The sequence below is a fragment of the Anopheles moucheti genome, chromosome X (assembly GCF_943734755.1).
Source record: "Anopheles moucheti chromosome X, idAnoMoucSN_F20_07, whole genome shotgun sequence".
Classification (NCBI taxonomy): Eukaryota; Metazoa; Arthropoda; class Insecta; order Diptera; family Culicidae; genus Anopheles; species Anopheles moucheti.
The window spans coordinates 1609440-1753541 of NC_069142.1; the positions used below are offsets into that span (position 1 = coordinate 1609440).

Here is a 144102-nt window from a genome sequence, read left to right on the forward strand (position 1 = left end):
CATTCTTGAATTCAGCAATTTTTAATTGCTGTCCTTGGGTATTGGCGCGTTTTCTAAAAGTTCTATTCGAGCCGTACTCCCGTACGCAGGAATCACAATCCTGATTAATATAAATTAAGGAAGACCAGAAATGACCATTGAACCCACAAAAATAGCAGCAAAGAAAAGTGTTGCGTCACGCAACAGGCTCTTTTCGAATCTTGAACTGAACTGAAAAGTCTTTTTTCACACACGTCGATTTAATACTTTATATTTGACGGAGTTTAAAAAATTACATGTGTTTCACACTAGCGAAAAAGAGGCCTGAACGAACGCTGACACGTGCTTTTATCCCTACGATCGTCAACCCAGCCTCTCCGGTCATCGCTCCAACGCTGCTTCGGGCTCCTTCGGGATCTACGAGACGACAGCAGCGCCCTCTCTTGGCAAACACCGCAATCTCGTTCGGTTTGTTTTAGTCATCTTGGTCGGACTGTTTACATTTGTTAACAAAAAGGACGCCATGTTTTACAGCAACTTATAAAGGTATTTAAGAAGCTGTTTTTCTGCTTGATTCGTTGTAATTCTTCATGATTTTAATTAACACAAATGTGTTTTTCTGGAGCAGTTGCTTCATCTCTGTTGTTTACTTCTCTGTTTAAATAGCGATAATTTTCTCTGGAGTCTGGAGATTCAAAATTATATGCAGTCAAGTCCCAATGGTCAAGGAGCCATCAAACGCAAGTAGGCAAAATACGTGATATTGTCATTAACTTCAGGAAAACATCTATTGAATGAAAGGCTCGATTAAAACATAGGCAATAATCCTCAGTTTAAATCACACCAGCCAAGAGAATTGGCTTCCATCATCTTCTTGATCATTGTACTTCACCGGATATTTCAGATTCCACCAAATTATTAAATTAAATAAAGTAAAATTAACAACTACCAGCAATTGGGATGAAAACCTCTTTTTAAAGACCTTTAAGTTTGCGTACACAACGGAATTCTGTTGCATAGCCTTGTAACCGTGCCGATTAGCTAGTACCTCCAAAGACACAAATCTTGGACTTGAAAAATTAGAATTGAAAAGCTAGAATTCATAACACAGCTCTTCACCTTTATTATCTCTCACCTTTGCTAATTTAACTAAGCTATTAGTTGTCAGAGTGAAGTCGCCATATACCGCTGGAAATTGTTAGTCTGAAAAAAAAAGTTTAAATCATTCTGCATCACGGATTGCGTAATGGCAAACACTGAGACTGACACGACGCAGTAGTTCACCTTTTCCGGCTTACTTCGACAGCCAAGTTCAATCTAACTCTTCCGCGAAACGCCTGGCTGGAAAAACTTCCTTAAAAAGTCATCAAATGTAATTAGCCGTACATAGAACGCGACCGAAGTGCGGCGGGAGTTTCGCACTGCCTGGGTAACGATTTACCAGTAATTATTTCATGAAGTTTCCCCATTATCCTTTCCGCCTCATCCGCGCCGAACCCACGGCTTGGAGACACTCGACACTATCGCAAGGTTTTGATGTGAGTCAGCAAAGTGGCAGTAAAATGGTTCCGGAAGTTCGCTACTCGGGCCCCACTACACGTGTCCAACGGGCCCGACCCGTGGTGGAGTGGAGCTACTGCTCCAGGTTGCAGCAGACCTGAAGTAATGCGAATCGTCTGACGGTGAGTTTCCCGAGACTGCAGCATACTGCGTGTTCGTGGCATAACGGAAAGGAAAGTTCGTTGAGCGAAAAGTCGATGGGAGTGTTAACTTCATCCTGGACGAGAACCGTTTTGCCGGGAGTCTTCATCTTTGCCGCAGTGGAAGTTTTGTTACGAAAGTATCCTTCCGTCCTGCGGAACGGCTTCCTGCTCGCCCACCAGCTAATCATTCACACAGGTCGCCATATTAATCTGCTTAACGACCTATCGACCCTTAGGACCGTTACGCTCCGCGCCGTACGGTGGCAGGCATTCACGGTGGCCGTGCATCGGGGAAACCGCCATCAGCGCCAGCGGCGTAGCAAATTCGTTTAATCCTAATTTAATTAAAAAACATCAATCTTCGTCCGGGTGGTTCCGTGGGGGGGCCCGTTCTGCCAACACGAACGCGTCAGCCATTCGGACTCCCTTTCGCATTTTGCTTCTCGCTCGTTTCGCTCGACGATTTTTAGGTGCTTCGACAGTTCATCTAATCGCGTTACGGCGTTACGAATCCGAGCTAAGTCTCTGTTGGTCCTAGCGAAACTACTTTCATTTCGGGCTTTTTATTTCGCTCCCGTGAGATTGGCGAATGATGTTGAAATATATCCCTGTGCTGCAAGTGTCCGGAATGTACGGTGGATTAAAGAGGGTAGAAGGTTACCGTGCTGGGCCGCGTTGAATGTTCTACGTATTTTTTACTTAAGATATCTTGTAAAAATTTGTAGCTTTTTTGAATGTTTTTTTTCGAGAGCATTTTATCATAACTTCCATTTAGAAGATGATGGAACTTCGTTAAAATTTTGCATTTTTTTGTCTAGTAAAACGTTTTGTTTGGTGTCCCGAAATGGTCACAATTTCAATTCGGAGCTGTTAGACTTCCGTTCTGAAGGTCGCTGTAGTGAATCAGTGCACACTGCCCGCGCCAAAGCTACATCAGGCGCACGTGTTTTTGGCGGCATCCGTAAGCAAAGGAATCGAAATTAATTGGTCCTATTACAACCGCTAACCGCCGCAAAGCGAAGGCCTCCGAAGCGTTTCATATCAGATGTTGCACATTCGCCAAGCGGTACTGTAGGGCTTATTAATCAGCTCATTCCTCATTTCGCTCGACGCCGAGGAAACGCTGCGGGACAGGACATTCTAGCATTCTTCTGCGCCTTCCTATCGAAGGACGTTTTGTGGAAGGACTTTGCGAAAACCAATAATGAGGGTGGTTGGTAAATGGGTCGATTTGTTAGGAAAATTTCCACACATAATTCAGTTCTTGCAGTGGCAAACGGCACGGAGAGATGGCTATGTGTATGGACACGCATGCCTGTTCGTTATTACTTCGCATAAGTTGTGCACGGTTGAGCTGACGTTGTTTATTTTATAGTACTAATCAGCCTTGGAGTATAAAACTGGAGTGATAAATGAGCGTTTGGTGCGGTGCGGTGATACACACGACTGTAATTACTCTTCCACGTACAAGTGAAATGTTGCGTAAGATTGTTTGTTTGTTTTATGAAAGTTAAATAATATTAATTAATAACATAACATGCACACTCTGGGAGATTATAAGCAACGAAGTAAAGCTTATAGTTTGTCATTCATATTTGAAGTTATATAACACAAACTATGAGCAATAAAGAAATCATTTCTGAAAATGGATTTTATTTAGTCTAAAATAGATATAACACGTCGGTTGATAATTGTTTGGCATAACACATAGATCGCGCTACAAAATTTAAATTCAAATCAGTTAGTTAGTACCAACCTTCAAACTTGACAGCACTTGGACCATAACCTATTAAGCTAGAGCAAAAGGCATGGAAAAGAAGGAATTTCGCGTGATGATAAAGTATTGGTTTTTGAAGGGTAAATATACAGTTGTGGTCAAAATTTGGCTTTATGAAGAGTTTTTGGACACTGCTCCACCAAAACTAACCTTAAAATTTTAGTATGTTAAATTTAAACATGGTGACAAGCACTGAGGACGGTGAACACAGTGGACGCCCAAAAGAGGTGGTTACAAAAGCAAACATTAAAAAGTCCACAAATTTATTAAAAGCAACCGTAATGTGCAGTTGATCAAGATCAACCAATCCATCGCATTTACAACGTTTCGCATTAAAAGAAAACCCCAATGGCTCTGCCTTACCTTATACGTGGCACTTTAGCTAAAGTGCCATAAGTAGCGTTTTACCATGTGATCGTAAAAAAATAAATCTTACATTTTAGTTTGTTTTTGTTTTTTGTTGCTCTCCCACTTTTATCCACCACATGTGCCCAGCACTCTTCCTTGAAACCGTGCAGCAGCTAAAGCGATAGCGATCAGCAACCATAAATTCGCCGCCCAACCCGCTGACATCGTTGTCATCGCTAGGTTTCCGCAACAAAAAAAGCCACCTTTACCGCACGGAAACCGCACAAAGTCCACTTATGGCACGTATAATTTGTCAAGCGTCGATCAATGTCTGATTTACGATCGTATTATGCGTTGCACAATTGCTTTCCTGCATGTGCATGGGAGTTGTTGCCGTTTGTGTGTGTGTGCTTTTTTGCTTAAGCGTGTGAAGGAATTGAGCGAATCGGTTTCCTTCTTACAGTATTTTTTTGTGTTTTGCTCTGGGACGTCCGAAAAATATGTTCGGCAAACGGGCAGCCCAAATCGTCCCAAAACCACGAATAAAAATATCGAAGACGAAACTCCGGCATACCGAACAACAATACGAAGCAAAACAATTCAATTCGATGATGAGAAATGTGAAAACAGAATATGCCAACCACGAAAAACTGCTCTCTGCCCATACGATGCGTCCTTAAAAAGGGAGCGAATCATTCTAACATTCGCTGCATTCCTGCGGCCATCTTGTGGGACAATGGGGGAGGGATGGAAGATAAGGATGGAAAGACTAGTGTACAGAAATAAGAGTAGCAAACGGCATCTTTTCTTTCTCGGCAATCGACAAGCTACTGTTTGAACAGGATAATTTTAAATTCGTCCGACTACTGCAGCGCATCTCGCGACCGTATTGCCTTTGAACGTCTTCGCCGAATCCGTGATAAGTTCGTCTCATTTACACACAATGGTACAACGGTTCCCGATGGTCTGGAACCGGGGAAGGGACGGAAAAGCCGCCCAGTATCCGAGATGCGTGCAGATGAAACATTCGAGGACAACAGCTTGGGCGAACAATACCAAGAGGACGACCTTACCATCGAGGTCTTGAGATGGGCATATTTTTCTCCACAGTGTGGATATATATATATTTTTTTTGGCGAATAAAAAATTCTTACATTTGATTCAACGTTTTCTGTCCACTGTCTATAAAGTTGGAAGCAAGTAGAGTAAATGTTGGTGCCATGATCTGGGTTCTCCAGTGAGGAGTTGAAATAGACAACAAATTGTGGGCAAATAAGATGCAATTACCCAATAAACTTAAAAATCTAAAGTACCGGAACTATTGTATCTCAGAAAAAGGATATTCAGTCCATCGTTGGAACCTTCCTAACAATGTATTTGTAAACATCGCGAAAGCTTTTATTCACATGCAAAAAAATGCTAGTAAATTGCATTAGCGCGCAATTAAAGCTCGACGAATAGACGTACGCCGCACGTACATCGTACCGCCACACTCGCTCACCAACTCGCCAACCTAGACTTTAGTGGGGATGATTTATAGCTCACGATATCGCACCGTGCGCTGCTAATTAATGGCGCTCCGAGCTTGATCCTTAAATGGGCCGTCTTAAACGGTGACGGAGGTGGAAGGGTGGGAGGTGTGGCGTAGGGGGGTAGTAAGAGGTTGACCACGTGGCGGCACAAATCTAAACGAATAACGTACAAACCGTACCTGGCGATCGATAAATTCACGCCTTGTGTACGACCGTTTGCCCATTTGCAATCATCTCACCACGCCGGAGCAAATGCAAATTCCCCGACTGTTTTCTAGGTGCACCATCTTGTGTGAAGTTAGCGTTCTCTAGTGCGCGCACGTACTGTGAGCACTCGTGGTGTGAAACATGGTGCCTGCAAGATGCAGCAAGCAAGCAGATGTAGATGTATTAGGTGCGCAAATAAATAACGGCCGTTTTGTCAAAAGTATATTTTTACTCGTGCCATTTTTGTTTGTAGAAATTGGGTCAATCAAAGTATTGGCCATTATTATTTATTACTTTTTTTCCACCTTTCGGGCAAATCGCGGATTCCTTTTCGGACAAAATGATACTTCTTTTTTTCGATGATACGTTGACGTTTGTAAACGTCAAAATCGCGCCACAGTCCACAGTGGTCCCATCGATTTCGAAACGGCCGATATTTTTTTGCGGACCTAATAGAAAAAAGGCTTCACATTTCAGCGTTTGGAAATGTCATAAATGTTGGGTTCCCAGTTTTGCAATCCAATATCCTGACGGTGTTGATCCTCTCTCTCTCTGTTGGTTGAAGATGATTGCAGTTGCATTGCAATTTAATGCATCGCCATATTTAATGTGTCCGACCTTCATTGGAGTGCTGGGGTAATACCAATAGATAGTCCTGGAAAGAGACATCAGTGTAGCTACCAACAGCTGACAATCGCCGTTTTCAAAATTAATCAGTAGATAATTATTGGAGCTCAATGTCTGCTTGCAAGCCTGAGCAATTCGTTTCAGTCTCACTGTACCTTCTGTTCTGATTACACCGACCAAGCGCACCACGATGGCAGATCATCCGATCCACACCCTTCATCGGTTGATTGAACGACAGCGACTTCTGCTGAAACTGATCGGCTTAGATTCCTACGATCGGCAGTTTCGTGTCAACGGACTAACCGTCATGGTGGTGTTCATGGCATCACTATTTTTCGTGATATCGCTTTACGACTTGGTCCTGTTCAAGAATGACATGTTTAACTTTGTCTTTGTGCTGATTACGATCTTCTTTGCCACCATCGGTTTCGGTCTGATAGCGGTATTTTTGACGTACAACCATGTGTTACCGGACTTACTGGACCAAACCTACTATACGTACCGGCTGGTGAAGGATGACGAGCGCGAAATGCACATTTTAAGCTGGTACACGCAACTTTTTCAACGCGCTGTTAATGTGTACACGGTCATATTCATTGGGACGTCCATTGCTGCAGCCATATTTCCTCTCGGTGTGTACTTGTTGTACGGTGAGCGTGTGTTACCGTACGGTGTAGTGCTCCCATTCGTGGATCCATCCTCCCAGGTGGGGTACGAGCTGAACTACATGTATCAGGTTAGCTGCATTATCTGGACACCTCCCGGGCTAGTTGCATCGGAGTGTATGGTGTTTGCGCTGGTACTCAATATCTGCATTCAGTATGACATCCTGGAGGTGCAGTTACTAGACCTAGACGAGCTAATACGTTCGCATGGTCCCATGCGGGAGGTGTTGATCGCGCAAAAGCTACGGACAATGCTGCACGGTCAGCAACGGCTCGTGAGGTTCGGTTTGGTAAGTGAGTGAGCACTCAGAAAAACTTCATTTCTTTATTCCTTCCCGACAGCTTTATCTCCAGCATTGAAGATTCGCACACGGTACTCTCAGGTGTGCAGGTACTATCGCTTGGACTACAGATTGTGATCACACTCTTTGTATTGCAGTTCGTACGTATTGTCAAACGGTCTTATTTGTCGTGTTTATGTTGGCTCGTTATTTTTCTTTTACTCTTTATTAGTCTCTCTGGATCCCTGGCCTGGTACTGATACCGACGTTCTCACTGCAACTCTTTCTGTTCTGTCTGCTCGGCACCATCATTGAGCATAAAGGTGACAAGTTTTCGGACAACGTATATGACCTTACTTGGAACGAGTTGTCAATGGTGGATAAAAAAAATTTTCGCCTATTATTGCTTAGCTCCCAACATCCCAAAACACTGACATGTGCGCGTATGACACCGATCTGCTTGAATCTGTTCCTAAATGTGCGTAAGGGTAGTGTGAGATTCAAGAAATTACTACTTTTAATAGTACTAAATGGTTAATCTTTCTTTTCAGATGTCGCGAACGTTTTACTCATTTTTCATGATGTTAGGAAACACCACGTAATCATATCCAGAGACAAACGAGAGGTCACTGCAAGCTATTCATTTACATCGCATTCCAACTTGTAACGCACAATATTCCAACACTTCAAGGATTTGCCTAGCACGCCAACGCGGAGTTCCGCTAGTGTTTTTTGTAGACATCCAGCATTGTTCAAAGCCAGAAATGACCTCGATTAGGGGTTTAAATATTACAGCAGCACATTTCGTAATTCTACCGTAGGAACCCCTATTGCATCAGAGTTAATTATCTTCCCACCCCAGTTTTGTTCATAATTACTTTGAAGTGTGTTTGCAAAAGCGATTCGGTAGAAAGGGTTGGCTGTGTATTAGCTCATTGAACGCCTTGGCTTGCTAGTTTCAATATGGCAGTGGTCAGCGGAAGTCCGATAGACCAGTTCGATCGTATCCTGTCCTAGCAGTACCACATCCTTCGCATACTGGGCGTGGACGCATACACCAAAGTGCTCAATGTCAATCCACGTTCAGTGACGGTGATGCTGATGGCGGGACTATTTATGGTTGTCTCGTTCTATGACATTTTGCTGCTGTTTCGTGACGATCTGTTCCGTAAGTCGTTTGTGATGGCCACCCTAGGTTTTGGCTTTATCGGTTTGTCGCGCCTTGTTGGGGCGTGGGTATACCGGGCTGACATGCCAAAGCTGATGCAGATGGCACGGGACACGTACCTCAGTGGAATGCAGGATGCACGACAGATGGTCATCCTGCGCTGGTATACGGAGATATTCTTCCGCGGTGTAATGATCTACACGATCATGTTTCTGATCGGCGCTATCCTCGCATCATTCGGTCCGGCCCTGTTGTTCCTATACAACCACGAGAAGATACTGCCGTTCGGTGTTTACCTGCCGTACGTGGACCCGAACAGTCAGACAGGCTACGAGCTGAATTATCTCTACCAGCTTAGCTGTATCCTGTGGACACCGCCCGGATTGACCGCCAGCCAGAACATTTACTTTGCCTTTATTCTCAACATTTGCATCCAGTACGACATCCTGCAACTGGATTTAGCCGATCTGGATGAGCTTTTGAGCCGGATGGACCAGCACGGTGACGACAACGCCGTGCGGGAGAAGCTTTGCAAAATAATTATCGGTCAGCGACGGTTGGAGCAGTTCGTGCAATATATTGAGTACATCTATTCAGCACAGGCAATTGTCGAGGTGGTGTCACTGTCGTTAGAGCTCGTTCTGATGCTTTACGTGCTGCGTACTGTAAGTTGGACGTTTGCCCAACACGAAAGAGTTTGATGGTTTTGTTTCTCAGAGTCTGTGGCTACCGGGGTTATTTCTGATACCACTCTGCACGATACAGCTGTTCATCCTGTGCGTGCCGGGTATGCGAGCTGAGTAAGAAGAACAAGCGCATCTTTCACTTATTGCTACACCGTAGTCAACATCCGAGCCGACTCACCTGTGCTGGAATGGTCAAAATTGATTTGAATCTGTTTCTGAATGTACGACAATTTCCGGTGATATACGTGTTGTCTTCTTGCAGGTCATGAAGAAGGTGTACTCCATTTTTATGATGATGAAAAGCATGTAACAAGAAAGGAACGGTTAGAGAGAAAAAGAGAGAAAGATAGAGAGAGTGAGGCAAGAAAGAGAGGGAGAAAGAGAGGAGGTGATCCCTATTAGAGTTGAGAATCATCACTCTTTTCAATGATTTGAATCAGAGTCAAAGTGTGGGTTTAAAGATTTGAAACCTTTACCCACTCTTTTGAGATTCATTAAAAAGTATAACACTGCATTAATGTTTTTACCACTCTTTTGCGTTTATACTCACTCTCACTCTCTGTGCCGACTAGAAACTCACTCAGGAGTGAGTAAAACTTTTGTATCACTCTTCGAATTATAATCACTCTGTAAGGGTGAGTAAAACTCTTTTACCACTCCTTTTGGATTGAAATAATTCGGTAGGTGTAATGAATTATTCTTTATAATTTTTTAATATATAATTTGTTTTAATATCAACTTATTTCTTGTACATTTATTTTTCTATTGGCTTTGCCAATAACATTCATCGAAATTGTTTATTGCAAATCACAGTAAATATAATTTCATTTTTCAGTTCAACATTCATCAGTTTCATTGAACTGTTTTTTTTTTACCATGTACTGTTAAAATTAATGAAAAATGATTGATTAAATGAAGTTTGCATTTCGGGTTAAATTCATAACAAATTGGAATACGTCTCTTATTCCGGTTTTCGGTATCAAAATGAATTAAAAAATAAAATGCTTGCTGTCCCTTGGTCCTCCTAAAGAACCATTGCATTGTTTTACCATTTTTGCCATTTTACTTTCATTATAATAACCCATTTTAAATAAAAGGATTTTATTTAACATACTTTTTCATAACAACACCATTAATTAGTTCAAATAAAGAATAAAGAGAGATCACTGGGAATAATATATATAACATATTCATGCAATACCCACGACTTTGTTGTAGAAATTTAGCTTTACGCACGAGGTGAACTAATAAAGGTGAATCAAACGTCGAAGGGGAAGATTCAAGGTTAATTACAAAATTGGAAGTAATTATCATTGTAGGATTGGATGAATGGTGTAGGCGTTCGGTAATTATGAGCGTATGTTTAGAAACGTTAAAGGATATTCCAGACATTGAACCTTCTGCATGATTCTGCTGTGTAAATTTTCCGAAAGTTGTTTGCTCCGATTCATTGAGGTCCGATAGTGCAGATTACATGCGTCCAGAGTTCCCTAAAGATCTGGATTTTGTGATAAAGTCAATGTTATCTGAGGTCTGTGTTGGTTATAGAATTTAAAAGAATCTTTTCCGTGCGTTACCTGTACACACATGATTACCTTCGCACGTCCCTGCCCATACTCTACAAACTTCAACACCACCATCCATCACGGTACGATCTCGCTCACCTAAGAGACGCTAAGAGGCGAGCGGGAAAGAAAACGTGATTCCGGATGTTGACATATGCCGCTTCTCCTGCGCCATCGTACGGGCGAGTCGTGAGCCCTTTAGTCCTCTGTTTACTTGTTTGCCAAGCGCTCAAAAGCGTTCGCACGCATCACCCGGGTACTGTTTGATGAGAAACGTGTTAATACATTAATTTGTCTAATTAATTTCATATCGCAGACCACGTATATACGCACCCGCAAACTCATCGTCCCGACGACCGGCGGAAAGAATGTTTATCGATGAACACTTTTCGGTCGGCTTTTGGGGCCCGATTCGCTGGCGTGGCCCTTGGGGACTCTGACCCCGTATGGGAGCAGGGGGCTGGACCCGTACCGTTGCGACAGACGCATCGGGACGCTCCCGTTTGACGGGATTCCGTGCTTGAATGAGCAGCAAACTCGAATAGCTGCACGTTCTTGAAAGGAAGTTTGTGTGCGATTGTGCGGCTTGCACTGTCTTTTCGGAGGTAGGGTAGGCGAAGAAATAGAATTGTATGAACGCTAGTGAAAGCAGTGTAGCCTGTTTGAGTTGGTGTCCTCGTACGTCTGCTTCCTTCAATCGTACCACTCGATGGTTAACGTCACGCTTGCCATCTCGCTGTGTGCTGATATCGTGGGCGTTACGAGAATGGTTCTATATACGCACAAGCGCACGCAAACCCCTGGTTTCCACTTATGCATCACGTTATATGCTTCAGCAGAGCTGGAGAGTTCGAAACTTTTCAAACTCAAACATCGACAACGTTGGTAATCGACCTCGTTGGCCAAGCAGCGTGGTGGTGCGGAAGCAAAGTGGGTGTGAACAGACGATAAACGTGAACGTGAGCATTGCTTCCTCTTTCACGAGTGTTGCTGGCTGGGTATTAGACTTAGGATAACTCTCAATTGCCCCAAACTGTAACCAGATTCCATCGAGTTTAAATGTCACTAAACAAATCTGCTTTTTTTAACTTAACAAAACAAGATTTATTTCTATTTTTACAAAGCTTATGTCCCAACTATATTACTAAAAGAAAATCAGTTGTTTCCAATGATTTTTGCTTATGTTTGAGTAGTTATATATTTCTTTGTTAGAATTATTCAATTCTAACATAATTTATAATTGCAGACATGATAACAGTTCTGTACCTTTTCTTCATATTGTCCAATACAGGTTTGATTAGCAGCTCAAATGGCGGAGTCTGTAAACTTATGTTCTACGTTTTCTATTGTCGTACATTCAAGACAGTTTGCATGTGGACAGCGGCGGATCAAACGGTAGGCGGAGTAGGCGGTAGCGCAGTCGATCTGTACAAGACAGGACCACGGAAAAAAATCATTTGGACCATCAAACCTCCGAACGCAGCACTGACTATCCTACGGGTAAATAAAGTAAAAAAATAGAAATGGTAGGCTTAAACATCCTGAAGATGTCGTGCCGATAAAGAAGAAGGAGTTTGATTACACTGCATACTTCTCTTGCGTAGCCGTGTAACCGGGCCGATATAGCTAATGAAATAAAAAAAAATATCTAACCAAGGATAACCAATTTTCTACCTTTTTAATTAGATTTTGTGCTATAAATTAACTCTGCCGCTAAATTTCCAAAAATCGCACAATCGGCACAAGTTGTTTGGGGCCCCCAACACGGCGAGGCCCTAGGCGACCGCCTACTCCGCCTACCGTTTGATCCGCCGCTGACTAGATACATCAGTGGAATAGTTAAACATTCTGCTTTGACAAAGCATCGTAAAGCAGTGATGTTTATTTTACTCTCCGTCCAATAAAGCTTGCGTTATGGTATCAATAACCATTCAATATGGCAATACGTAGTTACCTGTTTGGGTGGTCTAATTAGAATTTGCAACATTGTCAGCTATCTTCATGCAACACTGAGTAAAATAGGGATGTGGAGCTTTAAAGATTGTTGTACGACATGCTGTTTTATTAACCGTGGTGTCAATGACCAAAATTTACACCTTTATCTCTACGACCGGTGTACCCAGGAATTCTATACATTTTGTTCGGGGAACATACAATTTTCGCCATAAAACTTTGATAACTTTGGTTGTATTGGAAAATAAAATGTCATGCTTGGAGCACAAAGCCGTCCAATTAGTTTTCTTTCTAATAACAAAGAGAGAAATTTAACAACTCATTAAGTATTTTTTATTCACGTTTTTGTGTATGAAAACCCAAGTTTTTGACAGATAACACTCAAGGGTGGCTCAAATTACGTGAACTAATCATGATATTTTCTAATTTTCTTTTAATAAGATGCTCATATTCAACCAATGTTTATTCTAGTATATATTTTACTTCTTTCTAATAATTATTTCACATAAGTAATAAATATAAACAAGATAGTGGTTCGACCAAGCATTTCTCAAAATTCTCAAACTAATCAAACAAAACGATATGTGTCGATCTCATTCGTGATTTCTTCTGCATCTTTGAAGCTTACAGTTTTATCGCTTATCATCCCTTAAAGCATTTTATATTTAGTCATTATTCTGGAAACAAATTGAGTTTTCATACATAACAACGTTCATAAAATACTACTTTTTAAATACTAATTTCATGCCTGCCTTCGTGCTTCAAGTATGCAATTTTAGTTACCACAGCAATCGAAATTATTAAAGTTTTAAGACGAATAAATAATGTTCCCCCGTTATGGTTAAGCCATATTTAAATTAAAAGTTATTTTATTTTGAAAATGGAAATCATTGTCGTGTAACCGGTTGTAGAGTTGACGGTTAATATAACTGGAACTGTTGTTTGGATATTTTGCGTCATCAATGGCACAATAAATTCTTAAAACTCCAATAAAGCCGTTCAAATATGAACGAAAATAAATTACTCATCTCTGACGAATTTTATCTCCAGAAGGTAATTGTTTATTCTAAAGCTTCAAGAATATCTGGAACGAAAAACAAAAAGCTAAACCCACCGGCTAAAGGTCACTTCCGCCATCACACAGTCAGAAGTAACCGATAAATTGATTCCCATATTTTCCTTGCGGTGCAAGTCTTCGAACTTTGAAACCGCGCACCGGACACACCGAAACAGCTTGCTTAATTTATGCCCACACTAACCAACTTCGTGCGCAAGGGCTCTCCCCAAAGATCACCGTTTTACGGTCTCCAATGCCGCCTGGCAAACCGCACACATGCGTGGCGCGTCGGAGTTGGTGCCGGTCATTACGCTTGGAACGGTCGAACGTCCATCATTCCGAACGTGTGACGGTCGAGGCATCAACTTCCATAAAATATGATCGAAATCAAAGTAGCCAACCAAAGAAGCTATTAGGCTAAGACACTGAGGTAGGACTCTCGCTCGCGATCTTTCTCTTTCACTCCTCCCACACCACCCAACCTGGCCCGGAATTCACCGTTAGCCCAGATGGTACGGTGATCGTGAAGGGATGTGGAAGGGACGAACACACGCCAGCATTCCCACCGCACGCAATAACACGCCACTCGACCGTGGCTGCAGATCAATCCGGTAGATAGAGAAATCAAAAGTTGTCCAAAGATAACACCGAAGTGCTAAAATTTGGAACAACGCGTCATTTAATGCACCGCTGGAGATTTTCTTGATGGAGCCATTCTTCAGGTTGCGGAAGGTCACCGGCCCACCGGCTAACCGTGCCCGGTTCTTTGGAGATCTTTGGAGATCCATTTCAGACGTGGATGTGGACGCCTTCACCGGGACCGGAGCATCATAGTTCGTGTTCCTCTGCGTCGCTACCTGTTGGGGCACTCTCGTTTGAGGGTCGGTAAATGTTTGACCCGCGGGTGCGGAGTGGGGTGTAGAGTGAAAATCTTGTTTCGTCTTTTTTGCCCCTTCTTCTTCTGGTATGTTCACTCACAGGTAGACAATCTACGGGGCATGTCTAGGCAGCCCACATCGAGTTACACTTCGTCCGGACCCGGGCTCGTGCAAGAAATCAAATCAAATCGATCCGAACATGATTAAGTTGACATAATCGCCCAGGTACTCTGGGTTTAAGTTTGGAACAGCGCGAGCAGCGAGTTGGGGAGGGGGGAAGGGAAAATGGATTTTGATCGACGACGGAGGCCAAACGAAGTCTAAGAGCGAATGGCAAACGGTTCGATTACAGCGCCCGACAATCGTACCCTTCCAGGTGAGCTGTTGGGGAGGTAGATATACTAGGGTTTTCTTGGAACTCAACTGTGACACGGCGAAACATGGACATCGGTACGGTGGACGGACATTTTCATAAAATTCTGATAATTCATTTCATCGCACCATGACATCCGTGGACAACCGTACGGAATACCTGATGAGGATGGTTTCTATCTGCGTTGCGGTGGAGCACATGCAATCACCGGGCGAGATAAACGGGATCTCCAACAATCTCAAGCAACCCGTACGGCTGGAGGTGGTTTTTGCTAAGGGTGACGCCGCGTACTGGTCCGGTGCTCATTTGCGCAGCATTCTTCCGCACGGCAAAATTTGCATTGTTAATCATCATAGCGCAACAGTAATCAAGGGGCTCATTGTCTCTGCGTGAATTCCTGCTGTCAGCTTGGTCAGGAAAGGTGTTAAGGCATTAAGCGACCGTGTCGGAGTGTTGAGGTGACGGAAAATAGCCTGCGCAAAACGGTGCAGTTTTGATTCTACGGTATCTCGATGCAAAAAAAAACTGATCACGTAGCCACTAGGTGTTAAGAGTGATAAGAGTGACTCCTGCAGATCGTATTGAAGCTAGCTATGTAGCTTCAGCACCCTTGACTGCTCCGAGGGCAAAGAACGAAGAGCTGTCAAATCTATTAGACGACAACGACTGATGAACGGTGCGGTCCGCCGTAGCAAATCGATTAATTGCTGGTTACGAGATTTATCGATGTCAACCTGGAACAGGATCGTGACACCAAGCTACATTTGATTTACTGCAGCTTATCAATTAACCCTACCACAATGTAACCGAACTGGAGAGTTCGTGTGTGAGTTTTTTTTTTATTTAGTGCCCTTTCGTTCAGTGGAGGATCAATCCCCTTGGAGGCCCAGGGCGGAATTTTTCAAGGGGGGCCCATAATTTTGCTACGGCATTATCGGTGTTAGGGAGATGTACTTCAAACATGATGTAACAACACCAGCAAAGTCTTGGAAAGAAAGCTCCCTTGCGTACATCTCAGCGTTCTGTTGCGTAGCCCTGTAAACGGGCATAGTAAGCTAGTCTCTATATATAAACGTTTTTATGCGCTAAGGAGAACGATAACGCCACTACTTGGATCGCCATTAGCTGGTACGAAATTCCATTCTAAACCAGCTGTTTTCCGATTTCCGATACCAGGAGAGCATCCACGGAAGAGGTAGCACCTAGTACAGCAATTTTGCTCGAAAACCGCCGAAAGGTGTGCAATGTTTAAACACTAACTTTCCCGTTGGTCGAGAAAAATTTCTTCGAAAACTACCTGTTTCCGAATGTATAATACCAGGAGAGCATCCACGGAAGAGGTAGCACCTAGTACAGCAATTTTGGTCGAAAACCGCCGAAAGGTATGCAATGTTTAAACACTAACTTTCCCGTTGGTCGTGAAAAATTTCTTCGAAAACTACCAGTTTCCGAATTTAAAGTACCAGGAGAGCATGCACGGAAGAGGTAGCACCTGGTACTGCGCCGTAAGGTATGCAATGTTTATACACTAACTTTGCAACCAACTTGCAACGCAATGCGCCGTAAGGTATGCAATGTTTATACACTAACCTTGCAACCAACTTGCAATGCAAGTTTGGTGCAAGCAAGAAACTTGCAGCAAGATGGCGCGCAAGATGGCGCCCAACTTCGTACTTGCATGCAACAAACTTGCATGCAAGCTTGCATGCAAACTTGCATGCAAGTTCTTGCAAGCAAATTCTTGCATGCAAGTTTGCATGCAAGTTTGCATGCAAGTTTGCATGCAAGTTTGCATGCAAGTTTGCATGCAAGAACTTGCATACAAGAACTTGCATGCAAGAACTTGCATACAAGAACTTGCATGCAAACTTGCATGCAAACTTGCATGCAAGTTTGCATGCAAGAATTTGCTTGCAAGAACTTGCATGCAAGTTTGCATGCAAGCTTGCATGCAAGTTTGTTGCATGCAAGTACGAAGTTGGGCGCCATCTTGCGCGCCATCTTGCTGCAAGTTTCTTGCATGCACCAAACTTGCATTGCAAGTTGGTTGCAAGGTTAGTGTATAAACATTGCATACCTTACGGCGCATTGCGTTGCAAGTTGGTTGCAAAGTTAGTGTATAAACATTGCATACCTTACGGCGCAGTACCAGGAGCTACCTCTTCCGTGCATGCTCTCCTGGTACTTTAAATTCGGAAACTGGTAGTTTTCGAAGAAAATTTTCACGACCAACGGGAAAGTTAGTGTTTAAACATTGCATACCTTTCGGCGGTTTACGACCAAAATTGCAGTACTAGGTGCTACCTCTTCCGTGGATGCTCTCCTGGTATTATACATTCGGAAACAGGTAGTTTTCGAAGAAATTTTTCTCGACCAACGGGAAAATTAGTGTCCTGGTCCTGGTGCAATTTCGTTTGTACTTTAAAGTCACAAAGTCGATATTCTTCTCTGCATTTAATTTATCACATAGAAAAAAATGTTTTATATAACCAAGAAAGATATTTTTGATCAATTTTCTACCTTGTAAATAAATTTTTTTTTGCTATAATTTAACTTTGTTTTAAAATTTTCAAAAATCGCACAATAGGCACAAATTTATTGGGGCCCCCAACACGGCGAGGCCCTAGGCGACCGCCTACTCCGCCTACCGTTTGATCCGCCGCTGCTTTCGTTCCTAACAAGAATTCTAAAACGTGGCGTAGAAGCAACTACGCAAATGCGAGACGTTCTCGCGGAGATCAAGGGTGATGGACAATGGGTGTAAATTGGTCCGGCAACCTGCAGCGTTCTACAAGTATTAGCTAAATGCATGTATCCCATTAACACCTTTCCGACGGCCACGGTTCCCGCCCGGCATCGCCACGCACAAGGCGCGACTGTTGCATTTTTGTTTTCCATATTTTGATTTATGTGCCGTACGGTTGGCTGGTGCTCTGCTCGTCCACCACCACAAACAACATGACACCTTCGCCACCGCACACACGCAAGAAGGCGCGAATGTGGAAAACCCTGAAAGCGAAACCCGTGCGCCGATGCTGAAGTCAATTAGCTAATGGTTTCGAGTGGCGATAGTTGCATGGGATTACGCACCGACCGTAACACCGGTTGGTATTTCAGCCGCGCCGGTGCTCCGATTTGAGTGTGTGCGAGGTTGTGTGTATGTGTGTGTGTGTATGTCCACCGATCCACGGTGGACGACGCAGTTTCTCACAAATGTCACCTAACAAAGTGACGGCCATCAATATGCTGCGGCTCGCACGGACGTGAGCAGAGTTTGATCCTGATACCCTCTGCCTGGCGGAGACCGGGCGAGCCATCGTGCCTATCTGCCTATTGACGGTGTGCACGGAAACCCATGCTTCCTGACGCCCACGCTATCGATCGGGGCCCGGCCGGTCCACCAGTTGCGTAGCCGAGGGGGGGGGGTGCGTGATAAAGTGGCAACTATTATTGCTTTCGCCGCGTACGCGTCTGTCAGTTGCTCCCACCGGTTTGCCGGTGGCAGGTGACAAAATGGTTGCTCGCTTTATGCGGGTGCTAAATGGCTGCCGGCCATTAGTCAACCGGTGTGTTTTAGCCGGCTCAGCTCGACGGAATGTTCGTGCGCGAAAGGGAAGAGCCAGCAAAGGAGGACGTTCATTAGATCATATCGTGGCGGTGTGATTAATATTTCAGTCATATCAGACTGCTGCTGCCGAACGGTTCGTGGCAAACCCAGCGGCAAACTGGGCACGATGCAAAACCTGTGTGTGAGATATGGCACAGTCAACCCCGGGGCTGCCGATTAGAATCTAAAACAGATAAATTCGCATAATTTAACAAATGTCTCCGATATGTAAACACTACGCAAACGATACAATCACGCGACCAAGTGTGCTTCCGCGTACCGGGCGCGTTTTGAGGAGTCTTTGCCGGACGGCATACAAGCGAGGCAATGTTTGACTTGGAATTGCCATGTTAATACATAGATTTTAGACAGCGAAGTTGCTGTTTTTACTTGTTTAATATTGAAATGATATCTAGTTCCTCCGGTGTGCTATTGGGCAATAAAGTCAATATATCTGTAACATTTTGAGGTGCCAAAAATGGCATGAATGTTCAATTTTGATAAAAATCTAGCAGAAAGTTCTCTTTAGCACACAGTTAAATGGAGTCTAGTTAAGGAGTTTGTAACATTTGTGGATGCAAAAGATAAGAGACTTTTCCCGTTATATTTTGATCACTGGTTCCTCCTTGTGCTACTAGTGTTAACTCATTGAAATGAGTCCAAAATGCAGCTCATAAAGGAGTTCAAGAAATCAAAAATAACGACAATTTCAGAATACCTCACATTCAGTAAAATCCGTGAGGTACTAGCTAATCGGCCCGGTTACAGGGCTATGCAACAGAATTCCGTTGTGTACGTAAACTCAAAGATCTTTAAGAAGAGGTTTTTTTCCGAATTGGTGGAAGTTGTTAATTTTACATTATTTAGTTTATTAAAGTTCATTTAGTTATTTAGTTTAATAAAAAACTATTTGGCAAAGCATATTCCAAGTCACACAGAGACATTGTGATTGTTTTAGGTTTTAACAGACCTTGAGCTTTAGCGGCTTCGTTCGTCTCTTAGTCTGATATAGCCAATCTACTGATCTGGACATCAAGTGTCGTGTTGTAGATATTTAGTCATTGCAGTGGATTAGTCTAGAACTTTGCCCAGTTGCCTTGCATCACGAATCAAATGTTTCGTAAAAATATACGACACGTCCTGTTTGAATTCAGCTACCACCTGAACCGCACACTAAACCTAATGTTCTAAACCCGTAATGTTTCTTGTGCTAAAGAAAACAAATAATAATAAACACTTTCAGATGTATGTTAGTATAAAGTACTTCTTCGAGATAGATGCTTCAGTTTAGCTGTCCTTAATCCTTAAGTAATCTCAATTAAATGACTTCTTATTTTATATGCCGAACATTGCATGATGTCACGCACGCTTTCGATGGTCTTACATGAAAGATCCATATAATATTCCATCTAGTCCAGAATTCAGTTCACGACATTAAGCATACCAAATCGATCCGTACATGTTCCGCACTCTCTCATAACCACAAAACCTGAACCCTCGCCATTAGATTTTATTGGGTTCGGGTTTTTTCTTCAGCCCAACTACCGTGTAAATGTAGTCAACGATACTGGTCTCGATATCTTTAAAAGCAGCTCAACTTAATTGTACGTGAAGTCTAGCCACCCACAGTCGGTACCGTTCTGCCAGCTTCATCGGTACGTGGAGATCAACAATGGGCAATAAAATGGAGGGAAAACTTCCCCATTTTGCTATGGGCGACCGGGCCATGAAAGCAACATCAGTTCCGATCTTCATGCCGTGGGGATTAAGTGATCCAAAAGTGTATGCAAGCAACTTATTGACCACCACGGTCACGGCCGACGCTGAAAGTGGTCGAAGGACAAGAAAAAAGGAAACCCAGGAAAGTGTAGATGCTTACTGCCACTGCGTCCCGAGGATGCCGCCTTTAATATCCGCCCGGTAACCGAAGGCTACATCTCACATCTTCCGATTGGAATCGATGAATTAAATACGAGATGTCGTTCCTTTTTGCGGGACAGCAAAGGGCTTCAGTTGGGCTGCCGTTGCCCATCCGTACCCATTTGTATCTTCGGTTAACCGACCATTTCTGTACACGGCATACTCACAGCACACACGCACAATATGTACGATAAATATCAAAAAAATTGTTGCGACTGGAGTGGCCGTTAGGTATGGGAAGCGGAAAGAAACGATTTGCTGAAAAAAAAAAACAGGATCGGTTCGTACGACGACGCGATCCGTTTAAAATCTGCAAATCGCAATAGCGAATGCGAATGCGGACCGACAACAAAGGCCCCCGTGGCAGACTACGACGAAGGTGTGTGTGTGTGTTCCAACTGCTGCTGTTGTTGGAATTCTGAGGCGAAAAAAAATGGAACCAGCGTATCCCCAAGTTTAATGTAGCAATTGAAAATTACAAGCATAAACCGGTACGTAGAAGGGTTTTGGTAGCTGAGGAAGCGAAAGCAACTGCTGCCGGTGAAAACCGATGCAAAGTTCAATGGTGCATCGCCGGTGCCGGTTTGGATAAGGGCACCGAGTGGGAGAGGCGTGAAGAAAATATGAAAAATATGTTCCATGATTGTCATCGCTTTTGTCGTGCGATTGCATACGGAGAGATTTTTCGTGGATGCTGCTGCACGCTATACGGTGGACAGCGTAGCAAGCAACATTTTTGCACCATTCCGGTGACTTCCGTGCGGTGTGCATTTTATGCCATTGGGCCCGTTGGTACGAAATGTCCGTCAGTTAGGCACTGATCATTCAACGCGTTTGTGTGCGTTTAGACAACAGCACAGAGTTTTGTAAAATCACCGACAGTATAAACTCCCGGTTACATCAACTTTTAAAAACCCCGAGCTGTCAAACATTTTCTGTGATTCAATGTCTGAAGGTCTGAGGGCTTGAAGGCGCGAGAGTTTTGGAGTTTTAAAACTTGATATCTTCTTTTGTTTTCAGCTTGGTTGTTTCCGCTATTGCGTCGTTTGGGACATTGTGGCTTAAATGTTGCTGAGGGCATATTCATATACCTTGTATCCCTGGCCCTGGTTGAAGGCCTGCAGACCCTCCAGTACTGGGCCGGAAGAGGTTAAGGTGAATATTTTATGAAGTTTTAAAGAATTTCAACAAAAAAGGTACGACGGCAGGAAAATATGTAGCGAGACGCTTAGTCACGTTTGTTGAATATGGCTGAAGTTCTGCAAAACCTCTCGTATGGGATATCTTTACCTTCGCTTTGCTCGGTTCGTGTTCGGCTACTTACCGTTTTCTTAGCGGAGTTTTTATCTCCCCATTTAGCTGCTATTGGGCAGGCAACCAAACATTCCAGTTGATTCTTCCTCATCGATTGTCTTACTCTTGTTTGAAGTATGTTTGTGGAAAACTTTCCCTGAAGCATCTCCTCCTTAACTCCATCCCGATTGGCTAAAGTTTTGATGTTTTAGTTTGCCCAAACCGTAGAATATATCTTGCCGAGACATGCTTGGATGGGAAATCTCTTTGCACGATGGGTGTCAATGTGCTCTTTTCACTCGTTGTCCACATTTCGACACCTACTAACACAATTCGCAACAGAGTTCAACAGAGCGAAGTGGTCGGAAAAGCTAAGCAAGACTGATATGTGTTTTCAGTCATGGCAGGCTACTCCGCTAACTTTCTGCCACAGGAGATGAAAACTAGTTACCAACCAATAACGGCCTACGGCAGAGCTTGTATAAAGTTCTGAATTATGGAATTAAAGTTGCTGCATAAAGTACGTTGCGGAGTAGCATGTGTGACAGAGCGTGTTAGGCAGTGTTAGGCAGGCTGAAGGTTGTGGGTTTTGTGTAACCTCTCGTCAAAAATCCGATGGGAAGAATCTCTCACTCCACTCACCAGTTCAAACTGCACCCTTTGCCATGTGAAAGCGGGCTGGGAGAAAGCTACCATAAAACCAATATAAATTATTCATAATTTAATTAAATATAGTAACGATAGCTGTAATTACTTCTAGCCCATGTTCGAAGTGATCGGGTGGTCGTAGTAAGGGCACTGTAAAATTCATCACCTTACAGTCATGCATACCGAAGTGTTCCTACCCGCCGGAGACTCCGGGAAAGGTGTTGATGTGTGTGCATGTGTTTTAATTTCGATTATTTCCATACCCGCACCTGGCACCCTTTATTCTCGACAGATTAGTTTCCAATCTTACACATGCTTAGCACCGGAAAAATGGATTACACTTTTCATGTGGGCTCGAACATGAAAGCAGCCGTGAGCACTAAAGAGGGAAGCGTTCGAGATGGATATGCACATGAGGAAATTATTTACAAAATGATAGAATAGGAATGTCCGAGTTAAAGTCTTTCCTTTTGGCGAGCTAAATGGGAATGCGAAAGTAAACTATGCCTAGCAGGGTAAAGAACAAGAATTAAGACATTGTTATCAACTATGTCCATTTCCTAGACACACAATTATTCATTGAATATAGGTTTGACTGTGAAGTCGTGAAACAATAATCATTGATGTATTGTTTGGGCGAAATAAAGTACACTACGAAAGGTGACTATCCATCTTTACTGATATTGGTCATTCACATTTGAAATAGTATTGGGTGAATCGGATTCAGATTCATGAATCTTAATGAATCTTCGAACTTAATGAAGAAAACTGAATCTCTTGTTTAAAGATATTCACTTTCCCCCCACGCTCTCTACCCGATCATCAAGGAATTGCTCTGAGGATTTATGAATCTTTTGAGAGTTGATTCCGGGTTTTAATGAATCCTCATTGGAGATTCCTAAGAATGTCTTTCCTCAAAAGATTTATTAAGAGCAACACTAATTTGAAAGTAATCCTACTGAGAAACTGAATTCATCTTATGCTACGTTACGCTATGTAGTACGGGAATAAATCGTTGGAGGCAGATGAGACTCTACAACCTTCCTATATTATACATATATTCTTGCAGTATAAAGGAGAAGGAATTCAACTGCGGAGGTCTATTCCCGACTCCAGAGATAACACAAAAAAGTAGCACGAAACACAAATTATCTCACCGAAGATGAGCAATAAAGTCACAATCATCATTAGGAAATTACAATAATTATTGTTACATTACGCGTGATTGACACGGGTGGTCTAACCTGTTTCTGAACGCAGCTACTGCAGAAGTGTAACAACCAAGCCGGAGAAGATCTGCAGGAAACAATTGACACCGGCGGTTTTGTATGATCCAGCAAAGCATCAGGCATGTGCTATCTGGGAGAACCGCAAGCAATGCTAATAATTGAGCATATATAATCGGAATGGAATGCTGCGAGGAAATTAAAGCAGGATTAAGAAACAAAACATCCGAGAATAAGAACAGCGACGGCCCAGTCAACGCGGAGCTGGTTGATTGAGCTGTTTGGGTAAGAAATGGGAACAGCTGGCAACACTGTCTTCTTCACTATTTCCCACCTTATTCTTCACCGCCTAAGCTGCGCGACATATTGCATGACAATCTGGAGCATAATGGATTGTCATCGCAGGCAGGAGTCGTTCTACAGTCGGTTTGTGTGCTCTGCTCATCTCGTACCGCGAAAGCAAAGCGTGCGCAAAAACGTCAACGGCACAACTGTGCCACACGGTGCAGAAACAGACGGGGGAAGCAGAACCTCAACACTGTCATTATCGTCATCTTCATTACCGAACGCGAAGACCATCATTACTGGCAGATCAGCAACGTGGTCCTTACCCGAAGGTAACAATAAATATTTACATTTTACTTCACCGGCACCGCCAGATATCAATCAATATCTGGTGTAATGTTAGCAGTGCCGTCATACGACTGGTTCGGCTGTAAATGCACAAACCTGCCACACCGGGACGACGAGCACCCCGCAGGAAGGAGAGTACGAGACTCCGTCTAGGAACAGGAATTGGCAGAGATGCCGAACGAAAACGCGGGGTACAGTTTTGCATGAAGAAACGGGCGCGATTGATTGCATTGTGCACGGCTAGACAACTTCCTCGGTGCCGATTCTATGAGCTGACGAACAAGCAATTATAACGTCACTTAGGATGACGCGTGAAGCTGCAACCCGTGGGCACCTCGGGAACGGGAACTGGATGGCAGGCATGGGATTTGTCTCAAGAATGTCCGCTTAACATGGGAAAGGTGTTGGTGTACGGCCAGGTGACTCCGGTGTGACCCCATAGGCACTCGCTCAGGGTTGACTTTAACTGACAGGTATAACAAAGGTGGGATGAACCGCGACACTTATCTGCTCCTATTCACACCTAATCGAAGGTGTCGAAGATCATCTCGGCGTGATGATCAGTTTTGTGAGGTCTTGTGGATCTTGTAAAATGCGATGATGTCTAGTGTGTACTTCAAGAATTGTACTACCTAGAAATTATACTTCAATGTTGGAGCAAAATTCCTGAACAAATTTCGATTGCATCTTCAACAGAAATATTTGTATTAAGTTTCAGACGTATTACTAAAGTATTGCTAAGCATTCTCTTTCTCTCTCTCTCTCTCTCTCTCTCTCTCTCTCTCTCTCTCTCTCTCTATCTCTCTCTATCTTTCTCTCCCTTTCTCTCTTCAAATTTCCAAATGGCCTCAACTGATCTGGTTTCAATATCTTCATAAAAATATCTTACAGGTTCTCACCCCCTTCCAAGTTTCTAAATTAGGAAAAACCATCAATGAATAAGCACGTAAAACGTCTTTTTACCTCCAGCAAAAACGTCCATAGTTTTGTCCGATCGGCTACCTGCTGCTGCTGTTATGGCAGCGAATCGATAAAATTCAATTAGCATGGCGCTTCCGCCATACTTAACACCCCCTCCCCTCCCTCTACCGTGTTCGTTCCTACCATGCTTACCATGCTGGTGTGTACTTTCCTATAACAGCAATCGAATTCGTACCGCATTTCGATAAAAGGCCCAAACAACCATGCGTTGAGGGGGCTGAAAAAGAAAATACGCATACCGCGGGAAAAAACGCAAATGGTACGCAATAAAAAATTATAATTAAAGGCAAACCAGTAGCGCCGACTTTTGGTTCGGCTGCGTTCACAGATGATGTACGTTAGCGTAATAGTCACCTTCGACCACCGAAATCAACGCAGGAATTTTGTGAAACGTTGGATAGCGGTGGAAATTCGTAGCCTTACTGGTGGTAGGTTTGTGTGCCATTTTCCCAAAGCACGGTAAAGGTAGTTGCGTTGGAGCATAAACAACGGTAGAAGCATTTCCGGCACTGCTCGGTTTTGCTTTTATAGCAAGGTTTTAAGAAAAAGTTGCACTTCATTAATGGGATTGGGTGTTTGGATTATGTCTATCTCACTGTTTCGGTGTGTAAAAATAGAGTTGTGTATGCTCTTAATTTCGTAAGAATTGGTACAGCAGGAACAGGATGTTCGCGTTCCGTTTCAAAACAATCGAAACATGTAACATATTGCTATTACGCTAGATTAATTTTATAAAAGCATATTCACACCAAAAAAAAAAGCAACTAGTGCACAATTCCCTTGATAAGCTTGGAAAAACAAACAAACGACTGGACCGCGCTAAAACAACACCTCGTGATAAGCTGTACGACAGGTCGGACAAAAAGCTGCTTAAAAACGTTCGGACAAATATTACGTGCAGACACAGTAGCTTTTGTAAAACAAAAAATAACACACCTTACTTTCCCGGTACCGATCCAAGCGGAATTAATTGCTAGCAGTAAAATAGTAGTTTTCACTTGTTTTATACCTCCTCCACCCTGCTACCCCCGTGCGGATTAAGATATGTGCTGGCGCAACAATAATGCCAGTGCCGAACCCGTTTTCGTTTGTGCGTAAGCTGTACTTATTGTAGCCAAGCGATACATATGCAGCGGGGTTATTTTTCCAACATGCAGCATGGAATATGCAATTGCATGTTTGTTATGAGTAATCTGTATGTTTTGCAGAAAGGGGTGAGTGATACAGTTACCGTGTGTATGTGTGTATATGTATGTTTTTGTTTTATTTATGCAAGCTTGTTGTATCGATTATGGTGCAACAAATTTTAATAACACTATATATTGTATTATTTATTATTCTTTTCAGATTATTATTATTCAATATTTTATATATACAGGTAGTCCCCGAGATACGCTATTATAGTGGACCGCTTTAACCCGGAAAAAAATCAGCGTATCTCGAATTTCCGCGTAAGTTGAATCCTGGTACAATTTCGTTTATGCTTCAAAGTCACAGAGTCGACTTTCTTCTGTGCCCTTAATTTATTCCGCGAATCAGGTGATTCTTAGAAAGAATAAGATAAAAACAAATTGTTTTTTTATGACACAGAATAGTATTTTCGAATAAATTTTTCACCTATTTGCTGAGATTTTGTGCTGTAAACTGCTCAGCTGTCAAATTTCCAAATAAGAGGAACCGCGTATCTCGGGGGCTGCCTGTATTTATATATATTTAATATATTTAACTTACATCCCATCTCTCTTCTGATGTTAAAACATATAAAATTTTTATCGTATTTTTATATTTGTATTACAAGGTTTATATTAAACATTATATTTTACTTTATATTAAATTAATTACTATGTAATATGTTGAAAAATGTCAAAAATGTTTTTTTTTGCAGTAAAATCCATATCACACAACAGCTTCAATAATCTTTTCTTTTTCACAATGGTCGTGAGATTTGTATTTTTCCCACGTTATTATAAAAAAATACGATTAAGTAGCTACTATTTATTACAATTTTATAGTTTCCCCGTTTGACAAAATTACTTAACAGTGTACAATGTCTTCGTCGGACGCAAAGAGCACCGTATCGGGGTATCGAAAAGTTCGTCCTCATCTTCCAATTGTTTACTCTCCCGACTGGCACGAAACAGACCAGTCTAGCATGAATATGGCCCGTCCGACGACGCCTGTGAGTCTGCGAGAGTCTTGCACGGTGGGAACTCTGGTCCAAAGCAACAGTCCACGGTCACTGCCACTCACCAACGAATGCGCGTGCGTTCTGACCGTGTAGCCAGCTCGCAGCTAGGGGAAATGGGTAACTCAGTCGGATGCTGTACTCTTCTGCAAAACCGTCCAGCAGACCTGGTCCAACTCCGATAACACAGGCAGCATCCAAGAATGGGGGCTCATTCGTTTGCTCCCTCTCTCTCACTCTCTTGAAATCGTTTCATCTGGGTATGGTGTTTCCGGTTTGTGGTTGCTCTTATCTCTGCCACCGGCATCCTTCCGGGTGGCGCGTTATCCGCTACAACTACCTTGAGGACGGTTCGATGAGCTGATGATCCGCCAAACACTCGTTACAGCTGGAAACGGTGGAACCCTCGCTACGTTTCTTCACCGCTCTCTTCCTGTTCAACGTGCGACCGTGCTGAGACCTGAGCCAACGAAGAAGAGCAGCACATCAAAACATGCCGCGCGTTCGGGTCAACGCTTCATCCCGCCAGTGTCCTGCCCAGGAGTTCCCGAAAAGACCGGGAACGGCCGAACTCGCGCGTTACTCGCCCGAGTAGCGAGATGAGCCTGTCGCAGCCGAATTCAGCACCCCTAGTCAGTCAGTCGCCAGCCGGTTTATTCATCGGTGCAGTTCGTTGCAGAAGTCCTTCGATTGGGCGAGCGAATTCTTCTCTGTTACTTTTCGGTAAAACCGCGTAGCCCGACACGCCAGATGGTGTGGAACGTTAGCGGCCGCTAGCCATCCGGTGTAAATGCCCGTCGCACGATAGCGACCTGTTGTGATCGTTGTGATGAAGTTTTATTCTGGAAGATTATACCAAATCCTTGAAGAGTTCAAAACAAATAAGACAAGCCATCAAGAATAATAGACAACTAGGTATTTTGTTCTGGATCTCCCGTAGTGAAGTGAACTTCCAGAGTGTGACTTTAGTTTGTAGTGTGCATTGATCGTGTCTGTGGTACAGTATGATGATTCTAGTATACTGGAGATATACTCCCTCCTTCCCAGTGATGTACCTGGTAGTGTTAGGGGTACTGTTGCTAGCATCGACACTGACCCACTCGGTCAATCTCGACGAAGGTGCATTCTCCAAGCATGCCTCGTACGATCCCTGCTACGATGAGGATCGTCCGCGCCGTTGTCTACCGGACTTTGTCAATGCTGCATTTGGCATGCCGGTAGTAGCGTCTTCCACCTGCGGACAGCGGTCCCTGGAGCGGTTGTGTGATGTGCAGCAGGTTCGCCCACGCTGTGTCCAGTGTGATGAAGGGAACCCACGCAAACGCTATCCACCGTCCGCCCTGACCGATGTGAACAACTCCAACAATGTCACCTGCTGGCGTTCCGAACCGCTCCGATCACCCGCGTCCATCAACGATCCACCGGACAACGTGACGCTGACGCTGTCACTCGGCAAGAAGTACGAGCTGACGTACATTAGCCTCACGTTCTGCCCCGGTACCATCAAGCCGGACTCGATCGCCATTTACAAGAGTGCGGACTTTGGCAAGTCGTGGCAGGCGTTCCAGTTTTACAGCTCCCAGTGCCGACGGGTGTACGGTCGACCGAACCGGGCCACGATCACGCGTGCTAACGAGCAGGAGGCACGCTGTACCGATGCGCATCGGCACGGCGGTGAGTCGGGTATTGGTGGAGCCGGACCCAGTGTTTCACGGATCGCCTTCAGCACTCTGGAGGGTCGGCCATCTGCACCGGATTTCGATTCGTCGCCGGTGCTGCAGGATTGGGTTACAGCTACTGATGTGCGCATCGTGTTCCATCGCCATCAAATGCCGCCTGAAGATTCGTTCGAGGATCCCTGGTATCTTTTGCACAGTTCGGCTCAGGTACCTCAGGCATCCTTCCGCCGACAGCCACGAGATCTGGAGGACGAACAAAATGCGTCGGAGCAGGAAGAATTTCCGGTGCCGTCCACGACGCCGGACTATCAATCCGAGGAAGCACCGCAGGTTCGATCACAATCAAACGCTTCGGAGCCGGTGAACTCATCCATCAAACCGCCAGCGGAAGTGCTGAGTGTAGGACGAACTGGATCATCTACGCGGCAGCAACCTCACCATCATTACGCGGTGTCAGATTTTGCTGTCGGTGGACGTTGCAAGTGTAATGGGCATGCGTTTCGCTGTGTCCCGATGGGGAAGGAGAGTGAGGTGAGCTGTGACTGCAAGCACAATACTGCTGGTCGTGACTGCGAGCGTTGCAAGCCGTTCCACTTTGATCGTCCATGGGGACGAGCTAACGCTAGAGATGCCAACGAATGCAAAGGTAGGAAGTGCTTGTCTTGAAGTGATGTCTTTACCTGCTTACTTACAGTTTCGAAACGGTTTCTTACGTGTTCCAACTACTCTCTTCATATATCTCCTGATGCTTAATGAGACTGTACTGTATAATTCTTCAACTCCACCTCAATAAGCATCCAACAATAATTGCACCCGGCTGACATGGCAGTGCTACCTCTCTACCTTCCATCATTCGCTAGAGGTGGTCCCTTCGCCGAATCCCAAAATTAAATGCTGCCCGGCAGGCAACCCTACTAGTGGACAAATCTAAACAATCTGTTTCACATAATTGTAATAAACCCAATCCCGATGGTGACGACAGTGCAGCCTGTTGTGACCCCGGCACGCGCTACAGTAGGCGAAAAAATAATTGATTTACGGTCAATTAAAGCAAATATTGTACACCCGACAAACCTTCTTGTCTTGCCCGCACCGTTCGCCCGACACGGAAGCCGACCAATACTGCAGTGCGTGAAAAAAGGGTCCGCCAGTGTGGAGGGAAATGAAATGGTTTGGCCCCTTTTGAATGCGTCTTCGCAGCACAGTACGGTGCTGCCTGTCGGATAATGGATAATACTGTCGGTAAAAGGGGGATTTCGGAGTTTCGAAACACTACAATGTCCCTATCCATTTCATTTCTCCAAGCGGATGGGTTTTATGTTTTGTTTCTTTTGGTTTGCCGTGGGGTGTGGGTGAGCAATATTCTGGCGGTACTTTAAAGTTTTGGGAGTAAGGGTGTGTCTCTTCGATACACGTCCGAGGGCCACCATTAGTGGCAGAGGGTCAGAATCGCAACATCACCATCGCTTCTGGAGCTAACTACAAACAGGTGGTGATTCGTACGATACATGCAGTCTCGCATAGATGAATTCGCTTTATTGTGTACGTACTATGGATAGAAATGAATCAGCTATTTTACTTGCAGCAAGATGCGGAGTTTAATTCTAGTTTATAGGGTAATCTAAAATTATTCGTTTAAAATAATTTAAAATGAGAAAGTAGTCGTGTTTCGTCATTTTTTGAGCAATTTTGTTCGATCGAAATAAGAAGTTCACATTTTTTTGTAAAGAGCAGAAAAAACGAGACCAAAAATGAAATCTGCACGTATCCGGATGACACATGCCCGGCATGCAAATGATAAAGTACATGGCTCCAGCAAATACGGTGAGCACGGCGTACGGCCACCGTACAGAGTTAGCTCCTTATTGTATTTATTCAACATGCTGAGAACTCCAATGGACGTTAATCCATTACGGAATGTTTACCGACTGAACCCCAACCCAAACTTGCAGTGAACTTTTCTGTTGAAGCAATTTGTTTCGGGAATGGTCGTAACCGGTATGAATTGCTAATTTCTGGGAGCATATAGGTTATAATTCTTGTCTGGCTGTCCCCTTTCGAGGCAATCAAGATATATTGAGCTTTTTTGGGATTTTTTGTTGCTCAGCTAAGCAAAGTCGGAACCATCAACAGTCTGGCCACATATTTGAACTAATTCATCCCGTAGGATCAACCACTCGACACTCGGGCAACTTATCACCCGGCTCATACCCGGTGGGCGATAAATCATTTGCCCTTATATCCGATGTAACCCGTTTACCCATTTTGTGTCAAACTGTGTTTCAGGCTAAACGCAACAAAATGGTGGAGCTAGTAAGGAACACAAATACATCAATCTTTCAGCATGTAGTAGTAATAATATTAGGTGCGCAAATAAATATCGTCCGTTTTTTTTTTCATTAGTTTATTTCTTCCGCGGCTTCAACTCGTGTGGCCACCCTTTTCCCTTCTTCTGCATCATGCCTAACGCGTTCAGCCGTGATGATATGGCCTGACGAGTTACACCAAGCACGGCTGCAAGCTCTCCTTGCGTTTGGCAGTGATTTTCCTCAAGTAAAGCCGTCAATTCTTCGTCGGCGAACGTTTTGGGCCTTCCTTCACGTTGAGCATCCTCCACGGCGAAATCACCGCTTCGAAAGCGTCGGAACCAATCCCGACACCTTGTTTCGCTTAGAGCAGCATCGCCGTAAACACTCGAAAGCTCTCGATGCGCTTCGGCTGTTGTTTTTTTCACTCGAAACAAAAACAGCAACACCTCCCGCATATGGTGCTTATCCGACTCAAAATCAAACATTGTCAAGCACTAAGAACTTTTACTCGCAGGAAACAATCACTAATCTGTGTACACAGTTTAATTATGTCGTTTCCGAACTTGATTTGTGACGTTTGTTAACGTCAAAATCGCGCCAAATCGATTTAAAAACGGCCGTTATTTATTTGCGGACCTAATACATACAGCGCTCCTTACACCTTTAAGAGATCTCCGATCGCTAGACAGATTGCACTACCGGTAGAACTGTAAAGCGTTTCCAATGAATCGCTAACGCCTCTGAGAGAGCCACACTCGAATGGAGATAGCGAATAAAAAAAAAAGACAGAACAGCAGCAACCAACCTTCGCCAGTCACTAGGTTTTATCGCGAATTTAATTTAAGGTTCCTGCCAACGTCAATACTTCATGCACGATCGCTAAACAACCTACTCCGGTACCAGTGTATTGATAGGGAACCTTCCCACCTTGGAACGGCACACTCCCAAATGGATTGCTTGTCCAGTTTGCTACTCATTGGTGTCGCCAGGACGTCCCGCTGGGCCGGTGGAATGTCGTACACCGATCGGTGCACCCTCTAGCGCAGTTAACTAATTTACATGTGCAACCGCGACACATTTCTGACCCACAAGTTTTGTTGAAACTCTTTTTTCTTCTTCTTGAATTCGCGAGGACAAAAGATAAAGAAATGACGGTTTAGTTGTCGCTGATCAATTTATGACTTGCAACGGCCTAGTACCTGGGACACGGTATCTTACCCATACCCGGGGCGTATTTTATCTATTATAGGGAGTTCACGCTTTTTTTGGATGGGGCGAGTCGTTCTCCCCAGTCTCGTTGCTGTCAGTTGCAGAACCACACCGTTCAATGTCGACGCACCATTCGGAAACGTCAATCCGGTAAGCCTCGTCTAGCTGTACTCGTCCATTGTCAAGTGTAGGGTTGGAAGGATGCGGGAGTTTTTAATTATTCGCATGAGTTACTATGTTTGGGATGAATTTAGACAAGCAGATATCAACAGCAAAAGATCGCTGTGTACTGTGTGTTTAAATATCATGGTGGTAATACGGAAAGATGGAGAACAATAGTACAATTTTATTATTGACTCTGGATGAACTTCTCGCTGGGATGAACTGTTATTTGATTTCTTTATTTGCACATAACCTGATTAAAATGTAAGACACTCATAATCATGTGCCTGTTGTACCAATACGTGACCAGAATGGCAGGCTGTGCTGTGTAATAATGTTAAATCCCGATGAGACATAATCCCAGCATATCTTCTAATGGTGTAACCTTGTTGCGAGTAGATAAGAGCCTCCAGAGTTGAATTTAAGATAAGTAGCAATTTAAAATCTTGATCACGCTTTTCAATTAAAATATTTCAAATTATTATGGTTGACGGCAACAGTGCCATAACAAAAAAAGATCAATAAGATACTGGTAATATTGAAACCGCATCATCTGACAGTTACCGAACTGGCACGTGATTTTGAAATGAAAGGTACTTCTTTGCAGGATTTCGAGATCCAATAAACGTCCAGCCAATCTGAAACACGGATCAGAAGAAGTTCTGGTGCAAAACGTGCGCCTAGTCAGAAAGTACGTGCTGCAGCAGACACTGGTTAAAAACGCTGATGTATCCAACCGTTTGCACACCTTCGTACACATAGTCAATCGATGTCTATTTTTCAGAATTCTCTTCCTACACCTGCCCAAAAAAAAACCGGTCCCTACTCACCCGGCCGGAGGGTTTCGCAGAAAAACTTATTAAATATTAAAATCGCATCAATATCTCGTGATCATTAAAATCATATTCAGCTCATTAGCATACCTGAGCGAGCCTGCGAAATTTCGTACGCTTTCGTCCAGGGTTTCTCCGGGGGTTCGGGCCCGATTCGTTCAGGATCAGACGCAATTTTGCGCGTTGTGAAGGTTGCTACCCCTCTCTTATTCTGTCTCATTCTATCCGAGAGCTGCTGGTAGTCAGGAAGCAAATAGCATTAGCATGCAACGTGATTGCGAAGATGTTCGTGTTCCCGGTTGATCCTTGATGTGGATGTGTGGTGCGCAAGTTGAAAGGAGTGTGTATGTGTGCCGTTTTTGTAAACAGGCCACGTAGCTCGCTCATGAAGACGGTACCAAAAACATCGCTTCCATCTGACCGACGCCTGGAGGCTTTTGGCTGACCGAACTTTGATGGTGAAGTCTGGTGTATTTCTTTTTTTATTCTGAAAATGCGAAGTAAGTGGGCATTGTGCATTGGAGTTGGTAAGAGATTTCTCTCGCTTGGAACAGTGGGACAGAGTGGGAACAGTCTAAACCAATTCCGATGCCGTGTGATTGATTTTTCTACAGTGTCTGGGATTTTCGGATAAACTCCAAAGTCCATAGTTACTGATGCAGTGCACAGTTAGAACCTTGTTGTCCCAATCAGGAATAAATCACCCTTTGTATCCTACAACGGTGCAACCTCTTGTGTATCAATCGTTGTAAGATGATCGCACCAACAATAGCTTGATGAGGCATTTAGGCTCTCAGTATAATGTCCCTCGTCGATAAGCCATCAGGACTGTTTGGGAGATTGTAAGTCCAAGATGTTGACTGTTTCTGAATACGTGTATGTTCGGGACAATCAAAACACTACATCCCCGATCTCGTTTCGATTGTAACCTAGAACAGATCACAACCAACGGTGAGTAACTCCCCATTTTCTGCCGTCAGTAGTCTCCCTAAACCACCACCTCCCATGGGGTCAGTTGCATAGACTCCAGCTTGCAGCCAGTTGACGTGGGTGATGTTCAACATGTTTCATTTGAACGCCGGTGTGGTCCACATGGAAGGTGGTGCGATGTAAAAATGGGAGAGAGAGAAAAAAAAATCACCATAACAATAGTGTCTGTGCGTTTGTGTATCGCCCAGTTGGCCATAAAGATTGGGAACTTCCCGGGGCAGTCGGAAGTGTCAGGGAGGGATTAAAATCGATCAAACTAATTCAAAATACATGTTAGATGAAAATGATTCATTTCTACCTTCCAATTCACTCGTGTGCCTCCCCCTTAAACACATTTTCCAATCCATCGCGGCGCTCCATCCTGTGAAACTTTACGTCCAACCCGCCGTAACGCTGTGTAACAGGGCGAGATATCGCTGATATATACCCCCACCAATCGCCCCAAGAGGAACCCTTCAACAAACCTCGAAGACCTCGTAGAGATGAAAGTGATAATAAAGCGGCGTAGCGCAATGACACGCACCCGTCCCGGAGCGGAATAATGGGTGGGAGCAAACGACAGGAACAAGAATCCATTAGCAGGTCCAAGGGTACTGTTGTGTTCCTGCCCGTTTCCCGGTGCATGTAGAACTGCTAGCAAAAGCTTTCAAAATAAAACTGGTTCTTCGCTTACCACAATGAGTACCTTTCCAAATCAACAGCACCTCCGCATACTAGGTCAAACAAGCATATTGCTACGAGGCATTGCATTATGCGTCTGGTCGAATCGAACACTTGACAGAGGTATGTGCAATTATTTGATCGCCACCATTTTGGTCGAAATCATTTAAAGCGATGAAGGTACAGTAAGCTTCAAACTATTATAACAGGTCGGCTGATAATTGTTTGGCCTAACACATAGATCGCGCTAGAAGATTTTTATCCATATCATATTTCGTGTTTAACCTTCAGACGAATTCTGTCCAAATTTAACTGCACTCTGGCTATAACCTGATGTGCTAGAGCATTTTGTGTGACGCAACTTTTGTGCTTTGAGCAATAAAATATTGCTTTTTGAAGGGGAAAATTACAGTCGAAGTCAAAAATTGGCTTCATGATGAGTTTTTAACACTGTTCTACCAAAACCAACCTTAAAATTTTGGTATGCTAAATTTAAATGTGGTAAAATGAGCACCGAGGACGGTGAACTCAGTGGACGCCCAAAAGAGCTGGTTACAGACAGAAACATTAAAAAAATTCACAAAATTATTCAAAGCAACCGTAATGTGAAGTTGATCGAGATAGCTGACACCCTAAAGATGTCCAAGGAACGTGTTGGACATATCTTTCACGAGTTTTTGCTTCAGTATGTTACCATGGATGAGTCTTGGCTTCTCCACTTCACTCCAAATTCTAACAGACAGTCATCCGACAGTGGACTGGACGCGATGAAATTATTTAACAATAGAATAAAAATAAAATAATTTTGCAAAAAATAGTGTTTTACTGTCTTAGGCCAAATAATTATCAGCCCACCTGTTTAATCAAAGCGCTGTAACATTAACGTTGAGAAGTTGGTCGATTCTTGCCATATAGCCCACCAGTGCGTCATTTATGTCTCAGCATAATAAAACTCAACTACTCATAGCCATCATAAAGGAAAATGATTGCAGAATGACTCGCATGGTTTGATGATTTCCCCTGGTGGATGTGGGATGCTCACATTGCCCAATATTTATGGAGATATCCCATCCGGAGGCGAACTTTCCACTGCATTTATAGGCTTTACGCATCCTTCCCATCATCATCGTAACGGAACAACAATAACTTTGAATGGGAACTAGCCTAGAATGGGTGTTTGTACAGACAAAAGACAGCAACACCTAAAGACACTAAGCACCTGCACTTTACTGAAGCATCTCAAAACTCATCACAGTAAACCCACCCACCGGCACCGGTTGATGGATGGAGCGGTACGGAAGCGAAAAGGTGGAAAGGATATTTATGACTGTTTCCTTTTCACCTAATGCCGACCTGACACGGATTAGTGGCCTGCTTTGAGAAATGGTTTTCGTCCGGATGCGAAACCCTTTTCTGACACGCTGGGCTTACTGACCACTCGCCCAGATCGCTGACTTAGCACCGGGTGGAATGGTGAACCGTGGCTGGGTACAGCAGCATTTTATGGGCAAATGGTGAAAGTTTGCCCACACAAAACAAAGGTTAGGTTTTTTGTAGTAGTTGAGCGGGGATGGCGTGGAGGAGGAGAGCGGGAATAGAGGGGAAGGATGGGGGTTAGTCCGTCACAAGAAGGAAGACGATGACGATGATGGGGATGAGTGTCACCTTCTGTGGACGTCGAAGGATTCATTAGTTTGCAGCCGTCCGTCCACTGATGCTGGTTGACAGGATGATGAGCGAGGCTAGTTAAAATGTAAGAAATGGAAGCTTTAATTACTGCCCCAATCTTAATATACAAACTTTCAGGCCTATGCGTCCCTTGGAGTAATGAATAGCTGCCATCAAAATAAACCCAGTAGTGGTGCAGCATCTATCAAAAATTAACAATGAACACTCACTGCCGAGTCGTTACGTTAAATTGCCGCCAGGATTAATATCCAATTTCAATAGAGATCCCAACGGCTGGTTTTAAGTTAACTACAAAGTAAAACTTCTAGCTGATGAGCGATGGATCAAATTCACTACCGTCGCATTATGCGCCCACCGTCGTATCTACTAGCGAGAGTTGCGGTGACAGAGGCGCCGTAATCGTTCCGTCAAGCAGCAATCGATAAAAACACGATGAATATCTTGTCAGCAGTCGAATAATTTTCTGTTTACCATCAACATTATTTCTACCGGACGGACCGGTCTGGTGGATGGGAAGGAAGTAATAGCAAAACCAGTAACGGCAAACAGGATAACTGGATTGGACGAAGATTTGAAAAAAAGAACCGCAGGGTGAAAGGAAAATCCGCAACAGCGTTAGGGAGCGCACCGTCACAGGACGCGCCTGCGAATGAGAGGATGGGAAATTAAATTAAAGCTAAATAGATGCGTACGAGTTGGGGTGTTTTGATTAAATTTATTAACAAAAAGGATCCGGCCAAGGGGCGAGGACACTGCACATCGCGTCCCGTTACACCGATTGCCTACGGGTAGACGGTTGCTTTGCCACCCGTACTACCGGAAGAGTTTTGGCCGAAAGTCCTGGTCCATGGTTGGAGGCAACCAGGGATGGGCAAAATAAGAGAACTACAAGAAAAAGAAGCAAACCGTTGAGTTTCGAACTTCATACTATCTTCCGTTAGCCTCGTGGACGAGTGTCCCGAGGCTTTTTTTTTCCTCCCCCGGAATGAAACGATATTTTTGCCCCCTTCATCATCGGCCATCATGGAATGCTTAGCGATATAGCGCTGTCCTGCCACCAGCACGTTAGAAGTAACCTCTATTTTCCTACGCCCACCTTCCCGCCCACCGAGTAAAATGGTTTGGAATTCAATCCATCTTTCCTTATACCCGGCATCCATCATTGAGCTTCCGGGCTGCCTCACTTCTGCCATTTTTGCTACATTTTTACGACGATGCTGTTTCCGTTCGCTGCTGAAGCGAATAAAAAAAAACACCCCTTTTCGCTCCCAGCAGGAAAATGGGAATTGGTTGAGGGGAGGGAGGGAGGTACTGGACCAGAAGTACGCAGCCTTGTGTAAACAGCAACTGGTATGTCGATGAATTTTAATAACCATTAGGAATTTATGACTTTATGATGGTAGCACTAGAGCAAAAGGCAGCACTTGCTGCTACTGCTATTGTGTGTGTGTGTGTGTGTCTGTATGTGTGTGCATCCTGTTTCAAGCGTTTGAGGGGAAATATTTTCTATGGTGGTATTTTAATTTCATCCTTACAGTAGTTTTCATCGGGTTTTGTCAAATTCCAACGTAAAATGCTTGCTATATAATATTCGTTAGAAACAAAAATATATAAAAGGGTGAAGTGAAGTCTACTAAATTACACGGTAATGGGTCATTTATCCTGACAGTTTCGTAATGGAACGATTGCAAATGTGTGATGTTTGAAATTCTTTCAATCTACAGACTTTTAAAAAACTATTCTTCTTTAGGAGTTCGTATCGATAAAGGATAAAATTATGGAGTTAATAGAAAAAAGCTAGTTGGGAAGCTCGTCTCCTTCGACATAGAGAAGGTTTTTGACAGAATTAACCATACATTTCTGTATAAAATAATGTATTCCATGGCTGATTCCGTGAGCTGATCAAAGCTTGAAGACAAGGTCTAGCAGGAACTTTCTTTAATAGATATGCAATATAACCTCAACAGTTTATGAGGATCATATAATAAAACATCAACGTTGAAACGCAACCAAAGCTCGAAGAAGTAAACTTGTTCACCGTCTTTACTGTTTCGATAAAAACTAGAGCGTGTGAAAAATGGCATAATATCGACATCGTATGCTTATGACTTAAGCTCTCTAAAACTGAGCCGAAACGAGCATGCTCGCACGCTACCAGAACGTCTTCAACATGTACATCTAGTCAACGGGCAGAGCAACAACAGAGCGAACCGTGTCGTGCCCATAAAAATAACCGGTATCGCGCCGGTTGTCAAAAAGGTGTTGATGTTCCTGGAACAGATGATCGTAACCGAGTCCGGAGGTCATCATTTTCACCTGAATACTTTCTTCCAGCTGCTCTGGAACAAGCTCGTTCTTTCTTTCTTCTCCACCTCCCGCTGCTCACACAAACTCACCCTTACCCTGTGGTACTTTTCAACTAGGGTTATCTTCCTCCAGAACATCCAACAAGCAACGACCTACGGTCGGCGGCTTTTCCACAGCCCGGGGATTGCTCAAAGCTCGGGCTTAGGAATCTAAAACTTGGGTCCTCAGCAATTCGACTTCTGCTACAACTGCCGCACCGGTACGGGCCAATACGAGCGGGGGTTTTTCGGGTTTATGATTCCGACCCGGTTGGCTTGCGCGACCACCGCTTATCGGTGGCATTTATCATCCTCGCACAGCCGCAACCCCACCCGATATCTTCATTAGGAATGAAAATATTTGTTTAAGAAATAAAACCACAACCTGCGGACGGCCGAAGGAACCGAACGGCTCCGGGAGGTTGGTTAGTTAGCGGTTTCTGAAGCCAAGATGCTGCCAGTCCTGGATGGTGCTGTTCGGTGAGGATGGTTCTTTTGCGGGCAGTTTAATTAGAGACACAGATTTCGTAGAACCTTGGCTGATGTGATACCGATGGTGGGGGCAGGACCATCTGGAAAGGGAAACGGCACAAGTAGGAGGAAACAATTCTACAATTCTGACTGTTTGGTAAGTTACATGGAAGAAAAATTCTTCATACCCAGATGAAGTTGGGAATTTGAAATTCTGTATCGTGCGAGAATGATATCAGAAATGTTTGGATGATACAGAATGCTCCAATATTTCTGGTTATGTCATGCAATTCCTATAAAGCCGGAGTACTATTTCTTCGGAGTTTTATGAAAAGAAGTATACAGCTCAGTAGATGCTTTAATTATTAGCAGGTTTTGCTAATTGAACACACCTCGTGCTCAGTGGAAACACGTTGGACGGTTTCGGTCTTGATTTGCGATCGATCATGCCCAACAGTAACCGTGGAACCGCTGGAATTACAGCAACAAAGCGTGAGGTTTTAACATTCCGCAATCATTACTGTCACGTTTGGATAATGAACATGACTCTCATGACACACGAGCTCGGTACGGAGCACCGTATCGACCACCAACCTCCATTAAAGTCTCAATGACTTCCACCCTACACCTTAATCAATTATCGACTAATAGGATTGTGCTCAGCAGCTGCCAGCATTTGACGTAGTCCGGTCAGCACTAACGAACACATTTCAAAACAAATTTCTCGTCTCCATGGTACACGCTTCCTATCTTATTGTCTTAATTTCAATACCCTCCATTGCCGTCGGGTTAGATCATTCAAGGTAGCGGGCGCGATCGATCAACGCGATGTTAGCGGTGGAAGCTTTTCTGTGTCGAGAGATCAGTTACGCTCCCAAACGCCACTGATTAAGCGTCCCCGCCAGCTGACGTATTTGTACAAAGTGAGTCATACTTTCAACAGTAATGTCCATGGTTTTTTTTTATTTTGTACCGAACCGTGACTGGCAATGACTTCATCGCAAAAGTTTTATTACGCCATGTTGGATTTTGATGAAGTTTTCCACGATTCGTACAAACATTAGAGTAAATATGGCTTTGGATTTTGTTGTTGTTGTGTTAAATTCCTGTTTATTATTTACCGATGCTAACATTCCATTTGATCACAGCCACTATGGAAGGAAGTTGGACGGGAACGGAAACTCAAACCCGGAGGGAAATAGCGATGAAGGCGGAACACCGATTCAGAGTTTTATTACACTTTCGATCGGATCCATGATTACAAGAAGATCAAGTGCGTCTATGTATGCGTGTGTGTGTCTGTGTGTGTTTGTTGGAGATGAAGAGAGTAGACGAGATAAAGATTGAAACAATGTGAGCCGGTACGAAAAGTGGCCGTTGGTGTATCTTTCCCGAGCACAAAACGTGTTGTCCAGCAATCTCTAAGACAACCGGAATTCACCATCATCACTGTTGGCATCCGTCGGCATTGCATCGCACTATATCGATGTATCGCACCGCCGCACCAATGCGACCCGAAAGGAGCACCCATAAACGTCAAATTAAAACGGAATGGAAAAAAGAGAAGATGTCTTTAAAAAAATATATAAGGAAGACAGCAGCAAAGATACCAGAATCAGTGCATCTAGAAGGCGATGGCGAAAACAACAAAACAAAAGAAACAAACCGAAAAGGGGAGAGAAGAACAAAAAAAAACACCAAACAAAGCAAACCCCAAAACAAACCAAGACGAGAACCAAGCTGAAGAAGCCTCGCTAAATCTGTACCGCGTTGCGTTAAAAGAAGACACAAGCAGCAAAGGATCGAATGTGGTTCACACATTCCTGGGATGGGTTGGATTTTTTTTGGGGTGGCGGGCAAAAAGTGTGTGTGTGTGTAAAAGCCGTAAAAGAGCTTAAAGTTTGTTGAGCGGGGCCGGGCAAAAGAGAATATCCGATCAGGGACGGGGACCATAACAATATATTTGAGATGCAATGTGAAGATAAACGCAGCACGGGAGTAACCCACGGAAGGCAGTGGGGAAAATTTCCATCCAACCCGACGTGGACGTGGACAGAGTGCGATTAATGCTACTACTACCACTACTGCTGCTACTTTTCAGTACTGGTGTTGCAGCTTTTACTAATATGTTCCATTAAGCAAACCCGGCTATTTGGCTTTTGTCTTACCGGTTTCTGTTAGATATCTGGGCGAATGTCGGCCACTTCCTTGGTGGGCGCATATCGCTGTACATCAACTGATTCCCAACACGTCCGGTGGGCTGCCCGAAGCGCTTTTGGATGTAATACCTGAGCAGCATTGGGGAAGAATTCCGAATACGCAGTGATCAACTTCAACGCCCTGTTTCGATTCCCCAGGAGGAAGGCATCGAAGACTATTGGAGATGGAATCTGTCGGTTGGTGTATATACCGAGAATCATCAAAACTGTTTTGAGGCATGGTGTACTCAATTAGCTTCCTGAGATATGTATTACATTTCAAATAGCACTAGCCTTTGTCCAATTGCGTTTGCATTGGAAGGTTGGAAGGTTGTTTGTCTTTTTCGGAGAAAGGAAAACAGTCCCCCTTTATGGTAACCCGTACCCGTCTCCACCTCGATGCCATCACTGGCAATCGCTTCAAAAAGGATCAGCTCAATCTTTCAACGAAACACCGATTTCCCGAGTGGGCTGCTCGAGTATAGTCTCGATTTCCCTGGGATCGATTTCCAATTCGCTCCAGGCCACCGGTACCCGTCAAATATATGTCGGAAATCGGAAGTCAATGCAATTTATTAACTGCCTCCCGGGCAAACATGCCCGTGCACGGTAGCGGATCTTCGAAAACCCAGATCAAAACGATGCTCCGAGGAGCTCCGGCATCCGAGCAAACAGTGTTCGGCATATTCCGGCACACATCGGACGAAAGCAGCGTACTGCGTGCACGCCCAAACTGGAGCAAAGATGACCGCGCATTGAGATGTGGTTCGGTAAATACGCAAGACAAATAGCGCGTCCAGCACCCGGGATCCCTGCACCGTGAAAGCTTTCGGAGCGGAATCCGACTGGAAAATATATGACCCCATGCTGGCTGATGCATCACTGCAGCAGTTGGTTGCCTGCGGACAGGATGGGCGGCTGGTTTGTCTACCAAACTTCCCAGTGCTTAATTGATGAGGTTTTTGCCGCCTGGAGGTCGTGGCTAAAACCCGGCACCGGGATGGAAGCGTATGGAAAGGAAAGCCCCAGAAACGGTGACTGTAGTCAAAGCACTCCGAGTGAAGAGTAAATTAAAATTTCAACTGATACAGTTTCGAGCCAAACGATTCACCCAAACCCCGGAAGCACTTTCGTTGGGGATGGTTTTGTAGTGGAGAAATGTTGACGAACAATAAAGGGTGGGCTTTATTTTTCTCAGATAATTAAAACGGTTCTCAGTTTGAAGATCCCAGCCAGAGCTGACGCTTCAGAACTTATCCCGAGAAGCAGTTGTGTGTCACAATATTTTGTCACAATAGCAAAACGAAATGGGTCTGTTTGTCAACATAAACAGAAACCTAGACAAAGTCGGTGAATGTATACGGCTTGCAACAATAAAGAACTCCTACCGTGCAGATATTGATGTTTTGGGCAATTCCTTCTTAAATTCCCTCGCCGCATCATCACTTACCGTTGCCCAGCAGCAATTAAAGCATGGAAAAGCTACAGGAAGAATGAAAAAAAGAAGAGACCCAACATTTATTGTCACAACAGAAAAGCAAATCTTATTTTCGGCCACACATTCTAGCCACACCTGTTCGCTTCCTGGAAACGGGCATCGGAGTCTAACAGTCCAAACCAACCGACCAGAAAACCGCAGGTGACTTTCAGCGGTAAGGGTAAAACGTCACCATGCAAGTCCTTTGTCGGACGGGTAGAGTCCCTCGGGGGGTGTAGCATTGTGCGCAAACATTCCTTCCGTATGTGGGTAATGGTCGGAGTGTCTCAAGGAGCGGGCACAGTGTTGATGGTTGGCTGCCACACACGTTGAAGCGGTTGGGCAATTTCTGAACACTTTGCTCTCGGTGTTGTTTTGCTGGCCCAAAAGTGCTGTCCCATTGCAGTGCGACAGGAAGTTTGTGCCGTTCTGTAGATGGTCGCAGGTATTGTGGCTGGTGGTCTGTTGTAGCTCATTGTGACGAGTTCTGGACAATAGTAGGTCTGAGGTTTTTTTTTTTAGCTCCGATTCGAAGGTGGTTAGTTTGCTGCGGAACAAAACAATCAACAAGCTGATGGGATAATACTCGGAGATAACGCAGCACGCTTCCTCGTTTGGAACATCAACATGAAGACACCAATCAGTCAAGCAATCGTCTAGATGTAATGCGAGAAGTCAAACAAACAACTCCTAATCCGATGCACTAGCACACTAAATCCCGACCACGCCAGCGGTTGACAGGTGACAGGTGTGGTGACAGACGGTGACAGTTACAAACGTTTGCGTAGGTATAATCACTAGATAAAAATCACCACAGCTCCGTATCGTGCCGCACTGGATTCACAAACAAAGGGCCCAGGCATATGATGCCCGATACATCCGCGCAAGCAGCACGGACGAGTGTTTGTGAAGGTCCATATTTGTCCACGAACGATAAGGATGCTGCGAAAAAGATTAACTAGCGCCCAGCGCAATGCCGGCTAGTGTTGAGCTGTTTAATTATTCCGGACACTATTAAAATCGAGCGTACGCGGTAGAAAATGGCAAAAGGTTACGCGGGACCAGATTACGCAAAACGCAATCCCTGCATTCCTGGCTCTGCTGCACCACTTTCCCTCCCACCCATAGACAAATCCCACCCTGGTGCCCTGGTAAAGGCGGATAACATTGCCACGGGGCCGGGTGATTTGCAAATCCGTTCCGTTTTTGTTTGTATATCATTAGTGCGGTTATCATTGCCGTGCCAGGCGTTTTGCCGGGGCCGCGTCACCATCTGTCGTAAGCGTTCGTGCGCGGGACGGGCGGGTTCGGCGGCTTCCTTTTGTGTCCTTCCGTTTGCGCACGTAAACATACCAACATTCGTTGCTGGCGGCAGGAAGTATCAGGAGACTTTTTTCTTCCTGTAGCCTTGGGTTTTCTTCGCTTCCGATTCCGCAAAAGGGCTTGCATGAAGTTTGGCAACAGACAGGGGGAGTTCCTTTTCCACAGCAAATGCCGACTCGCAGGCATCCCCAGCACGGGCTATTATCCTGCCACCAACCCCCATCGGTGCTATCATTGGTAGAGTCGTTATTTGCTTAAGCTGTTGTCGCGTGTATTGTCTTGTGCAATGTTTGAGGTTAGGCTTAGCGCTGTCCGATCCTTGGTAACTAGCATTGACTGCACTGCCATGGGAGATGTCTGTATTTGTAACGATGCAAAGTGTCAACATTTGTTTATGTCGCTTCCCATTCACGCGTGTGGGGAAAGAGATTTTTTATTGTTTTGATTAACTTGCTGATTTTTTGTCTTCTTTTTGTTATCTTCACCCTTTCACATTTACCCTTCGTTATTCTTATTTTACTTAACTTCCTTTTTATTATAGCATTAACATCTCGTGCTGAGTTTCTTCATATTTTGTTGAGTTTCTCTAGTTTTGTTTTATTTAAGATTGATTTGGCAAGCAGAACCACACATAATTAATACTCGTCTCTATATCAATCTTTTTACTGATACAAGCCATTAAATTTCCTTTAAGCTCTTCTTTAAGATAATTAAATTACACTGGAGCGCTTATTATCCGTGCTCATTGGGACTCGACTAGTGTTGGTTAATTCAGATTCAGATTCATCTGAATCTGAATGAATCTTTGAACTGAATGAATGAATCTGAATCTCTATTCCGAAGATTCATGAATTCTCAGAGATTCATTAATCCTCATAGATTCATAAATTCTCGAGATTCATGCATCCTCGGGATTCAAGAATCCTCATAGATTCATGAATCTCTTCGGAAACACAATTTTCTCGTGTTTTGTTATGATTTTCGCGTCTAAAATATTTTTTTTATTCCGATGAAGTTATTATTAGCACTTCTAACATTCTTAAATCTTAAATCTTAAATATTACCTCATAAATAATCTATTAAGGTATAGAATCTTCTAATTATTATTTTTTCAGAGAGAAAACACTTCTTTTGTTGGAGAAATATAGACCAACATGCGTACAATAAACAAGTGTGTAAAATTCTTCTTGGTCCGATGGCAAGAAGGTAGCTTCTTCGGTCTTCACACGACAGGACCGGACTAAAATTCCATCCGGATCCAATCCCCCGTACGCAGGACTGACTATCCAGCTACGGCTAAATAAAGTCACAAAAAGCCAGAAATGATATGCCCTAAACCTCTTGAGGTTGTTGTGCCAATAAAGAATAAGAAAAGTTAAATTCTTCTACACTCTATTTTTTTTACAAAAAATGTGAAAATCTGAGGCTTTTTTTAAATATTGCTTTTCTCGTGTTTCATACTTTTTCAAACTTTTGTTACCTTCGTCAACTCGCCATGGCGATCCCTTACCCAATCACACAACATCTCAAGCGTCACTTTATTCCTAAAACATCCCCCCGGAAGTACTCAAAAGTCTCTCCATCTATCGCGATTCGGAGGCATATTTTCCATCCTCGGGACGTACAGCAGGCAAAGGTTTCGGGTGGAACAAAAGTAAAAGGAGCGCAACTTTCCATTTGGCTTCGTTATTTTCCTCCATCTCACCGTGCGATTGTTCGTCGAAAAAAAAGGGAAATCTAAATTGAAAATACCCTTTTTCTTAGCAAAATGCAGCAAAAAAATCATTTAGAGGCTATCATTCATTTTGACGGCTGCTTGCTGGGGATAAGAATTTCCGCAGCAATGCAGCGCGACGGCCGGTCCGAATTTTCATATTCGCGCAAGGAACGCCAAAACGACTGGCTTTATAAACACCTTATGATTGAGATGGATTTGCGAGGAAACGGTGTGCCCGTATTGGTAGCTTTTTAAGGCAGTGGTATTGTTTTTCCTTGTTGGTTTGCTTCATACTTTCTCGCATGTTTGGTAGGATGACTTTCCCATGCTACTGCTGGTGCTGTCAGGGATGCTGTGACGGCGTAAGGCAGTGCTGCCAATTGATGTCAAGTGGGGGATGATTTCCTTCCTTTTTGTTTTGTTTTGCATCCTTTACCCTTGGGACAGGCCGCCGGGGTTGGAATGGGCAGAAAATCATAGAAATTCAATGAAGGTTTACTTCCTGCATGTGAAGACGAAGGCGTGCGAGCGTCACTTGGGAGGTGAATCGGGGTGGATTCGGCCAATGATTTTTCCCTTTTAAGGCAAGATTATTCCTTTGGCGCATTGTGTTTTTTCCCTCATGCGCGGAGGTGAAAGGTATGGGTACGTCTTTGTTCGTATCGGTCCCTATGATTGATGATGCTGGAGAAGTTTGCTTGTGTGTGATTTTTTTGTTTTGCAAATAACGAACACTGCACTCTCACACCCACCCACACACATACACACAAACACTATTGCATTCGAAGCAATGGACGTGTCCTTGCTGTTTGTTTTAATTTTTGGTAGGAAAAGGAAAAGTAATTTTTCATACGGACTGAACTAAGATTGATACCGTTTTGCGCAAAAGCCTGTGTGATTAATTACGCAGACAGTTGCTGCAAATGTTGGCCATATTTTGGTTTTTATTACATGTTTTCCTATGCTGCACCACGAGCGTATCGGATGAATCTCGGCCTATGCGATAAGAGCTGAAGAAAATAAAGCAAAAAGATGACAAAAAGTCGAGAAACGTAATATATTGATCTAGATTACATCTTCTTCACTGACGGATATTAATGTCTAACGCTTGAAGCATTTAGAAATTGTTGTTTTTGATAGTTATTTATGCATGATAATGATAAATCAAGATGAACGTAGCTATAAAACCTAACTTCTGTAATTAAGTTTAAGAGATTGAGTTTAATTTGAAACAGTGGTTACATCGAAGTACACTTTGTTAAAAATATGGATGCAGTTATAAGAAAGTGTCGAACCATGTTGACATTGAAAAAGACGCTTTTGATATCAACGGCAACAATGCTGACATTTACTGAGACCAAGAAACGCTGTAAAGACTAGAGTTGACTCGAGTAAAACACTAGAGCTAGACACTAAAACAGAACCTAATTTGGCTGTAGAATAAAATAGGAATGAGGTTAGTTCACAAATTCTTTTCATTTTTCAAGAGGCTTTAACACGGCACGGTACGCTTTGCCCTCTTCCAAGTGTATCGGTTTCAGCTTAATTTCCGCTGCAACCCTTTTCAATTGAAGAAAGAATTCTGCGACATAACATTTAATTGAACCGACGAATCCTCTTAGTGTTGATTTAAATTTAATCAACCTGCTCTCCGCAACGTTCGTCTGCTGACACTAATGAAGCAAAGTTTCTTTGTGTTCCACTGTGCGGGGGAATTTTTTTTTCTGTCTCTTTCGCTGTACGTTTGTTCGAAAACTGTCTCAAAAACAGCGCCCAGTCCACCGGTTGGCATTTATCGCCAAACCGGTGAGCTTTAATTACGGTATTATCGTCACAACACGGAAGCGCCTACGGGGCCTTCCCGAGGTGCCCAAGAATTTGAGCGAAGACGATGACAATCAATTTAATGGAAATATTTAATTAGCCTAATGGTGGCAGCCAGTTGCAGAAGACGCTCGCTTCCAATCGTTTGGTAACTGTAGGCGCATTTCCGTGTAAAGGATTCTGGTGGAGTAGGAGAACCCGGCTCGAGTTCGTAACAAAGCGAAAGTGATGGTCGCGTTGGATTACACGCTTCTCCTAGGCAACGTGTTGCGATAGTACACGGCAGTGGTCGTATTGATAACTTACTTCGAGACCACGTTCCGGAAACTGTTCTTCATACTATGGAAGGCACTCACGGGGTGGGTCATGACAACATGGGTGCGTTGTTCCGGGGTCTCCAATATATCTGGCTGGCGGCGCTCAGAAAGATTGTAAAGTGAAATTTCATGTCGCCGTGCCAAACGGCTAGACTGCACGATCTGTTCAGATGTTGAATTTTGGAAAGTGAAACTGGTAGGAAACGCCAAAAAAAAAACTGGAAACCATTCAAACAAGTCGTCGAAGTCTGGAACTATTCGCGTTACAATTGTGTTACAAGATTTGTGGAATCCTTGCTGACGTAGGACACGCTGCTCTATCCACTGGTTTGATGCTGAGTAGACAGACAGACAGACAGACACACGATGATGGTTTCTCACTGCCGGGATATGGTTGAAGACTTTAGCCAGCACTCGTTTTCGGCAAACTACTCCGAATCTCTGGAATGTCAAGGATTTGCACGTGTGAGTGTGTATGCGTGGTACATCAAAACCAGAGTACTCCTCGCGACGTAAAGACTGCCCGTAAAGTTCCACAGCAGCTGATGATGTATGGTGAGACTTGTAGGAATATTCGAAGCGATGTCAGAATGCTGTGCTCGCATTCCGGTTGAGCTAGGTGTCGAAAGTACAAATTACCGTACGGTACGTACGTAACCGCACTGGTACGTGCCATTCTGCCGTGGAAAAGTTCGCTGTTTGCTTCTGCTGTAGTCAAGACTGCCATGAGTGATGAACTTATCAGTGTGCGGTAATATTTCAATTTCTGTTGTTGTTCTGTATTCTGTTGCTCCTTTCATTTTGCCAAGAGTTCTAAGCAAGGAAATGGTTTTTGAGCTTTGATTCCAGAAGAATGACGGCATTGTTCTCAAGTTGATCTATTAATTTTTCTGTTATCTCTTTGCTTTAATTTATAGGAATTCTTGGAAAAGAGTATAAAGTCAGACATTATTCATTGAACGTGTTTTAAGTTATCTAATATATTGAAGATTTATTTGGATAACTCTTTAAAATCATCTCCATTCTTGAAAACACAATCAAAATCCACAAAATTCTACATTCCCGACAGCAATACGACTCACTAGTAATGCAAAACCGTTGCACGGATTTCACTGCTGTCATTGTTGACAAATTAAAATTTCCTTGTCATTTCGTAAAACGTCGTGCAAATGTGTGAACTGCATACACCGGTATACATGCAGGCAGATAAAAAGAGAGCCTTGTGCGGCATATACTATGGCATCCCACTCCACTCACTCCCGGTAAAATGTATGTAAAACAACTGTCAACCCAGCTGTCAAAATATGAATATTTTAGCGACGTTGAGCATGCACAACCCAAAATAGTACGTGATGGGCTGAAAAATTGATTAATAGCATTACATTTTTTTTCTCTCTCTCTGCTCCTTCTCCGCACACTTCAAAACCATAGCTGAATCGCTCAGGTCGGTAGGTTTGCTTTTTTTTGGTGCAGGTGCAGCGCGTGCATTCAACCATCGCTACGGTTCCATATTGCTTCGTCCATCGGATATGGACGGTCCATTCATACGGCGTGTCTGACCAACCGTAAAAACCCCTTATACCGATCCGTTTCCGTTCACGGGCAGGCATTGCCGGTCGTATGGGAAATTGCATTTGACATCGGGTAAGGGTGCCCCAGGTTGGTGCACAGGTATTAAAATTGTATCTAGCAGGACTTCCGTCGATGCACAGCTTACAGTGCGGGGTCTAAGTACAGGTGTGACCATGTTGCATATTATATTTTAATTTTTTGTTACTTTGCTGATTGAAATATAATTCCTTACTGTGGTTCTGTTGTACTATTTTTTTTTATTGCAAAATTTTATTAAAAAATAATTTATATACATTGACAAACACGACCACTACCGTGCACAAAATGGAACCAAAGGTGGTAGATGGTAAACCGGTGCATTTTGCCTGCAGAACGAGTACAAGACCGCAAACGATTGGAAGCAATTTTGCAACATGTGTGCACTCTAATTGATCGGTAGGTTGAAGTATTCTCTCCCCTTCCCTCTAACCCCTCCCCCTCCTCTAGCTAACCCTCACGTGATGGGAACCATTTCAATAGAAAGCCTTTTTCCGCTTTCACCGCCATACGATAAGCGAGTTAGGCCAGGGATACAAAAATAGGTGGTTGAAAAAAAAGAGGAAATTATTTAAATTTTATATAAGTGTTAAGTTATTTGTAATGTCTTAATGAAGGTATAAATAGCACAGTGGTATGAAAAGTTAAAAAAAAACAAATATTAGATAAAATGCGTTGCATAATCATTTATAATCAAATAAAATAAATTACTTAAGGCTGTTCGTAAGAAATCAATCACAGATAGATTCCTAAAAATCTTATTTTAAACACACGCTATCAAATACCATCTCCCCCCTTTTATCATCTTCCTCTCACCTCCTTCCCCCCCCCCCCCCCCCCCAAACCCCTTTTACTATTCAATCATATTTTCGTTCCTACCCAAACTCCTCTCTTTTAAAACCAAATCACACAGAGTAAATCGTTGGCAGCGGCCATGACTGCAATTTCCTGATCGGGGAACGAGCAGCCAGCCATAACTCAATCAACCACCACCCAAAATGCCTTTTCGGAATATTGAACCGATTAATGGGAGTATCCGGGAGCCGTTTCCGTTTTTTCCTTCCCCGCGCCCGGTTCCATGGTCGCGTGTCTGGAGAATGCGTGCCTAAGTCTATCATCGAAGAAAGGCAGCAACAAAAAAAAGGCCGGAATATGCCGTAGTAATCTTCGTCGCTGTGGTGCGCCGTTGCGAAGGGTTAAACGTTTCGGTGGGAGGGTGGAATTTGCGCTATGTTTGAAAGGAAATGGTAGCTGAGAAAACGGGCCAACCCTCGTCCGTAACGTTTTGCTCCTTTTTTGTCCGCTCCCATCAACCCCTAGATGCTGCACGGGGTTTTTTTTTTTACGGTGAGTTTCTCCAACACTCCTTCATTGGGTGGGTGTGGAACAATTTCGTGATGTAAATTTCGTCACTCACATTTTTTCGTACCGGCGGTTGAATGGATTTTTGGGGATGGCTTTATCTTTTTTGTTGTTGCCCAGATCACATACTTATATGGAGGCTTCAGCCGTGCATGGTGTGCTGCCGTTCCAGTCCTATTCTGTTGCAGAACGAGCTGAAAATATGGTTCCCCAGTACTCTGTTTTCAATTTTTCGCATGCTTAAAACACCCCGAGAAAAGATTATATTTACATCGCTTCGGGGGAGGGAATTGAGAAGAAAAAAAACAGGAAAGTTTCGGCACTCGAGGGGACAGGACTTAATCTCAGGCTTATCCCAAAACAGCTTGCCAATTTGGTGGAGCCATTCCGATCTACCTCAACTTTATCGTATTATATTGGCACGTTCTTGCCACTGATGCGATAAATCCTCTGCCTGACAAAGGCATTACGCTGTTGTTGAAGATGCTATTTTGTACGAAGTGTGCAAAATAATGGGAATGCAAAATTCACTTCGCCTTTAGCTGGACGGAAAGGTTATTTAGTTCAAGTGTAATATTGAAGAGGAGGTAGTTTATGACAAGTTTATTGGACAGTTGAAAGTGTTGTGCTAGAGCTAGCGTTTTAGATGTTTGCATAGAAAGCCAGCTACATTGTAATGCCCGCAAAGACACTGGCCGTTAGTACGAAACAAGACGATAAAGTTCATAAGGTTAAATACTTGTGGATCTTTCTTGATGAATTACTATTATTTGAATTTTCTCATAGGCTTGGCCATCGCCAAAGTTGGCTGAAAAGTGTGGAAAGATGAGAAGAATTTAAATATTTTAACATTTTTGGTAAGTTTTTCGAGATGCTCTTCATTGGAATAAAGGACAGATTATAAAATTGTGAGTCCTCCAGGTGCTATTGCTGGTAATGTAATTCGATGTACACCGAAAAACTTTGCTCAGAACTGCGCTCAACAACACAAATGAACGAAGCTTGCTGGTAAAAATTGTGACTACACCTAATTACACAGGGTTCGGTGCGTCAGAACTTTTATGTACCTGAAGTATATTTCCACTCTTTAGTAGCTAATAAAATACCACATGAAATAAATCACAACCATTAACTTCATCTGCCGGGCTTCTATTGCAAATCTCCCTTTATATGTTGGTTAAACAACTAAACCAAAAGAAAAAATGTGACAACAACACATTCAGGTAAAAAAAAAACATAACCATCCCAGCAAACGGTTTGACCACGTAAAACCCAATGTAAACGTGTGATGAAATAACATCAACACCATCACCAGAAATGGAATACAGCAATCTAGAACAAACAAGTGCACCGGTACAAAAGCGAACAAACAGGGCGGCACATTGACGGCTTATGACAAGCGGACAGGTGCTTCGGGGTTGGAGCATAAAATTTGACACCCCACATTGTGTCCAACAAGTCGCACCGTACCCCCCCTCTCGGTCCCGCTGGCTAGAAGTCATTAAAAATATCGCCCGTTATGGCGGCGGCTTGTTTTTTTGTTGCTTCTTGGTTTGGGGTTTTGCTTCAACCTGTTAGCAGCCCTTCCGTCCCTCCTCCCCCTCCCCACAAAAAAAACCTTCCAGCATCCCCACAGCATCCAACATTGGCTGGGTGGAATGCAACATATTTTAACGTCACATAGGATCTCCCCCGGCACAGGCGAACGGCGTAACCACATCAAAGTTAATTACCAATCCCTTCCCGGTGTCGGCAGCAGCACTTTTTTATTCTGTCCGCTCCGTCCGCTAGCATTTCGTGCCATTTTCACTGTTCGTGCTACAGTTGCAACAAGCACGCTCGCCCATTTCGTTGGTGACCTTTTGTTTTTTACCTAGTTTGACCCAAGCGGTGGACGGTGGGTGGGTAAATCAGAGGATCAGAGGGCTGGGAGCATTATGTTGATCATGCAGCACGCAAAATTTGCATCCATTAATAAGGTGATGGTAAGGCATAATGTGTTGAAAATGTACCAAGGGAAATGACCACCCGTTTCTGCTACTGGATAGTAAAAGTTGTGTGATATGCCACTAATAAAATTACTTTATCAATTGTTAGCTTACGCTTTATAAAATACTTTTTTACTTAAAACAGTCGATAAAATGTTATGTAATTAACAGAAGGGAGTTGCGTCCAGCGTTACATTGTCTTACAAAAGGGGGAGTGCGGCAAAAATTGACAATTTTTGCGTTACGTAATAATTGAATGAGCCCATATCAACATCAGTCACTGCATAATAACAAAATATATTGCCATCCGCTTCTTGTCGAATATTTAGTTTGTCTAAGCCAAAGTATCCACTAAGTCATGATAACTAACCGAAAAGATCAATGCACAACCATGGCATTACGCTTCAAACGAAGTAACGGGGGTGTAAGCAATCGTTAGTGCAGGAAAACATCACCAAATTACAATTAAACGTATCATTGCGACACCATTATCGGGTGGTCACGTTTGGAATGAGCTCACGTTTTTGATGATTCCGACCAGACCAGAAGGATGGGACACGGAGTACAATAGCAGCGAGTTGAGAGACGAAGGAGGGCAAGTGCCACCTGCTGACGTTGCGAAGGATCTAGAGCAACCCGAGTGGCACATTCCGCAAAAAGCTGCACCATCATCATCCTCATCTGCGACCATTATAATGCCTTTAACGTCGTTCGTTCACAGATCTTGCACGCCACTTGGGGTATACACGGTAAGCGAAGCCTCGCGCCCAACAATCACACCTCAATGCGAGCGCACTATAGGCCGGGGCGCGCTCTAAAAACAAACATCTTTTAATTGAAATTAGGTACGCCCGGCAAACGATCTCGTTCGGCAATGCGTCTCCGCGTAGCCATGGAGACGGCTAAGCCGGTGGCGGTATCGCAGTGATGCGATACTTTGAAGCTGTAGCAACAATACAGTGAGAGAAACAAACACTGCCACCCACCATCCACCGTTCATCCTCCGCTGCTGAAACCGTACGAAGCAACAAACAACAATATGTACATCCGACGCGAGAGCCTCTTGACGTTTAGTCCAAAATACCCGCACGCGGTACTTTATTGTACAGAAGAGCATACACCGCATCCAGCCGCATCCGCATCCGCACAGATCACCGCGGGGAGAAATCTTGAACAGCAGCGGCAATAGCCGAGCCTTGCAGAAGGCACGGCGCAAATGAGAAGATTATCGTGTGACCATTTATCTTGATTAAACTCACCGCAACGATTCAATCGTTCGTTCGCCATCCACTCCATGTCGACCCCCAAAACGGCGGACGAGCAGCGGAGGCTGTTGTCGTACGCTTTTTTTGCATTTAAATTTGAATTAAAGCAAACTCATCGGGAGGTTTTGGCTGCCGCACCGTGCGAGGAGTGATTTTGATTTAGCCGCTCCCACACTACTACTTTACCGGTCTTTCACACCTACCGGAGGCGTCCGTGAGTGGTGGGCTGGTTTCTGCTGATGTTCATCCATATTGTGCGAATACGATTTGTCCTAATTGACTGAGATTTCTAATTTTGTAGTCCACTGCGCCAAAGGCGAATCCCCATTTGGGAGCTTGCTGTTCCAACAGGTTCCAACAGGTGTTCCTGCTCAACTGGATCAGGTACGCCTGTTGCAGCGCGAGCAGAAGCGGGAAAGCAGAATTTGGAAAAGAGCCCGCAATGGAGGAAGCGTTCCTTACTACCCAGAGCTACTACTCTCCAAGATCTCCCTCGGTGTGTTTTGAGCTGATCAAGTCCATTAGAAATTCTGTCTGGCGCGCCAAATAACCCATGGGAAATACACTCCACTCCACTTTTGAAAGAGGTCTTTGGTTGCTTTTAATGTCTCAGGGATTTTTATTCTCGTTGAGATGATAAATAGCAACATTGAGATGTTTTGTACAACATTCAGATAATGGTGCAAGAATAAAAAATGAACAATGATGAAGTAAATACACTCTGTATAAATTGGCATTATTTATTCGATTTCTGAACTCGTCTTTTTTGCGTGAGGTGAAACTCCTCCAGAATCTTTCTACTGCAAAGTGGGTAGGTAAGTGTTTGTGTGAGGGTACATTATGTCAAGTTCGTACTTATTGTGACAGATACGTCATAAAAAGGTATCATCGAGACGAACTACACACACACACAAACTCCAACGCTACTTCCTGTTTGGCTGACATTGTTGACTCCTACCAGACGAATGTTTGGACGCCCTTTCTCATTTGTTACGCTGCCATTGCTGCTGAAATAATTATTATTTACACACGAAACTGTCTCAAACGTCGCAAACCGTCGCACGGGTCGGCTTTGTTTCTACGGGATCAGTTTCAGTTGCTTTCGCGAGCGTTTGTGCTTCACCGGCAGTTCGACATACAGGCGGGTGTCGGTTGTGCGTGCAAATCTACGGAAGTTTTCGTAAAAGGTCCCGGGCACATCGTCTTCGTTTCATCCCCGGGTGCATTACTATGAATAATTTAAAATATCGCCGCTCCAGTGCAGACTCCCGCTGCCGTAAAGCGAGTGTGAGTGGGTCGGAGGCGGATCTTGGGTGCGTCACCACGACGGCTCTTTCCGGAGTCTGGCTGCGGAAATTAAAGATTAAATAGCGAGCGAATGCCTACACCTTTCCCTATCGAGGCTTATTGTTTGACTCATTGGCTTGGCTTCAAGTGGTTGTATCCAGTGCTTTTCAGGTGCCATAGCTCTTCTGAGTATGCTCGCTGTCCCCCTTCGACCAGTTCCGATCGTTAATCCGGCAAAGAGCTGCGGAATCACGTATTGCGAGGTATATTTTCGGGTGACAGATCTCGCCATTAGCTTTAGCTTTAGATTGGGGAAATGTACCGTTTATATATAATTCTAAGGAAGCTCCAAGAAATCTACCAATCGTTGTTGTTCTCAACGAAATAAAAAAAAACGCTTCTATCTCTTCAACTCCAAACATTTACATTCTCTCAACTAATCTTGCATGCATCGTTCTGTTTCGTTTTTGCTCCCATTTCCGGACGGTTCCATTGTCGACGCAAAACCAGCATGCAACTGTAACGGACACGCGCGCCGCTGCCGTTTCAACATGGAGCTGTACAAGATGTCCGGCCGGATATCCGGTGGCGTATGTCTAAGCTGCCGGCATGCGACCACTGGACGTCACTGTCACTACTGCCGAGAAGGCTTCTACCGAGACGCTACCAAACCAATCAGCCACAGGAAAGTCTGCAAAGGTATGTGCCACTACTGTTCCAAGTCATTCTGCTCATATATCAAACAATTCGTCATTATTGGATGCTGCCGTACTTTGGTTTTTATTCCATCTATCTCCACGCTCGCAGTCACCCAAAACAAAGAATAAAACGAAAGAAGCAAATTTTTGTGTCAATCGCTCGCTTACGCGTCAGGATCTCACCACCTTCCCGCAACGGTGTGTAGAACAGCAAAAAGAAATTTCATCAGATCACATAATTTAATGAAGATTTATGATGTCTGTCTCAAGGCGTGATAGCCGACGATGTTCGCACACGGTTTCGCGAAACGCACCCTATTAATCATTTCTCACCGGCATGCGCTGCAAAATGGATAGCGGATCCAATACTGGGAGCCGCCATCTTTTTAATACACTGTGTGAACTGTTGCAAGCCTACGTGAGGTTTTTTTTGCGAGCTTACGGTTCTGCCATAATCGGTAACTAATTTTAATTCCATTTGCCGAATGCAACCATCGGTAAGGTGACAAATCTGTCTGTTGGCATACTTATCGCTGTATAGGGATTTATTTATTGATATAGTTTATCTTGCTAGCAAATGGCTGAGTATTTTGTAGTATTGAGTTTCAAGTATTATGTATCAGACGGAGATGACTCAGGAATAGTATGACCTTTCGCATGTCAGGGTCTTCATGAATATAACGCCTGATATCGCAATGGGAACCACTACCCACATCAGCCGTGTCCGTTTTATCCATATTCCGCCGTAATTGTTAAAGTCTATCTAGCAGAAATTCCATAAATCTCCCATACCGCTTTAACGCTCTTTAACTGATTGACTTGGTTGAGCTGCGGCACTGCTCTAGTCGCAGAGGCACGCATTTGATTTCCCGGCGCTGGCGAACGCTTCGCAAACGCTCGAACAACCCAGGAAGTGCGTTCCCTGGGAAAAGATTCCGGATTTCCGGTGGTGGGTCTTCTTTCCGCTCGAAAGTAATTTCTTTCTGAAGATTATTAATAATTCATCACCACGCTCGATGCGATGGCGTGTTTTTCCCGGCAGCCCAGGTCTAGATCTTCCACCATCGATCTTGGCACCTTTTGCTGCGGAAAATAGACAGGCCGGCACCCGGGGCTTTTCGTTGCGTCCCACCATGCGCCATCCATCATCGCGCTGGATACAACCGACCCGTCGGTAAATGTATTGTTGAATTTTTTGGAGCCCACCGAACACTTACACGGGAAGGTTTTATTACCGAACCCCATTCCGAGCCGCGGCATTTTGGGGATTTTTTTCCCCCACTCGAAGTAATTTTCCGATTTGTTACTTCGGCCCCGGCAGGACGTTTTCAATTTATGCTTCACCGTTCAGTTTCCCATGCCAGTTTCATTAGCACGTTCGCTCTTCCTTTTGGTTAGCAGTTCATCGAAATCAGAAATTCTACATTCAAGCGAGGATTGCCCAGTGTTGGGGTTTTCGATCGGTCACGTTTTCACGTCTGGCTGCATGTTCCTTACCGTCTGATTTTTCTCCAAACGAGGGCATGAGCAAAGGAAGGAAAACAAAATTCGACATTCTTCATTCAACCTACGCCCAAAAGAGGGATTTTCGAAAATTCTTGCTACACTTCCTAGATTTTGTGAATGGCGAGCTGACATAAGCCAGGGTGGCTCGTTGATGAGCATATAAAATTGGAAATAAATCACCTTGAGCTATGGCTATACGATAGCACATGGATATCCACTGATGAGTGTTTAAATATATTTTGCAAAAAAAAAATTGTGAACCAAAATCCACCCAGCTACAGGGACGTAACACAACTCCTATTTTAGTGCTTTTTCTCTAGAATAGTTCGTGTAAACTCAACTTCATCAAGGATCTTGCCGAACAAACCCTTTCAAACCACAGCGGAATGCTGTTTCCATTTTGTTGTTTGGGTAGGCGCATTGTTCTGGACCGTTATTATGCCTGTCAGCTTGCTTTATACATCCCTTCCACGAGGGTTGTAGTGATTATAGATGAATTATGGATGTGGTAGCTAAGCGGTACCATGTTTGCTTTTCCGTGGTGGTTCCGTGATCTCGTCTGACTACTAAGAAGTTGAGATATTTTTAGCAGGCAGCACTCTTTTGTCCATGAGAATCCATTTAGTGGGTTCCGTTTTTAGCGTTCTGGTTTAGGTTGCTCGTGTTCGAATAACTATGGAAATCTACTAGGATCACTAAATTAAACATCTGGTTCCAAGGACACATCCTTGAATCCTTGTTTGAAACCATTTTTATTTTTTTTTTTTTATTTATTCATGGACGGCCAGGCCGTATTGCTCCATTTTTATTTTAAGAAGTTAAAGATTTCCTGCGGTGCGATGCGTTGGTTTTAAAGACAGATCAAACACTGAGCAGAACTCACAATATACAACAAACATCAGGTCCCACCACATCTATTCAATTACCTTTGTCCTATAATTGTTAACTTTGCCTACGGATTTCATTTCACAATAAGATGCAGACTTGTGTTGTGATTAATGAATCCTTTGCGAAGAGTCATTCATATGAATCTTTAAAGAGGGGTCATTCAAATCATGAGTCGATTCGCGAAAGATTCATGAATCATAGAGATTCTTCGAAATTTGTGAATCCTCGAGATTCATGAATTTCTTCGGAAACATAATTTTTTAAATCATACTCTAAGTATTTCCTCACGCTCAAATTGTAAATCCACCTGCTCGATATGGTTTTAACGACGATTGGTTTTACTTCTTCATTGGGATTTCAAGCTGAGAAAAGCCAAAAAACATTAACATAACAGGCCAAAGTTATGTTTCAGAAGAGATTTATTAATCTATGAGGATTCAGTAATCTTTGAGGATTCATGAATCTCTGAGGATTCATAAATCACGAAGATTCATGAATCTGAGGATTCATAAATCTCTGAGGATTCATGAATCTCGAGGATTCATCTTTGAGGATTTCTTCTTTAGATTTATTTGAATCTTTGAGGATTCATGAATCTTCAGAGATTCTTGAATATTTCGAATAAAGAGTCGGGTTCATGAAACTTATAGAATGCATGAATTTAGAGATGCAGATTGCTAAAAAAAAGAGCTCATTTCTACTACGATTAAAATAGAGATGGAAACTCTCTCCGATTCTATCTTATATTTGTGAAACATTTATTGTACCTTAAAGACAAACTCAGTACTTTGTAATTAAAACCAAAACGCACTATCCTAGCCATGTTCTGTTCCCGAATGAGAGTTACTATCGCTGTACTATAAAAGTCAGGGAGTGCGAATGAAATGTTTCCGTAGTTGGCAATTGAGCTTTTCCATCGGTCCGTTGTTTTTGTAGCAGCACAATAGTTTGTAGAGCATTTCCAATGTGTACGAAAAAAGAACTTACGTTTGAAATTGAGCAGTCATCTAGCCTCCGGCAGACGGAAAGTCCGACCAAACGAGCAGTACACAGCCGACATTAGGCAAGGGATAAAAGTTAACTACACGATACGCATCCCAGCACAGCCTGGCCGATAAGAGGGCTCAGCGGTACGATAAGGTGCCCAGCATTGGCAGCACACAACCGTGCCGTCCTGGCCTCCAGGATCAACTTCAAACGTAAACCAATTGTTTGGTGAGCGTGTCCGAAACGTGGGCGGTGGACTGACTGGTGCCACGAAGCGTTTTGAACTGCCCGCTGCGAGATACCGGGCCCTGCTCAAGGGCATAATTTCGGATCATATCAACATTAGAGAGCATCGGACAAATGGACGAAACAAACAAACAAACAACGAGCGTCCCAGTGCATTCCGTGCTACAAATCTGTCGAAGTCGGTTGTGGTGGCGTGGCATTGCAGGGACGGTTCCGGTGCGGTGGCCTTCGAATTTGTTTTACCAGCGCCGGGAATGTGCTGTGCTTTATTGCGTACGCATGCACGAATGTGCAAACAGTACGCCTGGTAATTCGTGCAGCCTGTCCATATGTAGGCAATGGGTAGGGATCTCCCGTATCTCTCCACAACAACAGTTGCTGGTGGAATGTATTGGAACGGACTGGTGTTGACTCGAGGTCATCAGACTGTTTGTTCGTTACTGGATATTTGGTCGAAGTCGACGGTGTACGCACTGGACAGAGAGTCTGATAGATTGATCGGGTGGGTATGTGCGTATGGTGATTAAAATCTGTTTAGTGAATCGGCTGGAACATCAAGGGCGAGACTTAGAGTTTTGTCAATTTTTCAAAAATGCATCAAGCGAGAATGCGATATAACCATTAGCAATTTCAGAGTCGCAACATTCTCTTCATCTCTCTCTCTTTGATTTGTTGGTAGGTGATAACGTTTGTGTATAAGATCATATAAAGGCACACAAAAATAGCAACCATTGTGACTTCTGGAGATACATTCAGACATCACTGGAATACTGACATAGAGTATAAAGTTAAACATATTGCCCAAAACTGGAAGTATTTGCCATTCCAAATTTGCAAAAAGTGACGTCTGTTAGTTGACAAACTGTCAAACGACGATTCGGTGCACAGTGGGCTTGGTTGGAAAACACTTTGCGCTTTATCCACTGTAAGTCAGAGTCTGCTCGGAGCCCTCCCAAAATCCGTTCCGTCCGACATGGCCCCCGAGGGCAGATGATGAGCCGAAAATTTAATTTTACCAGGTCTGGCCCAGGATTCGTGCATTCACGTCCGGATCGGTAAAACCCGATAACGGGGCCCACAGAAAAGAATAGAGCCTGCGGGCTACCAGCAAACTACCAGGTACCATCGCCAGCCGTATTCAGCCGCCCCAGAATTACGAGCCAGATCAAGAGTTTCGCACAGGTTTGTTGGTGGAGCGATGATTGCAACGTTCCACGGGTAAAAGCCACCGCCAGATACGACACGCACCGCAGCACGGGCGAGGCTGTGCGCACTTATTGCTACCGGAGGCTACGCCGTACCAGAGCGCGCTTGCAAATGATTGAATTTTAATTGTTCACCCTGTCTCCGCCGTACACCGAATTCTATCCATCTTCTTCACCGGGATTCACTACCCAAAGTTAGTTCATGAGCGTGCAAAACGGCCATATGGAACGCAAGTTGGTGGGCGGGGGGGTGCACTACTACATCAATACGGTGGAAAATCGCATTCCTGTGGCAGGGAAAATCCCGTCGTTGACAATCGGTACGATTGGTCAGTTTAATTGTTGTCCTCATTAATGATGAACGGTTGAAATGAATCTGTCAACTTCTGCGCTAATCGATCGGACAGCGATTGAGGCGTCGTTTCACACACGCCTTATGCACAAATAAAACCGTTTGCAAAAACAGATGCTTACCAGTCTAGAAGTTGGAAACTGTGGACAGAACGGTACCAGCAATTCGCCAGATAAACCGCAGCTGGCAACATCAAGCAGGGAGGAAACGTTCAATTTATGGTACGACATGGGAGTTGGTAATGAATTTATAAATATTCTAGCAGATGTCCAGGTGTACTTAACACTTTCCATTGGATGTATGAGAATCGTTTCCGGAGTCTTCTCAATATGGGTTCTTTGTATACTATATCGACCGAGTGCACCCAATTGCCCATTAATTATTGTGAAGGCTACTGCATTGTTTGTGTATTGTTTGTACACATTTTACCTCCAATAGCAAAACCCTTATTTATTGGAGGATTTAGCTTCCAGAAACACTGGTAGTGACTACTAAAACCAATTGCTATAATAACAATAAAGTCAGTCGATTCCAATATCTTCAGAAATGCAGCGTTGTAACAAAACATCTCCTGGTTTGAAGCAACACATCAACCCATCGCACGACATGTGCAACAACATTCGTTCGGCACCTTGAGCTTCCGTGGCGTTTGGCTTGCAGTTGGTTACACGGCTCGATTACACCGGTCACCTTCCACGGCACCTGACTACAGCTGGCAGCAGCGATAGAAGAGCAGAAGAAGTGAAAATATTTATGACTTTGGTGCACCAAAATATCGCATTAAATAATTTTTAATGTACATGCGCTCCCCAAGTGCCGCCGGTCGTGTGGTTGTCGAGACTCCGGTCGGTTAAATGCATGTGTACGACCAACACCACCTCGGTAGGAGGGCAGCACACACGGTACGTTCCCGACCTAGCCCAGCAGCGATATTGCTATCAACATCATCATCTCGCTATTATTGCTACCTGCCTGCAAAAATCCTGCTTGAAAGTAGCAAAGTGTGTTTTTTTTCCTTTTGCTTTGCGCTCCGAATCTTCGGCCAGCCTGTGCACCGTTACTAGTCGGAGCTCTCTGACATCGTGTGCGGCCCCCGCCGTGTATGATGCGCAAGGTGTGTTTTGATTTAATACACTCTGCCCGGCTACACTCTTTGCACATTTCGGTGTGGATCTTGTCCGTTTGGCAAGAGGTGTGCACCGTACCCGGCACGACGTATCTTGCGGAGATAATCTAAATCGTAGCAGGACCACCGCCCAACCAAGTGTGAGGTGAGATTTGCGATTATGTCCACTACTGAAGACGCATTCCATGCATGATGCAGTGTGATGTGTGCAAGTGTGCGAATAGTTGTACGCAGTTTCTCACTTTCGAAAGTCTGACGGAGGAGTCGACGTACGAAAAATGTACATGCAATATCCCGAGTTGGAACTCACTGCAAAAACGGACAAGATTTTATGACGGATTTTCAATTCCATCTGAAATTGAATTAGTCAAGCTGGAGCAGAACTGCTACGGCACGTAAAATTGGACTACCTAGTTAGTCGAAGTTGTCGCACGATAATTCCCTGGAGTGTCGTAGGCCGCTATCGTACGTTTACCAACTCTTCTCGATCATCGCCGAAACAGAAAAGTATTGTAATCTTCCAGGACTTTTGGGTGAATAGTGGCAAGCTTCTTGTCACATTCACGGGCAAACCATTGAGCATACTCCCGGATGAATTGTAAACACGATGGGCTGTCTCAGCTATCCTGGCCAAACCAAACACTGGGGAAAAAGGTAAACCGAGCCGACCTTTATGGCGTACTTTCATTATCGAAACGCACGCTCGTCCAGAGATGCAATGTGTCCCCAGAGCATTTCGTCACGTTATAGCCATACTCACCGACGTTCCCCTTTCTTCTGACTGTTTGCTACAGTTTATAGACGACCAAACCAACCGGGCCAGATCCAGATAGAGTCGTTGCCGTTGACAAGGTGGTTTTATGTGTCAACGTTTTTTTTGTGTTTGTTTCTGCCTACCACGAAACGAAAGTCACAGTCCTCGTTTTGTTTACGTTTTTATTTTGCCGTATGCGAGTGTGTGTTTTGTATCCTGGGAAGGAGTTCGGTTTTCCCAAAAAAAAAAAACCCCACCACAAGGATTCGGCGATAGGTACTCCCTGGGTTATATCCTCCAGTTCCACGAGTGCCTAGATATGCAAAATCATTGTGTCTCGATGGTGTAGCGCAAAACAACGAGAATCTATAATGAAAATCAAGCGAAATGGAAGAAAACAAAAAGGGATCGAGCGGCGCAAGGGGGTGTAGATAACATACGAGCTGTGGTGCGTTTATTCGTATCTTCTATCTGCAGATACTTAAACGAATCTCTTTTATTACTTTTCCCACAATGAATACAAATAGAACTGAAGGGGATAACAGCTAGCTCACTCAGACAGTCTATAATGGACTAGGAATATGGAAAGATTCATCGCTGTGAGCATCTGATACCTTGATGCTGTAGTGTTTGCTCACACTGGTTGGAGCAGTTGCACGAAGTTGACTACATGGCACTTATAATTTGGTTGACATCTTATGTTTGAATATAACAACATTCAATGGTAAAAAATGTTACATAAACCTTTAAATGTATTAGTTACTCAGGTCTAAAAGGTCTATAAACGAGGACGGATTCCTTGAAGGAAATCCTTCCGAAATTGCACCATGAAGCATGATTTCTCGTGAAATGTCTTTAGAACTAGATAATAACTTTCCAACTTCGCAAATTCCACTCCATCCACCTATAGCGAGCTAGAACAGCCATGGGTTCCCCGGAAAACAATAACTTGTCACTTTCTGTAAAAATTTTGGGAAGCAATCAATGTTTGGCAAAAGAGTTTCCTAATCTACCATCTCCCAATAAACCGTCGGTTAAACTCCAGACCAAAGCAAATGATCCGTACGCAATAGAATGAATGGACTTTAGGGCCAGTTCTTCGCGATACATAAAAAATCGAGTAAAAACCAGCAACCATATCTCGTTAAAATGCTCCAACCGTAGGGCCCATCCCAAAAACCCCTCACAAAGTAAACCGAAGTTTACTTTACGGTGCGCCGCCAATCGTCGCCCCCCAAAAGCTCCCAAAACCCTGCCCGAAAAGGAAACCCCCAATAAGCACCCCTTTTTTATGTGTGCGGAATGCCGCGGACTCCACGGCGAGAAAGAAAACTCTGCCCGATGCGTAACACAAATTGAGCGCACAGAAATTGTCCTTCCTAGATTGACTCGATTCATTCATGGGTTTTGTTTTTTGTTGTGGGATGGTGAGGCTGAGTTGGGAGTGGGGCAGTGAGATGAGTGCACGGGTGCAAAAAATAACGCAGAAATGCCTACCATCATTAACGAGTTCATGTGTGCGTTAAGGCATGAAAAAGTATCACATTCGCAGCCTTCAACTATATCCTCGCACCAGCTCGTCGGTATTCGCCCTCGGTTTGGCCAGTACACCTTCGGAATGCACCAGGAACGCTGGCGTTTGGGGGAATGGTGTGCCCTCTCCCTGCCCCTCCTCCTTCCCTTTCCTCACCCAATAGAAGGAAGATGAAACATCGGGATCGGGTAGGAATTGGGAAGCTGTTTCGCTCGTGTGATAAACTCCAAACAGGCGCAGCACGCGAAAAGCGAGAAGGAACTTTTCGTGACAATTTTTTTTCCCGAGCTTCAAGTTCAGGAACTTCAAGATGAAACAACTGCAGGGTTACTGGTGGTAGCTTACGTGCGGTATAGGTTTTAAAATTAATAGTTCAAAAAACGGCGCTGTAACTGCTGTTGGCATTTTATTGCTGGATTTTTTCCTGACGTTTGCAAACTTTTAAAGTCCTCAAGCAAATCGTGAATACCGTCATCTTCCATTGCGCGCACGTAACATAACGACACACGGTACAATTTTATAAGTCTCCCTCCCGCTGTCTGTGTTCTGGAACGTGCTTAAACTCTTCTGCGAACGGCAGGAAGCAGGAAGAACAAATCCATCACACCGAAATTGCCCATTCCAGCAAAGGAAAACACGAACGCCACCTCAGGAACAGAAAAAAAACACACACACAGCACATTCCCGCAACGGCTGGCAAAAGGACTTCAAACGAATGCTAACAAAATCGTTCACGCACACGAGCGTTTTTCCTTTTCACTGTTGCTTCGAAAAAAGGCCACTCCCCCCAGCAAATCGCTTTCGCATGGAAAAATCCTGAACCGAATACCGGATGATGCAAATCCCTGCTCGGTGTTATTTTGATGGATTTTCCCTTATTTCACCGCCACGTTCTGTCCGGGGGAGGGGGGTGAGGAGGCGATTGTGGATTTTTCATACGCTTCTATTTATCTGTTCTGGCCTGCTGGAAGACGAGTTATTTTCTCAAATAATTTAACCAACACTTATTTACTTTGTACTCCCCCCTATCCCCCTCTATCGCCGGGGTCGATTTATATTCCCGGTTTGGTTCAGCGGAAGGAGTTCAATTCACTTTAAACTGTGTGGACTGCTGGAGGAAGCTCAGTCTCGGTTTCGCAAAAGGGGTGTAGGATTGCGTAAAGCGGAAGTAAAAAGTACGATTGAATAACGAATTTCTGCTACCGTTTACCCTCGAAAATAGGCTGGTCGTGTGCTAACTTATGATACATTGTCTATGTAAACGATTCAATAACGGAGATGAAGTGCTTATCATATGTTGATGATGTTCACACTCAAACGCCGCACCGCTCAGATGGATAAGTTTTTTGGTAGATGAGTGTTATCAAAAAAGTTCTCAAAACTCTCTATTTCTTAAGTTAGTGTTGAATCATTTTCTAAATAAAATTAAATATTATTTTGACTGCAATTGGAAAATGTTGTCTACACCCTACATTCGTCTGAAACCAAGAATAGAAGTGCAAAGATGTCCTCGGTGGGGTAAATTATTTTCGCAAAATTAATTGCACTTTCATTAATCAAAGTTTAAGCCATCAGTGCCATCCTTACGTCTAATTTCCTACTATAAAAATAATACCCCCAAAGACCGGCGAAATAAAAGAAACTAAAGCCTGCGAGACGTAAGCAGTGACCAACTATTATTTTTGGCCAGCCGCTAGCATCAAGCGGCCAGGCAGCCGATAAATACACACCAAGAACAAACATAAATACTCCCGGGGATCGTGCCTGCCCATCCGTGCGAAAGCGGCCATGACGCAGTTTCGCCGCAGCAGAAAGAAAGCGCAAAACAAACAACCGAAGCGCAAGCGACCTACACAAACCAACCATGCCTGAACCCCGCGAACGGCCTGGGCCGTGGAGCTGTGCACGAACAGTTTCGGTTTTTTTTCAAGATGCTACAGTGCATAAATAATTGGAGCACAATTTACGACTCCGACGACTTCGCGAGATCGCTGGTCCTTGGTTCCTTGGCTTGGACAACCCGGGCGTCTCGTCCCGAGGTCGTGTTTCAAATTCGGCAATAAACACGCCCGGCGCGAACCAGTTCTGGTTCTGGTTTAGAGACACTCGCGAGACACCTTTTGCACCGGTCTTGTACCGTAATGCACTCGGAGTCTTGTCGTTTCGCCCACGCACCGAGCGTCAAAACATGAACAATGCTCAGGTAACGCGGTTTAAATTAAGATTTAGCCGCAGTTGCTTTGCGCGGTACGCACTTTTTCGTGGTGAAGGAAGCACAGCAAGAAACCTGTACCGGAAATGGCTTTAATCAATCTGATTGATTAATGGATAAAAGAGTTAGAGGGTAAAGGTTGCGTACACGACAAGCAAATGCTCCAAGGATGGTTCCGGCATCTGGTAGATCCGGTACCTATATACCTATACTTATATCCTTGGTCGTGGAACTTGATTGGATGTGGGATGCAATTTCTTCTTAAGAATGCTCTTAATGCATTTTCTGAGAGCGTCTTTGAAAACTTGAGTAAATTGCTCCAGCGATCCACAGTTTCAATGACATTTTTCCTCTTCTTCTTTATTGTCACCATAACCTCAAGTGGTCTAAGTCTGCCATTTCTGGCTTTCAGTGACTTTATTTACCTGTAGCTGGATAGTCAGTCCTGTGTACGAAGGATTGGTCCGGTCCGTTCGTGTGAAGACCGACGCCGCTACCATAATGCCATCGGATGTAGAGGATCTCTCTGAAATAATTAGAATTAGAAGATGCTTTGCGTATCTTAATAGATTATTCATGAGGTAATATAACTTCTTTCTATTCTTCAATAATTTAATAATATCCCTAAAATTTCAATAACCAAAAGTCTCAATTTCTCAATGTCCCTAAATCTAAACTTCTTAATGTTCAGGCTCATACTAGAGACTAGTCCTTTCTTTTTACATCCTTAGACTTGATGTCTGTCAAAACTGTTATTCTATTTCTACTTGTTATTACTATACAGTGCATTTCTTCTCCAAAAACCAAAGTTGTAATTAGACTACTGCGTCATTAAGCAGAATATTCCAGAAATTTCGCCCAAAACAAATTGTGGAAAAGCTCGGCTTAAAATTGTTATAATTAATTTAATGACTAGCGTAATAAAAACAACCGCACATTAAGTAGGCGTATCGTGTGGTAAAAGATTTACAAAATACCTTCCAGTAGCGGCAATGTGTCCACTCTAAAACCCCGATTAAGCCTGTGTAATAAACCCTTGCTAAAATATATTCCACACGTAAACTGCTCCTCCGCAATGGCAAACCTTCCGGCTGGGCTGAAGCGGGCCACTTCCGGTGCACGATTTACGAGCTGACTAATTTTTCAAATTACCCACTAAACAGTCTCACACTTTGCCCCCAAAATTAGCAGTAACTCACGACAGATAAGCCCACGGATTGCGCACGCTGGTGACATTTCCGGTCCGGAGAGTCGTGCAATGGCGTACTGAAGGCAGCAGAAGGTTACAACCGTGAATCAATCAATGTGAACGAACGAGGATGCTGTGTGCTGGTGTGTGGTTGTTTTTCTTTTTTCTAAGCTGTTGTAGATTTATGTACAACTCTTGCCATTTACGAACCGAACGATTACCGAAACGGTGGATTTGGATTCCTTCCCGGCCAGCACACGCTTCGCCGTGTAACGTTATGATACGATGTAGCTCTGTACATTAGACGTGCTGCTGATTTCATTATTTCTGCACGGTTGAATAAGTATCACACCCGCTTCTAACGTTGGGCAAAACTTCAAAAAAGCCTCGAAGCAGGATGTTGCCGCGCGTGTGGCGTTGCCTCCGTTCCCGCATTTTGCCGAGGGGTGGTAATTGATTTTCCTTGCTGAGGGAGAGATTGCATACTTTTCTGCGCGATTTAAATTTATTAATCACAGCGTAGTGATTCCGGCAACCATAGCGCTAGCTGACTGGAATGTGGTAATGTGGAGGAGTGATGAAGATGGAGGAGAGTTTAATCTTCGACATCAACGAGCCGAATACAAATCGATTAGTGTTGGGGAATGCTGTGGAATCGTGTTTCGCCTTTTTTTTTCCTCGCCGCCATGTTGTTGCTATCGTTTGAAAACCACATTCAAATTCTTCCACAACCATCAGCCTTCCCGCAGCCGGCAGTGATCTCGTTATCTTCTGTAGCTAACATTCTAATAAAATAAAAGTTGAATGCTTACGACCAACGCTGTTAACTCTTTTCTACATCGCTTAAAACATTGTTGTTTCAGCTGCTCCTTCAGCTGGTACACGAACTACTAAATCCCTGTCCTGTTGCTCACCCCGAAATTCCTACTTTCTCTCTGCCGAGTTCTACCAAGCACATAGCTCATAGCATGAAGTAGCAAAAAGAGTTAAGCTTCCTATTTATGGTCAAGATTAAGACAGGATGTAAAGTCTTGAAATATTTCATGCGATGCAAAAGTCTCGCTGCGAGGATCCTGTCGATGCGGTTGCGAAGGTGGCCCTTGGGGTGATCAATGGAAGCAACCCCAATGACTCTTGGGGGCAGCTTAAAGTGCCCGCTCGTGCTATAGCGCCGAGAGTGGTGGAAGGGGAGAAGAAAACGATAATTTGTGTGGTGGATAAAATTATGGGCATTCTCGCAAAGCTACCCTTTTTTGCTTTTTTTGTGGCAACTTTTCCAGGTCAGTGTACAGCGACAAATCTGCAAATAAATGGTCGGTTGAAGTTGAAGCGAGCTTTTTTTCAGCTAGAACTTAGAGAAAGCGTACGAATGGCTGCATTGGATACGATAACGACATGCAGCTAGCATTTTGTTTTTTTTTTTGAAAAACTGGAACATATGGAAAGGTAAATCACCTCCTCAACATTTTGTTTACGAAGAAGAATTCTCATTGGAATTCTCATCGGAATTAGTCTGTGTAGCAGACGTTTACCAGCCAAACCACACAGCTCCGAGTGGATAAGCGGTGGTAAACTGCTACACGGTGGCTTCGATTATGACACACCGATATTCCAAACAGAAAAATCTCCGTTAATACCGATAAACCTTTATAACATCTTCCTTGACTCTGCTTAGCATAAATTATTGCATGCTGCGATCTTCTCCAGTCCCAATTCCTGGCGAAACCAATCATCTCCGGGTCGCGCCCGTTCGCTGTCTAAGCGAGATGCACTGACACCCTTTTTTTGTCGGACAGCATCCTCAGCGGAGGCGAACTACCAGGTGATGGCACCACCTTCAACCGCTACCATCTCCACCCAGACACACCCCTTTGGTTCGTAACTTTAACGCAAGAAAATAATCCAACGAACCTCCGATTCTCTTCCACACGGATCAGCGGAGTGTAGACTGCAACGAAGGCATCAGCGATAACGATAACATATATTTCATATCGTTTTTATTACAACCATCATTACAAGTGCCGAGTGATTGGGTGTTGCAGCGTTTCGGGGTGGCAAAACCTTGGAACGCATCGCGCTGACTACTGCACGTCCAATACCCCCAATACCGAGAGCAGAGCATGGAAAGAAAGTCGTACATACACACATGCACAGTATGGATCACGAGGGTGGTCACGAGAGACTGGTCCAGACATATCACACATTCTACCACCACCGTCTGACGGTGCGGTGCGCACCGCGAACGATATCGACACGACCGAGCGAAACGAGAAAACAAAAATGGGTGGGCAAAATTGACTGAACGAAAGAAACGAGGTGATAAATTACACCAATTACTGGAATATCTTCAACATCAATAAATTCCATCCATTCCTGGGGGCCAATTTCGGGTACGATTCGGTTAGCGTCCGGGACGGACAGGATGATGCGATGGGAAGCCGATGGGTGTATGATGAACAGTTCGATTCGACGAAGGTAGAGCTATGGAAGACTGTTTGCTCTGTGTTTGTTTTTTTTCTGTATCAGCAGTTATGCCCGCTGTAGCTCGGACTGAATTTCGGAAGCTCTTATGCTTCTTCTGATTCTATCTTTGCATTTCTCTTTGGCTGTAACAGTTACTTCTGCTTATCCTGATGTAAAATGGTGGTGGTTTACATATGGCTCCTGTCTTCCAAAAGTAATACGCTCGGATTTATGCAATATGTAAGCATTGGAACGCATGTAGTTTTGGAATATGTGAGACATATACCCTAAATAGCTCCAGTCAAAATAGCATTCCAACTGGTCTAGCCATCTCCAATAAACGGGCACCCTTTATTGATATGATCTCAGTCTTGTTCAGCCGATCATCAACAAGGAAACTCGTAAAGCATTATTGCTCACATTGGTCCGGTACTAAAGTGCCACCCGTTAAGTTCATTAGTAAGCTAGAGAGTAGTGACCTAACACGAGAAAACCCCTTGGCGCATGCATTCCGACCTGTATACACAAGAGAATATTTGTGTGAAAATTTTGTTAGCACTCTATATCGTTAGGCAAACAGGTACGCAATACGCCGGACGTCCCAAAATCCATATCCCCTAGAGATATTTCACTCCATTTATTCGTAACGAAGCTATTACTCTTGCCGTGGCGTTAAACAAGAGCCGGGCCACGGAAAGGTGGCCTGGACTAGGTTTTTGATATATCTGTATTAGAAACCAATAAACTGCTGATTTATGCTACGGGGTGTTCTCGTTATTAGAAGCGGAGACCTGCTCAAGGCACAGACACTTACCGGTCCAACAAGATGGGTTTTTTGCGTAGCTCCGGTAGTCCATCGTTATGGCTCGTTAGGGAGTGGAATTCAAATGTGTAGCTCGTAGATTACCATAGAAAACAAATAAAAATAAACTTTATACATATATTGTTTTGTTTTGTGTGCTCTGGAGGCACCATTCCGTGATATACGTCTATTCTTGATTAGAGGTCATAGTGCCACATCCATTTGCTACAAGTTAAAACTTAATAGACCGTCGGCACGAACATACACCGGGTGGGATGTGTATAAGTGTATTAGGTTTGGTTTTGTTCTTTATTATATTGCGTTCGAAATTTATAACACCCTTACGTATGAAGATCTTGCTGTTGCCTGGATCACTTTGACATGTATGAGGATCTTGCTGTTGTCTAGACATAGTCGTCTGTAAAACTTTATGGTACGGCTATGCGAACCAGATGGTTGTTGTTAGATGGGCAAGAGCGAAACAGCTTGATCTTTCATCTATCCACGATGGACATTCAATCAATCTCGTTTTATTGAACGATTATTACTAAATGCGTAATAAATATATTATAGGGAGATAAAATACCATTTTGCTCATTTCCATTCCAGCCTGCGACTGTCACCCGATTGGATCATCTGGTAAAACTTGCAACCATACAACGGGACAGTGCCCATGTAAAGATGGCGTTACGGGCCTAACTTGTAACAGGTGTGCCCGAGGTTACCAGCAGAGCCGTTCACACATCGCACCGTGTATCAGTAAGATCCAGCTTCAGGAACTTCAAGATTGTTTTTTTTTCTTCATGTCACGCTTTTTGTATTCTTGTATCTTTCTAGAAATTCCGAGAGTAATAAATATGGTACATTCGCAAAATACAGCGCCGGAAGAGAGTCATCAGTACGCCGTCAGCAGTGGTAATCACGAGCCGGAAGCACCCTCCTACCGGATGCATGCCGGACGGGGTAAGTAAGTGCCGCTTTTTCATCACTCTTCATCTAACCCGCCCCCGATCCCGTTGAGGCCTCTCATCGTTCCTAGCAATGTCTTAGCTCTCCTACGCGCCTGGTCAATGTAGATACACCTGATAGCTGAACAAAAACATTGGAGTACTTTGTCTTTAATTGTCCCGAAGTTTCCACCACTTGTGAGACATGGAACATGATCTATCTACACACTGTCAGTAATTGGTGCGCAGCAAGTAATTTTCGATAACAGATTTATTCTTCAGACGTAACAACCATGTCAAAGCAAACGGTATACAGGAATGTCTAAAGGATGGTCAGATCTCAGTTAACGGTAGCGGTAACCTGACAGATAGCCAGTAGCCAAACACGCCCATATGATTAATGTCCAAACAAATACTGATCACCAAGCTGATCACCAATCTGTGCGGTACATCCCGGAACATGGGAATACACCTCCAGAGAAAAACTAAAGCTGAGATATCTTCAGCCTCAGGTCACTCTAATGAGCGCAATCAATCTTCACCGACATATCTCAACAGCGTGGTCTATTAATCAATGAGCTCGCGAAAGTATACCCCTTTCGGCTGTTCAGGTGCAGGTGTGAGACGCTTGGTACTGCGTCTGGAGTGGAGTGGTAGCAACCGTTTGACTTATGGGAAATGGAACGCTGGAGGACACAATTCTGCTCCGTAGGTTGCCACTGATAAAGCTAATAATACCAATCAGGATGATTGGGGATACGCTCCGTAACCAGCTGCACTACACGCAATGGACGTAAGCGACGCGGAGAACATATGTCCACCACATCTTCAGCAAGGGTGAAGTATTTACCCAACATCAGGTCTAAAATTAGTGTCCAAACGCGCTCTGGGTATATTTAATCATGCTCAAACTTCATACCATTTTTACGCATACAGTAAGGTAATAAGCTCCGACAGTTACCACTCATAAAACGTCTCCAAATCGGCAATATCCCAAACAGTGACATATCGAATACTGACAGCGAGACCACCGTTCCTGTCTGCCGTGATGATAATCTTCTAAACGGTGAACTCTCTACCACCCATTCGGTCAACTTCTTCAACACGCAGTCATCTTTTTTTCCTCCTGTTCACAGCTAATAAACGGGCTGAAGCCGAGAAGGAACGCGTCTGTTTAATTTATCGCTTCCAATCGCGCGTAAGTGAAAAGCGACCTGTGAGTACATAAGCGCATGTAGAGCGAAAACCTAAAAAAGAAACCCTGTGCGAGTAAACGGAGGAGGAAGAGGGCTAAAAAAGACACATGTTACACTCGCTCCCCGATACTGTGAAAGATCACACTTCAAATAACGCCTCCTGCAGGGTGGCGAGTGTAACGCATTTAACGCGAAACAGTGTGGAGCAGAGGACGCAATTTGTTCAACAACTCAACGCTTAATTATGTATTGCTCCTTGGGCGGATGTGTAACTCCTCTCTAGCCTCACGGTCGGGAGTGATAAATATGGTAATGGGTGAAGTGCCTTTTTTTAATGCATAATTTTTTTTCGATCTTTGATTGCTTCGAGTCAGTGAGCTAGTTTACTTTAGATGAGTTTTATGCGTTTTAGCAGCTTTTAAGTGATTTTATCCGCATATAAAGAGTTGCTTTATCGATTTATAGTTTTTTTTCTTTATTATTCATTTTTTACCTCTATTTTATGTTTTATTTACTGTAATTGTTCCATTTTTCCATATTTATTTATGTTTTCTATGTTCATCTCATTATTGTACTGTTGTCAAGATACATTTTCAGAAGTATCCATGTTTTTATGTTTTGTTTTACATTTCTTAACTCTTTTCATTAATTTAAATGAAACCACCGCTTAGAAGGTACCTTAGCAAAATACATCTGTTCCAGTGGTTCATCAGCACCAAGTGCTCCTGTCATGCAGTTCACCTAGGAATGGTTCACACTCGAGGCAATTGCGCATGCATTTGCTACAGCTGCTTCAAGGCCACGCGGTACACATGACAATGCGAGGCGCGGAAAACGTATCAAGACATGGCGGTACAAACTTCCGCCGACCATCAGGGTACCGGAGAAGGAAGCAACAGCAAAAAAAAATTGCATATTATAAAGCCCCCCATCAGCTGCAGCACGGACCACCGCTATTTATCATACGTTCATTAATTTATCACATCACCATTACGGGCGAAGTAATTTCGCATATTATGAAGATTTATCATAATCGTGCAACCGCCAAACCGTGTGTGTGAGATGGTCGATCCAGTGGAGGTATAAGGATGCTGCAGCAGGGAGTTTGAATCGTCGCTAGCCCGCTGTCGACGACCGATTACTCGAACCGTTCGCGCAGGCCAAGATGATCTTACTCCACCCGACCCTTTGCTACCTTCAGATACCCGTCGCAGCAAAAGATGCCGCAGAGCACTGTTTTGATTTAATAATGTTGGGCCGAGCGCGAACCCAAGGAACTGTGCCGTCCTGGTGCAAACATCTTGGCGCTAGTTGTGGGGAAGTTTTTTAGCGAGCGGATGGGACGAAGAGCAGCATGCAACTTGCAGCGTGGCCGGTCGGCACCGTGTCGTCACCTCCACTTTACACTGCAAGACTTGGCGGTTAATGAATGAAACATGTTGCGTATTGATTTAGGGCGTCCAAACACACCCGAACGCATCCCCATTCGGTTTCGTTCGCAAGCCGCATTTCGCCTCGAGTGCACGGTTTTAATTAAAAAGCGCATCGCGAGCGCGAGAGAAATTAAAGTTGGCCGTTTTGCTTTTGTTCTGTTCTGTTTTCTTTTAAACGAGACAAATAAATCCAACCGCCTGGGTTGCTGTGGCCGGAGTAGACTCTTAACCTCTCAGCTCACTGGTTTAAACCAAAATCGATTGTCTGGAGTGGGTCACTAAATGGTTTTGTTGTTTACTATTAGTATTTCTGCTCAATTGCATATAAAGATTCTATGAGCCTGAATGTATGCAATATCATGTCCTTTTACCTCTTTTGAGTTGGTTATCAGTATCATCAGCGCTATTAAGTTATCACATAGAAGAAGTATATGGAGCGCAATATACATAACATACAATATTTTGTGGAAGAAAGATATTCAAGTCTTTGTAGAATTAAGGTGTACTTGAACGAAGTAGACCACGACTTTTTTCATTTATAATAATTCCATAATTTCAGTGATTCAGAACAAGAATTCACTTCAGAAGCAGCACTAATATTTTAGGTCGCATCTACAATGGATAGTTCCAAATTCATAGAAGGCCAATGAATATATATAAGAACCCTAAAAGGTTGTTAGTTAGCTAAAACGAATTTTTATATCTATAACGAAGGCTGCAATGAACTAAAATATTCTAAAGATCGGTTACCGGACCTGCAACAAATATCTGTTAGCATATCTACTCGCCCAAATGGTCCCGCTAATTGTTTTCAAACAATCCTTACCGCGTTATTAGTGAAGATTTATTTACTTTACATCGAAATCTCCCTCGTTCCTACTACACAGTTGCACAAAAGACTAAAGACAACAACAAAAAACATTAACAGTAAAATAATGCCCAGCCGGTACACAGTCGGTAGCCGGGGTAGTTATTGTTTTTTGAAAAAGTAATTAGTTTAACACACAACAACGAGGCAAAGCGAACGATGCAAATGTGTTTTGGATGTCTGTCTGGATGTGAAAATAACGAAATAACAACCGAACGTATTGGCATGAATCACTGAGCCGAGAATAGAGGCATTATGGCCGTCGTCGGTAACGTCATTTGCACGATTTTTCTCGCTCGTCCGTCTGCCAGCTAGAGCAGGAGAGGACGGTGGCACACACTTTTCGGCGGACGGTTTTCAACATTTTCACCAAACATTCCAACTGGCTGAAACGTTAATCCAGGCTCCGGTCCTGTTCCTGGTGCGTTTACGGCACCACAAAACGGCACAAAGGATGCTCGGCAAGGCAAAAAGCTATACCCAGCCAGCACAGCAAAACAGTTGTCTTTCTCGCCATCTTTTTCTCTTTTTCAGTATGCGCATCGGTTTCCGTACACATCGAAACGGTTCCGGTACCGTGTACATGCTTAACCACAGACAATCGAAATAATTACATTTTAATCCACCCGATGCACTGAACTCGGGAATAGTGGTGTACGGGTTTCTTTGGGTCGTGCTACAGGTTGGGTCGAATAGGTTTGACCGAATGTGTTTCGTCTGGCAACTCGATATGAAACGAAGTCAGTGCGAATGCGTAAAGAACACACTGAGCAAAATTTTCCATTTCCAACAAATCAGGGCATGAGAGTTTTTATTTCTACCACAAAAACAGGACAGCTTTGTAAAGATTGCCTTGGTGTTCATAGGGTTTAAATCTTGTACTGTGTGGAACTCACAAATTATGGATGTATTGGACTCAATCCTACTGAATTTGTGCAATTTCAATCTATTTTTAAAACTCCAAAGGCTTGAAAAGGTAAGAATGTCAGATTTTTTAAAATATTCTTTAAATATGTTAAGGAAATTGAGTAACAATACATCAAAACTATTAGAAACCCTCCTATATTAACAGTGGTGGCTTTATAGGTAATCAGCCCAAGGAACATTCCCTGTGCATTTTAGTCTTAAACAAGTGTAAAATAAGTTTTATAAAGGTATTCTTCGTGTCTTAAGACTTCTTCTTTTGCGAAACAAAATATATCCATCTTATATATCCTTCGGTTTTCCCCACTCAAGATCAAGATCTAATTGAAAACTCTGTAGGTTGAAGCAATCGGCCTAATAATTGAGATTATCAATTAATATTAACAATAAACTTCTAGCCAGACTGTAAATGTCCACGAAAAACGGTTCTGGGCAGTTGGCGTATGGCAGTCCGATATTAGTGCTATGCATTTCATTCAATAATAACCCAACTGTTCCCAACTATCAGGGCCTCCAACTCCGCTCACGATCTCCAATTAGATAAATCCGCCATTTTATATAAACCAACACCCACCGAAAATTCAGAAGCCTCATAACACCAACATGACTCCGAGAAGACAACAACGGAACTACAAGTCAATTCAAAAGATCAAAGATTACCTATATCTCATACTCATTAGAAGAAGATTTCAAAGGCTCTTTGCAGTCTGTAGATTATTCTACTGATTCCGAATCTTCCTGGCGCCTGTTTGTATTGTATTATGTCAGTTACATTGATCGCACACTCTAACTTCAACTTTATCGGCACAATATCCTCAGAAGGTCTTGGCCTGCCATTCCTGATTTTCATTGACTTTGTTCACCCGTACCTGGACAGACAGTCCTGCGTACGGTTCGGATTGGTCCGAATGGGATTTTGAACCAGTCTTGTCGTGTGAAGTCTGGCGCCGCTTCCAGTACCCCACTGGGCCGCCTTAACTCCAAGTCCAACTTATACTTCCTTAAATATCCGGATATTCGAAGCATTTTCTGTCAGCTAATGAAAATAAAACTGCTTTAAAAACATTTTCCTGTCTTAACGGCTAAGCGTTCCAAAAATCCCATCTACTTCTCAACCAACTGCCGTGTTTACCAGCTATCGACAGCAGGCTCCCGCCCAAGGGAGGAAAAAAGGGTTTGACAATATAAATCACGTATACATGATGGAACACGACAATAACTCCGACGTGCGAAAACACAACCATCGTAAACGGTGATAAAACGTGTGATAACAACAGCACATAATCTAGCGATGTGTCCTGTTTAGTAATTGGAATGCAAAACCGATAACTCACCCGAACCATTATTGTCCCGGAAGGGGCCATTTTGCGTACCAAGGTGGAGTTTTGTGTATGTGTGTATGTGCGGCGTTGATTCACCACCAGAGTTCTGTGCTGCCGTATCGGATAAACGGTCAACTCAGCAACAACCGGTTCTGGTTGGATGGAGACGGCAGGGACAGTTTAGCCAACCTCCATCTAACATCCTCCACGGGCAAGCATCCGGACGGTCTGATTGTTGAGATTGGTTTGTTTTATTACTTGTTTGTTAACGCCTTTACAAATTGCCTCAAAAGTTTGTAACGTCCACAGAACCCATTGCCCGGGAACTTAACGATAATTCGTCTCCGGCATTGTCCGAACCGTATGGTGACGGTTAACACTTTGCCACCCCACGTTAGGTTTAACGCTCGGGTTTTAGACACGGGCAAAGCAACCAAAAAACCGAGTTCCAGCAGCATTCATAAAGTTTTTGCGCAACGTGTCATAACGCACACAACATGGCGATCGTTCGGTGTCAGTACACGAAGCAACAGAAGTTCCAGATATTCCCGTCCCAGCGATTCCATGCTCTTACCTCTACAGTGAAATGTTGGGCTCGGCCCGACACCAATAACACACTCGCCCGTACCTTGTACTCGCACTGACGGTTGCAACCCGTCAGGAAGTATAAATTATTGCCCGATAATGTCGAGAAATGCCGACACACTAGGTCGGACGTCGGGCTCCAGTGCAAAAGCGTGCACTTAATCCTAAATGCAGCGCCGATCATCATCGCCGCGGTTCGATCAAGCCCCTGAGGCTCGCACCATTCCGAAAGGGTGTCAACCATTAAGCCAGCCATTAGTGAAATCGAAACATGGGTCTTCGGAGCTTCGACATTGCTTGTTCCCTCATAAAAATCGTCCATCGTAAGCGTCACCTCCCTCACCGGCGTAGCACTACTGATTGTACCCTGTTGCGATCTAAGCTGATATACCGATTCCAATCTTCACACATATACGCTTTCTTTTTCTTTCTCTCTCCCACTGCCTCTCTCTCTCTGTCTCTGTCTCTGTGTTTTCTTTCTCTCTTTTGCTTCCTGGATTTTTTTTCTCCCCTGTTTACAGAGTGCGGAAAGTGCAAAATCAGCACAAAGCGGCTAAATCTAAACAAGTTTTGCAAAAGAGATTACGGTAAGTGTGCTAACACCTGGGAGTAGATAAATAGTACTGCTGCACCGTAACCGATCCACATTCAACAGCATCTGCAGACGCGCTTTCTTTTTCTAGGGGTTTTTTTTCTTCCTCTTCTATTACTTATGCGAGATAACACAAGTAGTCAATTGAGTGTGCAGCGCCATCAGGGACAACTACGCGCCAGGCCGCCTGGTGTTAAAGTTGTAGAAATTTAGTGTTTACATTGACAGCAAAGGTGCAAACATGCTTCGATGTGTATCACTGCGGCATGCATATCCATTCACATTAACACCTTCGTCTGCATGTTGTTTTTTAACCGTCAGGCGACTCCATAAAACTACTCGACTCGTTAGCTTCCGCTTTTGCACAGTGCAACCATTATTTTCACGCTAAAAAAAACCTCCCCCCGTCAGTGAGACGAAAATTTGTTAAACAAATTCAATCTCGGGGAATGGATCGGTACAAAGCAAACATCGCATAGCCCATACCGTCCAAGGGGTAGCGAATTTAGCACCGAGAATATTAGCAAAACCAATTTGCAAAAGTTGTCACATTGATGCACCGCTAGACGGAAGGTGATGATGTGCGGAACATAAATATTACGCGAGCAAAGCAAACAGTTTGCCAAAACAGTTGCGCGTCGCTGCATCCCGCTAAAGAGTGCAAGGCTTGTTCTTTCTTCCTTGCTTGTTTGCTGCTCGCAAGGAATAATAGTGGTGTATATTAGAAAGAATTTGTCGCGTAGGAATTTTTAATAACTAAATGATGCATGCTCAGCTACAAGGGCGTCCGGTGGTAAGGATCATCAAACAAAGCAAAACAAAGCGTTCATTCATATGGCTCCTGCAACGATGGTTAACTGTAACCGTCAAACATGTCTCTACAGAACATTTTTAATGTCCAGTCGCCTATAGATTATTGTAATGAGGCTGATCGTATAATGTCCGCCAGCAATAACTTAAGATTTGACAGTCAGTTTCGTGCAGCATTTCTACATCCTTCTACAGCCTAGAGTAACGTGGAGCAAGAACTCCCTACCGTTTTTCAATCAATGCATTTGGATAACTGGACATCTTTGTTATCTTTGTAAGGTTGTAATGCTGTTTGAACATCTGCAAACAAATAGCCTAAAAATCCTTGTGAAATCCTTGTCTAAATTGTGAATAGTTTGTTTCAAGTAGTCCTTGTCGTGTATTCTAGTCTCAGTAGACACGAATCTCCTTGAATCTCTGATTGTTCCAGGAAGTTTTGACATAGCTCTCAGCTATTTTAGCCAATGAGCAGGGATTTAATGGTAGGAACACGTGCAAAGTACCATATTTTAGTAAAGCTTGTACTCTCAGCTATATCAGAAAGTGTATCCCTCAATTTTGTACAACAAAATTCCAATTTAGCATAAATAAATCTTTTCTAACAAATACTATAAATCTCACTTATTTGGAATACATACTTCTACCAAAGTTCCTTTCTTTGGGCATCGTAGAATTTAATTTTTCCATTTTCTTCAATAAACTGCAAAAAGTTCTACAACTATTCTAGCCCCACCTTACTCTATATTGTCCATGCTATTCCTGTTACAATCAGTTGGTACAGTTTTACGACTCTTGGCAGTCGTTAAACGTGAAGTCTAATAAAAACCACTTTTCTATTACGCAACGTAAATCCAAAGCTACCTGTCCAGCAACATGCAGTTCGCTAATAAAATCTGTACTCGCTTTCCAAAAGCTTTTAGCAGAGATGAATAATATCCGCACATATCTCGAATGGTTTTTTCCTATCGTAACGCGTCGTTTACACTAATTGCTTCGCTCCGCTATCTTTGCACGATAAATGTTCTAATGGTGGCGTCTGCTATCTTGACTGAAATCTCGTAAGCTGCTTAACCATATAAATAAGCCACCGAGAGCCACCAAAACCGTGGCCGTAGGCGGTGCGACAGGCGGTCAGCATGAGGAAGCTCCGGAATGTGATCACCTGCAAGCAGCAATGTCTAGTATGGCTCGGTCGAAACAGACCAGGATGTGAATAATGACTGAATAATTCTTCATAATTGAGATCGGTTGCTGGTGTCGAGATTTTATTGCATATTAAATTCTGTAGTTGCGTAGGTCTATAAAATCTAAGTCTAAGTCTAAGACCACTGACTCCACTCTTGCAGCAATCATGGCCAAAGTGATCGGAAAGGACACGAAACCCGACAACGGAATCACGAAAGGCAGCACCGGCAGCGGCAGCATCGGCCCCAACCAACACCCGTACCAGCAACCGTACCAACCACCGTCGCGGCGCTACCGAAACTCACCACCCGAGGACGCCGTGGTCCAGTTCCATCTAAGCGTGCAAAAGGTTTTCAAGCGAAGCCGCAACCCCGTCAGCCCGCTGGCCAAAGCGTCGAAATGGTCGGACGTACCGTACATCGTCAGCGCACACGATCTGGACTGTCGATGTCCAAAGCTCAAAGTACATAGGTAAGTTACACTACTCCTGTGTACCTGTGCCTACTCAAGCTGGGATATTAAGATGTTGTTTACACTCGCAGATCCTATCTCATCCTGGGCAACGATTCGGAGGGACCAACGGGGATGCTGGGCGTTGGACCTCGCTCAATTCTGATCGAGTGGCGCGACGAGTGGCATCGGCGCTTGAGAAAGTTCCAGCGACAGGCCGACCGGACCTGCCACTGATTGGGGCACGCCGGTGTGATAACTCCAATGCTCCCAAAGTAAACCCAAAGCCCGTACTTCTATGCCATCTACAAGATTACGTATCAAAATGCTCCTCGAGAAGGATGGCCATAACTTATTTTATCAAACGTGCAGTTGGTCAAGAGATGTTTGCATTGTCCATGCTATTCCTGTTGGGACATTGGTTAGCTTCCAAGGAGGTCGTTGGGAAATAAGTTACTTCTGCTATGTTAGAATGCGCCGTAATTGGTTCCGCAGTTCGATTCCAAAGATGAAGAACAAACAAATCGTGCGGTTGGATTAAGCTTCGTCACGAGTTCTGCTTTGGAAAGGCTCGCATTAGCGCAATAACCCATGCTACAATAGTACTATAAGCTGTGTTGTATTTGTAAACATGATGTACTTTCTTACAAACTGCAGTTTAATTTCAGCCCATTCTGGTACTGAAGTTGGAGCTCAGCGGAACACATTCGGTTCTTGAGTGGGACACAAAATAACAATCTGATTGTTTCCTGGAACATATATTAGTAGTGAAGTTCAAAAAACCACTACTCATTTACTACTTCAAACATCCTCGAGATGAAGATAGTTTTGAAAAAAATCGAAGTAAAGCAAAACTATCAAGATGATTTTGTACTGCGTGTTGCATAACTATACGTAGTCACCGATAGACTCTTAATTATTGTACGTTCTCTGCGGCTATAGGCATGCAGGTTGTACTTATAAATCTTCTCGTAATATTTTTGTTTCCTAAAACCTGATTTCGAAAGTGAACTAAACGCACTGTTCTGATATTTGTAAGAGCAGTAGAAGTTGATCATAACAAACAATTAAATACCTTTAAATAAGACATTTGGAACCACTTCAGTCATCTTCGTTAGATAGTTCTTAGAAACGATCCAAACCAGCTCTCCTAACTTCAAACAACGATGATTCGTCTTGTACAAAAAATACGTAAGCGTAATAGCATCGTTCGATCGTAGGTTTACAAGAAAAGTAATTTAACAACGTTGGAGTGTTCGTTTTTTCTTCATAGCTGCTGTAATATTTTGCTTCATTGATTATAGCGAAGCTTTCCGATATGGTTCAGTAAAAAGTTAAACAGAATCAAGTTAACAGAACTACGTTAGCTTCCAATTACTAAGTAGGAAGTGAGAGCATGTTTGAAAACCCCAAATCAATCATTTACGTTTTTTTTTCAGCCTCGATTTTCTCACACAAGATCGCTTCAATTTGGAATTCCTGTATTACACGCCAATAATATCTACTTAAGAAGTGTATTAACAATAAAGGTAATGAAAAAGTTTCCCGAAGCCAACGAGTGGAGCTTGTAGAGTAAGAATTCCATTTCCAACCATTTAAAACCGTCATGCAAAACTATGTCGGGAAGCCCTGATATTTGAGGGCTTTATATCATGTCATGTTAGATCTATATCAATCACTTCATGTGGAATTCCGCAGCATAGCAACATTTTTCCAATGTTTGTACATTTCACGCGCCTCTGTTTTATATGTATAGACTCCAGATTAATGTGTAGGTGAATGGACGCAAACGCACCCACTAGGTTAATGTGAAGCGTTGTAATACGATAAACATTTTATTCTTTTCTGCTTGTCACGATGTATACATTAAATAACTTAACTTTTACGATATTTAAAACATGAAAATCTACACAATTGTATCGTGTTGAACGTCAGCAACAGCGAAATATATTACACGGGCCCGTTTACTGAATGAAGGGTGTATTGAAAAATAAAGCTGAACGGATGAAATAAAGTTTTGATTACTAAAGAGGAAACAACAAACGATAGTGAGTTTATTCAATGAAATTGAGAACAGAAATAAGCGTTTGATGATTTAGCAGTTAAATGTTCAAAATTGATTGCGACAGCAACGCCATCTATTGCATTTCTGAAGACATAAAGTTGAAATCACAGCTGGATTGAAATTTGACAAACCTGACTAGTTTTATGAATAAACAAATCATCAAAACTTGCGAAATTGTGGGGAATATTGTGTATACTTGTATGATATCGTTGTATCACAAATAAGAGCAATATAGAAGGCTTTAAAAAATAAATCTTTGATAGTTTTCATAGATTCCCTTACACTTCTGCACAATATCAAACCCTTGAAAATTAAAAAAAAATATTGTTTGTGTTATTTCAACTCGAATGCCAGTGGAATAATAAAAATCTGTGGATATGATTAAGCCACAATAGCAATGGAATTGGCAATAATTAAACTCATCACCACCCAATACCAACTGCTCGGAATTTTATTTGAAAAATTGGATAACAGCGTCATCTGTTGGATTTTACTATAAACCGCATCGAAACGCCGAGACCACAATTTTATCTCGAACCGTGTCATTCGATCTGTCAAAATATTTTGTTGTTCATTTTTCTAAACTCTCAGCTTGTCAAAACCGCACGGGTATGAGAATATCTTGCTCGGCTGCGGTTGTGCGTAAATTTAAACAGACCACCCCAACAAAAAAAACGGCACAGATTGTGCGTCGAATCGTTCTGTATGCGTATTGCTCGTGAAGTGCTTAGACAAATGCAAGGTGACAAGTGACAGTGACAAAAACAAAACAAACTGAACACCCGCCCAGAGTTTCCCATTCAGCACATATACACCCTACCCCACAACGGGCGTATTTTTATCAATCGATTTGGAACTCTGCTTCAGTTCAACCTTACTTCGTTGCACATCCTCAGAAGGAGACCCCGCACTATCCTTCCAACAAACCGAGTCGTAAAAGGGCAAGGATCTTTGGTTTTGTGCGCTAGTGTTGGTGGTGTATATGCGTGTCGGATGCTGGAATGCATAAAAACACGCACATTAATCTCCCTGGAGACACATAAGCAGCTGCAGCACACGTAAGAACTAACGGCAAACCGAACCATCCAGCAACCAGATGAGTTAAGGCTGCTGCTCCCGTGCTAACCAGCCAAATCAAGGGCGGAAGAGGTGGTTGTGGAATTTTACGCAACGATTGCTACGCGCAAAACGAGTGTCCCATCCTCTCCGAAAGAGTGAAACATAAAAGATCAATTCAATCAACTCCGAGGTCGGGAAGGTCCATCGAACTGCTTTTTTTCTGGCTAGTTTGTGCAGTTAATAAAAAGCAAGCATGGTAGACAGTATGTCGCAGGATGTTGGTAAGATATCTTTTATTGAAACATTTGTCGAATAGACAGAGTGCCTTCGCAAAGAGTTTTAAATATTGGATATTGCTATCAAGATTTTAAAACATTCTTATGATATTTTTGCTTTTGATTTTTTCTCTCATGTCCCCGGGAAATACTGAAGAGTCCTTTGAAATGCTGAAAGCATTATACGACTTCACCGCCGTTTATCCCAAGACGATCAGCTTCGACGAGGGCGAGTACTTCATACTGCATCAGACGAGCGCTCGTCAGCGGAACTGGTGGCAGGTGGTCAGCATGAAGGGCAACATCGGATTCGTCCCGTCGAACTACGTGATGAAGCTGAAGGTAAGCGCGGGACATCTGGGAACGGGTTGTTAAGGGGAGCCCTATATATGCTGCGTGGGCAAAATTCATCCTGATGTTTTGATGAAAGATATAGCGCGCGCGCTACCGACGCAAAAAAAAAGAACTTGCTTTGCCTTAGAAGCTCATACGCTAAATATGCATATCCGGCTGGAAGAAACGGGGTTTTGGAGGCGGGATGTTTGCGAACAGCAGCGGCAAAAACGGTGTGCTGAAAGATTAGAACACAAAGCGTAACTAATAAACAAGGAGATGCTCGAGCCCTCATCATCCCATGGTGGCGTGAAGAGAAAATCAATACGGCATGCATTTCACATAAGCTCGTTTCTTTTCACTTGGCAGGATTTGCTTTTCGCCTATTTGCTACATCCTTTCGTTGCCATCCCGTCATAGTCGGGTTCGAGGCCCTCAACTGACCGAGTGATGGTTTAAAGTTCGTTGCATTTATTTTTGTTTAAGTGATGTGGTGTTTTGCCCCTCATCACTTGGTAGGTCTCTCTTTCATATCCAGTTTTGTTGGGTGGTAATTTTAAATGTTGTGATACATACCGCCACTGAATACATGTCTTGTCGGAGGGTTCGTCCATTGCAGGATGAATAGCCTGCCTTCCTGTCTTTACTGCTGCTTTGAACAAATATTGCATATTTATTTAGATGAAAAAAGAGCTAAACGATTAATATTAGTTAGGGTTACCTTAACACCTTGAAATTTTATTTAAATTGCTTCATAATTCAAATAGAATTAATCATTTATTGTTATTTTGATAATGATAATAATAATATTATTCTTTAATACTATTTAATATCTTAATCCCAGATAATCGTTCCCTCACAACATTCATTTAGACACAATTTATTTAATATTTACGTTATCATTTGGGTTTGTTATCATCATATCAATAAATTCATGTGATTAATAGCTTTTTAATAACACAATAACATTATCATTATTTCTTTACTCCCCAACTAGGTGAATCCACTCTTCCTAAATGGTTTCCTGGAATCGAGCATAGAATCGTTACGGCTTTCAACGGAGAAGGAAATCAACGGTATCATCGGCCGGGAGGAACTGATCAGTCGGTTGGTCGAGAAGAAGCGAATGCTTGAAAAGCTGCTGAAGGTATGACACAAAAAAGCCAAACAGCAAATACCGATTTACTCTTTATAGCAGACGTCGATGAACGCTTTGACCTATTTGGCCCCGGTCCCACGGAAAACGTGGTATATTTTTTCGATATGTGCTAAATAGGAAATAAGTTCGTTGGTGGCTGTATTTAACCTTAATTGTGCTTATTTCTATTCATTTACTCTTGGTATTGTTCTGTTCGTTGTTTGCTTTATGATTGTTCTGTGTGGTTTATTTTTTATCTCCAGTATGAACTGTCTGATAGCGAATCCGAACCGCCATCACCGATAAAAATGAGTAATGGACACATCAAACAACACGATGGTGGTTACAGTGGAGGTATTTATAAATGCAACATTCTGGAAAAATTTATTTGAAAAACAATTGTATTCCCTAAACAAATACCTTTTGCCAGATCGCAGTGCACAGCTAAAGAATGGTCCACAGCGACAATCACCTCCGGCACTGGCAGATCAGCACCAATCAACAGCAAAGAAGTCGAAGTCTAGCCCTGCCGTCGGTGGAGCTCAAGCGGCGGTTCCACCACAATTTATCCAGGAAAGTCCCAGCACAGGTCTGCTGGCGGCGACGAAACATTCGCAGCCTGAAGAACCTCAGACACCGGTGGTGGTGAGTTCCACCAGCTCCACCCAGGAACCGAGCAGTACCCTTTCCGAACTGTCGTCCGTATCGTCCGAGCAGACGGAACCGACGAGCAACAATACTGCCACCACCGGTACGCTGACCGAGACGAGCGATGAAATAACGGCCATCTCGCGCATTGACGACCGTGCCCAACCGGGCGAGGAACCTTCCGCTTCCGGCACGGTGCCAACGGAGGCAGAAAATCAAACCGATCACGAGCTGAATGAACTGGAAACGACCAATAATGATGATGTGACGGTGAGCGAAAATGAACCGCAACCTTGCTCAGTGAAGGAACCGCATGGAATGGGTGAAGGTGATGAGAATGGTGGCGGAAATGGAGCTGGTGAACTCCCGGTGGAGGAGGCGGTGACGGGTGGTAGAGACGATGGAACTTTGGCAAGCGACACCGAGCGTGAGGCAGGTTCCGGTGCGGAGTGTGGAGAGAGCAGTGTCGCCACGGGCGATGACGCCGAACCGGCGGAAGATCTCGGCAAGCAGCCACCCGCGAAGGTGGACGCATCGGAGGTGTACCAGATTGTGGACGCGGTTCGGAAGAGCACGAACCTTAGCCACGAGTTGTCCTGCGTCGCACTGCGTGTCGTGCTGAGCGAGCTGGAGGTGTTGCTGCCACCGGCTGTCGTGCGACATCTCGAACCAGTTGCGGTCCATCTTGCTGCACCGTTCGATGTGTCTGATGCTCTCCTAGGCAAAACACACGACGCACATCGGTTGCGGCTAATCTTTGGCGAGCTGTCGGATTGTAAGAATGATTCCGAGCAGCGCACGTGGATGCTGCATGAGGATGAAGCCGACATTAGCCAGTATCTGACCGAGCTGATCCGCATCCTGACCGATGCTGATCCGAAGATATGTCGCAGCGAGATGGCTTGTGATCAGTACCAGAGCATCATCAACCTAGTGCTGTACTACCAGATGGAAACACGCTGGTCCATCAGGAAGTTGCTGCTGGCGGCATTCCGGGCAATGTGCCACTTGGACTACACAACGGTCGACATACTGCTCGGTTCGGTTTTACCGCTCGAGCTCGTGCAGGATATGGTGTCAAATCCGCGCAACATCGAAAAGCTGCAAGAACTCGCCAACATGCTTATCATCATCTTTTCGATCGGTCGCCGGATGCCAATTAATCAACAAGGTAGAGAATCATTTTTTCTTTTCACTGTTAGACGAGTTTGATGACTAAAAGAAACACCATCAACCAACTGCAATCAATTCCATCCTATGTATTTCAACTATCAAACAAAAACACAACAAAGAGTATCTGCAATCAAAAGTCTTCAACAATGGCAATCAACCAATTCCATTCTGTCTATATTATGGCTGTTCCTATATTATATTTATAGACATCATTCATATCTATACTTGCAGATCATTTACGGGCGGATTTTATTATCTTTTTGCTGAATATAATCGAAACACCGCCGGAAACCGACGTCCAGGAAATGCTACCAGACATTATGATAAACTTGATACTGTCCTTCAATCTACAGTTTGAAAACTTTGCCGAAAACGTTGTGCTCGAAGCGATGGAACAGCTTAAGACAGCGAAAACGTTCACCGAAAAGATATTACTGTTGATCAATCGTGAAGGTAACTTTTGCCTTCAATTTTCGATTAAGCTGTATTGATATTGTCTTTTTGCACTCACCTTTTCCAGAGGATCCAGTACACACTTTAAAGCACACGCCGATGAACATAAATCCAGTGCTGAAGATGCTTGTCGATCTCTTTAGCCGACCTGAGACAGCCTCAATTTTCTACACTAACGATAACAATGTGTTAATTGATATTTTGGTACGGCAGCTGTCCGATTTGTCTGCAGGCGAACCGGTAAGATTTAACATTACTGTATCACATATGTTTAGGATGCTTGCGTTTTTTTTTTTTTTCGAACACCCCTAAATTGTTTCTCTTAATCGTCCGTCCCAGATTCGCAAGTGGTACCTGGAGCTGTGCAGAAAGATCCTGCGCAACACCAACTATCCGGAGCACCAGCACCGAAAACAGGACCTGATGAAGATCTTCACCCGCATCTTCTGCGAAGAGACGGAGTGCAGTGCCAGCGATCAGCAGATCGTACGCGAAATAGCGAACGAATTTCCACAAATCTTCAAAGCATGAACTGACTGCACTGAATGAGAAAGGAACTTCAAGAATTGTTCTTGCATTTTCACGGTTTTTTCGTTGTTGTTCTAAATCGTGCAATAATATGTTTTTCATTATTCGCGATATTATTGTTAAACAAACAGTTTCATAACTCCACAAAGCCGGACAATTGCTTGAAGTTGAAGTTGACGGAGGACGATTTATATGCGAAGTTAAGCCAAGATTTTGAAATTAATCTTCCCTTCCTGTTATGCTAGTCAAGTGAAGAACGCGTTCACCCACTATTATCGTCACTTCTTGAGGTTCTTCTTGAACTAGAACTTCTTGAGCCAATGTTGGCAATATCTGTTGCGTTTTAGTATACAAAGCAGCTTCACAAATCACAAAGCTGTTTCAAATACGTCGTTAAAATCGTTAACGCTTTTCTATTTTTCCTATGCATTTTAAGCAAAGAGCAGTTGTGTGTTCTAGCAGGAAAAACATTTTGAATGCCACTACGATCGCGGATGTGGTCTTACATAATATGAATGAACAATTTATTGCAATAATGTAACGTATTTTAGCTAAGTAATATTAACGATGGATACATTTTGTTAACCAAATGTGGTGTGAAAAAGCAACCTTCCACAAACAGACACCCTGGTGTGCAGTTTGGGGGTAACATTGCTAACGTTGTATTTTATGATAGAATCGATTGTACACCATCCATCGCAGTCACAGTAAAAATGTAGTGATTTGCTTTTTAAAACTGCACAGATATTAACCGTTGTTAGGCTTTTTGTTTTGTTTATAGAAAGTATGCTTGACCGGGGGGAGGAATCCCTTCGGCTAGTGTTGGAGCTTTACCATGACTGTGTTGCTCTGTGCGTCAACGTCTCGAAATATGTGTGCGCAAAAATCCGGTAACGGTAACAAACAAAGCACGATACTACAATTAAACGATTTACTGATACCGATACAAAGTATATCATAAGATATTCTCTCTAGCTCATGCCGATATATTGTTAACATAAATGTGTGCTACCGTGCGAGCTAATTATAATACTACAAAATTAGAAATGAGCACGAACACTCAAGGGCAAACGCAGGATCAGAAGGGTTTATGTTGATAGGCATACATAGGCATTTTATAAAACCAATCTAGTGGTAAATGTTCAAACAAACAAATCGATACAACAAATGTGTAAAATGTTTTGTTAAGATTAACCTGTTTCAAGAGTCCACTGTAAGATTGGTCAGAGTTTTCAGATAATTATCAATATGGCAGGTTACGTTTATAGTCATTAGAATAATAATCTTATCCGCAAGGACGAACAAGAAGGTGAGAAAAAAAGGAACACAGTCTTTGGGGAAAAAGATAACCACAAAACCTGTGTTTAGGTGGAGTCATCTTCCGTGTGCAAGCCTTTGCAAGCGCTCTTTCTTGTAGGTTTTTTTTTACTTATCAAGCGCAAACGGTTTGCACAACACGGTGTTATTAAGTTTCGATATTTAACCTGTTGGCGATTATAGAAAGTAACGGGCCGGAAGATTATTTCACCTCCATCCCAATTGGAAGCATTTTTGTTATCGCTTAAATAGCAATGAATAGCCATTTTAAAATTGTATTGCTCTGTATCGGAACACATTTCAACCAGATGGATTTGGAAGATTTAGTAGAGTTGAGCATTCGATGCGATAAGATCGAATCGAATTATTTTAATGTGATTTGTTAATTTCTACACCTAGTCAAGCGGGGATCTCTCACCACAAGTTTTCCTTTTCTATCTATTATTGTATTTACTCTCAATGTGCTATAAAACACATAGAATAGATTGTACTCCCGTCCTTTTACGATTGTAGCAAGAGTAAATCGTCTTGGGAGCGAAATTTATACAAAAAAAAATCCAAAATAGTCACACCTAATAGATACAGTGCCAATGTAACTTATAGAGACGTGTTATATTATTAATTTACTATAGCTTTATGTTATTATTCCAAAGACATTAACCAATCTCACAATATTCAAACGACGATATGCTGGCGATGTTATCCCAACCTTGGTAGAACTTACGCCTACCTAATGTTCCGATACAGAGCGTAACGAAGTAAACACACACAAAAAACAAGATTGTGGTTATGAACAACAGTTCAAGAAAAATATTCTAAAATTTAAAACAACGTTGAAATATCGAAAAAAAAAATGCTCCAATACTAATAAATTGTTTGTTTCGTTCGTTAGCATTAAAACATTTGTTTAGTTTGATCACCACTACGGCAACGACAAGTGCATTTGATCCACAATTCCTCTCAAAACAAGATGCCAAATGAAAAACACAAAAAAAACTTGTTCCGTAGAAGAAAAAAAAACAAACAACAAATACTCCAAGTAGTTGTGCGTGCAGTGTTCAATATTGGTTACGATACGCAAATACCAAATGAATCAACCAAACTTTGCAAAATGAATCCTACAAATCGAAACACTTTTAAACGAAAGTTAAAGAACTGTTACTTTAAACTTACTGTTTGTTTATCTGTTTTGTTAAATATCCCCGAAATACCCATGTTTGTAATTTGTTGTATCCTTATGGAGCGGCACCGAGATTCCTTCATCTTTTTCCATCCGTCGGCGAACAAACAAATACTGTGAAAATGGTAAGTTTTTTTAGAGCTTAGAGCCACCTCGATTTAGGTTGTTTAGATTGCCTTTCGTCGTTCTGGCACATACAAGTTCTGGTACGTAAAACTTGCGGCACAGATATATGTTGTATTAGATCGACGCAGGAGAACTGTCGTTACCGCTTGTTTCGGATGCTCTTCTGGTGTAAGAAATCTAAAAACGGCTGGTTTGTATGGAATTTACAGTATCGAGTTTGTTTGTGTCGTTTTTTTTTTGTGGCATCCATACTCAAACCACTCATACTGGTATCGGTGCGGTACTGCTGTGCGTTCATCACCAAAGAACATTAAGTGTACATCCTTACTAACCTGGTTACAGTACACGTCTGGTGTGTCGTTAATATAAAAACAAATTAACTGCAAAACAATTTAAATAATTAAGCATGGTTGTTTTTTATTGAACTGCATTTTTGTGCTCTTCTTCAAATTCCTCCAACGCTTCCAATTTTATATAGATCCATCTGGTTTCCAATGCTCTCATACGCTTCTACTCGGCAGCTTGTTCGGCAATAAAACAATAATTATTAACATATTAATTTCCAAGAGTTAAACCACAATGTGTGTTTATGGTAGCAGTGTTACTCGCATCCATCTACATTGCATTAACTACAATGCATATTTTCAAATCAGGAAATCCGTTTGCTTTGTTGTGTTGTAAGTGTAAATAGTTGTATTTGTATGTGTGGCTGTGTTAGAGAAAGGTGAATATTATGTTATATTCATAACTTATGGTTATTTTACCAATAGTGTGATGTATTTGCATCGAGTTTTAATTTGAAATATTATGCCTCATATCAACACCTTTCAAGAAAACTGTAACCTTGTCCCTGCAATGCTAAGGTTTGTCGTTATGGAAAATTGCTTTCGCTTTTATCAACATGATTAAATATGCTTCCGCTCACTTTTACATTTCGCTTTATAAATTAAATTACAAAGTTCCCCTCCTTATTGTTTTACAAACCATCTCAATCAGTGGAGGATCAATCCCCTTGGAGGCCCAGGGCGGAATTATAGTTGGGGCCTCTAATTTTAAAAACGATGAAGGAGGGGGTGGGGGGGAGGAGGGCATTGAGGCCCTTGAAATGATCTGCAACCACATTTGTCCAATTTTCCTATGATAGTCTTGGTGCAAGAGTCGGTTCCTGTTGTTTGTTAGGTTTGGGTTTGTTTTGGTTTTAGTTTGAGCAAGAATTGTTGCGCTTTAATTATCACAAAGTTTGTTAAAAAGTAACTTTTATTTCATATAACAAAAATACTTTGCTGTAATAAAAAGAGTGTAATAAAAAAACGAACAAAGAAACAAATGAAACACAACTGAAAATACTAACACAAAATGCAAATTAATTATTGTCTTTCGACGCTTAAATTCGCGATTTTCGTTTTGCAACAAGCACCACTCCGAAAGTATTTTTATTGATAAAACAATACGTAAGTATAATGGGGGTGTATTATTTGATAAACGTGGTTATTTTTGAACATTCTGTTATATGAACTCCATCCTCACACCATGTCGATCGTTCCACGCACATTATTTTCGTGTCTTGCGCATGCGTTTAAATCTCCACCAGTAGATGCAAAAAAAATGCGTTTCCGAAATTCCATAAAAACTTGCCGTCGTCGTCGGCTGATACGAAATTCCATACAAAACGGGCTGTTTTCAGATTTCCTGCACCAAGAGAGCATCCAAAACAGGAGCTGACATCAATTCCCCTCCAGCGTGCATATTGCTGAACCGCTCACGCGTGTTATCATTGCGCGTGATAGAAGAGTTTCTCACACGTTGGCTATTATTACAGGGTTTTTGGGGACTATATTGACATGTTCAGCGTGACGTTGTTTGGCTCGTTTTGGTATCTCATATAATTGTCTCAAATATCTCATATAATATAATATAATATAATCATTGGCAAGTTATCGTTGCCAGCAACTACATTTGACGGCCATTCGATAGCTCTACCGAACTTGTTAACGCATATAGCTTTTAATTAGATTTTGTGCTATAAATTAACTCTGCTGCTAAATTTCCAAAACTCGCCCAAACGGCACAAATTGTTTGGGGCCCGCAACACGGCGAGGCCCTAGGCGACCGCCTACTCCGCCTACCGTTTGATCCGCCGCTGATCTCAATCCCACTTTTTACATAATCTCTATTCAACTGTGAAATTTTTGTAGTATGTTTTGTAAGGATTGATTGCAGAGCATTGGAAACACTTATCTTGGGGCACTCGTTTCGTGCTCTACATATAAAATCTTTCCAACCTTGTTGCAGAACTATTGGTTTTGCGTGTTTTAAAATTGTGACTCTTTCATTTTCTTGCTATTAATCTATCAACGGATTCGAGCAGAAATTTACATGCAAAGCGGTTGTAACGCATTATCAATGCATCTGCATCTTTCTATTAACTTTCATTATTTACTTTCATGAGACTCATTTGCATCTGAATTTAGTTTACAATTCTTTATTTTAACTTGATGTATATGCTAAGTTGCCTAACGTAGGAGCGTGGATATCTTTCGAATCAACTTAATTTGTTTTCCAATTCTTCGACAAATATTAGCATTCAACGTAAGAAATAAACAGAAAATAAGGAAGTAAAGAAGCCTCAAAAGTGCGTGACGCCAGCTATAGCCTCATGGCTAAGGCGTATTACTCACAATTAAAAGCACCATTTTTTTTTAAACAAATAAAAAGAAAACAAACTAAAAAATAACACAAAAAGTAGAAATGTAACAAATATATGCAATGCAGTAGTAGTTATTTCTCAATTCCATGATTATATTTTCGGTAGAAGTGTGTTGGAGCAGGGTTTAGTGTTTGGCGTACAGCATTTTCTTAATACTGAACATCTTAACTAGCCAAAGAATGCAAACGTAATCCGTAGTGTGCGTTTAGTTTATAGATGTTCGAAATCGATGAACGAAGGTGTTTCGTTCAGAATCACTGGCGAGTTTAATTTTATGTTAATTTACATTCACGGAACACATAAAAAACAAACCAGACAGATTTTAACACACAAAAAGGGAAATATATCCACAGTTTTCTTTCCTCAGTCTCAGAACGTGCTACAGGTCCTAAATAAACATCTTTCGAAGCTTGTATTCAAAACAATCGCTTAAACAAACAAAACCGTTTAAAATAAATATGTCAGCAAACTTCAGCGGCTACTAATTATCCCTACTTGTTCATGTTTGTATGTGCACAATCAAAAAAATTCCTAACGAAAACAAAAACCCTTTCAATTCTTCATCAAACTGAGAAGCAAGAAGTAGAAGAGAACAACTCAAGAAACAAAAATAAATTGAACCGTACAGTAGAAAGCAGAAAAACGAAAACAAGATTATGAAACTGAAACAAGCGCCTAAAACACACACGACAATGTCCGATTGGCGGCTGCGCGCAATAAAGATAAGTCTCTAGTAAGCCAACATATATGGCGGGCAGGCGACCTGGTCGCAGGCCGTTTAGCTAAATAACCTGTATAAGAGCTGAGCAGAACAAAACAAAATCCAAAAATCTACCATCCCTCTCCATGTATAGGTAATTCCTGACCCACACAACACGTTCGTGTGCTAATGTTTTTTTGTGGATTTTTGTTTGTTTTTTATCGTCCCAAATAGGAGTATTCTCCCCTATAGTGACACTATTCGTTTTTAAACACATATATCCCTGTGTGTATCTTACAACAACAAATTTTACCCTGTGCTTGAACGTGTGTTCGACTGCTGTACATCTACCCTCGGATGGTTTTTGTTATCTTCTATGCTTCGTTCTCGTTCGTCTGTGCCGTATCGTTCGTCCAGTGCCTGGATATAACCTATCCCAGCTGAAACATCACACCGTTTCTACCGTGCGAAACGAGTCTATCTCTCTGTCACATTGTGTTCCCTTAACTAATATGCAAGATTTTACAAATTTACACTGTGTTTTGGTTCTTTTTAATGCTAAAGGAAAAAAAAAACGCCTCCTCGCTCCAACAAATATTCAAAAAGCACCAGCACTGAGAAGTTGAAGTTGAGCTGAAGTTGCGAACGATGCGTGTAGAATAGCTATCGCGGCTGTACGAAGGCTCTGGTCACCGTCATCAATCTATTGGGCCGACGAACAAAAATAACACATTTTCCGATTTTACTGCCTCACAAATGCCAGGTCGCAAATTTATATCTAGAAATAGGAAAAGAATAAATGTATAATAGCATTTAAATATTGTTATGTCTTAATGGGAATATAGTCTTTGGTTGTTGTGTGATTGTAGTTAAAAAGAAAGCATTTACTGACCTGATACAACTTCCCATGCAAATCAGAAGCTTGTTACCACGCTTTTTGCCGACTTCTACGTTACGTTTATACATCAATATAGTTTTTACCGATATATTTAATAAATAATTCATGAAAGAACTACATAAAAAATGTCTCGTATTGTATCCGAATTTTTAACAATCAAATAATATTCATCTTTACTGCTTATAAGCTATATCATTCTACATATCTTGTTTGTATGAAAAATATGCTTGTTTTTTTCTTTATTGAAAGTATTAAAAATAATCGATAAATCCATAACATGAATAGAGATGAACGAAAAAATGTGCTAGTAGTGATTTACATTACAGAAATAATACAAATATATTCTTATCTAAACAGCGGGCAGCAGGAGCAAAATATCGTCCATTCAATGAAGGAAAACTGAATCGTTTAATCTTCCTTAGCATTAGTTTTAAAATATCATCCCAGGTGGTGCGATTTTATTTAGTATTGGTGTATTACAAAAAAACATAAAACAAACAAATTGGGCACTAAACATTAATTGTGCAACATGGTACAGTGCATTACAAAAACAAAACTTAAACGACTAAAATAAAATACAGAAACTATAATTGCTGTTAAAAATAAATATATTTTATCCAAAACTGTGCTATCACTAAAACAGGTAATGCGTTACATGTTAGTGCAAAAAGAAAAACAAAATTTATAATGATTAATGTAATTTATTGTTATTTATATACCACACTCTTGGGGCATAATGTACAGGAAAAAAGATTTATAAGGAACCGTATGCATCAATGCTGCTTATTAATGTTCTCGTATCGTTCGTTTATTTGTGTGTTGCATTATCTATAGTGCATCATGTTAGCATCCGCTACAGAGAATAATTGCAGTCAAAGAAGGCCAAAAAGCCCTCTTGACGTTGTGGTGCCGATTAAGAAAATAATGGTGTATTTCAAAATAGCATGCAGCATGCAGCTAAACTTTATACAAACGATCAACGCTAATGTATAACTCTAGTGTGATGTTGTTAGAGTGACGGCTACTAAGCAGCAACCCACAAACAAAAGGATACAAATGAAAAGTGAAGAAAATTTGGAAGTAAAATGGCGTATTATGCTTACATCTGTATCTTTAGGCATCCGAGCAGTGTAGGTTGGGTTGGGTTTGGATAAGCTGGCACCGGCCGCGACCGCTGCGACAGCTGCAGCCGTCGCTTTGGTGTCGGGCGATGGCCTCAGCGCTTGCCGTTTCGCAACGATTTCAAGCATTTCGTTCAGGATGGCCCCTTCGGCAGCAACGTCAGAAGAGTTCTTATCTAGCTCTGCAAAAGGGAGAATAACATTAAAACACATTCAGGCGAACATTTGCGACCGAGGTGACGGAGAAGGGTACGCACTGCCGTATGACAACCGCATGTTGAGCTCTTCCTTTAGTTGCGCGTGCCGATGTTCGAGCTGCAGCTCCTGCTGCCGTATGCTAAGCTCATCGTCCCGCACCTTTAGCCGCGTGATGCTGCTCATGATATCCAACCATTCCTTCACCAGTCCGTCGTCGTTAGCACCCGAATTGGCGGCCGTTTTCTTGAGAGTTTCACTCTCGCCCCGAAGCTCCTTCTCGATTTCGACGCCGCGCGTTTCCAGATCTTTGATCTTTACATCTATTTCTTCCTGTTCTCGTTGTATCTCTTGAGCAATTCTCAGTCTGTGGTGAAATAATGATGCATAATTCGTTACTGCTGTCTATGACGTTGAGGAATATGGTATTTTATATTCGTTTTATGTTTTGCCGTACCTTTTCAATTCCGCTTGTCTCGATGTTTTCGACATTGCACGTATTTTTTTCAATTCGTTTTTCGATTCGTTGGCGGCACCCGCTTCGTCTGTTTGGTGTAGGTAAAGGCAAATAATTTAATTAGTTTCGGCAAACGAATAATGTACACGGGAAATTCAATTTTCAACCTACCGTCAGAGCGCTCATAGTTTAACGGCAGCGGTGGAATCGGTGGTGGTTCCAGTTCTTCCGCTTCCTTACGTCCAATCGGTGTATAGCTGTTGTGGTGATTAATGTCAACCGCTCCAGGTGTTACGGGTGAGACGGCCATCGTTGGCAAACCATTCGATCCGTTGCTATTGAGGCAGTCATCGGAAGCACACCTCCCGTACGGCGAACTTTCTTTCGTCTGCTTCCACAGCATTCGGTAAAGAGATGATTTGAGAGTTGAATTAATATAGTTCTGTTAATTTTTCTACTAAATTTTGGTAACAAATCAAACGGAATTTTTTTGTTAACATTACTCATTTCTACTGTGTGCAGTGCTAAGAATTTTTCGTGACTATTCAGCAAATTTGCTATGGGTATTAGTAACTTTAACTGGTAAAACAACATATTCAAATGATTAAATAACACTGGATGCGTTAGATAACAGATAAAAGTACGGTTAATGAAGTTATTGTTAAAGTTATTGAGAATTTGAGATAATATTGGAAAACTTTAGTTAATTAGGGATTAATTATTAATTATAATTATTATTATAACGTCGAAGGTATTGCTTTGCATTTAAAATATGTATATTAGTTACTAAACAAATCGCATGCATTTGCAACTAGCAATCATAACAAAGGTAACTAATCAATGCAAACCAGACTACCAAATGCAAGAATGAAAAACAAAAACTAATAAAGCGCTTACACCACAACTAATGTTCCTCATATCAAAGCATGACTGTGGAGAAGAGAAACGAAACGCAGACAAAGGAAAATGATCAAATGTTTCTAACCAACAAGCGAACATGAATGACGTTTAACGTATCTATATATATTTCCAGATGCCACCACCACCACCATCATCAGGTTAATGCTTGTCTTCCATTCAAAAGCGTCCAGATCCACCTGCTTTGTATATGTCCACCCCAAGAATACTCTAACCGAACAGACGTACCTTTGATTTGTCCTTAAGCTTTGGTGAGATTTTAAATCGCAAAAATCCTCCACCACCGGTGCTGGAGGTGCCCGCTGTTGGATCGGACGGACCACCGTTGGCACTAAGCAGATTGGGCCGGTCCTTCGTTGGTGAGGTTTCCTTGCTTCCTTCCGCCTTTTTGCGACCGTTGAAAAATTCCGACACCTTCTCAATAATACTCTTGCGCCGTTCCCGATCCTTGCGCTTGCCGCGGGTACGCAGACGCACCTCGCTACCAGTATCCTGCTCGATAGTACCGCTGTGGACCAGGTTTGGATCGGAGATGTAATCGTTCAGCTGCTTGGGCGGATTATGCTGGAGTTCCCCACCGGCGGGGGTAGTCGGGTCTGCCTTTGCAACGGTGCTCGTTACAAGCAAACCCGACTGAAGATAGTAATGATGAAGATTGTGCCGATGCGGGGTGACACTCGGCTGATGTTGCTTTAGCATCGACACATCGTTAACGCTTTTGGACGTGATCAGCTTCGTACGCTGCTGGTCCTTGCATTTCGCGTCGTCCGATTTGTTCGGATCCGCATCGGCATCGTCGTCGTCCGTGAGACCGCGCATCGTGATGTGATACTTTTTGCGCAGCAACAGTAGCCGATCTTCGGGCGACAGACCCAAATCTTGATTAGATTTAAGACGTGCTCGCGACCGTGCTTCCTCCCGCAGCTGTTCCGTAGTCATCGGTTGTTCCGGATCGACAAGGTTCGCACCGGCACGGGGCGTTATCAGCTGCTGTTGGTACGCGGGTGTCAGAATGCTACCGTGGAGGTCCTGGGATTTACCATTCGCAAAACCAATATTTTCTTTCAACGCGTCGCAGGCACTGGTGGTGCTTGGCTTGATGCCCGGCACTACGGACGGTGGTAGAGTGCGCATCGACACTGCCCCACTGTACACGTTCGTCTGGTTACTAATGGCAAGCGGACTTCGTTCCATCTCCTTTAGCGTACCGGCAACGCCCGTTCGGAAGCTAACGTTTGTGGAAAGTTCACGCCCATCACCGGTGGTTGCTGTTGGTGAATCGACCACAGTGTCCACCGTTGCACCAGTACCATTGCTATTGCTAGACGATGTTATCTGACCGACTAGAACGTTACTACGGTTACGGCTACGGTTGAGACGTTTCTCCGCATTCAGCTGCTTCTTCGTTTGCAGCTTATCCATGACTAGATCATGTATGAGATCCTTCTGCTTAACGCGCTCCTTAGTGATCTCCTCAATTTTCTTCTCCACACTCTTCGGTGGTTCCGGTTCGACGGAGAACACGTTCAACTTCAGATTTTCGGGCGTAAAGCTTGAGGGGAAATATTCCGTCTGGCCCGGAGGAGAACTCTCACCCTGCTTGTTGGATGGTCTCGCGTAATCCAGTTCTTGCTCTTCCGTTTCCTTATCGGCTTCCGACAACGTTAGCACCATCTCGCCTTTGGAAGACTTTCGCTTGTTCTTCTTCACTTCCAGCGAATCACGCGCATTGCTGATTTGTTGGATCTTTTGCTGCAACCGTTTCACGTACTTCTCATACCCAATGTCCTCGATGCTTTTGAGTGAATCCTTCCGAACGTCTTTACGCTCCAGACTGCTGCGCTTGCCGGACAAAGACTCTACCGATATTTTCCTTACAGGACTTTCATCTCGCGAGCGTGAATTTGATTTGTTCGTATGTTCCGGTTCGTTATGACCGTTGCTATTAATCCCAGCATGCTGTAGCGAAGAACTAATCGAAGTAGCACTACCTCGTCCACTGCTGCCAGCACCAGTTGGGGGTACATTCGGGTGTATTTCCGAATCGTGTCCAGCTGCACTGGGCGCTGCTACCATCGTTAACGCATCACTCCTTTCGTTGGTTGCGGTACTGTTCGTTGCCGTAGCGGTGGCCGTACCTTGTGAGGAGCTAACCAGCAGTAAGCTGTCTTCCTCGATGTCATGCGCACTCTCAGCGGAGCATGCCGGTTCACCCAGCTTCAGCGATTGGTTAGCAGCGGCAGCCAGGACAGAGAAAGTAATCTTCCCGACAGGTTCCTCATTCATCGGCGTTTTGGCATCATCATTAGCGAGCAGATACGAACCCTGCTCGATGTAGTCCATCTGTCGACCGGTTATTTGATTGTTGATGGCTTCCACCAGCTTAGGCTGTGCAGCGCCGTACGTGTGATTCAACGGAACTAGTGGCGGTGGATAGATAGTCCGTTTCGATTCCACCGATGGATCCATTATTTCCATGTAGCCACGGTTCTTCAACATCATTCGATTGGTGGTGGAGTACGTTTCGATGCAACTTTCTTCCTCCGAACCGGTATCCATAAACTCGATGTCCTCCAGTGCAAGATTTCGTATAATTCCATCCTCCGTGGCGGTGATACCATTGCGCGGCGGCATTGTCGACGCGTACCGATCCGGAACCGATCGTAACGACGCACCGTCCCCATTATTACTGGGCAGCTTTTTCTGCAGTCGAAAATGTTTCGTTTTGTGATTTCGGCGTATCGTGCCCTTGTTCGAGTTGAGCGCAAACTCAAGATCGACAAAATTCTCCGACACCGCATCATCCGCTGCCCAGTCGGACAGTTCCGTTTCGGTAAGATTGTTCTGTGTCGTAACTTCCGTATCGTCCTGAGAGTCGGAATCGGCATCCTGCGCAGATTTCGCGTACCCTTGCCCAACAACAGCTGCCGTTGGAGAGGAGATCAATTTAACGGCAGTCAAATCACCCGCCATCGGTGTCTGTTCCGTGTCCGTTTCACCGTCCACTGCTGGTTTGTGCTGGGTCAAATTTAAATGCATTGATTTCTGCAATGAATTGCGCTGATCTGCATCCAGCACGAACGGTATGTTCTTCAATGTGTCGATTTTGTTTTCATTTCGCGAATCAAACATAAAGCATGGATTCCGTTGCGATACTAAATTGGAAAGGGGCGCAACCATCGGTTCATCGACCGCATCCGGCTTCGCCGGACCAGGTGTCGGTGTGCTGGCACATTCTCCCTCCTCTGTATCACTTTTCGTTTCCAACTTGCCATCTTTATCGCGCGGCTGGTGTCGGTTTTGGCCACCCTCATCATCTGTATCGGCATGCGGTGTGCAGCCTTCTATAATCGTATTGATGCTATCCTGGTTAATTTCCGCTTGCAGCATCTGTGCCGCTATCTGCGTGTCCGGTGGAAGCTTCTCCATCAACTTCAAATCCTCCGGATCACCGATGTAACGCCCGTCAATGATCATTAAGCTGTCGATCTGCATCAGCTCGCCGGTGGCATCACGCACTTCCAGCCGCGGTACAAACCGCTCATCGTTTTGCGTTTCCGGGCTGGTAGTAGAATCCAGAATGAAGTGTGGAATATCTTCAACACTCGATGTGCTACTACTGCTGCTGGTGCTACTGGAGCTGCTGATCTCGCTACTGTTCGATCCCGACTCCGATATACTGTCGGATTCGATTTCTTCCTCCTTCGTCCAGGGTACGTCCGGCACCTGCAGCGTGGTCTCGTGACAGCCGTCCTCTCCCTGCTGCTGAGCCTGTTCCGGGTTCGGTTGCTTCGGAGGAGTCACCTTATCGGTGAGCTTCTGCTTCGCCACACCGTTCGTTGCGTGCTGCTCTATCTTGTTCTCGTTGCTATCGATCCGAATGTTACTGATGATATCCGGCACAGCCGACGAATTCGTGGGCCGTTCATTACCCATCTTCGACGGCGCAATGCTGAAGTCGAGCGTCGTCTCTACCAGCGAACGATCACAGTTGGGCGAATCAGTCGTTAGATCGATGTACGCGTGCTTCATGTTCGTTATGTACTTGTGCTCCAGGGCACCCGTTGTCTCATTCGCCGCCATATCCCGATGGGTTGGAGAAGAATCCTTCACCTTTTCCGGCGTGACCAGATCGATGATTTCCATCACTTCATCATCATTGTTGTTGTTATTGTTGTTATTATTATTATGGTTGTTGCTGTTGTTGTTATTGTTGTTGTTAATATTGTTTCGTAGCTTGGCTGAATGATCTAGATGACCGTTGCCGACGCTATCGTTTTCCATCTGCTGATGCTTTGCCTTCGTAACAGGGGATGCGTTCTGAGACTGTGACTGCTGTTCGGTGGCACTCGGTTGTTCGGATTTCTGTTCCTCCTTCCCTGGCATCGGGAAACTTTCGTTCGATTTGATCTCGTTCAGCTTATTCTCTACCAGCGTGGTGTTGATAGTTTCTATAAGTGATGATCGCTTGTTTGCACCAACCAATGCACTACTGCTACTGTTAACATTGCCCAGTGCAACGGTTCGCTTGCCTTCGTACAGGTTCTCCTTCTCTGTATCATTAACCGACTCCGCGGGCAGGGATGGTACCGCTACCGGAGCTTCTTCCAGTGTTCGATTTTCGACGGACGGTTGGTTCGTCGTGCTGTTCTTGAGGAACGTCTGCATAGTGGGGCTTATCTGTGCCGCTGGGTTGAGCAGCTTCTGACATTCGGTGATGTTCGAGTGGAACGATTTAAACTTGGAATCAAGTGCCGATGCAGAGCCTGACTTGAGAATGCCTAGCCCTGTCGTACCCTCACCGAGCAGGTACTTCTTTTTCAGCTCCAAGCTCTTCTTCGATGCAATACCTTCCGTGCTAGCTGTTTTGCTCAGTACGTAGTCCCCGGGTCGCGGAACAGCCAATGGTGCTCGGTTTTGGACTAGCTTTATCGTTGGATCAACCTCCACTAATGGTTTAAACTCCAGATGGAAAGAGGGCGGTACGCGCTGCGGTTGCTCATCATCAAACTCCGAATCCGTCGATATTTCTGTTGAGTTCACCTCTGAATCGGAAGCACCCTGGAAGGTGAAAGAGTGAAAGAACATTAGTATATTCGGACAACATTCGACACAACGGTACGGATAACATTGAAAATTTTTAAAGATAACACACATCGGGGCACAATATTAGCGCTACAGAGCTGGTTATTTTGTATTCGTTGCTGAAACGAATGCCCGATACGATTTTCACACAGCAGCAGAGCAAGAAACGAGTGGTTGCTTGTTAAAAACAACATTAGTTTTGCAAGATCGCAACGATTAGGGTGCACAAAGCACAAAGTCCGGTATAATTTTTCCAGTGCGCAAATTGATTGTTTTTCTGTTAGTACACTCCTGGAAAACACTTGTCGATGACAGGGTAGGCCACAAAGGAAAATTGGGGTACGATTTAATCGCATCGTAAAACCATTCCTTTTTTCCTGATCTGGTTAATTTTGATGATTTTTGGTACGGACGAACAAATATCCGTTTATTGTCGCAACTGAGTTGGAAGCAGCAATTATTGAAACAATTTTCACAAAAGCAAGCGTCCCAAAATAAAATTAAGGAAATTGTTCTATATGATATAAGAAGGTTTTGTTGTCTTTATTACAAAATTTATAATTTTAAAACATAATGAAATATTTAAAAAAAATCTCTTAGATGAAAGATAAGCATGAAATTAACATTAAAAAAATCAGAATCAAAAGAACAAAACAAAGAATAAAACGCAAACTATAAATGAACTGATTAGAACGCACAGTTGCAAAACAATGTTAGGTATAACAGCAGAATGGTCGCATAAAGATAAAAAAGAACTCAAATATATTGAAACAAAAAAAGGAACAAAAAAATAAGGTAAATCATAAATAAACACAACTAACATCGTCACACCGAAACAGCAAAGATTACCTCCGAGAGTACGTCAGTTTCGCACGAATTCTTTTTCTCAACATTCTTGACGATTCTTGGGGGGGGCTTTATCTTCCCAAGTGCTATCAGCAGAGATGAAACAATGTGCGTGTGTGTGTGCGCGCGCGCGGAAACAGTTGGTTGTGGATAAGTTGGGTGCGAGTTCGTTCACTCTCTGTCGCTCATTATTCGAATATTAGCCAGATTTGAAACACGATCAAATCGTACCCAGGTACAGTAACAGCAGGTGGACAATTAGGTTTAGGTAGTCGAAGATAAGAGATCAAAACACTGGCCAATTGTTCTTCTTCGTTTTTGGTTGGCGTAGCAATTGTTAGGTTTCGAAAGAGTATTGGGCAGAGTTTGGCAGAGTTGATGTGAGTTGTACTTTTTGGGGTTTTGTTTTGTGAAGTTATCACACAGATGGATGGTTGGAGCAGATGTTTTGTTTTTTAGGCACGACGGGACATTCTCGATCGATTTGATATGATATGCAAATAGACACAAACACACACACACACACTCAAACAGACACATACAAACACGTGATCGACGTTGGATTGTTGACGGGCATTGTGGCCAATCCCGCCAATGATATCCAATGAGTGTGGGTAGTTGGGAAAGGCGTACAGTAAACGGACGCGACGATCAAGGAATAATGGGTGAAGCAAAAATGGTGCTTTTGCGATGTCATTAACAGCTTTGTCCAATGGTGAGTTTGTGGGATGGTGGTAATGCTCTATCAAAAGCCCGGAAAAGTGTGCAGTACAACAGGTATATGGGAGGTTTGTAACTGGCAGGGACAGTCGTAGAGAATGATCGCTCCACCTGTCAAGCGTTACGAAATATTGCAGTTCTCACGTGTACGCGATGGATCCACTCCACCACCACCACGGCGACGATGGTCGTAGGTGCTGCCACCTGATCGGCTACCAGTGCCAGATATGGTCGTGGTCGTCGGATATTCTTTGCGACCACTGTACTGGAGCATGCGTGACGGTTGTGTGATCGCCTTGGTCTGGATGCGACTCATAGCGGCTGCTCCAGAGCTACCGTACGTCGATCCAGTTCCATACGCCATACTGCTTGAGGTGCTGGCCAGTGCGGGTCGCTGATGGTGATAACCACTAGTCGTGGGATAGTGGTAATCGTCGTCGCTATCATTCTCAATCATTTCACGTATATAGGGATTCGGATCATTCCGCGTCAGCTGTGTGCGTATGAATTTGTTCGTCTTCTCGTGCAGCTTATGGCTACGATCAACGATGTGACGATCCTCTGCATCGTATCGGCGGGAATATTGCGAGCGTGCAATATCACGCGATGGAGGTTCACGTTCGTATCCTCCTCTGCCTCCAGCGGTCATGCTTGGAGCTGCTGCACTTGTTGTTGGCACGTGTGTTGCTGTTTTGGATCGACCAAGAGGCACTGAAGGTCCCGCATAATGGACGGGCATCTCATCTGACGGGTAGTACGCGTCCTTATAATATTTCGCCGGGGTACGCTGTATCGCAACCGGGACTTCGTAACAGGGCGGTTCACGCCTGTTCGCTTTTGGGATGTATTCATCCGGGTCATACGAACGTGGCAGAGGCTGGCCAGGAGGCGATGGGAGAGCATGGGCGCGGGCAGGCTTTGGCACATACTCTTCCGGATCGTAATCACGTGGAAGAGTTGGATCGGGATATTCATACAGATCAGCTCCACGGCGATTGATCCGTGGCACATACTCGTCTGGATCGTAGTCTTTCGGGATCGCTTTCCGACGCAACGGACGAGCACGGCGCACGTCCAGATCTTCGATTCGCTTCTCCAAGCTTTTGATGTCCGGTTTCGGTTTCGTTCCACCCTCGTAATACGTGACTCCTCTATCGAGAATTGCTTCCCATTTGGAGAAATCTGTCGTGCGAGGTCTTGGTGACTCACGATCGATGTCCACCTTCGGTGGCTCTACTGCCCGTGTATCTTTCCCACGTGCGGATCGCCCAGTCGCCACGTCCGTCATTGACTTGTTCTTGCGGAATTTACTAGCACTAGTCTGCCAGCGTCTTGCAGGGTGATCGCGAAGACTCGCAAGCTCTTCATCCGAACCAAGATCGAGCTCAATGTGCCGGAGTCTTGGATCAACCAAATGGCGTGACCGAGCTGATGGCTCCACATCGTAACCAAAGTCACGCAATTCTTCGAGCGATTGTTTCTGCTTCGTAGAACCGCGTCTTTGGCCACTCATCGGCACTGCGAGCCGGTCGTACGATTTCGAACGGCGTAATTTAGACGAACGTTGTGCGGACTGCTGTCTTGTGTCTGGCACGACAAAGAACGTGTCCACTACCGCATCGTTTTGCTTCACAAACACCTGCTCGATTGCGATGTTCTCAATGCTGGCCGATTTTCGTGCACGCCAAGGATCAATACATATGGAGTTGTCGAACGCACGGACTGGTGAAGCAGTATCGGTACGATCGAATTTCTTCTGGCGCCGAAGGGGACGCTGTGGTTGTGGTTCAACCACCGCTGTAACGCCACTAGTCATCGGGATCGGTTCCTCGCGGGACGATTTTTCTTCCAGCAGTTGTTTGTATGCCTGGAAGTCGTGTCTTTCCTTTCGTGGAGTTGGTTCCTCACGTACTGGCGGCTCGTACACAACCGGTGCTGCAAAATCTGCTCCTACCAGTCCGGACGTTATATCCTTAAGGATGTGTGCGTAATCGCCCGACATACCCTGCGTTGAAGGTTGGGGTTGAGTGTCTTTCTCCTCTTCCTGTGATGTATGGAGCGTGTACACCTGTATCTCTTGAGGTGGCACTACCAGTGGCATTACATTTGGAATAACATTGTCCATTTTCATCGATGCATTGTTGCCTTGCTTAAGTGTGTCCAAACATTCGAGAATCTTCATCACCTTCGGTTCCTCGATGGAAGACTTCTTCGTGGAGCTGATCACATCGGGCATAATGGCAGCAGTGGGCGATCCTGATGATCGTGCGATGGTAGAACTGTCCACCAAATCGGATCGATTTTGCTTCGGTTCTGGATCTTCCTTCTTGCACAGTTCTTCGAACAAGTCCAAATCCGTTTGAGACGCATCGGTGGTGTTGAACAGGCTCGTGAACATATCCTTCGAATGTTCCGTCTCAGTTTGTCGCTGAGATGAAGTTGATTTGCCGGGTTTACGAGTTTGACTCATTTTTTCCGTTAACTGTGAGATAGTTTCGTTCAACTTTGCTTCCGACAGCCGGTTTGAGCTGGTATTTACACTACTATTTGCATTGACATTGCCTACCGGTTTAGACGAAGCAGCAGTCTCCATACGTTTACTGCTTGTTCCTCCATACGTCTTCGGTTCCATCTTAACTTGACCCTTTTTATCCGCTCTAGACACTTCTGGTGTTCTTTCCGAGATCTTAGTTTCACGAAGTGCAGCACTAATGACATTCTTTTTCGGTACTGCGTCAGCGTCAGATAGCAGCTCGTCTAAATCAATATCCACAGTCGCAGCGGTTTCATCATCAATTTTTTCCAACAAATCATCAAAGTCTTTAATCTCTTGCTTCTTACAGGGCTCTGTATCCCGACTTAGAATACCCTGATGTTTATCAATATCCAAAGGTACGTTTGGCATAATAAAGGTTTGCTTTTTGGCATTACTAATGACTGCATTGGATGGCACAGAGGACACATTTGTTGGTTTCGCATACTGTTCCTTAATTTGCGTTGAGCGCTCCAGGCGTATTTGCATTTTTTCTTCACTTCCTTGTCGTTTATCCGAACCGATAGGCTTAACAGTGTTTGCCGTACGGATCACTTCCATCTTATATTCGGTGTTATCAATTGGCGTAGGTTTCGGCGGTTCGGCTGATGGGCCACATACCGCGTTGGAATTCGCTCGCTGAAGCTTTTGCAGCTCTTTGTGGAAAGAGGATTTTTGGCGCTGCTTTGGTATTGGTACATCCGTATCAAGCGCAACACCTGGCATTAATTCCATCATCAGCTGATTGATACCCTCTCGATAGTGGGGATCAATACGCTCGTCCATTTCCAATGTGGTTGTTACGCTGGCAACGGGTTGTGCCGCCATAAGCGAATTGCGCACATCCGAGAGCGTTTTTGGCGTTGTTACGCTAGCGACAGCTGGTTGTGTAGGAAGCTTTGCAACTTCCTGTGGTTGTTCCTTTTGCTGGTTGGCAAAAAGAGCTTCATGCTTTTTGCGAAGTTCTTCAAAGCACTGTTCGTCAGATGAGAGTGTACGAGAACGGGCATGTGGCGTCGGTGTAGTTGCAGGCGGGACACCTTTTCCATCGGTAAGATTTTTGTCGGAGACATTTTCCACACACTTGTCCAACTCTTGCGGTGGTGGAGTACATTGCACTTGTGGTTTGGTTGGTTTACTTCCATCTGTCTTCTGATGCTTTACATCGGGAGAAGAGTCTTGCTTGCTTGGTACTGGTTTGTTCGCCTTTTTATCTACTGCAGGCTGTTGTTTTCTCTTTGCAATAGGTGTGGCAAAACCATTGCAAATAGTGGTGGGTGCATCTAACTTCTCTTCCTGTTTCTTCACTGTTGGCGTACGGTGCAACTCTAGCATGGAGATAGATTTCTGAGACAACGGATCCTTAGACACAGGCGTGAAAGCAGATTTAACAGCGGGTTGCGAAGCTATCGGTTCAATCTTCTGCGTAAGCGCCTTCGATGTCACATTCTTATGTGTTGGATTTTGCTTTACATCGTTTGTTTGTTTCGTCTGCACCGAGATGGGAAGTTTCGTAGCAGTTACCTTCAACGAATCGGTGCTTAATGTACTATCGCGCTGCTTAGTGTTCGATTCCTGTGGAATAGCTGGTGCCGATTGTTTCAACGAAATCTGCACACTAGAAATAACTTTCCTCGAAGCTGCTGGCGTTCCAACCGATGGCGGAGTGGCTTGATTCGCTGCCAAGCTTACCGGGCTGCCACCCTTCGGACTTGCTGCTGCCACTGCCGATGGACCATTCACCGACTTCGCTTCCAGCGTCGTCGTTGTTGCCGGTTTCGCTGTTGTTGGGATCGTCGACATGCTGTTCTCCTTCCTCGTGGCCTTCGCTGGCGGTATCGGCATCGCTTTCGCATCTTTCGCTTGCCGGTTCGCTGGTGCTTTCGGCGTTTGCTGCATCTGTTGTTGCTGGGGGGCCTGAAAGGGCTGCAAAGTAAGTTCAACACTGTCGCCATTACGGGAGGCCGCGGAAAAGGAGTTCGCTGCCGATGGCGAGCTCGACTTTTGACGCGTCTCCTGCTCAGGCTCTTCCAAAACTTTACCTAACTGTGTTGGTACAATGTTACTACCAGATGCTTCCACCGTCTCCGTCGATGTTGTGATGTTGGTAAGATCAATCAGTGAGGATGATCGTGTGTCTAGCTTGGACAGGCTGGCAAGATAAATTTCCTCGAGTGTTTCCTGCATCTTGACTGGTATCGTTATTTTAAACGGTGGCCTTTTAATGGTCATTTTAGGCACAGCTTGGCCCGTGGCGGTGGTGGCTTTTACTTCCGAAGAAGGGGCACCTCCAGTTTGTTTCTTGGATTTCTTCGGAGATTGCTTGCGTGCTCCGGTAGCCGGTGCTTTATTCTTTCTCGTCTCTTTTGGACTCGATTTGTTCGATCTTGACTCTTCCACTATCGTATCAAACGTTTCAACCAGCTCATCGTTCACATCTTGAAGAAGATCTTCAAACAGCTGCTCGTCTGGATCGATTAGTGGCGTCTTCTTGGCACTTGTGGACAAAGGAGTGATCTTCTTTGCCTCCATCTTGGGAGACTCTGAGGGTTTCGGTGTTGTATTCGCTTTAGGTAGTGCCTTCGGTTGGAAAGCGAGAACATTCTTTTTTGGCTCCACCGCCTGTATAGTGACTTCGGTTTTCGATTTTCTAATCGGCTGGAAGGCAAGAATATTTTTCTTCGGCGGTAAAGGTACAACCGGTGGTTTAGGCGCTAAAGTGGCGCTGGTAATCGTTTTGCGTAATGGTCCAGGTGATTCAATACTGCTCTTTCGTGAAATGACCGGTGACACTACCGACGACGGTGGCGTTGAGGATGTATTCGACTTACCATTACCGGCTGGTCCGAAATACTTCAGAAGGTCCACCTCGCTCGGCTTCTTGCGACCTAATGCGGGTGAACCTTCCACACTCGACACCGACGACGGTGTACCGGTGGTACTAGTCTTCGCACCGGAGCTACTCGGGAAATAACGAGCCAAACTGTTCGCTTGCAGCGCTGTTACGTCTTTGTTCGGAAGCTGTTTAGGTTTCTTAGTTGCCTGAGCTTTTTGATTTTCCGCGAAGAACTTCGCCACATCCTGTTCGCTCTTAACTCCAACCACCTTGGGCCCTCCATCAACGGCGGATCGAATCGATTGCATGTTGCTTTTGAACTTTTTCGCTTCTTGTTTTTTGGAACGCTTTTCTGCTTCCAGCTGTTCCTGCTTGATCTGACGTAGAAATTCATCGGCATCGTCACGCGTGTCCTTGGTCGGTGTCGCACGCTGTCGGCTAGACCGACTAGCAGTGCTCAGAACGGACCCGGAACGTTGGCTGTGCGGGGAGGAAGACAGCTGACTGGTAGAGTCCTGTACCAACCGTTCGAATTCCCGCTCGCTGTTGCGTGACGGAGAAGCATCCGATTTGATATGTTTGCGATGCTTTTTGAGCGATGGCGTCGGTGATGACGTCGGTATGGTTTTTGAATGTTTTACCGATCCCACCGGGGACGGTGGTACGATCTTCTCACCCTTCATCGATGGTTTTGGAGACGGTGGAACAGCAGCTTGGTAGTGACCTGTACCGATGTTCGCAGTGGCTGGTGGTGTAGAACCTGCCGTGACAGTACATCCCGAAGTCGATTGTGTTGCGACAGGCAATGAAAGTGATGACGATCGTGAAACAAGCGTATGTGACACCGGTGGAGACACTTTTTGTGGAGGTGGGGATGGTGTGCTTGCTGGTGGTGAGTTCTGTGATTTCGGTTTGATGAGTGTGGATAAGCTGTTCATGAGCCCACCGAAGAAGGAGGTACTTTTGACTTTGCCCGCATCACTTCCACCGGTTGTTGCTGCCTCTGTTGTCGCTAATTTCGATTCACCATGGTCAGCAGAGGAACTTTGTGCGTGCAACCACTGTTCGCGCACGCTCAGCTTTTTAAGCATGCGCTCCTTAATCGCACGATCCTCGACGCTCTCTTCCGGCGCTTTGCGCGTCACCGAAGGGGCCGACACCACGTTCGGCGCCTCACTGAATTTACTCTCGCAAACTTTCTGTACGGTGGCGACCTGATAAGAATATGATCAGTATGGTAATGGGAATGGTGTGGGCCACACCAAAGGGCGTGATGCGTTGAATTTAATTGGGAAAGGAGAATGTTTACACGCAGAGAGTGAATAAAGAAAAACGAAAAGAAAAACGTTTGTAATATTCGTCTATCCTCGGTTTATCACCTACAAAGCTGAACAGGCATCCAATTCACAACAGGGGAATCAATACCACCGTGAGTTGCGTTTAAAAAAAAGGTCCTGCTATATTGTGCTAGGAATAGGGGGAAAATAGAACACGGGAACAGCATGGTCATTGTTCAAGGACAAGGACGAATCGTTCTTACCTCAGTTTCGGTATCGGTTGGAAGTGTGGGTGGCGGCATCAGTTTTACTTCCTGTCGGCGCATCTCGCGAGCACGGGCCAACTCTTCACCCTCCGTTTGTGAATCTGCATCATCGTCTGCAACAGTATGAGAGAAGATTTAATAATAGAACTTTTCTTACTGTAGCACGCGCTTTATGTCAAGCCTACCTTCGCTGGAGTAGCTGTAGAAGTCGGCATCACTATCGACCATATTCGAGAACCGTTTGTCGCTGATCCATTCCGATGCCAGCTGCAGCGTTTGTGCGCCTAGTGGCGAACCTGCCGTTTCCTCATAATCCGATTCACTGTCCGTGTCCGATTCGTCCGAGCTGGACAGCTCCGCTTCGGAGAGTTCTGATTCGGTACCAAAGTTACGGTCGGTCCATTCGTTCTCATCGATCACCTCCATATTCGCTTCACCATCCGAATCATCATTGTCGGGCGTTCTGTTGCGAGCGAGATAGTCCACCGTGGACGCACCTTGCTCTGGCGTGGCTGTAATCGTACCGACTGTACCGACCCGAACGCCCGCATCGCTTGCATCGTATACACGCCCAATAATAGGGCCTGCGATGCGCGACTTGGGCTGTGATTTGCGCGAGGTTGGTTTGAGTGATTTTGCCGGCAGCTTAAAATGCTGCGTACAGTAGAACCGTCCCTCGGGATCGTCCAGATCAAACGCGTACGAACCGAGGCGTAGAATCGTATGGCAGTGATGACACTTCAGACAGGAACGATGCAGCGTTAATCCTTCTGCGGAAATTTTTTCCATCAAATAGACACGCTGCTTGCAGAAGTGACATTTCTCGGCTACACCGCTTGCCGTCAAGACCAGCGCTTTTTGGTTCTGTAAGTATCAAGATGTGTGTTAGAGGATTGTAAAGAATGTCTAGAATTTACAAATTGTGAAATTGTAACCTGATACTTCCAACCCGTACACTCCCCATCACCAACAACACTAATCCTTGGAGTAACAACGTTAAATATCTAGGAGTAGTTTTAGATAAAAAAAACTTACGTTTCAAAAACATATCGAAGAGAAGTTAATTAATAGCACAAATCCTTTGTAGCCATTAGAATCCTCTACCCGTTTATAAATAGGAACTCTAAAGTGAATATCAAAAATAAGCTACTTTTGTACAAATCCTTAATCAGACCTCTTCTTACGTATTCGTCACCAATGTGGATTAATTTTAATTAACACATTAATTAATTTTTCAACAAAACCTCCAACCATCGCGTTAAGGAAAAATCCGGCACCGATCAAATCTACCTATTGTAAATAAGCACTATGTCCCATTATGAAATAAATCAAATGAATGAATGAATGAAATGAATGTAACCTGATAATTAACCTAAAAACCCAAAATTCCCAAAGAAAATCTAAAGATTCTACCATTAATTTTTACAAAAATTATCTTCATTACTAATTGCATGACGTATTGTATGGCATATCGAGGTGGAAATAAAACCGCAAATCCGATGTAGTAAAAGCTGTAGAAGCTGTAGAATTTAAAGATTTATTTTTGTTCACGAGACGCTCAGTTATTAGTATTCCTTTGAAACTTCTTGACAGATTAAGAAGTTTGAACACTATGAGGCGTTCTCTGGCTGTTAATGTTCCGATTTTTTCGATTCTTATATCCGGGGTGGTCTGATCTTATAATAATGTTTCCGTTTGGCACGTGTAACAACCAATGTTATTCCCGTCTGTTCTTAGACTATCAATTCCACCGGTTGATACCAGCCACCCCGTGTTTCCCAATACCGAACCCCGGAGTGTGCCCATACCCTACAATAATGGTAATTTAATTGTCATTTAAGTGTCATAATTTAAATTATAAATCAAATAACTGCACAGTACGCTGATAAAATCACTTACCGATTTTTGAGCCTGCTGAACCTGTTGCTGTTGTTGCTGTTGCTGCTGTTGTTGTTGATGTTTCGCTTGGGCCTGTTTAGTAGTTTGCAACTGGCCAGCAATCAGAGCGACCTTATTTTTGCCCCGCTCACCCAGATCGAGATTGTGGCCCTCCTTCAGCTGTTTGTCGATCGCCTTCAGTGAACTGTCGATCTCCTTGTACTTTTCGTCGTCCTGCGGCTGTATCAAGCGATTTTGGCGGGCCAGAAATTGTTCCCGGTTCCAGTTCGGTACGCGTTCACGGCTTTTGCCAATATCGGTCGTCTTCTTGGACAGTTCGATCTTGCGTTCGATCTCCTTCACGTTCCAGTCGCTGCTGTCAATCTTACCGATTGCACGCAGTAAATCCTTCGGTTTCTTTTCCACTACCGGCACCGCTTTGCCATCGATCCGTTGCTCCATCGACCGGACACGGTCGCTGAACTGATCGCCATCGTTTAATCCGCGGGGATATGCTGCTGCTAGACCCCGTTCACGATCCTACCGAAGGTAAAACAGGTTGGAATTAGTAGATATCGAATAGATTACTTCACACTAATGGGGAATCGTTGACTTCCTCCCATTAGATCCATGTATACTGTAAGGCCTTGTTGTTCTAGAGTTTCAATGTGACTGGTGTTGCGTTGTATACAAGTTTACATAATAACGATTATATTAACATATGTGCATCAACTAATAAGTGTATGGGGGACGTGTTCGTGTGGTACGTGTCGGTGAACCAAATTAAACACATGGGGTATTTTCGCTACATTACCAGAAGCACCACTAATGTTTCAGTTTTGCCACCACATATACTTAGCGAATAATGAGCAACCGTCAACAAATGGATGGGACTGTAGACATAACACATGCAACATGCAAGGAAATGATAAAGGGGAAATCTAAAAACATAGAAAAAAAGTCAGCAATATTTGGGTTATTAATTGATAAGTGAAAAAAAGCATGCATTTCTTTTCATTCATTAGAGGGAGGGGTTTAGTAGACAGATTACTCTGGAAAGAAGGTAGAATAATATTAGTCAATGTCAATGGGAAGAGGGAGGATTTTTCATTTCACTATTAATACATTTTATTTCGACATTTGCGAGCAAATCTTTGTGCACCTTTTTGCAAAGAGATGTTGCTCTATACAGTGCTTTTGTAGAACAATATCTGCGCTTCAAGGAACTCCGCGAGTTCCAATTTTATGTTTATAAGCATTAATTTTAGCAGTCTTTTGACATCTCTTTGGCCATCTCGAATGGTGACCTTTCATATCGGAAACAGCAACACGAGAACGATTAGAAGAACACAAACTAGATCACAACAGCATAAACATCACACAAAAACACACGTTCAGCGGATTTGTCTGCTACGCTTTACAAAAGCGCACGTTCGACGGGATGCAACGCTGTTTAGGTAGAGCAGAAAAAGGTACAACTAACACGCCAGCCAATTTTGTGAGAGTGCGGGCATTGTTAGGGTAATCGGTTGCCGCGCGCGAAGCCTTCCGAACATCATTCAACGGGAAGAAGGTTAAACACGTAACAAACAGCTCGCAAAATGGTAACACGTCAAAACAAAACGGGGGTGTTCCAAAGGCTTACGGGATAGCGCAGCTTCAACTCGAGCTCGCGGACACGATCGTTAAATTCCGGTGCCGACTGGCGGTACAGGTAGAGCGAATAATCTTCGAACGCACCAGCGCTATCGCTTTCGCGTAGCAACGTGTTCGCTTGCAGCATGTGGATGCTCTTATAGAAGTTGTGCGTTTGCTGGGCGCGTTGTTCCCGGCGCTTCGACTGACGGTCGAGCCGATTCGCCTCTATTTCCTGCAGTCGCCGTGTCCGCTCCTCCTGTGATGATTAAGATAGAGAAAGAAGGGAAGAAAAATAAGGAAAGCCACAGCGATGGCGATGGCCAAGATGAATAGATGCGACACGGGACCGCGACAAGACACACCCCATCCACAGGTTTTGATTTCTGTTCTGACGATTCCCGACGCGGGTAATAATTGGAACGAGATATCATTTTTCCGTCCAACATATGTGAAACAGCACAGCAAGGGGTTTTTGGTGGAGTACGATACGACTGTTTGTTTGAGAGTAGTGTGCAGAGTACGATGTCGACGAAGCCTGAATACAGAAGGTTTGCCGTTTCGCTGAATAACATTACTGACACTGTACACAGCTGTAGTTGTCTAATTCACATTTTTTAGTGTTTTGTGTTAATTGTTGTGAGTGAGTTGGGCAGATGATGGTTGGTGTGCCGTGCATGGAATGTTACAACTAAACGGTGAGTGCCGGTATGCTTACCGATAATGGACGTTGGAAGAATAACATTATGGATGATTTTAGCGAATGAAAGTTTATTAAATTATGGTGGCTTGGCTACTGCATTGTATATATTAAGAATTTTGGTTCGAACTCTTTGTTTTATATATGAAACTATTCACAATTTATTACATGCAATGATACTCGGACCGAAACAAGGAAAATCAACACAAAACCGAAACAACCGCTAATAGGAAGAAGCTTAAAACAATGTAAAATATATATATATAAAAACAAGCGACAACAGTTATGATACAACCCGGTTGTGACGCTACATAGCGCTACCTCAACAGTCATTTAATTTGCAAATGTAGGATTGAGCTGTCTCTTCACGGTCACGGCGATGATCAAGATGTGACAAATAAACATGCAAGGATGTTGTTAATCGATCACGGAATGATATACATTGTTATGCGCTACTGTACAAGCGGGAAAACTAGATTTCGTTCGAAACTTAACCTATAATTAATGCTTTTTAAAGCAATACGCATCATATACTATTATACTTGGTTATGAGTTTGAATAGTTATGAATGAAACAATATGTGACATATAAACATACATTATGTGCAATATAATCAACCTATAAATAGTCGCCAAACTTATCAACGCATCATCGTCCACAGAAATACAAGTACGGTCAAGCAAACAATATATATTTACAATTATAACTATGATTATTGAAATTTAAAACATTTGAAATACGAAATGTGTTATATAAAAAGTCAGAACAAAATTGTATTGCTGCAGAGAAAACACAAATGCATTTAAAAAACAATAAAAGAAAGCACCAGCGTTTACGGAACCTACGTTAAATGTTGATTGGTTTTGGGATTATTTTCAAGTAAATAAAAATGTGTATAAAAAATAGTTTTAATTAAAAAAAACGTTTTAACTATAACAACATTAACTACGCTACCCGAAGACGAATAAGTCGATACGACTATGGACGATGATGCGGTAGATAGTAATGACGCCCGAAGATAGTAAGGCGCAATCCTTCTAACTTCATTTCGACTGGTACGAACGTTTGGAAACATTCGATATCAGTATGGTTGGCCCGTCACGGTATTTTATCAAAGCCATTTTATTATTTTGTTGTTGTTGTTGTTGTTGGCTAAGATTGGTGCTGCAGGAACCGACTGTACCCGATCAGGCGAGTGAACGGTGGCGTAAAAGCAAAGTAACTAAGACAGATGGAGATGAGAAATATCCGCACGCTATCGATACTTACGATATTGCCGGACTTCTCGTTGCTACGGCGCTTGCGCATACGACGCATCGTATCATTCTGTGGCGAGGCAACCCCGCCGTGGCCCCGCTTGTACCGTTCCTCCTCCGCATTCGGATGGTAGTAGTTTTTCGCGTTGGCACGCGACGCAAACGTAGCGGACGATGTTGCCACCGGAACGGTATCTTTCGTGCCGGGATCGCCATCGGGCGGTCGGACACCGCTAGCGATCGCTGCCATACGTTGGACCGCGGCCATACGTCCCAACTTCGCCCAGGCATCGACATTGGATTCCTGCTTCTGCTTGAACTCGGCGTAATCCAGCTTGATGTGCTTCACGTGCGGTATCTCGCCACGGAACACGTCACATATCTGTTCGAGATAGTTTAGCCACACCTTTGGATCGACGCCCGATAACGTTACTGACTCTTGGCCAGACATTACACGTGGTATGCCTGACAGCCATGAAATATTAAGAAACAAAGAATTAATAACACATAACTCCTATTATCTCGATACAGAAATAAAATAACTTGCTAACACGGACGACAATAACTCACCCAATTGATTTTCGAAAATATTGAACGCATGTTCATTGCACACATCGGCACTGAAGTCGGTCAACTCCTCTAAATTAACCAAATCAGGCCGGTAGCGATGGATGAGCGTACAAAGCACCTTTCCGTTGGTGAAACATTCCCCTGGCTCGTTCAACTCCTGCACAAACCCGCTATCCTTCAGTTGCGACTTGAGCCAACGCAGCAGCGTGGCACCGAGCGGTACCACATCGACTGTGCGCCTCTTGCGCTTGATTGGCAGCTCGGTAGCGGGCGTAACGCTGGAAGCGATGGCATTGCTATCGAAGAACGTCTGCTCCAACAGCACCAGATCGTCCGTGTCCAACAGATGCTTCACCTGCACAATCTGTACGGACGATTTGTTGAGGTTTTGGTAGCGTGTCGAGGGGTCCAGCGTGTAGGCACCGAAGGCGCGGTTCAGATTTTCCGGCGTCGTCTGCCCCAGCAAACGGTACACAGATTCCCGCTGGGCAATCGTCGCCAGCAGGCTGTTCTTCGGATTGGCGAACAGTTTGATCGCGTACGCTGCATCCATGCTGGACAGAAAGCCTCTTGCACAACCCGAACCGGTCGGCCAGAATGGTTCCAGCAGGCTGTCGCCCACCAGGCAGGATAGCAGCCGATAGTTCTTGCGCACCGTCACCTTGCACGAGTTGTGTGCGGCAAAGATGGAGGTGAAGTCAAACACGGCCACGTCCGGTGTGCCGTAATGGTTGACGGCAAATTCCAAGTTCGGCATCTGGTACTTGGTGGCGAAATTCGCTGCATCCCGTGCGTACTCGTACAGCTTCGGTTTATCCACGTTGGACGGTGCGAGCAGTTCGGCCGGATCGCTAAGATCCTTTATGATTACACCGCGGTGCAGCAAGCTATGCTTCTTCGCCGTCATCACAAAATAATGCGTATCGTCCTTATAGTAGACGATGTTCTCCAAATCGCAACCAGTTTTTTCGTACAGCGCCTTGAAGAATGGCTGATCGAAGATGAACGCTACGCCGCTAATCTCCTCCACCATCGCTTCCGCCTCCGTGCGCTTGTTGATGAAATTGGCCGTGATGGCGATGGCCAGCTTGCCACGAAACTCTTTGCGCTGGAAGCCCTCGAGCGTGTTGCGTTTGCCGTCGGCACCGATCAGCACATCGAACTCGTAGTGCGACACGGCGTGATCCTCCGGCGAAACGGAGGCGCGCCACCCGTACCCGTCACCCGGTTCGATTTCCTTCACGAACGAGACGCCCTCGTGCATTTCCACGCCGAGCAGCAAGGCCACCTTCAGCAGTATGCACTGCAGCTGCCGTATCGAGATGTGATCGATCGAACCGGCACAAAATTTGCCGTAGAACTTTTTCGCACCGAGCGCTTTTAGATCGTGTATGATGAATGGCCACAGATGCAGAACGTTGTTACGGCTAATTCTGTCACGCTTTTCCACCACAACCTAAAAAAAACCAAAAAGGGGAAGCACACTCATTAGCGCCGGTGAATAATGTACGAGGATTTCTGGGGAATTTAGTCTCCGGCGGGATGTCTTACCACTTTGGCACCGAGAAGCTGAGCGTCGATCGCGGTACGCAAACCACACGGGCCCGCACCGACGATCAGGACGCGTGTGTTGCTGGCGGCCTTGCCCTTGCTGTACACTTTCTGGGCGGCGCGGGCATCGAACTTCTTGAACAATGCCTGCGCTCGCCAGTCACGAATCGTCGACTTCAACTTCGGGTAGAACTCGTTTAACGGGCCCGGCCGAAGGCCGATAGTGTCCAGCATGTTCCAGTATAGGCCCCGGATCTGTTTCATTGTGGTTGCGGCACAGAAATGTAGAAACATTTCTGTAGCCATTGCGGCCCGCTCATGGTCAACGATGAATTCCTCACTCATCGTGTCTGTGATGGTTTAAATTCTGCAACGGAGAAAGAACAAAAAGAAAAATGAAAATTTTGCTGCAGCAAAAAAAACATGGCGGATTTAGACTTCAGACGTAGATTTAGACTTGATCTTGACCTGTTAGTGAGCAAACAGGATTTGGGAAGAGGTGGAAATATTGATCACAAATCGAGGTTAGATCTTAAATATTCACTCTAAAGCAAGTATTTATAAACATATAACTCGTTGGGGGAGTTGATTGTGCGCTGATTGGCCCTTTCATCCAGAAAGCAGAAGCACTCGCGTTTGTGTCACTGTGATTCACTGCGAACACAAGCACCCTATGGAATATAGGACGCGTTATCTTCGCGTTTGAACACCTTTCAGTCCAATCAGTCGGATCGATGCCATGTGCGCAGGTATATCACCCTTACCAAATACGCTTCCCACAGAGGATGGCCTCTGTCTAAGGTTAAGGATTTAGATAGCGCACGTAGTATTGCAACTGATATCTCTCCTGTTGACATTGGCAAACGACATGTGATGAGGGCAGTTTAGATCAATCGTCGGACCATTTTTCGAAACGTTCATTAAGACGCAATAATGATTATGTCGCACGGACTGGTAGGCAAGAGGTATTTCACGCTGAACAGTAAGGTTCTTCGGTCGGTGAACCGAGCGGTGAATTGAGATTTGCTGTCACCGGTCGACGAGAAACGCACCTTTTCCTCGGTTCAACAAACGGCCTTACACTGCTGCTACTCTGCATCACTCCACATCATAACGATGTTGCTATATAATTTTACCACACCACTCAATTATTACTAGCGGACCAGCGCAGAAGATGAGATTGGTGTAAATTAAAGATGTTTTTTTTTTATTGTGAGAAGGTAAATATTTCCCAATACTTTTGCGGTATTGCGGTATAACAATCGAAGAGTTTCTAACGCGTCCACGTGATTTCGGAAATTGCCACGGTGATTTAATGGTGAGTGCGCAATAAGTCTTAGGATGGAACCAATTTTTGACTGACGGCGTGGTTGAGAGCCGACACGATACTGAACGTGCTGGTTAGAGGGAAATGTGTGACCTCCCGCCGCGCGCGCAGTGTGACCAAATGTGATGTCATCAACGTTCAACCCGATGTTTATATCTACCTACGAAATGTTGGGGGTGTTGCGACCAGGCAGGTGAATCATGGCAATATTTTGCTTTTGATTCTTTTTTTTACAAATTTTGGTGACTTTTTGGCGCAAGATTAAGTACGCACGTGTTAGCAATACGGCGGTTACTCATGCATGTAAGTTACAGTAATACTCTGGGGATTGTTTTTTTAATTTTTTTGAGAATAAAGATGAATAATTCATACTATTTTGTGCACTTTTTATGTTATTTATGATATCCTTCATTACTGAAGATCATGGAGATATATTTTTGCTATTTTTCTATAATATTTTTTTACACAAATCTGAAGTATTCAATGAAGATGTTCACGTTTTTTTTTAATAAAAAATATATACAACATACATCTTCTCACCCTCTAAAAGGCGCCGAAGCGGTGAATCATCTGTTGCACTTTATTTAGAGACAGCAAACAGATCAACAACCCCGCCACGAGGAAAACCTCGCTCGACCGTGTCGATTCTGGCCGTTGGTGGGTCTGGTCAAACGGTACAAAAACGTGCCGCTCCACGTTCTAGCTCCAGAGTGCTTATGGCGCCTCTGTTTGAGCATATTCACCTGTGTGCAGCACCGAGATCGACGTGTTAGAATTATTTATTTGCTCGCATCGACAAACGGGGCATGCAATGCACGAGATTATGATCGCACAACTGCACATTGCCTTTTAGCGCGCTGTACTATCATTTGCATGCTTTGCTACTATCGATCATGCAAATAGAACACTTTTAGCCTCAAATAGAAAGCAACAGATAAAGGTGTGATTTTTTGCAATACTTGCTATATTTTGCTATAATATTATATATGCTATAATATGCTTCTTGCTATATTTTGCTATAATAAAGAGAATCCAGACATAATACGAAAACATTAAATAAATTTCAATTTTAAAGGAGACGAGCCATCACAACATCCCATCAACATCAACATCCCTGTTGATGTTTGGTCCTGCTGCAGCGTCTTCCTCTAAATGTTTTTGTTTCGGGTCAGTAAATATATCAAAACATTCACGCGAAGCGAAGACAAATAAATTAAATCCATATCATATCAAGTGGTTCGTAAAGTACGCGCAGTAAATAAATGACTTTTGGTACGCATATGCAATTGTTTTTCTGTACTAGGTATTCCCTCTAAGGGGAAAAACACATTCCAACAGCCTTGGTTCGAATTTCCATCGGTAAACATGTGGCGAAATGTGTGTTTTTTCACATTCTCAGTTGCAGCTACATTGAGGGTAGAGGAGTGTTTCTCTTGATCCCCCGAAACAACTTGCTCATTTAAACGAGAACGGCCAATATGCTTTTGAAATCGGGTCAACTGGGCGTTCTGTCGCACCTCAAAGCAACACGAACCCGAAAGGAAAGCGAGCAGGCTGAATCATTCCTGTTTTTCCGACGCGGGCAGGCGACGCGGTTTATTAAAGAAGGTGATTTTTTCGAAATAGATTTTTGATTTTTTTTTCTACTCTCGCGAGACTTTGCAGCTCGACGGAGTGCCAAATTTAAATGGTTGTTTATTCACTCCAGCTGGAATAAGTTTGATACACCGGCAACGTTTTCTTGACGTTGACCTTGGTTTCTTTTCTTACTCTCCTGACATTTTGCCAGACTTCCAACGTTGGACACAGCTGGTTACAATTTGGTCATGTTGTTTTTCTTCTAAATTCATTCCTTATGGAAATTATAGTTGCTATTGTTTTGTTTATCGACTTCAAACGGTACTACGCCACAGCGCGGGATAAAGCAGTACGACGCAATGAGCTCTATTGAGAAACATCTGTCAAACTAACCAAAGGTTTGTGGTCGTTGGAATGGCCATGGCCACGGCAATGTGCCAGGTGAAATATGGCAGGAAAATTTCCACGGTTTCGTACTAGTGACAACAGATTTCAACAGGGAAATTCATTCGACTATGGAAATAGAAAATTCTAGGCAATCCTAACATGAAACAAAGACGTGATGTTATTGACTAAGAGTTCTGGTATAGCTGCTATAGCAGGGGCTTTCAAGTGGATCCCCATATGGAACCATCATGTTTTTGTTTGCTTTGGACTAAATCCATCTCCAATATATCAGACAGTTGCACAACATATCACCAGGTTTTCTAATGTGTTAACAAAAGTACCACAATACCCAGGAACGTCAGCATCTTTGAAGTCTTCAAAAAGGAAAGTCTACATCTTCAAAGACTTTGAAGTCTTCCGAAAGATCAAAAGATGAAACAGATATTCATAGTTTTAGGATAATACGGCAAAAGCTGTAATATTGGAAGAAGTAAATACAAATACAAAAAAAAAATCATATGTTAGCCGAGATCGCTAACATATCACCTGTATAACCTGTCGCTTCACTGATCACCTGTATAACTCGTGCGAGAATACAAATATATTCAAGGTATTCGCAGTCATTTATACATCGTTCTGTTTAAAAGGTGTACTTCTTGATAATCCACACTATGGACAATGGAGGCTTGCAAAGCGTCGGCACTGTGATGAAATTCTTCACAGGTTTTTGCATGGATATTCGCTCATTTGAAGTATCCGGGGGGTTCAAGTCAGGGCTGCTCGGAGGACAAACATCATTAAGTCAAAAAGTCATGATATTCTTCAACATCTCTTGACTCCCTTTCGAGGTATGATTCGGCGCTCCGATTAGTTGAAAAAGAACTCCAAAGTAAGACCTCCTCCGTCCAAATGTCCAAAAAGACCTCGGACCTTTTACTCCTGCCATGGACTTTGAATTTAAGTCATCTTTGACCAATCGCCCCATTGAAGTTTTGGAGATATTGGAATCTTTGGTCAATTTTCGGAAGGATCGTACTGGATTTCGTTTTAACATTTAATTACACGGATTTCACCACTCTTGAAGTGCAACTCCACCTCAGACACGTTCTTCCAGGTTTTCTAAAGACGTTGATCATCAAGAAGGATCTCTTTAACGTAGTATACAGTGACCAGATGGCGCCCCATAACCTCCGCAATTAGTTTTGCAAGTTTTCCCGCGTGGAGAAAACTAAACAAGACTTCTTTCGTGGACATAGTACACATTTACGTTTTTAAATAACGTTGCTTTTTAACATCTCATGATAGCCTGAGTTCCAAAGGTCTTATAAATATCTGATATAAGTGAAAATATCGCTTATATATAGCTAAAAATTAAGTTTAAAAATTTTCGCATTTTTTTATTTGTCATACTGTATACAACGCACGATACGCTAAATCATCATCGAGGAAGATATTTGCGCATTGCAGGGCTCCAGCGTGTCTCGCAATACGTGCAGTTTGCTTCGCTGTAAAGCGCGTGATAAGTGTAATCATGCAGATGATACGACGAACGGGCAAAAGGAACGAGGCACATCGAGAGGAACCGATACTGAAGGGATTTAATAAACACACACTTTCTCCGGGAATCTCGTTTACGTATTTTAATCGGCTTTAGTGCATTACTTTCATTTTTGTTCGGTTCCGATCGGTGTTCGGTTTACGGCAGGTTTATGCGAACACCGAATGGAATGTGCCATCAAACGGTAACCGAATATCCCTTGTCGAAAAAATTACAAAAATTAGATAAAGTTAAAAAAGAACTTACTACTACTAACTGATAAACATACATGATATAAATAAATATATCATGAAATTAACAAAAGTTAATAATTAAATTAATAAAATAATGACTACAAAAATTATCACCTCCATAAACAAAATTCAAACAACTGCATTCAATAACCCCCGAAAAAACAACCATGCTCATCGATGAAGAACAGTCCACACCTCACCCGGTTTTGCTAGTGGGGTGGGTTTTATTTTCGATAAACGAAAGTGAGCGTTGTTTCCCGCTCCTCTATGCGCATTGAACTTGAAAATCGGAACACGAAAAAAGAATCCCCCCACTGTTTTTTCGATGGAGAATTAAAAACAGAAAACATACAGAAAGTACACCACATCATCAAACCCCACCGTACGGGCACACCCACCAACATGTACGCACACACGGGCCTCAACGATCGAAATTAGTTAATCATTCACTGCCATTGAATGGTTGTGCGGGGTTTGCGTGTTCGGTGGGGCAACAATTTCACTAAGCCCGCCGCGTTGTGGTGTCGCATACACGAAAGCTTCGGCCACGGCAAAGAGTGAACGTATTTTTTTTTCTATACGCGTACGTATGGTTGTGTGTGTGTAGGCTTCGATGAAAACAACTTCAAGACGCAGACGTATGCTTTTATGTTAATTTTTGGACCGGACTAGCGGAACATAGTGCGGCCCCAAAACACCATCCACCATGGACATCATGCTATTGCAAACATTGCGCTGATCCGCCAGAGATAAAGAGAGATAGTGAAGATGTAGAAACCGGTACCGGACTCTCCAACATACGGTTGTGGAAAAGTAAAGAAATGGGGAGAGAAGTAATGTTCTCGAATTAATACGAAAGTAATAATTGGACGATATGTTTTTTTCATCTACCAAAAACTGCGGCCAGCAAGTGGCGGTCTATGAACAAAGCAAAAAGGGAAAGGCTTTAAAGTTATATCTAATAAAATATAAACCACCACGAAATGTATACCTCGGAATCATAAGAACTCTTTCGTCATTGAAGGATAGGAGCGAGGAATTATTATTATCCGTTTTGATTAGCACTTCTTCTTGGAGTAAATTTAAACTTCCAGACTATTTACTTTTGGTATATGATCGCTTTACTAGCAGTGTCTTCCAGATGCCTTGGTGGCAATGACATGGCTGGTACAGTAACGCAAACAACGGCCCATGTGTGCAGTCAGTTTTGTTTGATCGTCTTCTTTTGTCAGCATAAGGCAGTGCCAATACTCGGTCAACAACAGTGTCTGGCTTTGAACGTAGACAACGTGCCCGGGGAAGCCTCATTCACAAAAGATAAACAACGTAACAAAATAAAGCTCAGTGCCAGTTTTGACTAGCTAAGTTAAATATGGTGGACTATTTTGAACAAAAAAAATGTAATGCTTCAACAAACTTCTGACTCGAAGGTCGATGAAAGCATGTAGAATAGGCACGTTTGTAGCTTTATTGTGACTGTTATATAATTTTATTTCTTTATTTACAATCGCTCCCCAATGATCCTAAACTTGGTCTTATATCTGGTCCAAATATATATTGGCAAGGTTTGCTGAGGTTTGAGGCAATTCTTGAATGATTGTAACAATTTATGGCAGATGTCATTAAAATCCTTAGACATTGACATTGAGGAGGAGATTGAAGTATAGCCAGTGCAACTCCTGGAAATCCTTGAAATAGGAGGAGAGGAATTGACTCGCATGGAAATTGTACTACTCGATGTCTATTTAGAGCTGTTAAAAACAGCTCTATTCGAATATATTCGAGTATTCGAATACTGAGCTAAGACGAAACTTCATTACATGTACTTTGAATTGCTGAGGATCTTCGAAGACTCTAATTGAATTTCAAATTGGAGATTCTTTAAAGTCCGAAGACATTTACACTACGCACCCCAATAGGTGATTACTTGACTATTAACTATTCCAAATTTATTGGGGATGAGTGAACTCATTAAAAAATAGAACATTTCGTGCTGCTTCAGGGACTTGACTTTACTTTTGCACACATACATTATCGCCCGTACCAATTTAAAATTAGTTTTACATTTCTCAATGCTCATAAAAACACAAATCGATAAGAACCAATATCATTTTCTGTTCGCGACTTAAAAAGCAGCTCATTACAAGCTATAATGAACCCACATATATGTTCTACGGGGTTGTAATAAAAATATACCTACACATATTGCTGCTGGAAAATGTGATTGCACAGATTAAGATAATTTTGCAGTCTTGCTGTTTAATGGACAACCATCGTTTGGAATAATTAACTGAATGTATTGGAAGTTTTTTTTTTCTTGTTGAAGCGAAAAACCCATACCTGCTTGTCATAGTGCTTGGAAAAAAAACCCCATCAACTGGTGAGCTCGATTAACATTTAACAATAAAAATTCAAATTACCGGTCGACGGTGTGCATATGAGGATGCTAACAACCAGCGAACCATTTTGCAGCCGAGTTTTGCAAATTCCCGCGCCCGGGACGCATAAAAACTGATCGCATCGGCTCGAACTGCAGTACGAGCGCAACAAATAATATAAACATTGACTGCACCGCGGGAGATGACCAGCAAAACCCGGGGCAGTAAATGCCACCTTTATCGACCCATAACTGTTTAACGCCTTACTCACTTGCCCTGCCGAGGCCTTTGCTCGAGAAACATAGAGGCGCACAATAAAATATCAATAAAACCCCAACATACATTTCCATAACATACGGCTATTGCCGAACCGCATAAAGTTAGGGCCGGCGGTCATCACGTGGTTGTGCACACAGGTTTGGAAAACCGGATTTAATCTTAACGCCTTTCATCGTAAAAGAAAAGAACATTAATTTTTCCAATCAAAATATTTCGCAAGAACATTTTTATTTTAATTTATTTTCCACCATGCGCATTCCTCAACAATATTCGACCGTTGCTCAAAGCCTTAAAATTTTTGGAGCATGCATTGGCCACTCATGAATGTATCCTAACGCCTACGTAATATATAAAATTTAACTCTCACATACACGATCCAGTCCGTCTTTTTTAGAAATAAATTGAAAATAAATTATATCAGTGTGTTTGTGGTTAATCAAAAAAAAAATCCAAAAACCGACTAACTGGTGATGCAACTAAATAAAGCAGCCCTGCACAATACGCAAGTCTTTCTTTGTCCCCATTTTTTTTCTCACTGGAGAACTGCATTACGCACTCATAAAGGAGAGTGAAATATTTGCACCGCACCAGAAATGATTTAGTGCGCATCGAACAAAACGGGCGTGGGAGCCGAACCGGCGGTGTGGGCACCGACGCGATGAAGCTACGAACTGAAGGTGCATCTCAACTGCATGAAACCGTACGGCGCTGGCAGCGGTTCGATCCAAATCATACACAAACAAACAACTAAACAAACGAAACAGCAAACACACGAAAAAAAAGGCTCACGGGGGCGGCACACACGCAACAGGCGGTTGGGCTGCAAACAATAATCGTTACATCAGGTAAGTCTTTTGCATGGTAACCTTTAGCAGGTTTAGCTTACGAGACTGTACGACACAGAAATACAAATCAAAGAGTAAGTAACGCTTTATGATTGATTGCGCTTTTGTGAGTGACAGGTTGGCGAAATGAATTATACAATTCCAATTACTCAATGCTGATACAAATATGAAGGCAATGCTAACTAATACATAATTAAAAAAAAGAAACATAAAAATTTGACAAAATGTGAATTAAAAATGAAACAAAAATTAATAATTCATATTATACGCCTAAAGTCGCTGTTTACATTTTGAAGTAATGAAAAAAAAATTGCAACTCAATTTACACTACTCCGTGCGAAGAATTGTAGAAAAATTGAAAAGTTCAAATTTTGACAGTTAAATAACATTTGAACATCAAATAGAACCCTGGGATCCTGTTGACTTCTTATCGTTGTCAGCTAAAACTACAACTAAAACGAACTAGTGAAGATGAGTAGGATAAAAACTGTTAATACAATGCTTTTAACAGTTAAGAACAAACCGAGAACAAGGCGAACAGTTCCAAAGAACAAGGCGAAAAGTTCCAAAGAACAAGGTGAAGAGAGAGTGAACGCTTTTAAAATAACTTTTGGGCAGTATTTTAACAGCTTTGCCTTTGACTGGATGAAAATATCAAGTTATCGAAAATTACTGTTGAGATATTTCTTTTATAAAAATACAAGCAATCATGTTACAATGAATAAAAGTTAATTTAGTATAATGAGAATGGACTACAGTGAATAACAATGAGTTCCCAGTCAACAATAGTCAAATCGCAAATGAATTCCAAATTTGTACATTATTTAATGATTTGACCTAACTAGCAATCATCCCCGGCCGATCACTCATGGGAAATAAAACTAAATTCGTGTTGCTAAAAATTACAATTTTCCAGTCGCCAACAACTGGGAGCCGGTGCACCATGAATAAAATATAAAAAAAAAACACACCGATTTTCATCCCAAGATACCTGGCTCCATAATCACCTGGCGTATCTGACGTGCAAACTAGCGAAAGATCAACCCACATAACACCTGCATTTTTCAAAACCCTCCACCCCCCGCCGATGTACGTAACCGCCGTGACCATTGGAACGTAATGCACTCGAATGTTGCGCACATCCGCACGGAAGCCATCATCGCATAATGATCGCAACACCGTGCGCCGGCAAACGTGATGCAGTTCACCCACAATGCCACCAGAAGAAGAGGCTGTGCCTTATCCTCGTAACCTGGTGCGCTGCTGGTGCTGGCGTGCCAAACAAGAAGAAACACCAGTTGGTGGTTCATTCGAACGGAAAAAAAGGCGAGAAGGTGAAGACTAAATAATTAATCCACCCCGGCGCATATATGCATACAAACATGTATGCAATCGGATTCACTTCCTCGTAACTTATCGAACGCATCCAACGAGCGGGTTCACGCTCGCGATTACACAACCATTCGTCGTTCGTCTCTCGACTTATTTCGGTCCCTCGACGAAAGAGTTCCCCCAAACGAAGTTCCAACTCCGCTGCTTACCGTCCTTGTTCGGGTATCGTCTTCCTTCCGGTAAACGGTTATTGGGGGGCCATTCCACTCTCGTTATCACACACACCTGCCGTGACGTTGCCGTCGCGCATGTTATGGCCGAAAATCATAAACATTTCTAACTTAAATCAGCCGCCCCCTACAGGTCCGTTTGGGGGAGGCGCGTGAAGCGAAGCCCAGCGAATGAGGAGAACCACATAATAATAAGCGATCTAAACACGCACAAAATCATGAACACACAGCCCCCGCGCGCTCGTTTTGTAGGCGTTGGCTTATTTTGTGTTTGTGGGGCCGATCACTACTGCTTTGTTTTTCTGTTTTTGTTGTTTTTTTTTTCTTTTCGCTCCCGGAGTTTTCCGGAAGCCTGACGAGGCGCGGAGCAGCCGGAAAATAGGAAATGGTTGAAGTTAAATTTGAGATTACGCTCCACTGAACGCCACTGAACTCGCTGTAGGGAATCTGCACCCGGTGCAGCGGTGTTTATGGTAATGCGTAGTGTGGAAGGGAAATTAATTTAGAAAATTCTTGCACGCATCACCAACTGCATCGGGAGGGGAAAAAAAAGGGAAGGCAATCATACATTATCGGCAAACACGATCATTTTAGTGTGTCTATGAACACGATCTAGCATTTTTTTTTTTTCAAAGTTTTGTTAAGATCTTTTATGTATCAAATTCAGCTACTATAAAATACTATATGTAATTAAATAATAATTAATTGGATTATATTATTGAAAATATCATAAATTGTCTTAAAGTTTCAACATTCTTCAACCATACGAACCGAATCATATTAGATCTGGTCGCTCCTTCAGTGGACAAAGCTACAGATGGTCAAATAATTCAATTAGCAATATTGAGCTTAATCTCAGCTGTAAGTCTTGGTGATATGTTTTTATTAATATTTATAAAATAAATGTAAATGTATTTTTAATATTAGTATTTTTTCTGTAAAATGTTTTTTTTTTGTTAGAACGGCCTGGCCGTATCGATTTATTTTACCACGTAGCCAGATAGTCAGTCCAGATTGGTCCGGATGGGATTTGGTCCGGTCCGTTCGTGTGAAGACCGGCTCCGCTACCATCATGCCACCGGGCCGCTCCTAAATGTCATGCATTAACATTGGTATAATTGTTTAACCTTAAGAAGTAATTTTGATTGAAAAGTACCAGACCAGTCAAATTGACTGATCTGATAGTTCTAGTGTTAACACTAACGTAGATGAATATATACGTCAAAACCCTGTTGTTTACCGCCGGTTGTGGAAAATCCCTGCATCAATGACAATTAGTTGCAAAAACGCAACTTGAAACAATGCATCCGGTGTAAAGACACATTAAGAATTTCTTCTCTTAAAACAAAAAAAAACACATTTCCCTGTGCAACGGTGGCGGTTTGCTTAGCAGACAAAGCGTCGACAAACCCATAGGAAGAAGGCGTACGTCATATGCAGGAAGTATGGCGAATTGCCCTTGATCGATCATGGGTTCGCAACAACAACAGGGTTCACCTACTACCCGCTCTCGCTGCCAATCGAGCGCATCGAGCAAGGTTTGTTTTAACACAGCAGCAGCGTGTAAAACCTTTTCGAAAACAAAAAAATCTATAAAACGTTTGCTGAACCGAAACGAAAATGCACTCTCTTTCTTTCTCTCTCTCTCTCTCTCTCGGTTGCACTTCCGGACACACTACCACCATGTGTTGGCCGGCTGTGGCTCAAATGAGTGTTGCGCTATCCGCGGGGGGAAACAACTATACCTGGTCTGGAAGGAAGGGCTAAGTACATATCGGGATATTTGTTGTTTTTTTATTATTATTATTTTGTCAACATCTATTGAAAACTTCCCTCAGCAACGTGCACGAATGTTCGTCTAGCGTATTTAGACTGCGTCTCCATGTTGAGCCCGCTTTGTGATGTTCTTTTTTCTTGTGAAATGGAGAAAGAATAGAACGACTATAAACCGCGCGAACTCATCGGTTTGGATGAGGGCCAACATCCGGATAAACATTCCAAAGCAACATGGTGGCAAACTCCGCAAACAACACCACCAACTCGTTGCGGAACACGCGCAATTGAAGAAATCAAAAGGCATCTTATTGAAGTGGTGGCACAGGAAACAAAACAAACGGGGGAAACAACATCACCAACTTTTGACTAGTTTGACAGAAGGTTGAATCGGGAGTGCAGAGCGAAAACTGTAGCCTATCGCGGCGACTGCGTGCGTGAAATACGATCCCGTCCGCAACGTGCGGATGGACGCAAGCTTCGCAAAGGCGCATATCATTTCAGCTTCAACAAGCACAAAAGCGGCAATTGGCATGGAAGAAGCTATCAGCGAAACTGCACCGCATGCCTGACCTTCTGCTGCTAAATCGGATATATTTATTTTCATCTTGGCCGCTGCTCAAATCGATTGGACCATAGATATAAAGACCCCCACACACGCTGCGCGCGCTGTCGTAGCGTGAAGCTTCCTTCTGAATTGCGAGACGGGAATTGCGCTCTGTTTCGCACCGCGCGAAACAATGAGAAAAACAATTTTCGAAACAATCGGATCGTATGCAACGCTACCGCGATAATATATATCTGGTGCATTAATGGTCGATACTGACGACATCCAGAGCTCGGTGTGTGTCTTGTCCGACCCCCCCGAGAGGGCACTCACGCCTCATCCGATACAACAACCAAAAATGTTTTTTTTTTGCTCCAGCGCCGCAACTTCAGCTTCAAAACGCGTACGGAGGGCACGGTGGCGATGGTACCTAGCAGCGGCAGGTTGCGCCGATGTTGCACCCCGTAGCAAATCTATCCGCTAGAGCCACACACAACGTTCAACAACCCGGCGACGCATAGTGTTCGAGCGAAAGTAACGCAAGCAGAACGGTGGATTTGATTGTTGCTTTAGTTTTCTTCGCACGAGTGAGCACACCATTAATACTATCACTAGTAACAGACCAACTACGTTTCGTCCCTCCACCACTCGAAGGGCACACGGAGAGCATGGTTATCTCTCCCTTACACTTATTTAAACACCGAATACGACCGACGATCGCCCATTTAAGCCCTTTGGGTGGGTTGCGTTTTGTTGTGTTTTTATATCTCTGTCAAGCGCGAGGTAACCCACCTACTATTCGCGTCATGGAAAATAAACAACTGCTAGCGTCCAGCAGATGAAGCTGCTCACATGACACTCATCAACATCAAGCAGAAGTTTGAGCTGGATTTGTTTCTTTCAGCTGGAAATTTATAGCCAGAATATAACACCAGAACAAGAAAACAAAATATTGCATTTCTACTAAAGTACCGTCAAAAATGGGGCAGAAATTCCACAAAACTTCAAAATTGGAGAATGTCGTCTAACATGTCCAAATGACTGGTGTGGAAGTCAGAATTGTAAACTCAGTTGTTGAGTTAAATTCACAGCCAGAATTTAACACCAGAAGTAGAAAAAAATATAACAATTCTACTAAACTACGAAACCGTCAAAACTGGGGCAGACTTCAACAGATTCCACAAAAATTCAAAATTGGAGAATGTCGTCTAAGATGTCCAACCGACTGGGGTTGAAGTCAAAATAGTAAACTCAATTGTTGAGTTGAATTCAAGATATAAAATAAGAATTTAATACTAGAATAAAAGTAATGTTACGATACATAGTATAAAATTTAAAAAAGACATATTGAACGTAAACAGGAGAAAATTCGAAAAACCAAACCTCAAAAACTTCGTCCAACATAATAAAAGATGGCGTACTGTGTTTCCACTCCAAATGATGTACAGCAGCAAATAATGGTGACACAACCCATTTATCCCCGAAACGGCCCAGTTCACTATTGGAAAAACGTACCACAAGCTGCCCTATTCACGTGTTGACAACTCCCAGCGCTGGGTGGTGCGCGAGCTGCTACAAAACCTCCCCCTACGTCAGACCACAACTCATCTCGCTGTTCATGCACTGATAAACGGGGCTCCGGGGCCTCCGTCTATGATCTAGTTGCGATCAATCCCGATGCGGTTCGCTTCCTGCAAATCAAACTAGCGGCAAATGTATTAGACTATAAAAAAAACACACACATTGCTGACGGACGGTGAACGTCACTGACAGCTACGTTTTCCTAATCGACACCGCAGGCTAGTATCGGGTCTTGACCTACCTGGTGGTATTTTTCACTGTGATTTATTTATTTGCTCACAGCCAATCAGAGCCTCTTATTCTTATCGTACCGCTTTACCCGCCAGTGTTATTAAACGCCACTAGTGGTTGTGGAGTTAAAAATTCAACTTGCCCAATATCATTTCAATAGCCGTGGACCAAGCATTCGTTTACCTAATCTTCAAACAATCACTTCTTCAGCCAGGGTGTCAAAAGTGTTAAAATCTCAACAAAACGCCCCTTCTCGGCCTATCAAAAGTAAAGGCAAGCGAGAAAAGACTAGATCAAAATGTCAGAAAAAGTACTTAACATGTCCGCGAACAACACGCTACAACTAATCCTGTCACAGGTCTAGGTGAGTGTACTTCTGTTGACTAATAAGCCGGTAGAAACTACAACATCAGATTAAGCAGGCTTCTGAACGGGCTAAGTGTACTTTACAAAAGATAAAATCATCGTTTCGCGATGTTTACATCGGGCTTAAAAATATGATTTATAGTATCATTGCAAACTGACTGACAGTTAAACGTCAGCCCGATTAGAGCAGCACGTTGTAAGTGACCATATAATTTGAAATACCAGTAGTTTCGCTGGTTCTGTTCAATATGCTCTAACAACGAGGTATATTTATTGTAATTAAAAAAAAAAGCAAACCACATGCCATTAAAGGACCCAAGTAACATTAAACCTTTTTGCCATTAAACACGTCAATTGTCAAAAAAAGAGAAGAGATTTGAAGGATTCCATACCCTCGTTGTAGGGGTGTCTTTCTTTTTTTGTAGTTACTTGTCATACAACATTTTTTTGTTGTTGTGCGAAATTACGGTGCGGTGCTGCGTCGAACAGACTAATCGTGATGCGTTCGGATGAACCGACGCACGCCGATTCATTTCTATATTTAAATCCGATGAGTCAGACAACATCATAGGATGGCTTCAGGATCGGTTCGCGCCGTAGATTTTGTGGCGACCGAAACAGCAGCAGAAATGGTACAAAACACACAACAAAAAAATAACAACGTCAGTGGAACGAGGTCGCGGGTTGTAAATGACTATACGCGGGTGGGGGCAAACTATTGCGTGCGGGGCCCACGAAACGAACGTAATAGAAATCTTATTTTTGCAGAGCAATAATAAGATTATTCTCTGCCACCCCTGGAGGCGTAGAATATTGGCAGGCTCCAGGTGCACCGCAACTCCAACGCCATTTAGCATTCGCATACTGGATCTGCACAAGTTTTGTTCGTACATTTTCGCGCATACGGTGCGTTGGCCCTGCTACCAGCCAGCTTTTAAGAGGAATAAAAACAGGTAACACACTCACGCACCCACCCTGTGGCTCGGAGTGTTCAGAGCAGCAAAGCAGCGCAACTATATAAATCGAAGGCTATCGTTGTAACAAAAAAACACGGTAATAATAAAATTGTTTTAAAGGTTTTGTGATAAAACGAAACCTTGCGAGCGCGAGGCGATGAAATTATGAGCCGGATTTAAACGATATAAAAATGTGATTGGAAACTTTACACATCTATTTTTTAATGGTTTCCTTGACCTGAGAGATTGGGGGTATTTTTACACAGTGTACAAAACGGTTTTCCATCGACAAAAAGTAATCGGTTCAGAACCTGCCAAGTGTGTGTGGGTTTTTTTTTGTAAACTAGTCATTCGATTGATCAAGTCATGGCTCAATATATGTTGAAGTTTCATAGCCGTAGTGAGGATTTTATATTTTCTATATTAATATCCTGAATATTGTCCGCGTACACAACTTAATAATAGGTGCTTTTCCCCGTGGTAACACCATTAAATATTCTAGCAAGGTGTAGGAATTGCTGATTGCCCCGTCGTTAAATAAAGCCGACAGACGGTGGCCCGTGATTTCTGCGGAGGTTCGGGCTATAAAATAAACACGCACCCAATCGGCGCTCCACAACTGTAAGCCAACAGCAAACCCCTGTCGGATGGAATCGATTAAAACGTCTTTATTACGGCATGGAAATGACCGGTCGAAACGAAATCGTTACAAAATATGTATCTGCATAAATGTTCTACCACTACCGACCTGTCACGCTGGGTGCTCTGGTCACTGTGGGAGATTCGACGGGAAACCCCACGCAGAGTTTTACAGAGAAATCGCTTTATTCGACGTTGCTATTGCCCAACGCCTAAAGACTGTTTGTTGGTTGACGTATATCAAGAGTTTTTACTCTTATTTAAAGCTAGCTGTATGACTGACTTAACTAAAATGTCAACAAAGATATAATTTACTCGAAACGCAAGGAAATTATCGTATTCACTCGGTGCAATTGGGAATTCATCTGTCGAGTTCATCTAATTATTTAATTCATTTGCATTAACACTAGAACTACCGGACCGGTCATTTTGTTGGAAACGATTTATTGTAATCACATTATTTTTTTAGATTAAACAATCATATTCCAATTGATGCATGACTTTTACATATCTATTCTTTAGAATACGCTTAAAAACATTTTGAAACATAACCCAGTCCTTTGATTAATTAAGTAATTGATTAATTAATATAATACACTTGGTAGTTTTTGTGCTAATCTGAGAATTTCATTATTTTACCTAGTTCAATTAAAAAATATAATCTCTAAAATAGCTCCCAGGTTTAAGTTTCGTTATGTGTTTCTTTGTTCCCTCTATTTAGCATTAAAAAGACAAAGAGCAAAAAATATATTTACTCACATCATACACTGCATCGGGAATCATAGAAAAACGGGTGGAATTTCCGTTGCAAGTGCAGAAAGTGACCTTTTTTTTAGTGGCGTGGTGCGATCATGCCACCAGTAATCCCTGGAGATGAAGCAGTGATGGAGCTTTGTTCAGGGTTTCTTTGTCCAGCTATTGCCGTGCCCCACACATGACCGTGTATAACAAGCGTGGGAGGCGCAATGTCTGGCCAGTGTGTTGTGCGCTAATGGGAAGCAACGATTTCTGACGCAGCTCGTGCCTTTGCCAATGTCTTGTGGTCGGGTTCTTTGGCGGTGAGAAAGAAAACTCTCCACAACCTTCTCCATCCACTGCAAAAACAACGTCAAACGCTAAGCAACCGGTGCAGCTTTCCGTCCAACCTGGTCTCCGGACGGTGTACCGTGACTTCCCCACGTGGTGTCAATTTCCCGCTGCCACGACGATCGATAAAGTCGATCCATGACATCATTGGCCGGGCGGGAGTTGTTTCCGCATTACAGAAGTCGAACCCCCCACCCATTAGGCGCCGGCTGACGTTGTAATGCGGACAGAAAAGCAACATTCTTCCAACGCGCCTTATGTGATACGCGAATGTGAAACACATGTTGCAGGCGGGTTGATTCTGCAAAAAAGTGCATCTCTTCCCCTGTTCTCGTGGTGGATGAATGCGATCGTATTTTCTTCCCTTGCTACGGGGCGCGTCGAATCCTAGATGAGTTATGTGTTTGCAGGCAAAAAAAAGCAGTGCAAACATGCATAAACCGGGATTACTTGGTAGCTTACCAAGGGGAGACAGATTAAAATAAATGATGGATACAAGTCATGACCATCATCCCTACTGTAGTAATTTTCCGACAGTGAGTAATGTAAAATTAAGCAATTAATTAATCTATTTGCACTGTGATAAAACAAGAATCCAAAAAGATCATTGAAAAATATTATAATAAAAATAAATATATAATAAATATATGCTAATAAAAATTTGTAAGTATAATAATAAATATATAAATCAATATAATAATACAAATTTATTAATAATATAAAAATGATTTTAAAAAATGCATAAGCCTCATGGAGACAATAAGTGCAAAAACAGATAATTTCAGTATTAAGCGACCTTAAATTTGTTAATATGTATATTTTTAATAAAGCAATAAATCATTTGTTGCTCATTAAAAAGGTAAAATTATACACAAGTTTAATACAAATTAAAAGCACTATCAACATTCATTCGGCGGTACGATTTCAAACGGAAACAAATTTGAGTCATCGTTGCTAAAATAATTTTCCACCGGTGAGTGTGAATCAAACCGGGCCAAATCCAGACCGGAGCGCGGGACGGAATCTGGTGCGCAGGAAATTCATCCAAAACAACGAAATAAAAAAAACACCGCACCAATTAATGTATGAAATGAAAGCTAGTGGTGCTGCACCGTGCTTGTACACTGAAGGTGCAAAAAAAAACACAGAAAGGCAGGTACCGAAATTGAACGGGGCACTAAAACACAAAACAGACACACAGGACGGAAAAGTGCATCCGCTAAGTAAGTAGCGTGGGTTTTTGCGTCGGTGCGGAATTGGAATTTATTTCCGGCTGGGGTGGTGGCCCCGAGTGTCTCGGTTTGCCTGCAAACCAGAACGACTAACACACACACGCTGCGCACATTTGGCGCGCCAAGGCGCGAATGATTTGATTTACAACAAAGAGATTGATTATGAATCGCCGAACGCGTGTACGCGGAGGGGGGGGGGGGGGGGGTTGGAGGAAGGGAGAAAGAAATGAAAAGTGCATTCTCCTTTCGCAAGTTCCATTTATTAGCGATTTGGAAGCAATTTGCAGCTGCACCTTCACATTGCGCCACCCCACACACCATTTTCCATCTGCTGTTTTTTTTATGTTTTTTTCTTATTCTTCAAGAAAAAGTGGTTTAATTTCCCTTCCGATGAAAGTAACAGGTGAATAAAAGGTACAGTTCGAATTAGACAAACAACCAAAAAATGGAGAACTGACATACAATTGTCCAAGCATATTATAATTCTTCATCGTGGAGTTCTGACATATTCCCAATATACAGGGTTTTTGCTGTACGCCTGCGCTTGTTGTGATAGGCGCTTGTGTTGTTCGTTTAAATTTAGATTTAGTATTCAGAGATCGATTTCTTCTTTTCACATTATGAAACAATTTAATAATTGATATTTTTACATTGATTTCGACAATTAAGGCAAATTGTTACCAAAAATTAATGTTTATAACATTAAATTGAACCGTATTTTAGGAAAAATAGGAATTTAACACATTAAAAATTCAATTTCACATACAGTCTTGTCCCGAGTTATGAGAATAATACGTGCCAGCGCAACTTGCGTAACTCGAAATCCCTTTATAATATTGTTTACATTAAGTATTCTGAGATAGATTTCTTCTTTTCACGATACAAAGCGCATTAATAATTTATATTTTAACGTTTATTTAGATTTTTTGTTTTGGTTTTATTAGGTTAAATTTTTCTCAAAAGTTTTGTTTATTATATAAAAATGTAACGTATTTTTGGGAAAATTAGAAATTTGACGAATAAAAAATTCAATTAAAAATACAAAATTACACGAACTTTAAAAATATTTACGGCTGTCGTCTAACTCGTGAAAAAACTGTATAATAAAAAGTTAATAAGACATATTTATATTTGTAAAACCCTTGCAGCAAGTTGAAATAAATAAATAAATATATAAATTAATGAAACCACGAGTTACCGCAAAGGCAAAATTAAACAAGATGGCAGTGAACTCACGTTTCCAAAAATGAATTGAGTCGATGAAAACTTGATTGGAACTCTCAGAAAAATATCTTCAAACTTCGCAAACAGCAAGAGGAACATGTTTATACAAGCAAAAAAAAAAACTTTAAATTCAAATAATTTTTCATGACTTTTACGTTCAATTTCTCCAAGCATCCAACAAATCGAATAATCGAATCGAATCACGTCGCAAAGCAGTAAGACAACAAAGCGACAAAGCAGTAAGACCGATTATCCAGCCAATTCCACGCGGAAGTGCTCGAAATTAGCGTGGTCAATATGCCCACAAATTTCCCACCGAGTACGTTTGGTGAGTATGTGAAGCATGGAAAGATTTGTCAGAAATAGAGAAAACCGATAAACCACATGCAGTAAATTCGTGAGCCGGTCATACAATTAAACGTGTGACAGAGATTAGATTGTGGCCGGCGGGAAACAAAACCTCCGCGACATTAAGTATGGCCCGACAGCGCTCTTCATATTCACTTTCAAATTTACCAAGCAGGAAAAATTACAACAATTCCAATTCCATCATAACGAGATATCTATCTCACCGGTACATCTCTTCTTCCCCGGGCGGTGGTGGTGCCGCTTTGTCAACTACCATTGCCGTTACTGCAATGATCATAAAAGCGTTAATGAAAGAAAGAAGGGAAAAACCACACCGGCGCGCCAGTTTAAACGCCCAAAAAAAAAAGATAGTAAAAGCCAAGAGAGAGCATAAAGTCAATTCATCTAAAAGAGGAGAAAGGTTTGATTATATACGCTTGCGTATATTTTCGTTTTTGCCCACCTTTTTGTGAGCTCTTTCTGAAACTCTTGTTTTCTACATTCGATGCTGTTTTTATTCCATTACTTTTGCACCACCCAGTGTCTATCTCGCAAACGGTTACAATCGAATTACTTCGATGCTTTTTTTTTGTTTATTTAATTTTGTATTTTTGCAACAACGAAAAAAAACACAACACAAGCATCCATTTACATTATCTTCACAGGTGCGTTTTTTTGCGTGTATTTCTTACTGCTTCGGTCTGTTCCTGTGTGCTATCATGCCTGACCGGGTGTCATTTGTGGCTTACTACTAAGCCAAGGCGGTTATGATAGTTGTATATTTTTTCACTCATTTTCCAATCACTTCCCCCCGAGGGGGTGGGTGTAAATGAGGTGGATAATAATGTCCGCACGCAGGAAAGCTGCACTAGCAGGAGCTTAAATAATAATAACAGAATACATTTCCGGAATAATAGCCGTTTGCCGGACGAATGTTTTACAAGACAGGTCTTTTGCAACAAAAGATAGGAATGTGAAATGTTTAATGTGTGGTACTCATTTAAATTCCGCACAATACATTTCTGTTGGTGAGTGTAGCCAGAAATTTACGGCATGTACAAGCGATATATAAATAAATAGCACAGCCCTATGATGAACAACATTCGCTTCCACTGCCACGACACAAAATTTGATTTAAACAAGGCTGTCTTGCTGTCACATTGTTTTGTTGTTGTTGTTGTTATGGTTTGACAGGAAAAAAAGTGAAGTAAACACTGCGTACCGGTCCCATTTCAATTGATGTGGGATGCACACCACTTATCCCCGGCCGGATAAGCGTACCACCCACAGGGAGGTTTATTGAAATTGGAATGCAATTTTCCTGCTTCAGCCGCAACATATTAGAGGCTCCTCCGTGAGGTTTTTTTCCGCTGCTTGGAACGCGATTATCAGTGCACACTCAAGACCTATTGGATATGGAGGGCAAGATAAAAAATAATAATCAAAACGCATACACACACGCACAGAAATCTAAACCAGATCGTACGTCAGATGCTGTGGCGGTGAGTGAGAACGGTTGAGTTTTTCCTTGGGGAGTTGGACAGGGAAAAAACACACACACCGACTCGGCGATCGGCGATCGTACGCGCGTGCGTAACACAATTTTCCGCATGCTCAGTGCGCAATGGTGCAGGAAATCACAACCGCACCAAAAAAAAAAACAAAAAAAAAAACAAACACCACCATCCGAAAACAGCAAAAAAGAAAAACAACACCAAAAAAAAACGGACAAACATGGAAAACAGTGTACGGAATTTGGACACTTTCTCGGTGCGCCCGCTTGGAAAACGTTTAATTTTTCCACTCGGAATCGGAAACGGTGTATTAAAAGTGGGGAAAAACTTCAAACTAATCCTGCCGAGTTTATGGCGCTCGTTACCATCGGTGCCAAGGCAAAGAAAATAAAAACCGGAAATAAACTATGGTAGAAAAAAATAATAATAAAACACAGTTTGATTTTCACTTCTACGATCACTGACTTTAGCAATATTGATTTTGTGCATTTTTCTGCAAAGTGTAGTAAATCGTAATTATTTACCTTTTTTTTTTGTTGGGAATTTTCGCTCCTATGTTTTTTTTCGCAAAAATATTCAATCGCGTTGGATGGCACAGAGAAGATTCTGTGGTAGTTTGGGCATGTCATTAACATAGTACCGGACAATCTAAAGCTCGATTCATTTTTTCAAATTTCAAGTGTGTTGTAATAAAAATGAAAATAAAATAAAAACTATAATGAAATTGTATGAATATCAATATTCGGTAGAAATAAGTGTTGTATTTTAAAAATCTAAAAAAAATCGATCTCAAATCACTTGCTAAAAAATTAAATGACAAATATTTTAATTCAAAATGTACGTCAAATAAAATGTAACATATTTATCAAGATAACTTGTAGCTGGATGTTTTCCATTTAATTTAAATGATAATCAGAACATCTAATCGTATTCAAATTCTTCAAAAATAAAATATTTATTGTTATGATCTCCTTACTGTTTCTTTTTATTATCCGTAGAATGGCCAGACCGTATATCGTATAGACTGCACTTAATATCTAGTGGTTTAATAATAAGGGACATTTCCTACTCCTCACCATTAGAATGCACCTTATCCCGGGTGATCTCAGTAATCTCCTTACTGTTTATTGGCTTTAAAATGAATCATTACTAAGTACAAGCTCAGTACAAGCTAAGTTAAAGCTCAACTAAAAAAAACCTCAATTTTTCAGTTCGAAATCGTTCACAAAACAACAAATCAATCACTGCACCGCGAGCCTGCTAGCTGTAAGTGCGTGCCCTCTCGATTTCTTTGCAGTTGCCACGCACCAAAAAAAAACAAATGTCCTTTTTAGAAACACGGGCTTAACCCTCCCCGTAACCCGACCAATTCGGTGCGAATGTGGGGGAAAATTCGAAAAATTCGGTCACGCATTCAATGCAATGGGTTGCAACGGTTGCCAAACTTCGGCAGCAATCAATGCGCGCGTTCGACACACACAGGCACACACGCGAGAAACAAATTGAGGGCGCGAAATGTGTTTATTTATCGCCTGCCCGAGGAAAAGAGTGCAGAAGTACATGTTGGATAATTGATGAAGAACAGAGCACAAGATCGCCCTAAAAGTACCAGGCGGTTTAGTGTTTGTGTAAAATTAAGCCATATGATTGGAGTGTATTGAACTTTGCATCCTTGCCAATACAAGGGCACAATGAGATATGCGCGCCAAGCACCAAAAAAAAAAAGAAACAAATC

The 144102-nt window shown here is 43.2% G+C and overlaps 4 protein-coding genes and 1 pseudogene across 4 annotated transcripts; 4 read left to right on the plus strand and 1 right to left on the minus strand.

Annotated features, from left to right (window-relative positions):
* The first annotated feature begins 6363 nt into the window (after positions 1 to 6363).
* On the plus strand, positions 6364 to 7721 carry LOC128306458 (putative odorant receptor 83c). Its single transcript, XM_053043979.1, has 4 exons — positions 6364 to 7118; positions 7181 to 7280; positions 7352 to 7612; positions 7671 to 7721. Exons 1-4 carry the CDS (start codon positions 6364 to 6366, stop codon positions 7719 to 7721), a joined length of 1167 nt encoding a protein of 388 aa, XP_052899939.1.
* A 361-nt stretch (positions 7722 to 8082) lies between these two features.
* Positions 8083 to 14633, plus strand: LOC128306459 (uncharacterized; annotated as a pseudogene).
* A 13657-nt stretch (positions 14634 to 28290) lies between these two features.
* On the plus strand, positions 28291 to 82516 carry LOC128306797 (netrin-A-like). Its single transcript, XM_053044411.1, has 7 exons — positions 28291 to 29617; positions 56516 to 56704; positions 72577 to 72726; positions 72805 to 72930; positions 79764 to 79829; positions 81991 to 82300; positions 82372 to 82516. The coding sequence occupies exons 1-7, from the start codon at positions 28297 to 28299 to the stop codon at positions 82514 to 82516; spliced, it is 2307 nt and encodes a 768-aa protein (XP_052900371.1). The 5' UTR covers positions 28291 to 28296.
* Positions 82517 to 85141: 2625 nt separating this feature from the next.
* LOC128306377 (NCK-interacting protein with SH3 domain) lies at positions 85142 to 92428 on the plus strand. The gene is made up of 8 exons (XM_053043873.1): positions 85142 to 85684; positions 85836 to 86020; positions 87009 to 87158; positions 87413 to 87503; positions 87580 to 88968; positions 89202 to 89423; positions 89491 to 89663; positions 89763 to 92428. The coding sequence occupies exons 1-8, from the start codon at positions 85657 to 85659 to the stop codon at positions 89952 to 89954; spliced, it is 2430 nt and encodes an 809-aa protein (XP_052899833.1). The 5' UTR covers positions 85142 to 85656; the 3' UTR covers positions 89955 to 92428.
* A 3242-nt stretch (positions 92429 to 95670) lies between these two features.
* Positions 95671 to 121020, minus strand: LOC128307369 (F-actin-monooxygenase Mical). Its single transcript, XM_053045172.1, is given in 13 exon segments — positions 95671 to 96759; positions 97983 to 98182; positions 98258 to 98562; positions 98653 to 98740; positions 98824 to 99040; positions 99799 to 104631; positions 113131 to 113987; positions 115033 to 115095; positions 115098 to 115551; positions 116657 to 116905; positions 118616 to 119067; positions 119173 to 120628; positions 120724 to 121020. Coding segments are annotated over 13 exon segments (9474 nt in total). The 5' UTR covers positions 121018 to 121020; the 3' UTR covers positions 95671 to 96753.
* Between the last annotated feature and the right edge of the window lie 23082 nt (positions 121021 to 144102).

What these genes read in the sequence shown, in the direction of transcription:
- LOC128306458 (XM_053043979.1), top strand. Translation starts at nt 6,364, where the DNA reads ATGGCAGATCATCCGATCCACACCCTTCATCGGTTGATTGAACGACAG. An exon ending in CACTCTTTGTATTGCAGTTC is followed by an intron (nt 7,281 to 7,351) that starts GTACGTATTGTC and finishes ACTCTTTATTAG; the next exon opens with TCTCTCTGGATCCCTGGCCT. An exon ending in TAAATGTGCGTAAGGGTAGT is followed by an intron (nt 7,613 to 7,670) that starts GTGAGATTCAAG and finishes CTTTCTTTTCAG; the next exon opens with ATGTCGCGAACGTTTTACTC.
- LOC128306797 (XM_053044411.1), top strand. Translation starts at nt 28,297, where the DNA reads ATGATGATTCTAGTATACTGGAGATATACTCCCTCCTTCCCAGTGATG. An exon ending in AGATGCCAACGAATGCAAAG is followed by an intron (nt 29,618 to 56,515) that starts GTAGGAAGTGCT and finishes ACGCAAAACCAG; the next exon opens with CATGCAACTGTAACGGACAC. An exon ending in CCACAGGAAAGTCTGCAAAG is followed by an intron (nt 56,705 to 72,576) that starts GTATGTGCCACT and finishes TTTCCATTCCAG; the next exon opens with CCTGCGACTGTCACCCGATT.
- LOC128306377 (XM_053043873.1), top strand. Translation starts at nt 85,657, where the DNA reads ATGGTAGACAGTATGTCGCAGGATGTTG. An exon ending in ACTACGTGATGAAGCTGAAG is followed by an intron (nt 86,021 to 87,008) that starts GTAAGCGCGGGA and finishes CTCCCCAACTAG; the next exon opens with GTGAATCCACTCTTCCTAAA. An exon ending in TGCTTGAAAAGCTGCTGAAG is followed by an intron (nt 87,159 to 87,412) that starts GTATGACACAAA and finishes TTTTATCTCCAG; the next exon opens with TATGAACTGTCTGATAGCGA.